The 122,323-nt window shown below is 52.7% G+C and overlaps 27 protein-coding genes across 27 annotated transcripts; 13 read left to right on the top strand and 14 right to left on the bottom strand.

Annotated features, from left to right (window-relative positions):
• Positions 1–6,068: 6,068 nt before the first annotated feature.
• BDZ83DRAFT_646389 (Up-regulated during septation-domain-containing protein) lies at positions 6,069–8,261 on the top strand (the record flags this gene model as incomplete). Its single annotated transcript, XM_060509960.1, has 3 exons — positions 6,069–6,420; positions 6,483–7,348; positions 7,404–8,261. The coding sequence occupies 3 exons, from the start codon at positions 6,069–6,071 to the stop codon at positions 8,259–8,261; spliced, it is 2,076 nt and encodes a 691-aa protein (XP_060371005.1).
• Positions 8,262–11,555: 3,294 nt separating this feature from the next.
• On the bottom strand, positions 11,556–12,895 carry BDZ83DRAFT_599277 (uncharacterized protein). The gene is made up of 2 exons (XM_060506984.1): positions 12,397–12,895; positions 11,556–12,259 (listed from the first exon to the last, which is right to left on the bottom strand). Exons 1-2 carry the CDS (start codon positions 12,740–12,742, stop codon positions 11,928–11,930), a joined length of 678 nt encoding a protein of 225 aa, XP_060371004.1. The 5' UTR covers positions 12,743–12,895; the 3' UTR covers positions 11,556–11,927.
• A 1,775-nt stretch (positions 12,896–14,670) lies between these two features.
• BDZ83DRAFT_746818 (kinesin motor domain-containing protein) lies at positions 14,671–19,958 on the top strand (the record flags this gene model as incomplete). The annotated part of the gene is made up of 2 exons (XM_060513326.1): positions 14,671–14,734; positions 14,827–19,958. 2 exons carry the CDS (start codon positions 14,671–14,673, stop codon positions 19,956–19,958), a joined length of 5,196 nt encoding a protein of 1,731 aa, XP_060371003.1.
• A 575-nt stretch (positions 19,959–20,533) lies between these two features.
• On the bottom strand, positions 20,534–21,913 carry BDZ83DRAFT_599274 (cytochrome b5-like Heme/Steroid binding domain-containing protein). Its single transcript, XM_060506983.1, has 2 exons — positions 21,334–21,913; positions 20,534–21,168 (listed from the first exon to the last, which is right to left on the bottom strand). Exons 1-2 carry the CDS (start codon positions 21,425–21,427, stop codon positions 21,011–21,013), a joined length of 252 nt encoding a protein of 83 aa, XP_060371002.1. The 5' UTR covers positions 21,428–21,913; the 3' UTR covers positions 20,534–21,010.
• Positions 21,914–21,926: 13 nt separating this feature from the next.
• On the bottom strand, positions 21,927–23,840 carry BDZ83DRAFT_599272 (peptidase family M48). Its single transcript, XM_060506982.1, has 2 exons — positions 22,632–23,840; positions 21,927–22,526 (listed from the first exon to the last, which is right to left on the bottom strand). Exons 1-2 carry the CDS (start codon positions 23,679–23,681, stop codon positions 22,383–22,385), a joined length of 1,194 nt encoding a protein of 397 aa, XP_060371001.1. The 5' UTR covers positions 23,682–23,840; the 3' UTR covers positions 21,927–22,382.
• Positions 23,841–24,566: 726 nt separating this feature from the next.
• BDZ83DRAFT_746815 (DUF985 domain-containing protein) lies at positions 24,567–25,241 on the top strand (the record flags this gene model as incomplete). The annotated part of the gene is made up of 1 exon (XM_060513325.1): positions 24,567–25,241. The coding sequence occupies one exon, from the start codon at positions 24,567–24,569 to the stop codon at positions 25,239–25,241; it is 675 nt and encodes a 224-aa protein (XP_060371000.1).
• A 196-nt stretch (positions 25,242–25,437) lies between these two features.
• Positions 25,438–27,305, bottom strand: BDZ83DRAFT_290323 (methyltransferase). The gene is made up of 6 exons (XM_060502182.1): positions 26,968–27,305; positions 26,859–26,875; positions 26,717–26,796; positions 26,384–26,651; positions 25,850–26,312; positions 25,438–25,781 (listed from the first exon to the last, which is right to left on the bottom strand). The coding sequence occupies exons 1-6, from the start codon at positions 27,094–27,096 to the stop codon at positions 25,635–25,637; spliced, it is 1,104 nt and encodes a 367-aa protein (XP_060370999.1). The 5' UTR covers positions 27,097–27,305; the 3' UTR covers positions 25,438–25,634.
• Positions 27,306–31,907: 4,602 nt separating this feature from the next.
• Positions 31,908–33,415, bottom strand: BDZ83DRAFT_746813 (glycosyl transferase family 90-domain-containing protein; the record flags this gene model as incomplete). The annotated part of the gene is made up of 2 exons (XM_060513324.1): positions 31,908–32,930; positions 33,026–33,415. 2 exons carry the CDS (start codon positions 33,413–33,415, stop codon positions 31,908–31,910), a joined length of 1,413 nt encoding a protein of 470 aa, XP_060370998.1.
• Positions 33,416–35,165: 1,750 nt separating this feature from the next.
• On the bottom strand, positions 35,166–36,699 carry BDZ83DRAFT_565386 (glycolipid anchored surface protein; the record flags this gene model as incomplete). Its single annotated transcript, XM_060503749.1, has 4 exons — positions 35,166–35,414; positions 35,469–35,799; positions 35,854–36,514; positions 36,573–36,699. The coding sequence occupies 4 exons, from the start codon at positions 36,697–36,699 to the stop codon at positions 35,166–35,168; spliced, it is 1,368 nt and encodes a 455-aa protein (XP_060370997.1).
• A 3,031-nt stretch (positions 36,700–39,730) lies between these two features.
• On the top strand, positions 39,731–40,685 carry BDZ83DRAFT_290200 (uncharacterized protein). Its single transcript, XM_060502181.1, has one exon. It carries the CDS (start codon positions 39,979–39,981, stop codon positions 40,570–40,572), a length of 594 nt encoding a protein of 197 aa, XP_060370996.1. The 5' UTR covers positions 39,731–39,978; the 3' UTR covers positions 40,573–40,685.
• Positions 40,686–41,118: 433 nt separating this feature from the next.
• On the bottom strand, positions 41,119–43,454 carry BDZ83DRAFT_746811 (uncharacterized protein; the record flags this gene model as incomplete). The annotated part of the gene is made up of 3 exons (XM_060513323.1): positions 41,119–41,507; positions 41,561–43,340; positions 43,410–43,454. The coding sequence occupies 3 exons, from the start codon at positions 43,452–43,454 to the stop codon at positions 41,119–41,121; spliced, it is 2,214 nt and encodes a 737-aa protein (XP_060370995.1).
• Positions 43,455–45,151: 1,697 nt separating this feature from the next.
• BDZ83DRAFT_646381 (DEAD/DEAH box helicase) lies at positions 45,152–46,751 on the top strand (the record flags this gene model as incomplete). The annotated part of the gene is made up of 4 exons (XM_060509959.1): positions 45,152–45,378; positions 45,433–45,918; positions 45,969–46,206; positions 46,260–46,751. The coding sequence occupies 4 exons, from the start codon at positions 45,152–45,154 to the stop codon at positions 46,749–46,751; spliced, it is 1,443 nt and encodes a 480-aa protein (XP_060370994.1).
• Positions 46,752–47,536: 785 nt separating this feature from the next.
• BDZ83DRAFT_646380 (uncharacterized protein) lies at positions 47,537–48,250 on the top strand (the record flags this gene model as incomplete). The annotated part of the gene is made up of 2 exons (XM_060509958.1): positions 47,537–47,845; positions 47,945–48,250. 2 exons carry the CDS (start codon positions 47,537–47,539, stop codon positions 48,248–48,250), a joined length of 615 nt encoding a protein of 204 aa, XP_060370993.1.
• A 624-nt stretch (positions 48,251–48,874) lies between these two features.
• On the top strand, positions 48,875–52,260 carry BDZ83DRAFT_565456 (uncharacterized protein; the record flags this gene model as incomplete). Its single annotated transcript, XM_060503758.1, has 2 exons — positions 48,875–49,169; positions 49,226–52,260. The coding sequence occupies 2 exons, from the start codon at positions 48,875–48,877 to the stop codon at positions 52,258–52,260; spliced, it is 3,330 nt and encodes a 1,109-aa protein (XP_060370992.1).
• Positions 52,261–52,282: 22 nt separating this feature from the next.
• On the bottom strand, positions 52,283–56,876 carry BDZ83DRAFT_776449 (major facilitator superfamily domain-containing protein; the record flags this gene model as incomplete). Its single annotated transcript, XM_060515465.1, has 2 exons — positions 52,283–54,551; positions 54,588–56,876. 2 exons carry the CDS (start codon positions 56,874–56,876, stop codon positions 52,710–52,712), a joined length of 4,131 nt encoding a protein of 1,376 aa, XP_060370991.1. The 3' UTR covers positions 52,283–52,709.
• A 2,634-nt stretch (positions 56,877–59,510) lies between these two features.
• BDZ83DRAFT_565621 (enoyl-CoA hydratase/isomerase) lies at positions 59,511–60,667 on the top strand (the record flags this gene model as incomplete). Its single annotated transcript, XM_060503776.1, has 3 exons — positions 59,511–59,862; positions 60,062–60,445; positions 60,558–60,667. The coding sequence occupies 3 exons, from the start codon at positions 59,511–59,513 to the stop codon at positions 60,665–60,667; spliced, it is 846 nt and encodes a 281-aa protein (XP_060370990.1).
• Positions 60,668–61,002: 335 nt separating this feature from the next.
• Positions 61,003–61,414, bottom strand: BDZ83DRAFT_746806 (RNA polymerase II transcription factor B subunit 5; the record flags this gene model as incomplete). Its single annotated transcript, XM_060513322.1, has 3 exons — positions 61,003–61,050; positions 61,150–61,298; positions 61,396–61,414. The coding sequence occupies 3 exons, from the start codon at positions 61,412–61,414 to the stop codon at positions 61,003–61,005; spliced, it is 216 nt and encodes a 71-aa protein (XP_060370989.1).
• A 3,029-nt stretch (positions 61,415–64,443) lies between these two features.
• On the top strand, positions 64,444–65,511 carry BDZ83DRAFT_289722 (uncharacterized protein). Its single transcript, XM_060502180.1, has one exon. The coding sequence runs from the start codon at positions 64,861–64,863 to the stop codon at positions 65,392–65,394; it is 534 nt and encodes a 177-aa protein (XP_060370988.1). The 5' UTR covers positions 64,444–64,860; the 3' UTR covers positions 65,395–65,511.
• Positions 65,512–71,768: 6,257 nt separating this feature from the next.
• On the bottom strand, positions 71,769–72,624 carry BDZ83DRAFT_746804 (family 61 glycosyl hydrolase; the record flags this gene model as incomplete). Its single annotated transcript, XM_060513321.1, has 2 exons — positions 71,769–72,462; positions 72,530–72,624. The coding sequence occupies 2 exons, from the start codon at positions 72,622–72,624 to the stop codon at positions 71,769–71,771; spliced, it is 789 nt and encodes a 262-aa protein (XP_060370987.1).
• Positions 72,625–73,951: 1,327 nt separating this feature from the next.
• Positions 73,952–75,012, bottom strand: BDZ83DRAFT_289685 (U3 small nucleolar ribonucleoprotein IMP3). Its single transcript, XM_060502179.1, has 6 exons — positions 74,885–75,012; positions 74,790–74,816; positions 74,696–74,731; positions 74,621–74,644; positions 74,348–74,547; positions 73,952–74,284 (listed from the first exon to the last, which is right to left on the bottom strand). The coding sequence occupies exons 1-6, from the start codon at positions 74,951–74,953 to the stop codon at positions 74,089–74,091; spliced, it is 552 nt and encodes a 183-aa protein (XP_060370986.1). The 5' UTR covers positions 74,954–75,012; the 3' UTR covers positions 73,952–74,088.
• A 185-nt stretch (positions 75,013–75,197) lies between these two features.
• BDZ83DRAFT_746802 (ribosomal protein S18) lies at positions 75,198–75,943 on the top strand (the record flags this gene model as incomplete). Its single annotated transcript, XM_060513320.1, has 3 exons — positions 75,198–75,294; positions 75,361–75,692; positions 75,746–75,943. 3 exons carry the CDS (start codon positions 75,198–75,200, stop codon positions 75,941–75,943), a joined length of 627 nt encoding a protein of 208 aa, XP_060370985.1.
• A 156-nt stretch (positions 75,944–76,099) lies between these two features.
• Positions 76,100–78,527, bottom strand: BDZ83DRAFT_565351 (pentatricopeptide repeat domain-containing protein; the record flags this gene model as incomplete). The annotated part of the gene is made up of 2 exons (XM_060503744.1): positions 76,100–76,268; positions 76,321–78,527. 2 exons carry the CDS (start codon positions 78,525–78,527, stop codon positions 76,100–76,102), a joined length of 2,376 nt encoding a protein of 791 aa, XP_060370984.1.
• Positions 78,528–79,540: 1,013 nt separating this feature from the next.
• Positions 79,541–82,290, top strand: BDZ83DRAFT_646371 (uncharacterized protein; the record flags this gene model as incomplete). Its single annotated transcript, XM_060509957.1, has 6 exons — positions 79,541–79,635; positions 79,766–79,794; positions 79,959–80,256; positions 80,407–80,771; positions 80,815–81,545; positions 82,246–82,290. 6 exons carry the CDS (start codon positions 79,541–79,543, stop codon positions 82,288–82,290), a joined length of 1,563 nt encoding a protein of 520 aa, XP_060370983.1.
• A 12,903-nt stretch (positions 82,291–95,193) lies between these two features.
• On the top strand, positions 95,194–98,320 carry BDZ83DRAFT_746799 (uncharacterized protein; the record flags this gene model as incomplete). The annotated part of the gene is made up of 4 exons (XM_060513319.1): positions 95,194–95,263; positions 95,326–95,380; positions 95,435–96,959; positions 97,016–98,320. The coding sequence occupies 4 exons, from the start codon at positions 95,194–95,196 to the stop codon at positions 98,318–98,320; spliced, it is 2,955 nt and encodes a 984-aa protein (XP_060370982.1).
• A 6,127-nt stretch (positions 98,321–104,447) lies between these two features.
• BDZ83DRAFT_565547 (short chain dehydrogenase) lies at positions 104,448–105,349 on the top strand (the record flags this gene model as incomplete). Its single annotated transcript, XM_060503768.1, has 2 exons — positions 104,448–105,249; positions 105,315–105,349. 2 exons carry the CDS (start codon positions 104,448–104,450, stop codon positions 105,347–105,349), a joined length of 837 nt encoding a protein of 278 aa, XP_060370981.1.
• A 9,542-nt stretch (positions 105,350–114,891) lies between these two features.
• BDZ83DRAFT_715245 (uncharacterized protein) lies at positions 114,892–116,136 on the bottom strand (the record flags this gene model as incomplete). The annotated part of the gene is made up of 1 exon (XM_060511727.1): positions 114,892–116,136. The coding sequence occupies one exon, from the start codon at positions 116,134–116,136 to the stop codon at positions 114,892–114,894; it is 1,245 nt and encodes a 414-aa protein (XP_060370980.1).
• A 3,947-nt stretch (positions 116,137–120,083) lies between these two features.
• BDZ83DRAFT_599201 (uncharacterized protein) lies at positions 120,084–120,850 on the bottom strand. The gene has a single exon (XM_060506981.1). It carries the CDS (start codon positions 120,814–120,816, stop codon positions 120,583–120,585), a length of 234 nt encoding a protein of 77 aa, XP_060370979.1. The 5' UTR covers positions 120,817–120,850; the 3' UTR covers positions 120,084–120,582.
• Positions 120,851–122,323: the final 1,473 nt, after the last annotated feature.

Here is a 122,323-nt window from a genome sequence, read left to right as displayed (position 1 = left end):
CCTCACTTGACTCCTCACACTCTCATATGCTCCATCATACCTATCTATCCGCGCCGCGGAAACTGACGTTCGGGCCACTGGGAGGAAACGGAGACGTGGAAACCATGTTGATCTTAATGGCAAGGTTGCTGCTGGGCTCGTGGAAGACGAACCAGGGGTCCCTTACCTCGGGAGTGAAGTCCGGCCAACGTGGTTACCTAGACTTCCTGGTCGATATCCGTAAAGCGAAGAATATTTGGTACTCCGTCAATTCGTACGGATAGACGCGTGAGGATCAGTAGATTCGAAAGCTTTCACGGGCTGCTCGGACAACACCAAGATTCTAGCTACTAGCGGTGTGATCATTGTTGAAGGTATTCAAGACACCCATGCGAACTCATGACCGGAGCCGAGATTCGCAGCCTATTTTTCACGGAGATTGCGGCTGGGTCGAGACGGCTCGGAGCGCTTCAGACTCAAGTGCGCAGGATGCACGGTAGTATTCGTCAATTGCGGGCACCTCGTCCGCACGTTGCTCTGGTCCAGGATGGATACAGAATGGGCTAGTGGTCGATCCATCAGCCTTCGCCATGAGCAACGATGAAGTAAATGGAACGCTTTGACAGATGTGACCGGCTCAGCTGTCATTTTGAGCATGGCGTGTTTTCTAGGCCTCATTATTTCCGCGCCTAAGAACGAAGAGGAGGGGAAAAGGGAGTCATAGCGAAAAACGGCAATTGGGGTTGGCTGTGTTTGACAGACCGGGAGGATCCTAGGCAGCTCAGCGATCCAAAGGCGCCGTTGTTTCCTTGAGCAGTATTGGTGATACGATTAACGTCAAGAACGTGGAGACGGGAACAAGTGTTGGGCCGCTCATAGTGCTGGACCAAAAAAAGCTTGGCGACTGGAATTCGGCGAGCGTTCCGAGTGGGAGTCGTAGGTAAATTAAAGGTGAAACCAACTTCCGATGGTGAGGTAGAAGCTGTGGGATACAACCGATGACTAGACGAATGGACCCGTTGACCCAGAGCCATAGGTATACAATGTTGCTTCAATGGATGGAGAGCTGTGTTCAACGCTGCCCAAGTCGATGACGCTGGGCTGGCGGATTCGTGACACTCGTTGGCATGTCGCCATGCAAGTGACAGAAGTTTAAGCAGCCGAGAATCGAAGCCACCGGGCGCAATCTAGAAAGACTTGAGACCGTCTGTCGTGCCCCAAGGACAAACTTTAAGCCATTGGTGCTGAGGGGTCTATTCTTTCGAAGGGTTTGTCCACGGCCTGTGTCGATGTCAAAGCTCAAAGCCCCAACGTCAATCTCTTGTTAGTGCCATCGGGACCGAAGGCTTAGTTTGACTCGCCGCTTCCCGAGTCTCCGAGTGAACAGGCTTTGACCTAGTGCAGCACTAAACGCTCTCCCGTTGATGAAGCCATAATTGTAAGTGGACTTCCGCCTCGTCGTTGATGGAGTCGAACATACTGGCCAGTTTGGCTGTTGGATACCACTGTCCATTGCGAAGCGATGGATCCAGATTTTGGATGGACCGCAGAGAATCATACCTGAAGTTTCGGTACCATTACGTCGTCGGTGGCAGCTCTCTCGATATGCTTGTTTGGTCGTCCAATCCTCTTCGTCCGTTGGGGTCATCATTCATGCGACTTCATGCAAAGCCTCCCCGCTGTGCGCCTGTGCGAGTTTGACATTCGGCCAATACCCTAAATTCTCCGACTCATATCATTGGATTGCTGGGGCATCCCCTCCTGATTAAAGCGGATGCATCCTGGCAAGTTCTTTTCAACCACTGCGAGCTTGAGTACCGAGACGGTCCAGATCAGCCAGCGAATCGCAGCTGATGGCGAATGAGGTGAGGACTTTACGCAAGCTCTTTAGCTGATGCGCTCTTTGCCTAGCTGAAATTGGGAATGCTAGAGCGTCTACCTGTAGTCCACGTGTGATTATTGCTGGACAAAGTCAGCGTCAAACATGAGCAGTAGCTTAATGCAACGGTGCCAAAAGATCAGTCTAGAGACGCTATCTATCCTGGATCGTAAGGGTGGCTGCAAACGTACTTGACGGTATGAATCTTTTCTCTGCTGTTCTCGCGCTTACACGAAGCTCGAAACAATAATAGCATAAGACGATAGCGTTCGTCGGCTCGCGGCTCGATCAGCAAGCAAGTTTCGTTCTTCCGCGGGTGGTGACATCGGCTGCGGTGAGAGGGACGTGCGACCCAAAGAATGGCTCAGCTGTCGATGCGTGCAGCGATGCAGCGAGAAAGAGGCTGTGATCAAGAGAGCGAGATAGGCGCGAGTACAATAGTATGGATCAGTCGAGGCATGATGCGGTAGCAGATGTCCGAAATGTTTTGCTTAAACGGCCGTTCGTCACCTGAGGGAGACGACGGCGTGACTTTTCACCATGGTAGCAGAATGAGACAGTAGAACAAGGTGGCCCTGGAGCATGTCTGTGTTGTTGCATTGTTGCATGGTGAAGCAGACATCCACCTAGATTGATGGGGTTGAAAAGGTAGGATGAAGTCAAGTTTGCACTAGAGGTAAGGTAGGGTAGGTTCTCGTGTAAGCGAATGGTGCTATTCGTAGAGGGACGTTTTTCGTGATGATGATGATCGTCGCTTGGGCACGTACACGGAGTGTGGAGAGAGTCATGGATCGGTAGTCAGGTGGATTCGGTTGCAAATCTGACTTTAGAAAAGCGCATTGCGATAATAGATTTCTGGAAGAAACAAGCTGGTCGCGAGGCCGTGAGTCGGTGTTTAGCGCGTTTCTTGATTCTCGTGTTGGTGGCGGTGGTACCGCGAATTGCCCATAGCTGAGAGGGGCAAGACAAGAGACGACAAAATAACAAGGATATTGTTTGCACAGAGACGACGTTGAAGACGGCTGACTGCCGCACTACTGTGTTCCCGTACGTGGAAATGGCACATTATGGGAAGGAACTGAGTCAACTTAGCCCCTCACTCTCTGTGTCTCCGCGCTGGGACTTGCCAGAAGCGCGAGGCATTTACCTGGTTGGAAGAAGAAAGTGCGACTCGTATTATCTGGGTTGGGAAAGGTCGAGGCTGTTGCAAGCAGGAACAAGAACGGTCCAGGCCTCCATGACAGGGAAAGTTGGGTGGTCGAGACTCGAGAGGCAATTCTGAGGTGGTAGCCTAGTGTCCATGTGCTCAATGCTACTATCTCACACCTGCCCCTATTCTCATGGACTGTAGTTGGCAACTTGAGCACAGATGATTGAGAAGAGGCAGGCAACCTGAAAGCGCCCCAAGATTCAAAGACGATGCCCCTTGAACGGAGACTATCTTGAGATAGGGCCAAGTAGAGTCAGAAACACCACGCCAGGGTATCTTTTCGGTCGTCTCCTGTTCCGGTAACTTGTTGGACACGTAGACAACCACAAACAGGTCCGAGTGCGTCAGGTTATTAGTAGAAGCGTTACATTCACAACCTGATTTCCTTTACTGTGTCTGTGGCAAGTGGTGGCTTTCAACCCACTGCTGTGGCGACGCTACCTCACACAGTACTCTACGAGTCTACCCTGTGCTGCAAAGTCCCTGGCAAGCCGCAGGAGAGAGAGTTGAAGGCGAACAAGTCCGGGTGAAGTGTATAGATGGTGCTGTTGGTGTAGCAGAGAATCCTTGACTTACCACCCGCCCGGTCTACTCATACCAATAAAATCTAGAGAAAAAAGGTTATCAGACGGGTAATATGAACTAGCATGACGGGCATCGGTTATTCGGAGAGGAACATTGAAGAGGGGAAGGATGCCATGTGCGCCAGTGCGTTGTTGCAAACGCCGTCGATGATGGTACCGGTAAGGTACGTATCGCGCTTACCTTTGCAGTTCCATTGAGGGCTCGAGGCAAGCATGGTACGGACCTCTGACTAGCGTGCTCAGCAAGGTAGGTTCCCCTGTGCTCCGGGATCCCGTCACTGCCCGTCCAGGTTGACGTTCTCCCAGGCACCGGAATCTCCATATTTTCCTGAGTAGGACCCCCGGTCGGAGAGAGTGGATCCTTCCCATTTTCTGTGCTCTCGTTCTTGCTCTTTTTCGCCGTTATTCTGAACTTTTGGCTACCACGAGCCAATCCAATGGACAGCCCCTGCCTCTTGACACTCGCTAGTACATAGTTGGCGTGGCTTTTCTCGTTGTGCGGCGTGCAGCGTGCTCAAGCTGTTTCAACTTGTCCCCGTCCTAATGTCCTTCCCTCCCACTTTTCACCATTTTCACCCATGCAACCTGGAAGCTGCAGAAAAACCACTTGCACATGTTGCAGATGGACCGCGACGCAACAGAATGCGGATGGAGATGGGTGCACACTCTCTGCACATCTTTTCCCACTTTGCACATCTGTACCTTATTCGCACTTCGGCCTCTCCACCACCTCCATTCATAACCGTATACACTACTCCCTACATAGCAGTAGTGTACACTATCTCACACGCTAATACCACACACTCACACGCACTCACGACACTCTCGAGCTTTATGAAGACCTGACCTGAATGCACACCCACGGAGTACGGATACTCTCCTCTCTGTCTTCCACGCACAACACAATTACACTTTAAGTTCCTGCTAGCGTGACGTCCCTCTTCTTCTGTTCCACACCCACTCTTCTTCTTCTTCTCTGTCTTGGACTTGTCGCCATCCACTTCGTCCCACGGCGTGGCCCTTGTCCATTTCCGGTTCTTTCACCCCTACTTCATACTGCCCTATTCCTAATTTTGCTTCTTGTCCGGCAGTCGGACATAGCTTCCCTCGTGTTTCGCCCAGTTCGTTGGACTCTGACTGGGTCTCGAGTTGCAATTTCGGTCCTAACCTGCTCTGGAGAAGCTCCAAGGAAGCACGTTGGAAGCAACACTCAATCACTCATCGTCTCTTCGAGCCCTCGAGGTGCTTCATCTGCATCACGGACGGACACTTCTTGACACCTCGCCGCCGCCATGTCCTCTCCTGTCTGTTTTCTACCTTGCCCGTTGTCCCCGTTGCGGCTTGCCTTCCTTGCCCCCCGTCCTGCAGTAGACAACTCCAGCTGCAGAGTACGGAGTATGCGTACAGTGGCAGCTGCAGCTGTGCAGACATCAAAACTCCACGTTCCCGGCTAGTACCTTAGACACTCTCGCACTGCCCATGGCCGTTGCTTCCCATGGGACATCCCCGTTGCCCGACACAAGCACTCTGGTAGTCTATCTGGTCCTATCCGTCTTCTTACCACATTTCCTGCCTTTGTTACTGAGAAGACCATCCGTACCGTCTTCTTTTTCATATTCTTATTTCTTCTTCCTCTCACATCTACCTGAGCCTTCGTAACTAAGCTACGTAACGTACCTTGATACAATCGATACTCGCATCCTTCAAACGCCCTCCTTTTGCTGCCTCCATGCTGGTCTAAAGATACCTCAAGGTTTGTCTTCTTCCTCTGATCTTCACTCTTGTCCGTACCGTACTCGACTCAGCTCCGTCACCTTTCTGTTTCTATCCCCCCCCCCCCCGGTTCGCCCCAACTCGTGCCGTCCCCCCCACACCCCCTAGTCTCTCTTCTCTCTCTCTGTCTTTTCCCACGTCTGCATCCCCCCTTGTCATACTGGCCCAGGGCCCAGGGCCCATAGCCTCCCGGTCGAGAAAGAGTCAAGGCTCCCTGTTAGAAAACAGACCGACCTACATATCGAAGTAACCGAAGGGGACCCCCATGTCAAGGTCAAGTCGAGCTTTTTTCTTCCCTCTTCTCCGTCGGGTTCCTCTCCACTGCATAAGACATATATAGCCTCACTGCTCGACTTCTTCGTTCAAGGTGCCATTGTTTTACTATAGCGTGGGACCTATAGCTTCCCTGTCCTTGGCTATAGCTGTACCAGATCTACTCCTGACCTGTACCAGCTGTCATCTATCCCTCACCCTCAGAACCCTGTCTCCCTTCTCTCAATGGCTCACATCGCAAGCTGCATGCTCGATGAAGGCGAGTCCGCCAACCCGCCGTATATAGCGAAGCCGCCCTCCCCACTACCCCCAATGGATTCGGTATGGACATCGCTCTTTTATTCCAACTACCTACACGTCCTCTATACCTATGAGTTATTCTTTAGCTGACCAAGTCTTGGGATTCTCTCAGACATCACAAGCACCACCATTGTCATCATCATCAGATCACAAGCCCTTCGTGTGGAGGATGCACCACCCAGACACCCGGAAATACCAGCTCTTCCCAAAGGATCGCCAGCAACGGCCACCAAATAAGAGCCTCGACCCCGAGCAAGCCTTCGCCCTCGCCATGGGACAGAACGACAAGACCGAGAAGCCCTGCAGCAGCAGCGGCTCACTCCGCCTGCGCATCAAGGAACACAATCTCATTAGACGGCGTAAAGTCAGCATCCCCGAATTGGGCCCCATGACGACTGTCCAAGAGGTTCCCATGGATTCACGTAAGTATCTGCCCTTCAGCTTCAAGAAATACATAGCTGACAAGCTATAGCCACTATTCCAGGACGTCCACCGCTTCACGAGAGATCTGTTAGCGCACCAGGACACCACATCAAGCAGCACAAATCGAACGGATCCGTCTCATCGATAGCCGCGGCCGACGCCGATAGATCTGGTTGCACCACTCCAGCCCGCTCACCAGACCGACACCAACGATCCACCTCAGAGAGCCAGACTCCCCGCCAACCCGCCTCGCCGAAGCAACTGGCGCCTCTCGTCATTCCTACTCACATTGGCAACGTGCCGCGTCTTGCCAGACAAATCTCCCACAACCGCATGCGATCCGGCAGCACCGGTCAAGACTCTTCTCAGTATTCCGCCCGCGCCGATGATTCACCTAGATCACTTGCTCGAACTCCGTATACGCCTTTGACCGCCTCCACAGCCCTCACGACCCCATTGTCCGCCTGCCCAACTTTCATGTCCGCCACAACTCCCGTGTCTGCTCCCATTATGGAGGAACGTAGCTCGACGAAGCCCTGGGAGATGAACTACAGCCAAGACGCATCCACCCCCGTCCAGCTTAGGAGCGAGAACTCTGCGTCACCTGGTACCGACGGCACACAAAGGCCGTTTGTTCACAGCCACAGGAGAGGCCAGTCTGAGTCTGGCAGTATCATGGACCGTGGACGGCCACGGAAGCGAAGTGAATCACGAAACAACAACGGCCTTCTCCCCAAGCGAAGCTGCTCAACAAGAAATAAGAGTGCTGAACGCCGGGCTTTCGAAGAGCTTCCTAGTGGATTCCGAGCCGGCGAGGTACCTAGCCATATCGAGCAAGACGAACTGGCAGCTTTGCAAAAGCAGGCTTTCGGACAGGCTTCCCGATTTGAGGTACTCAGGAAGGAGGATGTTGAGCTCCTTTCAAGGGTAAGGGCCATCCTGTGCCTCATTATCGAACAGCGAAAACTAACAGTATACACAGGAACTTCGTCAGCTCGATGAGCGCACCGAGTATCTGCGCCGCACTTACAACTCTCTGCGAGCTGGTCGGCGCAATCTTCACTCTCGTATCTGCCAGTACCTCCGCTCTCCTCGTACGGCCAGATTTAGCACAGACTCGATGCTCAAGCAAGAGGAAGCTCTCGCTGAGCTCGATACGTCAATCGACGATTGGGTGAACAAGCTGGAACAGGCTGAGAACCGTCGCACACGGGTACGCCAAAAGCTTCTGGAACACGTCGCTGCTGCAGCTACCCTCCCCACTCCCGCCGCGACGGCCGCGAGCGAGTCATTGCAACTCGCCATGGGCATCCGCCCGCCTCCACCAGTGGGTGTTGGAAACATCTCCACTCCTCCTCGAAGCCCCACCAAGAACTCCTTCTCTTCGCACACTGCTAGCAGCTCTCCTTCACCACAACGGGTCGTTGCCCAGGTCCCCAGCACCATCGTCGAGCAACCCGTGATCGAGGAGTGCCCCGTTGCCTCGGTCGACAAGCATGTCTCTTCCTTCAGTCACCGCCGCACCGGCATGGAAAGCATCCGCATCTATGCCGACAGCGACGTGTACGCTCTCCTGGCCGACGTGGAAAATGAGATCACCAAGATGAGCGCCGCCGCAAACCAGACGGAGGCCACTGCGGCCCTCTCGGACGACGAACAGAAGGAGATCCATCGGGCACGCAGCCATGAGGCTCTCAGTGGGCTCGCAAATGAGAAGCCCACCAACGCCAAGGACACCAAGGACACCATCCCGTCTCCTCGCGCGCCTTCCCCTCCAGCCAAGGATAGCCCGGCCGACGACGGAGCCATCTTCCTCACTAGTGCCGTTTTCCGAGGCTAGGAGCCAGCCAGCCTCAGCTCTACCCCATCTTGCTTGTCCAATACGGCAGCAGCAACTATACATTCCATTTCATCTCAAATTTGTTCTGTTTCGAAACCGTTATTCATACGCTTACGCTCCCTACGTCTCAAACGACTTCACGGCTGACCCATTACCTTCCTTTCCCGAGAAGCGCTTTTATTTCTTGCTACATTATCATCACCAACTTGATACCCGTCCGCGACGCTCCTTTTCTTCTGTTTCATTACTAGTTGCTTCATTTATTGGCTGGCGCCACACTACCGCCTTCCCTTCATCACATTGTCGTTTCCCTATATCGAAATCATATATTGCATGGTCATCTATTGGGTGTTGGTGGCGCGATCCTTTTCTTGTGGGAAAATGTCTTGGCCCCGGCGTGGACAGACAGCCATTTCTTTTCATGTTACAATACGGGTTGTGTGCAAACTTGTAAGCTAGATCATCACGGTCAGTGGTCGCAGTGTGCCATCTGTACCGCAAAGTCCCTTCCCACGGGAAGAAGCGACAATCAAACGAAACAAATTTCCAAAACCCACAGTCATCAATTCTGCAATACATCAAATGTGATCCGTGATGAGCCTCATCAACACAACACTCTAACAGGGTTTCCGGGTCCCTGCCTCGAACTGTCTCACTTTTTCTTTTTCCGTTCAAAGGGTGTTCTTCAACAAAGCTGAAGCTCTCCAGTGTATCCACATGAGGATCTCCAGGGACCGCCACCCCCCAAAAAGCGAAGTCCCATGGAAACTCTAGCACACTAAACTTTATGACTTACATAATAAGGCGTACCTTATCTTGACTGAACTCCACCGACGACACTTCAGGCGGGTCGAAAAAAAGATGATTTACGAAATAGAACAGTCACCGCCACACTATTTAACACTATCGTTTTTTATTACTAGAGAATTGCTATAGTATATATAAACACTACTCTACCCTTAAATTCCGCACTATTTAACTTAAACCCTTTGTAATAACTACTTAACCTTTTTTTATTACTATTTTCTTCATTAAAAGCTTATTAAGATTATAGCTTTAATAATAGTATTAATAAATTAATATTACTCTTAAAAATAAATAACTTACGCTTATTTATAAATATTTAAATTTTTATTATTATAAAAATCATACTAAATATTTTAATAATAATAACTAGTTTTTTTTATAAAAAAATCTTATTATTAATAATTTAATAGATATTTTGTAACTTGATATATTTGAAAGCTTTTTGATTTTTATTAAAAAAAGGAGTTAAAAACTTAAAGTTCATTTTCTTGATTAATATAATAAAGCTTTTATATTTAAAAGTATAATACTAATTATAAACCTTATTAAAAATAATTAACAACATGATTTTTATAACGAGCTTAAAAATATATTAATTTAAATATCAAATAAATCTTATACTATTTTATTAAAACTATATTCATATCTTTATAATTTATAAAGAATTTACTTTCTTTAATAATAAGGTACTTAGAAACAGACACCGGAAAGTAGAGTTTGAACAACTTTAGAGACTGTCAATTACGTAGGCTTGACGTCGCTCCAGTGAACGGATGATGGACTATCGGGTAATTTTAACTACTATACGGAGTTTGAGCCGTCGCGCCGTTTGACTACCGTTTTACAGACCGTGTGTATGGAGCCTTGAATACCAAATACTAAAGCGTCTTCCCTGAATCAGTTCAAATTGAGTTTCTCTCATGAGATATAGATAGAAAAAAAAGAGAGTCAAGACACAGTACACATTTAGAGTCTAGCAGGCAGTTGTGATCTGTCATTGACTGGGGCCGCTGGAAAAGACGCTACCGCAATTGCGCGATAGCGTAGGCATCTGAACGAAGCCAGTCCACCGCCGCTGCCGGTGCTGGTGCCGCAAGGGCGCCAAGCTCATTTGACGTGATTTAGTCACATTCTATCTTTATTAGCGATACCAAAAGTCTTGCTATCAAAAGATCAAGCACGTTTAAGCAACGCCAAGCGAGGAACATGGTTTAGCGTTTTTCAGATCAGATCATGTTTCGATGCCAAGGACGTTCGGCGTGACCGATTTTCACCTGGGGTATTATGTGTATAGATGAAATGCAGCGTGACAGCCAAGTCATGTATCCGTATCTGAATATATATAAACACCCTAGAGATGATGATGTTCACAGCTACGGTAGAGTTGCAGGAACGCAACGACGATCGGTGCGGGTTTGTGGGGCGGGTGCGACTTTGTCATGAGTCGTTTACCGACGCCACGATACTTGAATCCAAAGCCATGAGGACGCTAAAGGTTCAGAGGCGACGGGAACGGCATGGTGTGCACGCGCGCGCTCACGCGTGTAACCGTTTCTTTGGCTTAGCACGTTCCATGGCACAGTTGCTAACTTGACATAGGTATCCGTACATAGTTGCGCTGCACTCGTTGTGGGGAGAAACCCTCGGGCGTACACCATTAGAAGAGAGTTAGGTTGCGGGCTGCCCGCTACGCTTTGCCAAGCAGCGGGTATATTAGCTAGGTTTTCGGTTCATGGTAATCTCGTCATTTGATGTTTGCGATGTTGCGCTGGTGGGTAGTGCGCCCCAGTGCACTTCAGGTTAAGTCTTGTCTGTTAGAGCAACCTTGCGGCTACTACAGTACCTGTCGATCCTCAAGCGGGCACCATGAAATCGTACGGATAAGGCGCTAGTTTCCGACCACTGTATGGAGGCGAACCCTTCGTAAGGGGGATCTGGTTTGGTTGGTGCCATGCCCTGAAGTGACGGCGAGATTCAAGACGGGTCCTGGGCAGCCATCTACTTGCTTCACATAATGTGATATGACGGCACAGAACGTCATTGCTGCAATGTGCGAGATACAAAAGTCTCCGTACATAATCCGGGGGTGGCGATTCGAAATGCGCCGCGTGCAAAACGGGAGAGACGCCCGCCCGCAGCCCGCTTCGGAGAGGCGCACGCGCCGTTTTAGAACCGTTACTTTTATCAGTGCCAGTAGCCGAAGAAACGGCTATTGCAGTTGGCCCAGTTCGCCCCCGTTCGGTGGCTTGCACCCGGGATTTTCTTCGCGAGAAAAAAGAAAGGAACGTGGCCAACGGCGTCGCGCCCGGATCCGGCACGGATGAACCGGAGGGATTTGAAGGATGTCAGAGAGAGACCTGGAGGCTGGAGGGGGGGGGGGGGACTTCGAACACACCCATGTCGGTTCGCCAGTGACAGGCTGAAGAAATGTTCTAGTCAGGGGGCAGAGCGTCCGTACCTCGTGACGTGCTAGACCAAGTACACGACGATCACTGTTCGGTTCTAGCTCGTTGCTCGTAGTGAGGGAAGAAACTCACCTAAAGGCTAGGCAGAAACCGCGAAACGCTAGCGTTGGAAACACCAACGTCCTCGTTTCTTCTTTTTCGCGTTTCTCGTTTGTCGCAGTTATCTTGAAGGTGGGAAGGTGGGCGGGCAACGCGAACGGGTCGCGTTTGGCAGACAGGAAGCGGAGCTATGCAGCGTGTGGCTGACTTGGCCTTCCCAGGATCCCGATCCCTTCAAGGCATTGTGTTTTAAGCAGCTGTCAGTCACAGACAGATGGCCGGAGTATCCGCCACCCGCGCGAGGTGGCAGAGTTGATGGGGAGCTGTTACGGTCGAGACGGGGTGCCGATTCCGATTACGCCTTTCCATGGTGAGGTCCTTCGGTTTTAATGTTACGGATAGTGTTGATCAAGTTGGCGGGCATGTGGGGGGAAGGCAGAACTTCGACAAGCTTGTTCTGGAACACTGGGGCCGTTTCTTGATGAACCGGGCCTCGAGTCACCCGGGTCCGAGTTGATGAAGCGCAGCCCGCCTGTCTGTGACTCCGTGACTCTTGTGTCTTTGTGGCTCCGTCACCTCCCGGACGTTCCATCCGGTGCGCCGGCTCGAGTTGAGGGAGGGATCTCGAGCCTCTGAGACGGGGCGACACGAGGGAAGAAGGGGTTCTAGAAGGGTTTTTGGCACAAGGTTAGTGGGGAAGGGGTTTTTTGCAGTCTTTTGCGCGTTCGCGTAGATATATCTTGTTCCAGATGGGTGGAGGATGATGACAAAATTCTCCTCTTTCAGAGCCACCCAAGGCTGACACTCCGTTGGTTGTTTTGTAGATCCATAGTGGTTTGGGCCCTTGGCTCTTTGGGGGCTGGCTGTCGGGCTAGGGATCAAGGCAGAGCCTTGTTGCCCGCGTCTTCGTGTCCCGGGGGATGTCGCCGAATATGCAAGTTCAAGCATCGGATGGGGGCCTGCAAAAAGACTTGTCTCGAAGGTTATCTTCGGAGTTTTGTTTCGAGACCCGGGGAAAGGGGATGTTCTCCATTTCAAGGGCTCGTTAGTTGTCGCAGATATAAAGGGCTTCTCTTCGCAGGGTAAGCTCCATCCGACCTGCCTAACTTGGGAATAACGTCGTATACCCGTAGCTACTACTGGCTCAACGACTTGTGCTGATTTGTGCATAGTGCAGTCAATTGGCCATCTTCAATCAGATCATGTTTCCACAGAGAATCGTTTATGGTCGAATTAGGCCGATATGCCGTGGATGATTCAAGACTGGTCTACCAGGGTGCCACGTCATGTAAGACGCCACTTCAGCTGAATCCGCTGTTCGACAACATAGAACTAGGCACGACAAGGTGCTCAAAAGTAAAGGGCTCGATTGGTTCTCCCAACGTTGGATGGCTCTTCGCTTCTTTTGTGGCGAAAAGAGTTCAGTTCGGCTCGCAGCAGCGGTGATTGGAACGACGACGCGCCTTCTATCTGCAAAGTTGCAACTCACACAAGGGACTAGGTGCGGTTGGCGTAATGGGCGATATGAAATGTAGAGAGCCAGCAAAAGAGTGTCAACGCGGCAGCACATGTTCTCTTGATAGACGCCCGATTTGATGTTGGTTGGATCTTGTAAGTTGATTGGACGAACACTTGTTCGCATTCAACTTTGGTCGAATGACCCTTGGGACCAAAGAAAGGCTACCGTTGAGTGACCTATGCTGGCGTGTAAAAGCGGTTAAGGCGATCTTAAGATCATCAAAACGACCCCGCACATAAGATGTGCGATCCTGTCGGAACCCGCCCGCTATTCTGCGCGTTGAAGAATTCTAGTTCGTAATCAACACGATCCCGCCGTACGTAACCGCGTTCTGTTTGTTGACTTGACAGGGATTGGCCAGGTGATGGTACCGCGGAATGGGATGAACTTCTGCCAGGCAAAGACGGTAAGGATGTAGGTGCACAGATGCTGGAAGCTGAGCATATGAGACTTTAAGGCGGCAAAAAGGGTTGGCCGATGAAGTCGAGGCGAGACTGGCTCCTCCTCAGCAACACATTACTGGCGTCAATGACGAGGTATGCTAAGACGATATCCGCTTCCAGATGTAGTGAGAGGAATTGCCCGAGGCACTTGCGTTCTTGAGTTCATTGATTGTTTCAGCGGTTGGGCGTTGCTATAACTTTAAACACTTGTCAAAGTAGACAAGGCGGGGGAAGTGGATCTGTGGGCTCATGTAGGTGAATACTGCAGCAACCTCAGATCGATCAGTATGAAAGATTAAGAGAGAATGAAAGAATGAGCAAATGATGTGTTGGAGAATGATATTGAATTTTCGTTTGCATTGCAAATTAATGGATACCTAGCAGCCAGAACGTGGAGGAACGCCGCGCCGGGGCCATGGTTCACTGAGCTTAGTCATCTGCCATTGGCGCACCGGGGCGCACCTCCCTCACCAAACTAAACACTGAAAGTGGCACGGCTGGTGGTCGTCACCCTGCTGAGCGGATTGGCACGTGAAGTGACCCTGACCAAAGCTAATTTCCGGCCCAATCAGTTCCCTGCAGAGGACCGTCATGCGGTGCGCGACCGCGTCCTTTCCGAAATTTGTTGACATCGAAGTACTCCGTACCCTTCATTTCGCATCCCGCTCAACGACAGATCCCCTTTCTGTACTACGCGATCACGAACTTACCACGCCGAAACGATTCTGAATTTGTGCGAAAAGACGCTTTAGTTACGACCGGAAAGCTGCTGTCCGTCATCGGACGCAACGGCATCGTTTGCGGGGCCTGTACCTGTAGCTGCGTCATTCCAGGAATACTTGGCCATCGAAATCGAAAGAATCCCACTTGACGATCCCCCGGTTTCGCCCACCGAGACCGCCCGCCCCCTTCGACGCTCGGATGATGATCTAAGGGCAGCTCATGAAGGCGCTGTCAATACCAAGAGCAGATCATATATCGACAATCTAAGCCTTACCGCTGTTTCGTCGGAAAGGGTGGCCGACGGCTGTCGAACGGTATCATCGAACAGGCTTTGGCTGAGGGCCCGCCATTGGTACAGCTGGCAACCTCTGCCTTGAAGTTGGGCGGCAGGTGCCCCAAAAACAGTCGCAAAGATGGCTCCCGCGGGTGGTGGAAACATTAAGGTGGTAGTGAGAGTGAGACCATTCAATAGTAGAGGTACGGATCACAGTTGCGACGTCTCCGCGTTCCTCTCCAGCGGGTGCGCGAACGCGAACATGCGGTCGAACAAAATGCTGACCACTACACAGAGATCGACCGTGGCTCAAAATGTATTATCGAGATGAAAGACAACCAGACCGTCCTCACCCCGCCGTCCGAAGCTCATGCAAAAAACGCAAAAGACGCTGGCCAGAAAGTATTCGCCTTCGACAGATCGTACTGGTCATTTGATCGCAAGGACAACCATTACGCCGGCCAAGACAACTTATTCGACGACCTTGGTCAGCCCCTTCTCGAGAATGCCTTCGGCGGTTACAACAATTGTATCTTCGCGTATGGCCAAACAGGTTCCGGAAAGTCGTATTCCATGATGGGATACGGCAAGGAAGTTGGTATCATCCCAATGATTTGCCAAGATATGTTTAAGAGGATCTCAGCCCTGCAAGAGGATAAGCACTTGCGGTGTACGGTCGAAGTCTCATACCTCGAAATCTATAACGAACGAGTGCGAGATCTGTTGAACCCGGCAACGAAAGGAAACCTCAAGGTTCGAGAGCATCCGTCAACCGGCCCATACGTCGAAGACCTGGCGAAGCTGGTCGTTGGCAGCTTCCAGGAGATCGAACACCTGATGGACGAGGGAAACAAGGCCAGAACTGTCGCCGCAACGAACATGAACGAGACGTCAAGTCGAAGTCACGCAGTTTTCACCTTGATGCTCACCCAGAAAAGATTCGACCCTGACACAAAGATGGAAATGGAGAAGGTCGCCAAAATCAGTCTGGTTGATTTGGCTGGTTCAGAAAGAGCTACATCGACTGGTGCCACAGGTGCTCGACTGAAGGAAGGTGCAGAGATCAACAGATCACTATCTTCCCTGGGTCGAGTTATTTCGGCCTTGGCGGATATTTCCGTGGGTAAAAAGAAGAAGGGCCCCGGTGGACAAGTTCCGTATCGAGACAGTGTTCTCACGTGGCTGCTCAAAGACTCATTAGGTGGAAACAGTATGACGGCCATGATTGCAGCCATCAGTCCAGCAGACATCAACTATGACGAAACCCTCAGTACCTTGCGATACGCCGACTCTGCGAAGAGAATCAAGAACCACGCGGTTGTCAACGAGGATGCCAACGCCCGTATGATCAGAGAACTCAAGGAAGAGCTTGCTCTGCTGAGAGGTCAACTAGGGGGAGGAAGTGTTGGGGCAGGCGCGGTTGGAGGAGCTGCCGGCGGCACCATCACGTCAGAAGAGGTCTATCCGGAAGGCACTCCTCTAGAACAGCAATTCGTGTCGATCACATCTAGCGATGGCGCTGTGAAGAAGGTTTCCAAGGCCGAGATTGCAGAGCAGCTTAATCAGAGTGAAAAGCTGTTGACAGATCTCAATCAGACCTGGGAGCAAAAGCTGCAAAAGACGGAAGAGATCCACAAGGAACGAGAGGCCGCACTCGAAGAACTGGGTATCAGCATCGAAAAGGGCTTCATCGGACTTTCCACTCCGAAGAAGATGCCCCATTTGGTCAACCTTTCAGACGATCCGCTCCTCGCCGAGTGTCTTGTGTACAACCTCAAGCCAGGCTTGACCACGGTTGGAAATATGGACACCAATGCTGACAACCAAGCAAATATTCGTCTGAACGGGACTCGAATCATGCACGACCATTGCGCTTTCGAAAACGGACCCGACGGTACTGTAATGGTCATCCCGAAGGAGGGAGCGTCTGTCATGGTCAACGGCAAACGGATCGAGGAGCCTAAACAGCTGCACTCCGGTTATCGTGTTATTTTGGGTGACTTCCATATTTTCCGCTTTAACCACCCTATGGAAGCCCAAAAGGAAAGAGCAGACAAGAACCTGTTGCGTCAATCTGTGACGGCTAGTCAGTTGCAGAATCTCGAAAAGAGCATGCCGACGCCAGCTGTCAGCCCGCGACCAGGACACGAACGGAACTGGAGCAAAGCTGGTTCAGATTTTGGCGACAGTCGGCCGGATTCTCCGATACCGTTCCGTGCCGGACGTGACAACGACTTCATGTTCGCAAGACGAGAGGCAGCAGAAGCTATACTGGGCCCGAACCAAAATTTGGCTAGTCTCACTGACGAGGAGCTCAATGCACTATTCGAAGGAATTCAACGAGCGCGTGCCGAGCGCGTCAATGTCCGCGATGGGGATGATGACACGGAATCTGTCACCTCATATCCGATTCGGGAAAAGTACATGTCGACCGGCACGATTGACAACTTCTCTCTCGATACCGCCCTCACTATGCCTTCGACCCCAAAGCAGGGTGAAGTAGACGACAAGTTGAGGGAAGTGCGAGAGGAGATGCAATCTCAGCTCGACCGACAGAAAGAGGAGTACCAAGACCAGCTTAAGACAGCTGAAGCGGCCAACGTCGAAGTGGAGGAGATCAAGAAGGAAAAGGTCAGGATGGAAGAGACCTTACAGTCACTCAAGGAGGATATGCAACAACAATTGGAGGTGCAACGTCGCCAATTCGAAGAGAAGCTCGAAAAAATGGATCCCTTGAAGAGGCCAAAGGCAAATCCCAAGCTCTCCGACGAAGAAATCGAGACTGCGAAGCAAGTTGTGAAGCTGTGGCGGACTAGGCGTTACGTGCGCATGGCGGAAGCAGTGCTGCAACACGCCTCAACTTTGAAGGAAGCGCAGATCATGAGCAACGAGCTTGACGAGGGTGTAGTCTTCCAATTCACTGTCGTGGACCTCGGCCATTCCCTTTGCTCTACCTACGACATGGTTTTGAACGGGTTGACTGGCGAAGGAGACGATATCCCCCTCGAAGAAACACAAAAGCCATGCATTGGCGTGCGCGTTGTCGACTACAAGAACTGCGTTGTGCATCTTTGGAGTCTGGAGAAGCTGCATGACCGGGTAAGACAAATGCGGCAAATGCACCAGTATCTTGACCAGCCAGAGTATGCTCAGCACCTGAGTCTTGATAACCCATTCATCGAGACTTGCATGCCGCAGTATACGCTTGTAGGAGAGGTCGACGTGCCGCTGAAGGCTGTCTTTGAAAGCAGGGTTCAAGACTTCGCCCTGGATATTCTCTCCCCCCATACGTCCCATGCCATTGGCATGATCAAGCTTTCGCTGGAGCCTTCGCACGCTAGAGCACCATCCAACACGCTGAAATTCAACGTTGTGATGCACGAAATGGTCGGCTTCGCCGAAAGAGAGGGCACGGAGGTTCATGCTCAATTGTTCATCCCTGGGGTCTCGGAGGAAGATGGCATCACCACCACGCAGTGGGTCAAAGATTTCGACGAAGGGCCCATCCGCTTTGAGAGCGTACATAGTATGAGCGTTCCTCTTTTCAGCCCGCAAACCGTCACCCTCAGAGCAGCTATTTTCGCCAAAGTTTCAGCAATGCACCTGGACAAATTACTGAGCTGGGACGACATGCGCGATGCTGTACCATTGTCCAGAGGAAAAGGCAAGGGAGCGCGCATTGCCGAGTCACAATTTTTCACCGAAGAGAAGCACGACGTATTGGCAAGGATACAGATTCTTGAACTGAACGAGGAAGGAGAGTATGCACCCGTAGAAGTGGCACAAACGAGTGAGATGGACGGCGGTACTTTCCAACTTCACCAAGGGCTCCAACGCCGCATTGCCATCAACATCACGCACAGTTCTGGCGATGCTCTGCCCTGGGACGACGCGATGAATCTGAGGGTGGGTAAGGTTCAGCTTCTCGATCAGTCAGGAAAGTCGCCAGACATGACCTCAACATCACCTACCATCACCCTTAAGCTCGCCAACAAGCCCGCCTTCCGTGATAACGCCAACGGTACTCGAAGCATCACGCTGACCGGCCAGTGGGATTCGAGCTTGCACAACTCCCTACTCCTAGACAGAGTGACCGCGGATAAGTACCGTGTTCAGATGACGGTTGCTTGGGAGATCAGTTCCAGCAAGTTCGCGGAACCGATGAAGTTTGCGATGCATGTCTGCTGCCAAATCATGTCAAGATCATGGGTTCGACAGACGTCAATGTTCTCCTCGCTGTGGCAAAGCGTCCGTTTCGTTCATGCAACGAGTGCCATATTCACACTGTCGATGCGGCCGGCTCCTATCAAGAGAATAGGCGACTTGTGGCGGATGAGTAGCCAGCACGACTACGTGAAAGGAGAAGAGCAACTCACTACCTGGACCCCTCGCGGAGTCTCCCTGGTTAGCGACTTCATTCTTTCTCGCAAGAAGAGAAAGCGAATTGCGGAAATTGGAGCAGTGCAGACCCTCCTCAAGAAGATTGGTCTGCCAGAGCCGAAGCTGAAGGCGGCAGAGGAGGAGACACCAGAAGAAGACCTGCCGCTCCAATCCACGTATCAAAACGATGATGACGATTTGTTGAACGACACACCAGAGAGTTCGCAGGTGCCAGAGGACGACGAACTTCTCAACGGAGACGGGCAAGAAACGCCACAGCCAGAGGGGGAAACTGAGGCAGTGCAAGCACCTCAAGAACCAGAGATTCCCGAGCGAGAGAAGCACATCCTTGAGAAATGCATCAAGCTCTGGAACAAGTACCCTGATCCGCTGCTGCAGATTCTCAGCCCAACGAATACTGATCCGCCGACGGACGGCTCTGCGCCGGAGGCTTCCGCTCCGCCGAGCCTGATCCCTACGATTATTCGAGTCCCGAAGAACCCCAAGGTGCTCAAGGGCGGCTATCTGCTGATTCCTAACAGCAGCTCTACGAGATGGGTCAAAAGATTTGTGGAACTGCGACGGCCATACCTGCACATCCATTCTGTCACTGATGGAGATGAAGTGGCCATCGTCAGCCTACGAAACTCACGCGTCGACAGCCAACCTGGCGTTATCGGGCTCTTGTCGGGTGACGACGATGACACGGGTTCGCAAACCAACGGCAGTGTAGAAGAATTCCGTCCGAGCCATAGACGAACTGCGTCTGGACGTGTCATCTCAACCATTTGGACAGGCACCGGTACAGGTGGCGCAGCCAACGGACCTGGTGGAGGCTTGCAGAGGCTAAGTGAGCGACTGCAAGCTGGAGTTTTCGCGATTTACGGCACGGACAACACTTGGCTGTTCGCTGCACGTAGCGAGCGGGACAAGATGGACTGGATCTTCCGCATCGACCAGAGCTACTTCTCGAGCAGCGACAGCGCCAACGGTAGCGGATCGGGCACCCCCGATAGGTATGATGATTCTCTCATCGGCGGGTACTGATTCTGGGGACCAGTCATGAAGATCATCAACGAATCTCTTTTTTCCTATCTTACCAGTCTAGAAAGACGAAACCTCAATTTGAAACGACGGCATTGCATGAGCATTAGGCTCATGCTCATTTCAACCACATTTTCTCTTTGTTCCGTTTGTATAACGCACGACACGAATTGCAGTATACCCTCTATGGCTTGGAAAATAGGAGTGCGGAAGGGAGACAGAGCAGGAGGAGGAGGAGCGGAGGCGGAAGATGGGAGACGGCTGATAATTGTCTTTTGGTTTGGGAGAGGTTGGCTATAGACCAGGCGGACGGATGCACAGGAAAGAAACCTGCGGTCCAACGAATGACACAAAAATCTAGACAGAGACAGAGAGCTGCCCTTGGGAAAAGAGGGGGGTGGCAAATGAGGCCAGCCCGAGACAATGAGCGCTCGTTCTTGGCTGCCACAAAGACTTGGATCTCCGGCTTGCGGCTAGGTTAGAGGGCTTGCACGATGATATTCTACAGTCATGCTGCTTGGCTACTGCACATAGTTTTACGAAGATATATCTAATGATTAAATGGTTCGAAGCAAGATCAATGAGTTAATGGAAATGATTTCTGGGGTGTGGGAAATAAACGTCTATTCTGGCGTACACATGGCTTCAAAGCCGTTTAAATGTCGACGTCTACCGTCTTCGCCAATGCGTTGCGGCATAGTCTACTGAGACTCTCCTCCGCACCACTCATACGTGCTCTTGTTGTCCCGTAGGTTGTCAGTAAACAAGACATTGCCATGAGGTCAGCCGCTCTCCAGAACCAAAGAGATGCCCACGGCGCCCAGGCTACTCGCACCCAACCGACCCTGACGGCTTCCACTCTTCCCGAGCCAGCTGGCCCCGGATAGATCCCATGACACGTCAACGATCTGAGGTACTCGGGGAGAGCCGTTGCTTCCTCGATATCCCCTCAATGCGCTAGAACAAAAGACCGATAAGAAAGCAAAATGCTCAAATGCAAGAACTGGTACAAAACCCGACTAAATGTTCACAAAGATAAACGTCAATTTAGAAAATCACAACTTTGCGCTCTCGGCGACTTCGCCAATCTTGAGCTTGCCGCCGTACTTCTCGAGCACCTTTTCGTTGTGGTACTTCCAAAACACCTTTGTCGCGTTCTTGCCGGCGAAGCGCTTGAGGATCTTTTCGCCGCCAGGATGCTCTGATTGGAAGGCTGGAATAGGTGTGTTAGCGTACGGGGTAGATGATGGATAATGGTGAGGAAGCGTGTGTGGTGATGAGAGTGAGTGAGTGAGGGAGAGACACAGTGAGGGGCAGGCTTGGCGTGAATTGGGGGCCAAGTGGGATGCTAATGAGGATGCGTGAGTGATCGCCGTACCTGTGATGTCGTAGACGCCGTTCTCGACAATGAGCCACATGTCCTTCTCGGTCTTGTGCTGGGCGACCTCTTGGGTGGTGAATGTCTTGGACATTTTGGCGGTGTTTAGAAGGGTTGCGTGAGGGGTTCGGTAGATTGCGTTATTGTAAGCCGAGTGTTGACAGGCTACTGAAAATATTACAGGTGTAGGTTGTGGGATGCCTGGTGAGATTTGGCGTGAGGTTGATGAGAGTGGAAGTGAGTTGACGAGAGGAAGACGACGGAAATGGGGGAAGCACGGGGTTGGTGTTGGCGTTTGTTCGGTGTCGTCGCAGCGGCAATGCACCACACACTGAACTGCACTCACCGGTCCGAGTGCATGCGGTGCTGGCGCGCGTGTTTGTGTGGTCGTCTCGCTTTGTCGAGTCAAACTTACCTCGGCTGATCTAGGCGCGAACAACGGGGCGACGTCATTCGATTCGTCCGCTGCTGATTGGGGGTTGGTGGACGACTCCGCCGGCACTAAGGCTCCCAAGGGGAGCACGGGAGTAAACCTGGAGTAGCAAAATGCGGGAGCAAATCACGAGACTCGCATTTCTCATCGGCACTGCTACCAAACATCCGAGGCTCCGCTGGACCTTGTGTCCATAGCGCCCTTGGATAGAAATGCTCTTGATGCTGGGCTTTTGGGTGTGTGCTACCTCCGATCCTCTAGGCCTTTTTCCTGATTATTCCCCGGCTGCCAAGGATGTCCGGGGTAATGCTGGAGTTGATCAGGCACGTGGGATTATGGGAACAATGCCGAGGGCAAATGAACAGCCTTGCTGGTCACACCAGGTAGAGACCATGGTACGAGGAACCTTTCTCTCTTACTACATGCGCACATCTGTGAGGATTATGAGCCGCGATGTTAGTACAGTATATAGGGGAGTTCTCGGACAAGAGAAACGAAAAGCAGAAGCAAATTCACAGGAGCATCATGCCATGACCAATCCCGTCTAAACCCCAGCGCCAAAAACACCTAGCTAGCTATGCAAATGTGCTCGCATGCCCATGAGGGGAGAGCTACTCTAAAATTGTACAATCATGCTTCCCTTATTCAGCGCCCGTCTAAACATGTTGGCGAACCCAGCGGTTCCCTGGCAGTCGCTCGCCTCGTACTTTTCAATGGCCTTGGGCATCCACTTCCGGTAATCCTCGATTCGATGTTCGTTCTATAGATGAACTGTTAGTAGTGGCCAAAGTAGAGGGGGGAAAGTTTGGCGCCCCCCCCCCCCAAAAAAAAAGAGTAGATCAAGACAAAGGGGGATAAAACATACCGAAGGATGCGTGCTCATAAACTCTGGAACCTCCTCTGCTTGCCCCTGCTTAGCCGCCATATCCATACGCTGCCAAAACGCAATAGCCTCGCGCGGGTCGTAACACGCCTCCGCCATGAGCATCAGCCCGATATAGTCCGCCTCGCTCTCTTGCTTTCTCCCCATCGGCCGCGCAAACATGAGATCCATGAACCCGGTGCCCAGGTACTGCACGAGCGCCATGACCGGCGGGAACATACCCGAAAGTATCACCATGCTGCCGAGAAAGATATTGGGGCCGATGGACTGCGTCCAGCGCTCGCCGACGTGCTGCGCGAGGTTGTGCGCAATCTCGTGGCCCAGCACCGCCGCCAACCCGTCCTCGTTGCGCGTCAGGCGCAGGATGCCGCTGTGCACAAACACTTTACCGCCGGGGAGCACGAACGCGTTGAGGGTCGTCGGGTCGTCAATCACGCGGACCTCCCAGTCCTGGTCCTCGAGCCCGGAGACGGGGATGAGCCGGCGCATGACGCGCTGCACCATCAGCACGCGCGGGTCCCACGAGGGGAGGAATCGGCCGCCCTGGGACTCGACGTCGTAGATGACGCGCTTGACCTGCTGGGCCGACAGCGTCTCGACCGAGGCCTCGGAGTAACAGTTGAAGCGCCTGCGGCCCGAGACGGGGACGGTCTGGGTGTTGAAGTATACGAAAGCGATGCCCGCAAGGACGGCCACGACGGCGGTACCGGCGAAGCCACGGGACTTGAAGAAGCGCCCGATGTCATCGACCGTCATCAGAGGCTTAGCGGTGCGGATGTTGTATTCTCGGAGGACTTCGCGGTGGGCGGGGTTGCGGGGGTCGTAGCCGCCGGGCCCCCTCCCCGCGGCCGGCCGCCGAACCGTCTGGGAGAAGAGTCGGGGGTATTGTTGTTGTAGCCGGGAATTGTTTCGTATTATCGGGAAGGGAGGGATTCGGGCTTGCTGTCGTGTGGCGGGGATAGAAAGGCCGGCGAGTTGACGGGGCGCGGCGCGGAGGGCGGGCGGCCGCAGAAGAGCGCGAAGGGTGAACATGGCTGCGGGCGCAAGGGCTCGCGCCGGGGAAGCGGGCTAGGCCGGAGGATATGCGCTTCTTTCAATGCCTCGGCGCAAGAGCCTTTACGCAATTTGGGGGCGGGTGCAGCTGTTGCGAGAGGAAATCGAGTGTGGGATCGTGGGATGTAAAGAGCTTCGTTGATGCTGTCATCATTTCGGAGTTCTTCCATGGAAAGAGCTGACGACGGCGATAACGATAAGAAGTGTGGCGTTAAAGAATTAACCTACACCAGCCACAGCAGGGTCAATTCTTCAAGGTACATCGTCCATAAGGATTACAATCCCGTCAACTTGTGACTTTTGGGTTTGTAAGCATGCAACCATCTTGCACCAAGGGAGGTTGAAGCATCATATGTAGCTTGATTTCATGTCTCCTTACACCATTAATGCCATGGAATCTCTCTGGATGCCATCCTCAATTGACGCCAGTCTCAAGCCAGCACCCAGATTCCCTAGCAGAGATGACGACTTGAGGATAATGGCTGATTTGGTCCTTGGTTCTGGATCAGGACTTACACGTAGCTTGCTGCTTGTTATCCACGGGTAGTTATCGTGAGGATCACTCTAATTGCTGACCTACTAGAATGGGTCTTTCATCCGCTCCTTGTGATCAATCATCCCCGGTACCCTGCTAGGGTCAGTACCTCAGACCGTCAGCTTATGGGGTGGACAATTCCCTCACGCTCAGGGAGATTTTGGTAATGCGGCGGAATATTCTGAAGATGTTTGATTTCTTGACTTCAGTAACAACCTAGCTCTAGGTTTATTCAAAGCCCAAGACCAGATTGTCTTCTGCCTCGTGTTCTCTCATAGATCTCATATCTCAAAATCTCAGAACACTTACCAACCCCGTAACTTTCAACAATGGGCTCCATCCCTCTCCCAGATCTCTCCCACCTGTCCCCCTCCACCCTACCCACCCCTCACGATACCCCCTCCAGCGCAAAGATTGTCTCCGCCCTCTCCCTCCACCGTCACTACGAAGGCGGCTTCTACGCAGAGACAGACCGCGCCCCGACCTCGATTCCCTCCCCGTTCCCAGCAACACCCGCCTCAGCCTCAGACGAGGCAGCACCCTCGACCAACGACCCAGACTGCCCTCCGCCGACGACGGCCGAGCAGCAGCAGAGACGCGCCCTCTCGTCCGCGATATTTTACTACCTCACCGCGTCCTCGCCCATAGGCCACTTCCACCGCAACCGCTCGCGCATAACGCACTCTCTACACCGCGGCCGCGGCCGCTACGTCGTGCTCCACCCGGACGGCGTCGTCGAGAATTTTATCGTGGGCGGCAACATAGCAGCTGGCGAGAGGTTGCAGTGGACTGTCGAGGGGGGCGCTTACAAGGCTAGCTTCGTGTTGCCGGACGAAGACGAGGGCGCATCGTCGCCGTCGTCGAGTGAGGGTTTGCTGATTACCGAGGTCGCCGTGCCGGGGTGGGAGCCGTGTGATCAAAACTTTTTGACGCGGGAGAAGCTGGTTGAGTTGGTGGGTGAGGGAAAGGCGAAGGGGCTGGAATGGTTGATCAAGAAGGAGTAAACAAAGACTTTGAAAGGTAGGAAAAGGAATGAATAGGATCTCGAAAGCTCGGAAAGGCCTGGGAGAACAAGTATGGTATCTTTTTGTGCTATGCATTATGTTTCTAAAGTCATGATCGTACAGGCCTCTGTGCGCCGCTTAACCCGTTGATTCGCAACGCCTTTACATTTTCTCGCATGTCTGTATGCACATGGGTTTCGTAGCGAGTTATGTTGAGCTCTTGTTGCACGCGTTTCGGTGTGTCGAAGCACGGCCTAGTCTAAATCGTCTTCTGACAAATTTGTCGTGGAAATCAGAAGGAGGAAAACAAGGAAGAAAAGATAAGACTCCGGCTTCGCCATATGTGCATAACTCCCCGTCTATGAAAGAGTTCGTTAGATCATGTAATTCGTTTCAGTCGGTCATCTCCTTGTTCTCCGGCGGACTTTGCGCAGGAATTGCTTCATCCGGGTATGGTTTGCGACCCCATACAACCCAGACGTGCTGGTAAGCGTGTATTTGCATGTTGGAGATGTCTCTGCGGACATCGACCAGAGATACCTATATCAGACGTGGCGTGTTAGACAGGAGCATTCATCACTGGACCATACTTCTTCCGTAAGACTCACTTGCACCTCTTCCTGTTGCCTTTCCAACACCTGCGTAAAGAGGGCCATGCTAAATCCGCTGAGACCGTCCAAGAAATTCTGTTCCCATAGCCTCCCGACATGCTTGTGCCTGGGGTGCTTGGCCCAACCGTTGATCGGGATTTTGAAGACGCGCTGGTGGACGTCCACAAAGCCCACCTCCTCATACCACTCTCGCAGCATGTGTGCTCTAGACAAGGGGCGCGCGATCATCTCACTGGCGAGGTTCATGTCATCTACCCAGCGAGATAGAGGTGAGTCGGGGGCGAGCGTGTGGTCGTCGCTCGTGGCCTCGAGGTTGAAATCCTGTGACTCTAGCCAGCCGCCCGGGCGAAGGGAGTCGAAGGCCTGGCGTATGACTTCGTTTTTGAAATCGCCGAATGACCCGAGTAGAACGCGAGTGTGAACATAGTCGAAGGGTTCCTCCCATTGCCACGATTGTGCGCTGCCGGTAGGAAAGTCAGGACGGTGTGTACAGGTAAAACCCATTGTCAAATGAAAAGTCACAAAACTTACGCGTCTTCGATGTAAAAGTGAACGTTTGGTGGGACGGCGTTACTTTGGATTGGTGACAGGTCGATACCGACTATCTTGGCTTCCGGGTACACATCTCCCATATCCATGGCCCAGGCTCCCGTACCTGTGCCGACATCGAGAATCCGTTTGGGACTTCCCTCAACAGCGATCGGGGCGAAGTGCAACCTGCCGCTGAACAATTCTGTGAGTGCAAGCGATTGAAGGTCTAAACGCTCTTGCTCTGCAGGGTCGTTAGGGAAGACATAGGCTGTATGAAGTGTGTGAGCTTTTCGAATAAGAGCTGAGGACAGAGTAAAGCTACTGCACACTTACAGCCTGCTCGATATGCATGATACGTCCTGCCGAAATGTCTGGGGAAACACTCGACGTCGTCGGGTAGTGATTCAGTCTCCCTGCACGAACGTTGTTAGTCAGTGTAGATGAGGCTAAAGTAGTTCCGCGTGGCAGGCATTACCCCTCATGAGGATCGGGCTGGTGGAGTTTGTTAGTGACATCGGACGAACGATAGGTAATTAGACCTGGTTTGTGAAAAGATAAAATAAGGGGTCCAAGTCAAAACGTACGTCAACTTCAATATGGCTGTCGTGCAGGGATGACTTGTCGGGAATTGCCTCAAATGTGAACTCGAAACCATGAAGACGACCATCGGCGACACCTGGTGGGAGAAAGGACATGACTGTGGTCTGCGACATAAACGAGGCCCGGTGACACAAGAGGAGGTGCGAAGCTCGAAGCTCGAAGGACGGGCTACGCTGGATACTTTAGCAGCAGCGCTATGTACCCGCCTACCGGAGCTTTTCTATTACGAGCTAACGTTGACGGGTTCGGAACGATGGTTGTTCGATTGCGGTTGAGCGCCACCTCATGGAAGACTCGATGGAACGAGTGGATGCGATTGTGTCAGCTTCTCGCGATCGATCGTCGTCGAGATGATTGGAACAAAGGAAGAAAGACGCTTCTGGCGTTGTTCTTATAACGCTGCGGTGGAATATGTGCACGTGTTTCCGGGAAGTTGAAGCGTTTCTGGTGGTGGAGGTGCTGCTGCTGATGCAGTCGCCACCCTTCTGGCAGCTTTTAAGACAATTGCGAACCTGTTGTATAGGAGCGGGGGATGCAGTTGGGCGTCAAAGACGGACGGCGAAGAATCGAACGACCGAGTAGAGAACGAGGAGAATCGGAGCCGAGAAGGTTCGCAAGAGCAGTGGCAAACGAGGGCGAGCACCGGACCAGATCCCGATGGAAAACAAAGTTTGGATTATTGAGCTCGAGGTTGAGGTTGTTGAGGTAGGTGGAGGGCGGGAGGGGGGAAGTGTATGAGCTTTGTGTGTGAGTGAGTGTGAGTGTGAGTGATTGAGTGAGTAAGTGGATGAAAATGTCAGAATCTCAGAGTGAGCGAGCGATGGACCCAGACAGCTGGGTCGGCCTTGGTCGGCCTGAATCCGCGAGGGCGGGAAAGGCGGGAACGAAAACACGGGGAGACCAAGACACCCAGACTTGCCAGACCCAACGGGTTGGAACTTGGGACCTTGGGTTGGTGTGGTTGTCTGGAGTTTTGGTCGTGGTTGTTTGTTCGACTACCCGCAGGCGTGAAGCCTCCATTGACAATTGCTGCGTCGTCTGACTGACACGATAGGTACCCACGAACCCGGGGACCCTGGACCCTGGGACCTGGGATTTCTGGTTCGGCGGTCCCCCCCTTCCCTCCCCTCTCCTACCATCCTGCTACTCGATTTAGTCTCGACATACCTTACCTTAGTTGTTTGTTGGAGCACATGGGCGACTTAGCTTCCGAGGTCACTCACTGGCCAAAAGCTTGCGTGGGATTGACAGAAAAGAACCCCCTTTTAGAAGTGTTTAACTTTGGAACCTGGCGCTTTCTTCCCCGATTTGCTACCGGATGTCGGGACGTTCTCAAGGAGGGGGAGCAGCAGGGGTGGAGAATGGAAGACGGCGAGTGGCCTTTTTATCGGCCGATAAAGGGGAAACCTAGAGGAGGGGGAAGGGGGGTCACCGAATCGCCGGGACTGGGTACTATTTACTATCAAGAACCATTTTTTTTTATTATCTCTCGAACCTTTGTAGACGTTTCTTTTCTTGTCTGTTGTATTTTCTGGCGCAATTCTTTTCCAAGCCCTTTTATCTAGTGGGTGTGGGCTTCCTGCATGAGGAGGGGTAAAAGCAAATGGATATGCACAACGTTTTCAGAAGGTCAGAACCAACGAAGTTTTTTCCTGCTTCAGCCATATGCAAACGGCTGCAGAAAAGGAAAACAAGGTGCCACAGCTGCGGGAGAAAACGAAAAGAAATAAGAAGCGGATCGTGGTTCAAGAAGGAAAATAAGCCCGAAGTTCCCCAATCGACTACCTAACCGAGCCATTGTTACCTCGCTCATCGCCAACCGGAGGTCTTTAGAAACAAAAAGAGACAAAGAGATGCCAATGTGACATATGACACGAGGGTGAGAGGGGTGGGCACTGGGATGAAAAGCTCCCATGTGGCTCGGAACCGACAGCCTAGACATACATGTCCAACAACACCACCTCCAGACTATCCCCTCCAAGGATCACAACTTTTATGCAGCTATGCGGACCACCACACGCGGTGGGAAGCTGCACAAGTTCGTTGGTTGACAGCGAGCCAAAAATGAATTGATGGAATGGCAGAACGTGATTTGCCTATGACAGGTGGGGAAAGCTGGAGTCGCATCCTCTCACGCACTTTACAAACGCACGCTTCATACTTAAACGAGTGAGAATATCTTCTCGCTCAGCTAGTGAAGCAGATGCTTTCGCTGCGACCTCTCACCTTATCCCGAAGCCAGTTCCAATGGTTGACTATCCGCAGCCTCACAAACCAACGTTGGAACCGCCCGAAAGACGGTGTGACGGACGGGTCCACGGAGAGGAAAGGCCCAGTCTAGGCAGATGCAGCAGGGCGTGATGTGCATGTGCAGTACACCAACAACAACTTAACAAGCCAACCTGCATGGTGGTTTCTGTCCCGCCCCTCGGAATTTGAATGGGTGGACAGCTTTGGCACTGATTTTACTGTGCCGCACAGAAAACGCCCAGAGCTTAGAGGTGAGAAGCTGTCCCCGGTTCTCGGGCCCTGTTCCCAGCTTCTTCGCTCTCCCTCGTTGAGTCGTCCCTCGTTGGAGGTTAGAGGCGAAAGGAAGAGACAGAGATGTGTGAGATAAGTGTGAGTGTGTGAATCAACCACGCAACCATAGTCCAAGGCAGATTGTCTGCCCTTCCATATGACACACATATCTCTTTAGCTGTTTTTCTTAATTTCGTTTGAGTCCAAGACATGGGAATTCCTCCTCCCGGGAAAGACATAAGCTTGCCCGTCCCAGAGAGCTGGTTCGTCGTGTTGTGTCGTGTCGTGGCGTGTCGTGAGCGAGCATGTGCGTCCGTGTCTGTGTCTGTGTGCCCTGCCTGCACTGCATGGCTGGAAGCTGATATGTCATAAACTTGTTCCTCTTGCCCAGGTTACAGTTACACAACACAAATGGGCCTTTTCCTGTATTACCCTGTCGGCACTCAGCAGCTTTCGCTTCATCACGCACGCACGCACGCAACGCTGTAAATTTTCTCGACCGTGTTTGTCGAGATGCATCGAGGTAGATGTCCATTCGCTTCCCGCCTAGACCCAGCTTTTCGCGAGGCGAGGTGGTTTGAAGTTGTAGTGAGGGGGATGGACGATCATGGGAGACACCGAGGTCCGGACACAATTGCCCGGCAAACACCACTGGTATTTTTGCTACCTTGCTTCACATCAGTTCCATGTGATGATCGCCAGTGCTATGGCTTTTTCCTATTGAAAATTCAATCGGGCGTTAAAAAAAGATCCAGATCAGGTTTCAGTACGGAAACTTTGGTGATCGGTCATTGGCATTCCAGTGATGGAATCATGCTTTCAATATGCGGTCACGTTCGTCTACCTATGTACCGCTGCTTCTACTACTGCTGCCCGCCTAAACTCTCAAGACTGCCCGAGACTCGCTAATTTCCGCTGCCGATCAGACGTACGGATAGCTTGAATAAGAAACCATGTCCAACCCTGTCGAAACCCATGAATATGCCCGAGTCACCAACCTGTTGGTTCCAACAGTAGTAAACCACCCGCACGCATATAACGAGAGCTGCGGGAAACTCCGTTGCTCCCGAGGGCGTTCGCCTGCTCGAGTCCCAGGATATCGGGACCACGGGCAGAATGGAAAGTTGTGCAAGACCCCCACCATCCCCTGACCCTGCGTGTAACGGGGGTGACTGTGATGAAATTCCCAGGTTCGCTTTGATGATTTCTTTTGCCAAGTCAACCCTCCGGCAGGCAAGAACTTGATCAGCGTACGGAGGTATTATATACCTTCCGGTCTAGGTATCTCGCCCTTCCCCGAAGTTCCCACATCCAAGCAGGCAGTAGGTGGGAGCCGGAGCGCGTCTGCGCCGAGGCGCCATGCGTCTATTGCGTGCCGAGAACCGCGCAAGTTTGGGAGTTCGGTCAATGGTTGGTTATGGTACAAAGGTCCTCTGCTTTTTTCGTCCTCGCCAAATTCCGGTCATGTCCATAGTTGTCTTGACCAGCGGAGGCTCGTTATGATGCTTGACTCGTGGTGAGAAATGACCTGTATAATTTTCCGTGTGGCCAGTGTCAACGGCCCCCGGACCGGAGGTAGAGGTTATTGTGATAATCCAGAATCAGATCCAGTGGTGATTGCTTCTTGTAGTCCAAGATCTCGTGTATGCCCATTGCGGATACCGAGTTTTCCCTTCTTCTTATCCAGATACTTTTCCCCTCATCGCCAGGCCAGTCTACGTGATCAGTTGCGCGGACGAGAGCTCCAGGAAGGCGCAGAAGAAAGATGACAGTGTTTCGCCCTTCCCCGTGCTCTTCGACGTCGACGGCGTTGACATATCCGCCGTTTCTCACTGTCCCTTCTTCTTCGAAGACACCCGATAGGATCAGCATGACCGCATGAGGCATGTGAAAGGAAAAAGACTGACGTGAGTGAACAAATCATCGACGAGGTCCCTGCCAATAGGCACATCGTCCAGCTGTAGACTCGATAGATTTCAAGTCAAGTCGTACGTACTCGTGCAGGCCTGAGCTGGCATATTGCAGAGTTGCCTTGGCCACGAATTTCTCGTCGTAAAGTTTGACTCAGGGCCTAGAGTGCCTGGGACCTCCATCCTTGTTTCCCTTCGTGTCGCCGGACTCGCGACCATAAGTTTGAAGTGTGCTCGCGACATCCAAATTCTGATCCAGTAACGATGATCGTTGAAACCCGATACCGCATAGACTTTGTTGAATTCTCTGGGGAAAGCCCACCAGATTTCCTTTCTCCCATCTGAGAAGTTTCCCCTGGCTATATGGCCAAGGTTGGTGAGTAGTCGCGCGAGCGCAAAGAGAAGATCCCGACGAAAAAAGCTTCTACGCCTCGGCCTTCTTCATGCTTTGCGACACCGTTGACATATCTCCCAAAAACCACGCGGTAAATCTCTCAATGACCTCTCTTCTTCGCCTTGTCAGACCGCACAATAAACTCCTCAAAGCTCACCGCGCCAGCACTCTTCCGGCCAACATCATCATCGACACGCACAGCCCGGCTCCAACTCTTGACAAGAGCCCGCCAGTAACACACCTCCGCCGCAGGGCTCAAATACCCCCGATCAGAGAATAACGCCCGCTGCCGTCTCGCAATCCCGCGCGCCACATCCGGGTGCTTCTCCAACCAGCGGACCGTCGCCTCGAGATCCGACCAGTCCGGCTTGACAAAAATCATGTTGGCTTCCTCTGGGCGGAGCGTCGTCGTCCACTGCTCCAGTGTCTTCGGTAAAGCTTGATGATGATGTTTTTCGTCTCGGGGCTTGGCTTGGGAAGTAGTCTTAGACTCTAGCTTGCCTTGAAGTAGGGTACTCGAATACACTGGCTCAACTAGATGCGTCGTATGCTGCATCCACTCCACCGGCGGACTCAACACCACGCTCTCGCAAAGCTGATGAAACTGCAGCCGGCCAGAGTACGACACGCCCCCGGTGTGGATGATGTACTTGTACCTGCAAAAATCCTCAATCGGCAGTGCGTTCGTCGCGTTTTCCCCGTTATTCGTCCACTCGAGCGCCTGCACGTCGGCCCATCCCGCGTCCTTTGTAAGTTGGATGAGGTCCTGTCTGGATCGCGGGTTCGCACTCGCGCCGTTATTGAACCACGACGTGCCGCGCCACACGGCGCGGGCGTCCTTCTTCTCGAACGGCAGACTGGTTTCTATCTCGGTGATGGCGGACGCTGCGTGCGGGAGGGAGCGGATGAAGGGCTGGGTCCAAGCCCAGAAGGAGAAGTGGGGGATGGGAAAGATGTGTCGAGGGAACGAGGAGGAGGAGGACGAGGTCCGCGCCAGACGGCTGTGGGACCAGGTGTGTTTGATGGGTGTATCTTGGATGTAGAGGTTGAAGTAGGTGTCTGGTAGAGGGGTTGGCGAGGTGAGGATGGCGCGGTGTAGCTGGTGGAGGGCGGCGCTTTGTCGCTGGGCCTTTGTGTTAGTTTCTGCGGATTCAAGAAATCTTTGGATATACTTCTGCCTGGAGGTGGCAAGTGTATAAGCAGTGATGTGAAACCCACCTCGATCCATTGATCTGACATATCCACAGGTCTCGGCGCCTGCAGTATCAGTATCTTGTTATCCTTGATCTGCCCCAGCAGCGAGACGGAAGTGTCGCCGAGTCCGAGCTGGAATTCTCCCTCCGCCTCGGCCAGTTCTATCTCCTTCGTCAGGCCGGGGAACGTCGCCTGACATTTTCCCTCGTTCAGATGGAGACTTTCAAAGTCAGATGCCGCTCCAGTTGAAAGGCCTGCCTTCTTTTTCCAGTCAAAGGACACTGCTGTAGACGAATGTTCTGTTAGGGGATTCCAGAGCCTATCGCGTGGATAGAAGAGAACGTAAGTGACGAGGACCAGAGTGGCTGCCACGATGACTGGCCCTAATCGCCGCGCGGCCTTTCTCTGGCGCATGGTTCTTTTTTTATGCTTCTCTCCTCAACCGACGGACTGGAACATCATCTTCAAGTGTCGTTGAGATGTAATCGAGAGAGGATGTAGGTTGAAACTGAAGTAACGTGGTCCGAAGTCTGTATTTCAGACGATTTAACCGGTCACTTGAAAGACGAGGAGTCCCCTGCTCTTAACATGCGACACTGCTGGGGAGCGGGGTTTCTCGCGAAAAAGAGTTTTGCAGCAAATAGAAGAGCCTCGAGCATTAGGGATAGCAGTTCACTGTCACTTTATCGGAGACTTGAGCGCCATCCTATAAAGTAGAACCAAACAGCTCCCATGCCAGGAATCATTGGCTGTACCGGGCGGGGCCGGATATTCGGCATATAAGCGATTCGAAGAGCATACCTCGAAGTTCCCTGTGATTGTGCCGCGGCCGTAGAAAGGATCAGCAAAGATTTCCGTACGAGGGAATCAGGAACCTTCGGAGCCGACGTTGAACCATGGCCTGATTCATCCCCGCCAAGCCGTCAACGAATTTGTGGTGGAAGGTTGGGCGGTAGGTCCCTTTCTCCCTCAGGGTGTGCCTTGGAGAGAAAAGTGTGCTGTGTTCGGGCGGAGGATCTCGATGCCAATTGGCCTGGATGTCACTTTTCCCCAAACACATGCTCGTCCTAGTCCACCAATCATCTTACACATTGATATTGACCCGTTGCAACGTCCCCCGGATTTCTGTTAGAATGCCGCTTTCCCGGCGGCACCAGAAAGCAATTGAAATAGCCATCGTATGTAAAAAGGGTCTTGGATCCAAACGCTCGTTGTGTCAGCGTCATTCTCTTAACCACCGTACTGATGGTAGGCTCGATCAAGCGTGTCGCAAAATATGAATGTATTATTAGCGGAAGCTACGGCGTATTCTCCACTTCTGCCGGAGCAGTCTACGGCGTCTTCCCGCTCGATCCAGCGGACGACATGCCTGGCCCCGACCCAGTGTCGACTCTAAAGATGGTTCAGAATGATGCTCCAGAGGAAGCGCCAGAAGCCCCGCGGGCTCTATGCAATTGTACAACACTTCTCCACGACTTCCGCATTCCTTCAAAGTCTGGCGGATGCCGAAGTGGACCTGTACCTTCAGCACCATTGCAACAATGATGGCTCCGGGTGAGGGTCCATTATTACTTTGGTGACACAGTATTTGTGTTGCTCAGCATCATTTGGACATTAGCGATAATCGTCTGAAGACTTGAACCTTGAACTAACCCACAGACCATAGCGAAGTCCCGCGCCGACTTCTGCATGACCGGAACCTCAGTTTCAAGCTTAAGTTGACGTCGATTTCAACTCCACTCAACTCATATAATCTTCCTTCAACAGATTGTAACAGAAGATTGGGTTTCACACAGGTAGATTTGATGAAAGCGTCATGTCATAATCAAACAAATGAATTACAATCGTCGTTGCTTTTTTCGCAACAATACGTACAAATATCTTGCGCCTGCATAGAAAAGGATTCATGGTCCTTTGTGGCTTTTGTAAAGCGGCACAGACAACACCAAGACTCAACTCCCAATAAAACCGTTTCCATGCCGTGTTATTCACTGTTACAGAAGCCGGGGACGCCCGTACCCTGGGTGTCATTGATAAACTAACGAAATAGCGGCCAAGCCGTACATCAAATCTAGTGCTTCATGCGAATTAAGAGCAAATGCCCTTTGGATATCGTTTGTACATCCAGCAATAGCTGGGGGCCCATCTTCATGGCTTCAGTTTCTTACAACAGGAAGGCACCGAACATGGTGAACATGGCGGCCAGACCGGCAACAGCCAAAGGAGCCTTCTCAATGGGGCTGCCGAAGGTCAAGCCGGGAGCAGCGTTGGAAGAGCCAGTGGCGGAAGCGCTGCCGGAAGCAGTGGCAGAAGCGACACCTCCGGTGGTCTCGCCGTCGGACGCAGAGTCACCAGCAGTCTGGGAGCCATCGCCATCCAGACCAGGGCCAGTACCAGCACCAGCGGTCATGTACTGTTCATTTGTTAGCGGTCTACTCGTTTCAGGGAAGAAAGGGATGTGAATTACCTTCTCAGCAGCGGAGGGGATGGTAGGGATCTTAGTGGGGTCGACCATCCAGACGGAGTCCGACGTAGGGCAGGCGACAGAGTGGGAGGTAGCGGCGGCACCACCGTCACCAGTGGGGGCGGGGTACTTGGAGAGAGCGCTCTTGAAGTTGGCGTACTCGTCAAGCTCGGAGACGGTGCTGCCGCTGATCTCGACGATACCGTACTTGTTGGCCTCCTGGGAGTACTCGTACATGAGACCACCAGAGTAGACGCCGGTCATCTCAGAGTTCATGAGAGCTTCCATCTCGTCGAAGGTACGGGTGTTGGTGTTGCAACCGTACTCAGACAGGCTGTATCATTGGTCAGCTTGGACGAAGTAGAGAGTAAATGTTTATGTCGCTTACAAAATAGGAATACCGTAGTCGGTGAAGTTCTTAACCTTGACATCCCATCCAGACTGCTTGAAGCTGGAGCTGCACCAGGAGTAGTCGTTGAAGGCAAAGAAGTCGGAGCGGGCATCATCGCTACCGCAGTTGAAGTACTCAGCGGACTGCATACGGTTGTCGGCGACATCGGCGGCAGAGTAGCCGACGGGGACGTGGCGAAGGCCGCGGGAGGCCATATAGTTCTTGATGTCACGGGTGACAGCCTTGACGTAGGGGGCGGTCAAGGTGGTGTTGGCCTCATCGTGGATGACCTCGTTTCCGGAGAAGAAGGCGAGGGTGTTGTCGTACTGGGCGAACTCCTCGACGGTGGCGAAGACGCTCTGGAGGTAGACGGCGTTGTACGAGGGGTGGGGATCGGCACGGTTGATGGAGTACTTGGGGTTGTTGACATCGGCAACGAGGTAGATGCCAGCGTCGGCAAGCTTCTGCATGCACTCCTTGTGGTCCTTGGAGTTGTCGACGGAGTAGACACGGATGGTGTTCACACCGAGATCCTTGAACTTGGGAATGTCACGGCCGCAGATGGTGGTATCGGCCAGGGGGTCGACGTTCTCGGAAGAGCCACCGGGCTGGTAGTCGATACCACGGACGTAGAAGCGGGTGCCATCGGCGTAGAAAGCTGTTCGAGTTCATGTCAGTCAATTGGGTCAGAACGAGGCGAAATTGGTGATACATACCGTTGCCGGAGGCGGAGACTGCAGGCAAGGAACGGGCCTTGATGGGGGCCTCGCGCTCAGTAGCAGTAGGCTTGGCCGAGACGACGGACAGGGCCGCGAGGGCGGAGATGGCAGCGACAGACTTCATTGTGAATGTGTATGCGAAGGGACCAAAGTGAATTCCCAAAAACCAAAGGTGATGATCGGAAAGTGCCAAGCGATAGAATGTTCCGAAAGAGTGAGGAACAGTTGTGTGTGAGCTACGAAAGGGGTGAGGTTTCGGAGTCCAAAAGGGGTGTTGATTAAAAGGGTTGGTCGGTTTAGTGAAAGGTAGATGAGGAAAAAAAGTCAACCAAAGCGAGGGAGTTGACTGTGTAGATTTATTGAAGGGGAAAGGGAGGCGCACTCGAACCCGGGGAGACGGCAACGAGAGGTCGGATGAGGATTTTGGGAGAGAATGACGAGAAGGAAGGAAAGAGAGAGGTCGGGCGGGAAGGAGGGAGGTGGATGATTAAAAAACGGCGTGATTGACGGTGGTGGTACGCAGTAGTGCTGGGGATCCGTACATTACCTGGCAGACTTTTAGTGTATTCGTACACTAGGTAGGTACTTACCTCAAGGTATTGTTCGTACGAGTAACCAGGAAGGAGAAGCAGGGCAAGCCGCAAAGTGGAATTCGTTCTTTGCAACCCACACCCCCCAGACTCTGGGAGGTGAAGGTCTCCACCGCGCGCCCTCTTTCCCAGTCTCCGAGTCTCCTCCCAGACTTTGCGGCCCTGGTCCAGATTTCCCTTGCCTTGCCAGCTTGCCAAGGAAAGGACCGACAGGAGTCGTGGACGGTGGACCGCGCCCGGGGAGGAAAGGAAGGGAAGAGGGGGGGGGGGGAATAGGAGCAGCAGCCGTTCATTCGCCTAGTGGATTCTAGTGTCTCCTTGTGTCTGTCTGACAACCGCACCATTGTCCTTGACTGGCTGGATGGCAGCAGCTCTCTCTTGCTTGGACGTTTCTCCTGGGAAGACATTTGCGAGTCCAATTCAGGGGACGGGGAGGGAAGGCGTGGGTCACAATTCTCCATTGATATGAACCTAAGAGGAAAGAGGGGTGTGGCTGCAGACAGCGGGAAGGTGGGATGGAGCTAAATCGGGTTCCCGGCAAGCAAGAGCAAAAACTCAATTGGCTGTTGGGCAAGCACTCAGCTGGCGACTATTCTTACAACCACACCCCTTGTTGCTCAATTTGATCAGGTTGTGTATTGTAAACACGGGCAGAAAGATTATTGGTGATGTAATTCTGTCAGGTCGTCCAGCGTCCGTCTCTGGGCGCGTTGCACCGGCGCGTCTGGGCACAGACTTTTTTGTCCACGTCGTCGACAACCATCGCCTTGCGGCTTGCCGTGGCCCGTTTGCCTTTCTCACGCTCTACTCCGTGTAGGTACAATCTACGGACTACACTGAGGCAGCACCTTTTGCTTTATCCCCCATCCGTCGCACCTTGGAAACAATCCCATTATTCTATCCCCCATTGCTTCAAGTCGCCCGGTCGAACCCGCTGAAACGCAACAAAAACGATGATCGACTTTGGATCCAGCCGTTTTCGAGGCACCGAGACGCTACGAACCAGTAGCACCGCCCATCAGCATGCCTTGCAATGCCGCTGAGCCGCTTGGCCGTCACGCCGCCTCACAGTGCCAGTCTCACTCAGCAATTCGCACCTAATGTGTTTTTTTTTCCTTTCCGGTTTGGCTCGTATCCAGATTCTCTTGTTGAGTATCTGTGCCTTTCAATCGCCACAGCCATGAACACGCCTCTGGACGAAAAGAGAACACGAATTTCCCCACACACCATCGAAGCACCATTGCATCTCAGTGCCGCCGGCTTGCCACTACTAGAGATGTCAACTCCGAGAAGCAGGGCATCATCTATCCATCTGACGGCAGTCACGATAACCAAAAAAAACCCACCGACCAAGATTCAACTTTCAAGGTGGTACGGATACTTGGCCACGGTACTCGTGCAATCCCATGTGCTCAAGGCCACAAGCATGTCCGTCTCACGGTCTCACCCACCCTCCACCCCTTTTTTTGCATGCCGACAGAGACATTACGACCCAGCCGCCAGTGAGAAAGTGGAGATCAATCCCCATTCTTTGCCCCAGTCAAAAACGACATTCCATGCACTGCCACAGCGATCAATGGAGGCAAGGAGGGCCCCTGCCAGTCCCTGTCTTCCGATTCCGCGTCCTCTCGTCACCACCACCACAACAATCCACTGGCACCACACCTGCACACCAGCTGCAGTCTGTAACTAGTTTTCGACCTTCTATCCAGTTTCCTCCACATCGGCCACCGAGGAAATCCTCAAACACTTCGTTCAATTGGCCAAGACCGGCCGCCCACGCGCGAGAAATGATCCCAAGAACGCTTCAAGAGAAAGGCCATGCAGCTAAGAAACGGCCATAACAAGACTCACTTCGCTTCGCCGGCGACCTAAAGAATGCCGCGCCGCGAAGTCCACGTCAACACTGCCACCGCCCACCGAGACCCAACCTCCACCCCGGCCCGGTCTGGTCTCATTCTCAGGTCTACCGCAACTCTGCTGCCGTTTGATGCCGAGTAGATTGAACACTTTGAAGACCAGGCGCAGAACGGCACACACCAACCTGCTCCAATCTAGTCTCTGCGGTCTATTTGTACGGATAAGGATACAATTATCAGCATCCCCCGTTCGGATTACGACCTACGACCACTCCACGAGTCCATGCACTGATGCAGACGAGAAATTATCCGAGCGATGATCATATTTCGAGTCCAACGTCGTTGGTTCCACTACGTCAGTCCCGCCCATTTCAATGTGCCCTGTTTCAGACCAACGTCGACGTGCCACCGGTTAGATTGAAATCTTTGCCTGGGTCTTTGCCCGTTCGTTGTTACTAGAAAAAGAACACATATCGCGGCCAATCAATCCAGGACTGGATACAAATGAACAGAGCCTCCCTCTGTTTCTCCCTCTTCGGTCCGTCTGCCCACTTCCCCCGGGCATGACGCTGGCCACTTGTCAAAGCTGAAATGGCGGCCAGTCGTCTCGATTTCAAATGAAACGGCCTATGATCAGCTGCCACCATTTCGTCGCCTCGTCCTTCTTCCCTACTTCGAACTTTGGCAGTGAACCCTGACCGACTTTGCCCTACAGCTTGCAGGCATACAGCATCCAAGCTGCCAAAAGTTCGCAGTCGCAGGAAAACAAATGCAGCCCTTGGGCACAAGAAATTGCATCCTCGATTCATCCCAAATTACCCCCCTTCACCCCTCCATCTTCTGCACACAACAACCCATTCTGTGTGACACCCTTCAGCGGGTTTATCAGGGGTTATCCGCCCTCGACTGTCATCTGATTGGTGCTTGGCCAGTGCTTGGCCCGTTCTTGGGGACATGGACTCATGGGGATCCTTTTCACCTTTGGCCTTGGCCCTGGCCTCGAACTGTTTGCTTTGCTTTTGCTTCTTGGGAGACTTCCAAATCCATGCCAAGTTGCCAGACTTGGCTCTGCAGTCTACGGATACACTTCCAAGCGGCACAGAAGAAGTGAAAAAAATCTCAAGAGATTACGCTCTACAGAAGCGACCCTTGGCGGATTCTTGTGTAAAAAACACTGCAGTCTCTTTTCTTCCTCACAAGCCTCGACTCCTACACATAACCAGGCACTCTCACTCTTCCTTTCTTCCTCGACGGGCCTCGTCATCCTCCAGGTGCCACCCCGCAAAAGGCCCGTGGGCTCTTGCAGCGAACTGGAATGGCATGGCCCTGGCTGGCGGGTGCCCGCGTCACTGGCAGCGGGAGGCCCGGTTGGGATCTCCCCGATCCTTTTCCCCCTCCCCTCTGCTCGCTCCCCTTTTGCCTTTTGACCGCAAACGGAATGGGCCACGATCTCAATTCCTAGTAGGGGAGACGATGCCACCGAGTCCTTGCAGGGGGGAGAGGTCGCCAGTAACGCCCGAATTTCTGGATTTTCATGACACCGAGTGACATTGATGGGCGATTCGACGTTTTTATTGATTACCTTCTCTACCGTCAAACCTCGCACACGTACACAGTAAAACACCACGTGAATGAATGTACTCATAATGATGGGGGCGATAAACAAGAATGCTTTGCTATTTTCAACTACTTCAAAGACCACCACAACCGCGCCCCCCTATGCTCCAACTCGACTCCCGCCACCTTATATGTAAATAACGACCTGCATCGAATGCATGCACCTTAGCCTATGCTACTTCTTTCTCTTGATCTCCGCCACGCAGCAACATCGTCGAGCTTCGACTTCCGCCGCTCTCTCTGGCTCTGGTTCTGCTTCACCAGCCGCACGCTGGTCACACGTTCCGCGTAGAACGTTGCCGCAGGATCAACTGCTCGAGGCGGCTCTGAGTGACCAGCTCTCGCTGTCTCAAATCCCTTTTGCTGCGTAACGTGCTTCTGCGGCACCTGTGAAATGTCTCGCAGTACAACGTCCTCCGCCGCCGCCGCGTGCGGCTCCAACTTCCTGTAACTTCTTCGTCTCCGAGCACACGACTCCTAGACTGCCTGGACGTAGCTTGCAGGCACGCTCTTCGTCGCGCCGCCCTTTTCGACCTCAGCCCAACCGTCGCCCGGATCGTCCTTGATAAGGACAAATCTCTCGCCCTCCGTCATGCTGTGCTCTGCGTCGCTTTGCGCCGTGTACTCGTACAACGCCTCCACGTACTTGAGCTTTTTGGCCCCGCGCTTCGGGGCGACTGCCGGTCCCTTCTTCTTCGGCCCCGCTGTTCCAATCGAAGAGCCAGAGTTAGAGTAGGTCGACTCGGGCCGTGCAGACGCTCCGGTGTTCTGCGCGACCATGGGCGATGGTGGTGCCCAGTCGACGTAGCTAGCAGGCACAATGCCTTCTTTGTATCCTGCGCGCACCTTGACCCAGCCGGTGCCATCTAAGAGTGTTTGTGAGCAAATTGAAGAAAGTCTGGCGAGGATGACAACATACCATCAGGTTCTAGCATTGTAACTTCTCGGCCTTCAACTACAGATACTTCACCGTCGCCACTAGCTTCAAAGGTGTAGAGCATCTTGCCCTTCTGCTGGTCTGAAGAGCCCGACCCGTTCGGCGCGCTTCCAGGTAATTCGCTGATATAGGCCGCTGGCGGCGGTGCCATGACCCTCTTACGGGCCGTAGTAGAGCTAACAGTCGACGCAGGAGCTGCTGGGCGGGGTGTTGATGGCTCAGGGGGAACCTCATCTATCGGCGATGTCGGGCCCCCAGTTATCGACCGACGTGCGCTATGCGCGTATCCTGAACTCAAGGAATTCATCGTGTTCGATCTCGTTAGGGTCGGCGAATCTGTTGCGACGGTAGGGGAGGACGCTGTCGGCTTCAACAGTGAGTTGGCAGCCTCTTGGCGTTCGGCCTTGAGCTTCTTTCGTTCGTCCTTCGTCTGTTCGCCTGGGCAGTCGGCTGGGACCTTCATCTCGCACTTGTTGTGGCACGTGTAGCCGCAGTCTCTGCAGTCAAAGCCTTTGGCTGATAATCCCCATATTCTTTCACCGCAAAGGTCGCAATTTGTTGGAATCTTGAAGGTTTGCGCCTTGAAGTTGTGGTTCTTCGCTCCAAGCGTGACGTCTCCTACAGCTGAGGTGATGGTGGACGTCTCGACTTCAGCGGTGACTCTCCGCCTGTCGACGGCATGGAGATCTTCCTGTAAAGCGAAGATTTGTGTAACCACAAGAACCTCATCCTTCTTCTCGGTGCCCTCTCGTATCCTTTGCTTTACACGCTTGATACCCTCAACCTCCCGTCTTTTCTTGTCAACTTCTCTTCGTAGGTCTCCAAGATGAGCTTTCGATTTACTGAGTACGTTACGGAGGTAGATCTTGGCTGATTCGTCTACAATCATCAAGTCGTCGTCATGCCACACAGGACTAGGCTCAAAGACCTTGTCTGGTGGCTCGTGGAACGCGCCGAGGTTGTGGCGGATGTACATCATAGAGTCGAGGTGAGGCTGGTTTCTAGAGATCTCGGTTGCTAGCTTTTGCATCAATCCGTTACTGCTCTCCAGCATAGCCGCTTCCAACTGGGATGCGACCGTCCACAGACCATTCAGCTTCATGGTACGGAACTCGGCCAAGTCTTGCAGGCTGTCCATAACCTCGGGAACGTAGTCATGGTAATATCGCTCTTTTTGCTTGTTAGTGACATTGATTGCGATCAAGTACGTGTTCTTGACGTTATTCATGTCTAGAATCTGCTGTTGATAGGCGCTCTGCGCTTTGGCCTTGTCAAAGGACGATTCAGACTTTTTGCGCTTGCTTTCGACTTCCTGACAAGCAGCATCGTATTTGGCCTTTGTCTTGCGCAGGTCCGCGTATTGAGAATCCCTTTCGTGTTCGAGCTTGCCGGCATAGTCGGCATGACGCTTGCGCAGCTCTTCGAAACGGGTACCGAGGAACTTGAGAGGTTCAGCCACTTGAGAAAGGAGGTTGTTGCCATATCGATCGTGTTCGTCGGCTCGAGATTCGAGTGTAGTAAGCTGCGTAGACCAGGTAGTCAAGGAAGCGCTTTCGAGAGAACCTGGTGTCATGGCGGGGGTGTCACCGACACTGAGAGGCGCCGACTTCTTGTTCTTCTTTTCGAAGTACTTCTTGGCCAAGGCATTGAGCTTCGCAGCATATTCCTTTTCGATGGCACTCCTTTCGCGGTAGAATTGCTGTATTTCGTCGAGCCAGGATATGCCGTGAGCAACCCAAGTGTTGGCAGGCTTGAAGCCATCCTAAAGGACATGTCAGCGTCTGGAGGGGCCAAGCCAAGCCGCGGGGGAAACTGCGCGCGGAATACGGACCTTGAGCTCAGCGCCGAAGGTCGGCGCAACATCTACGTCCGCCATTGTCCACACATATGCTGTTGAAACAGCATGCAAAGGTTAGGGATCCAGTAGGGCAAGTTGAGACTGAGTGCGACGGCCAGAGATGTTGTTGGGAGGAGGCGGAAGAGGGATTCGTGATGGAATCCTCCGAAGAAGCGAGAACGAGAAGAGGACAAACCGCCAACGGTGGGCTACGGCCCGAGCAGGAGGTCGGCGGTGGGGGAGCAGTCGTATAAGGCTAACCCCGCCAAAACGGTTAAAACTGGGAGAAAACTGGGCAGAAAGAGTAGATGAATGCTAGCAGGAGGCGCAGGCCGCCCGAATGATATGTACAGCGAATACCTGAGATAAAGGTGTAGGTATGCCTCACCTTGGTGACACGGTCGGGTAGAGGTTCGGCGAGACGATGATCTCCATCAGTGACAAAGGGACAGAAGAGGTCAGACTGTGTTGCGCTGTGCTTCTCACACAACCAAACCTTGGAAGAATTTCAATGTATCACTGTCGAGTGTTTTGGCTGTAGAAGTACATTGGGGTCGGATGCTTGGGGGCATTGACAGCGGACGGAGACGTCGTCAGCTCTTCCCCTTGGCCAACTGGAACCTTCCTTTGCTGCACTGGTGTGTTTCTCCGGCTGCTCGGTCCACTAAGGTACCTGGAGGCTTGGGGCAAGTGCTTTAGGTGTTATTGCGCGCTGAAGAGGCCTGTGGTGGGGTAGCGGACCGATCGCCTGCTGCGAAATCCACTCATTGGTGCCATTGGTGCCTGAGTACAGGGGTTTCGGATTCGGGTTCCCCAAGCTGCACGGAAGTTTGCTGGGGTTTGCTATGCTCGATGGATGCGCCGGAGATTGAATAATTCCATGCCGTTTGCTGGTATCCATTCATCTCAAGGCTCAGCACCACACTACGGATCGCATGAATGACGTCGGGCTCCCATGAGAAGAATGGCCCGTGAACAGGGAAACCCCATTGACCTGAAGCTCTTGGGCTCAATTACCTCTGTGTCTGGTTGCAGCAGATTGAATGACATGTCACGTGGTGTGGGACATACGGATACTACCTAAGGTACCTTATCTACCTTGAGATACCGAGGTGAGGAAGGAATAGGCGCAATGATTTCCGGGTTCCTTCCATTTGCCTTACCTCAGCCACTTACCTCAACCTCAGCTGGGCAGGCGCACTGAGCCACCCGTGCCACCCTTGGCGGTTAAATGTCGGTGGGAAGGTGAGCTTTCCGTTCCTGACTCAGGCCTTGGTTGTTAGGCGACAAAAATGCCCCGCGTAGCCCCGCCATCGGTTTGGATTGCTCAGTCACAGGCAGGAGTGACAGACGACGTAGCTTCCTAGAATTAATTTTGGTTTGAGAGCTCCAAATCCGTCGTCGCAAAACAAACAAAATTTCCCGACTGACCTGCCCGGTTCACACAACCACACAGAGAAGCACCAGCCCAATTGCATGTAAGTCAATGCCTTGTCCTGCTTTCGGCCCTCCCTCCAATCGAGTTTTTCTCCAGACTCGCATTGTTGCCATTCGCTAATCTGCTGTCGAAGCCGCACAGGTGACGGCTGACCATACCGCTACTTCCCCTCGACTGCTACCACCCACCCTCGACCAACCGCCACGTAAGACTTTCGATCATTGCACCTGACTATAGGCTCGATTTCTCACGGTCCTCCTCCAGAATCCACACTCGACCGCGCGCATCCTCAGTCACGATGGCCGACCTTGCTAGTCGCATTACAGAGCCGCCCGCTGAGGGCGCGGCTCCGGAAGCTCTTCAGGAAGCCCAGGATGCCCAGGAAGCCGAAGTCCCTCAGGTCGACGGCGCCGCAGACTCTGGTCTTATCGAGAATACCTACGATGTCGATGTCAAGCTGGGCGACCTCCAGTCCGACCAGAACAGCACTCTCTACTCGGTCTCAACCTTTGCAGACATGAACCTGTGAGTCCACAGTCGATTCGAATGCTTGCAGATTTCTAATACGCGATGGTGCAGTCGCGACGAGATTCTTCGTGGCCTTCTTTCCCTCAACTACCAAAAGCCCTCCAAGATTCAGGAGAAGGCCCTTCCCTTGATGCTGACCGATCCCCCTCGGAACATGATTGCCCAGTCGCAATCTGGAACTGGCAAGACCGCTGCCTTTGTCGTTACTACCCTGTCGCGAGTCGACTTCTCACAGCTCGAGCAGCCTCAGGCTCTGATGCTGGCTCCCAGTCGAGAGCTTGCTCGTCAGATTGAGGGCGTTGTGCGCAACATCGGCAAGTTCTGTGAGGGTCTCAACGTTGCTGCAGCTCTTCCTGGTGCTTTGGAGCGCAACGCCCCTGTCAGAGCCAATGTCATTGTTGGAACACCCGGTACCGTCATGGACATCATCCGTAGACGTCAGCTGGATGTCTCCAAGCTTCGGCTCCTCGTTATTGACGAGGCCGACAACATGTTGGACCAGCAAGGTCTGGGTGAGCAGTGCCTCCGTGTTAAGAAGTGAGTTGGCCTATGAATCTGTCTATTGAGAACTTGGCTAATGATAACAGCATGCTGCCCCGCGACATCCAGATCCTTCTGTTCTCCGCAACCTTCCCTGACAAGGTCATGGGCTTCGCCGAGAAGTTCGCGCCCAAGGCTGATCAAATCCGCCTGAAGCACACCGAGCTCACTGTCAAGGGTATCTCTCAGATGTACATCGATTGCCCTACCGAGCAGGACAAGTACGAGGTGCTGGTGAAGCTGTACGGTCTCATGACCATTGGCTCCTCCGTCATCTTTGTCAAGGTGAGACCGGCGTAATTTCAGCAGCTTAAGCCCAGACTGACCACGCAATGCAGACCCGTGAAAGTGCAGACGAGATCAAGCGCAGAATGGAGGCAGACGGCCATCGTGTATCTGCCCTCCACGGTGCCAAGGACGGCCCAGAGCGCGATCGTCTCTTGGAGGAGTTCAGAACCGGCCAGTCCAAGGTTCTGCTCACCACTAACGTGTTGGCCCGCGGCATCGACGTGTCCAGTGTCTCCATGGTCATCAACTACGACATCCCCATGAAGGGACGTGGAGATTCGGAGCCTGACCCTGAGACCTACCTGCACCGCATTGGCCGCACAGGACGTTTCGGCCGTATCGGTGTGAGCATCAGCTTCGTCTACGATAAGAAGAGCTTCTATGCCCTCAAGAACATCGCAGATATGTACGAGATTGATCTCGTCCAGCTCGATGCCAATGACTGGGACCAGACCGAGGAGGACGTGCAGAAGGTCATCAAGTCCAACCGCGCCAAGGCTGCATTTGCACCCAGCGCGACCGATGCCAGCGTCAAGTCTTAGTACTAATTGACCGCTCAATGGGTCGTTAAGGGAAAGATGGTGCCTGATATGAGAGGAAGGCTCCAGCGGGTAAATCTGGCACTTTGGGCCAAGGAGGGGCTTGTTCATAAATGGTTGCCATTCTGGGACAGGATGTGAATGCGGAAGGCTTCAGATGAGGCCATAAGCCTCTCGGCAGAGGCTACGAAAAAATGAGATACCATGAATGGAGACAATGAAAATTACTGAACACTAATAACGATCTTCAGGCTGGTCATCTTGGTCGGCTGACTTAATCCCTCGACACCGCGTACTTGATGTCTTCGCTAGAAATCAGCTAAGAAACACCAAATCAGGATGCGGTTCTTCTCTGGGGGGGAAATCCACTGCAAGCTTGCAGTGGTCTGATATCGGCGGTTATAAAGGGACCATACACTAGACATTCGGGATGGTCGGTAGGATGCGAGGTTGCGTTGGGGGTGGCTAGCTTGCAGCAGTTCGCATCACTGCTCGGCCGCCGCGACGCTGCTTTCTACTCAGAAATGCAAGAGCTAGGTTAGACAAGTGCAACGGCCCCGAGAAGTCTTGGGGTCTATATGTGACTTGAAAGTCGGTATGTCGCATCAATGCCTCATGGCGGATGTTGACGTTGGAGAAGCGTGTCAAGCTTAGTCGTGATACCCAGTCAAGAGCAGCAGGACTCGCTCACGTCGCATGAACAACTCTTGTTGTTCAAGGACTGCAGAGTCAATCACATCCATCAATCTCAAAGTTGTGATTTTCGAAACGAAGGAGGCAGTCACACCATGGGAAGGGTAACGAGAAACAACTGGCCAGCGACAACGTCTGACATCTGGCTACTGAGTCTGGTCAAGTCTGGTCATTCACTGGCCTGTAATGCCATTGATCTGCGTCACGTGATACAGTCGGCCGTTTTGGCGCCCGTTTTCGGGGCGGTTCGCTTCAACATCTTTGGGTTTCTTGTTCGGTCTCCGCGCTTAGGAGGAGACTGGGCGCTTAAGTTCGGGGGCGATGTGGGAGCACCTCAGCCACTCAATGTACATGCATCTGTTCAACAAGTGCATCTTCATTGGATACTCGACCTCCTCCGTCTGGTATGATGGTATGCAGCAGGGGTTACATTCTGGCCTGGACCGCCACACAACTCTGGATCTTAGATGCAACTTGCAAACCTCCCCCCAGAACGAAAATAGAGCGACTCGCCCGCCCAACCAACCAGCTGGGGTGTCAACCGCCCGAAACGGAATCGGATAGGCCCCGAATTGTCTGGCCTTCGTCATTTCAACGAGATCTCCAGCAGCGGCTCGCGAGCAGACCGGGCCGCTGTGGACATGACTGCAGGAACCGCATCCAACCCTGCAGGTTGGCGGCATAGTGAGGCAGGGCATTGGACTGTCTACCCGTCGTCCACTTTCGTCGCAACGAGATTATGGCGTTTCCGGATGAAGTCACAGGAAAAGCGAAGCGAAGCGCGGTCGAAGTCGAGAGCCTCCGAGTGAGCGGCAGCATGTTCCCTTGGGGTATGACGGAAGAGGCACCAGTGTTCCCTTCATCCTTCCCACGTCAACCTTCTTTTTCCTTCTTTCTCGGGACCGCCTCCATTCATGTATGAACAGTTACATGCCCGCTGCTGAGCCCCCAAAGCCGTCTGTTCTCAATTTTAGCTTTTTCTCAGCTTCTTCTTTTACACACATTGCATTTTGGTCGCATGGAATAGCCTCTTTCTTTTCTTGTCTCTTCTTCTCGGCTGAATCTTTCCGCAGCTGATACTCGTGGAATAATCGGGTGATACTCTATCCACAGTACTTTCTTGACTCTCTCAATACTATACGATCTTGAGATGCGGGTCGTCTCTTAATAACCTAATAAGAACACACTCTCGATAGGTTCGTTCCCCAATAGGTCGATCATCCCAATCAGGCTTATACACGGTAGACTCTTGAGGCTGTTGACTTCCAGACCTTTTTCGTCTGCCTGCCTCTGTCATTCACTGACGCCTCTCCAGACTTAGTCGGCTGTCAACAGACCGTATGAAGGATGGGACCTTCATCCAAGTAAGTTACCTCTTGCCTTTCCTTACATATAGTGATGCTGACTTGGGTCCCTAGATGTCCTCCCGTACAATGGCCCTCAAGCCTCTTCTTTGGACACTCTCACTCATATTACCGGCCTCCCTCACTACGGCGACATCGTTCAACCTGTCGAGCGAGATTACGAGATTTGTACCGACGTGTGCCCGCGAATGCTTTCGTTCTCATTTGACTGCCAACTACGACCTCACCACCTGCGGCAGTGCTCCCACTCTGCAATGTCTGTGTGCCAATGTTGGCTTCTCAGGCCTCACTCTAGGGGAGGGTGCTGTGCAGTGTATCGTCGCAGAGAAGGGCATTGGTTTCTGTCACGAAAGTGATGCACCGCGTACGTATATTGTGTTCTTGATGATCGATCATGGTATGGAATCTAATAAGCAATAGAGACCGTGATCGACGCAGCATACCTGATGTGCTCGAACCAACCGGGAGCTGTTCAGCCCACACACACAGCCATCATTGCGACGTTAATCATTCCTTCCTCTGGGGGTATCATCCTCGTTCCCCCAAGGACAACCACAAGGTCTACCCTACCAACGTCGACGAGCCATCTCACGACTTCGATTCCGACGACTCTCATCTCGGCAACAGGCACACCGTCCATCCCAAATACGTCTACAACGTTGACTACCTCGACTGTATCTCAAGCTTCTACTACGGATAGCATTGTTACGCCGCCACCTTTGCCACCATCATCCACAGCGACAACTTCCGCATCCGCAACGGCAATCCCAGGAGCTGAGGGTGCTGACGCTGGCGCATCCAAGAGCTTGGGCACCGCCCAAGTGGCAGGTCTCGCAGTCGGTATTGCAGCTGCTCTCGGGATCGCCGTTCTCGCCATATGTTTCGCCCGCCGCAAGCGCAGAAAGGACTATCCGGATGAAAAGACGGGCTTCTTTCCCGTGCGAGAGAAGGACTCTTGGGAGTTCCACCCACAAGAGGGCCCCGCCAACATCTTCCACATTTCTCCGCCTGTCCACCATGCGCAATCCCCTTCTCCGTCACCGCTACGCCAGCCCCCGGCGGCACGTACCCGGACCAGCGGTCGCATGAGCTGGTGGCCCGGCGCGATCGGCCTTGCCGTCTCCCGGCCTGAGAGCACATCAGCTGTCTACCGTCCGTCACCTCTGGCGCAGAACCGCCCAACGTCACGTCTCCTCCCAGCCAAGCCTTCTCTTTCGTCACCAAAGCCGGTACTCTCCCTCAAGATCCCCGAGATAGACCTCACACCGTCGTCACTCCCTCGGGCGGACCAAAGCGGATCTGCGCCGACAAACTCCCAAATTTTCAAGACGGCCAAGCTCACAGCGCCTCCAAAGAGTCACTACAATGCCCGCGAGAGCACAATGACGGAATTTGAAGAGGACGGCGCCATCACCTCGGCCCGTTCGGCTCGCTCAAACAACATCTGGAGACCGCCCTCGGCAACAGTGGGCAGCAACAACAACGTTCCCAAGTCTGCCACATACTACGTAGCCGACAAGAACGGCAACTGGGTCCTAGGGGACCCCAAGAGCGCTACGCACATGGCACAGATCGCCGAGCTCGATGCCTCGGGCGCAAGCCAGGGAGGTGGCGCCAAAGCGAAGCCCTCCTACGCCGAGTCTGCCATGCTCGCTGCCACGGCCACCACCGCGGGCATGGGCCACGGAGCCGGAAGCCCCGTTGCCCCCTCCGGTCCCCGGATGATGCCACCACCCCCGGTTCTTCTTCCGCCAGCCGAGATTGCTAGAAATGGTGCCCTTGCGGCTCCGCCCGCAGCTCATCAATCCCGAACCTCGAGCGTCTACTCGCCCGCCACCACGAGACCCAATACGGTGATCCAGAACAGCGCTGTCCCCCCGTCTGCAGGAGCTCCTCATCCGGTGCCGAGCATGTCATTCTCTCATCCTGAGCCCCCACGCCGCCGGAGCAACTCCCTCGGCCGCCGCAGCTCGTCGAAGTCGAAATCCACCGGTTCCGGCACTGCTCCTTTCCCTCCTCCTGCTGCATCGGTCTCAACGGGCGCCGGACACCCACCACATCGATCCGACAGCCACGACTCCCACGCATCAGCCACGACGATCGCGTCTTCCGTCGCGAGCGAAGCCGAGCCCGTGGTTGAGCAGAGCGGTCTCTCTCCTGTCGTGGAGTCACCTGCCTCAAGGGGATCTCCAAATGTCGGACACTCACCTGTCTCTTACCCCGTCATCCCCGGCCGCACCAGCTCCAAGCCCGGCTACAATAACCTCCGCCTTCTGGCTCCTCCCGCCCGACCTTTTGCTGCATTCCCCGCCGGACAGCCCAGCCCCACGCTCGGGATGATGCAGCAGCAGCAGCAGCAGCAGCAGCAACAGGCCCGAAACGGACCATACATGGCCAGCCACGACGTACCCCGTAAACCCGTCGGCCCTCGGCCCCGCCCAGCCGGTCCCGTCACCGATCCGAGCAGAATCGCCACCGGATCGCCTTCGCTCCGCCTCGTGACCCCTTCTCCTCCCCGCTCCTCCTCCGACAACAACAGGAACGATGTTCAAGGCCTCCAGCAGGAACCCCACTGGGAGCCCGCGCAAACTCAGAGACCACCGCAGATGAAACCTCTCTACCCGCCGCCTCTGAACCCCAGACGGCCCAGGCTCGAGCGCAACGACGACATCCACCCGCAACCGCAAGCCGCGCAAGTCCAGCAGGCGCCTCTGAACCAGGAGCCTCAGTCATCTTCGGTTCACATGGCACTTTGGGGGAACCTCCCTCCTCGTACCCAGCAACAGCAGCAGCAGAAGCCAGCTCCCTACTCTGGTCTTCCATCACAGCAACAGCAGCCTCAATCCCAGCAGAGACAACAGCAGCAGCCCCAGGAACAGCTAAACCAACAATCCTTCCAACAACGCCAACGCCGTCTCTCACAGCAACAGTCAAACCGCCAATCCATCCAGCAACCCCTCCCCCCCAAATCCCCGCCCCCAAAACAGCCCCTCCCGGAAAGACCATCCTCCGCCTCCCCATCACCACACCACATCGCAACGCAAGCCATCCGACCAACCTCGACAATCCTACAACCACCACCACCACCACCGCCAACAATCCGCCCCCCTTCCGCCTCAACGACCGCCTCCCCTACCGTCGCAACCCCCTCAACAACATCCTCCCTCCTCTCCAAGCGCCTCGGCTCCGAACGCGCCGCTGCCCTAGCCCTCCCCAACGCCGGCCTCCGCCACAGTCCCAACTGGAGACCCGTTCGCCCAGGAGGTAACGGAGACGGAACGGATATGCTCCTTTCCCCCGACGCCGCTCTCTTCCCTACGCCTCCCGGATTCCCATCCCGGACTGGTGGTGGTGGCGGCGCCGGGCGCGGTGGCCACTTACCCGCTACGCCGACTTGGCAGCCGAGGCTGACGCCTACTCGACGGGGCGATGACTTGTTTTTGAATGTGCAGTGATCCAAGATTGACAAAGTTTGCATTCCGTGTGACGTTGGGACAGAACTACAGGAAAGGACTATAACCATCATTTTTTTCATTTTTCATACATGACGAAGACAAAGAACCATCTATACCCATACTCTCTACGATACCTATCGTCATTTCTCTTTTGCGTATTTGTACCAGTAGCACGCTTTTATTTTTCACTACTCTCTTTAGATCTGATAATATTGATAAGATGGACGGAGGGTGAATGTAGATGAAGACACTCGGCAGATGGGCTTGCATTACTGGAGTTGGTTTCCGAAAAAGGGATTTTCATTCTAGCTCTTCTACCAATATTGTGTATACTAAGGTATATTGACTATGAAGTTTTTTGTCTTTCTTCAGTCAAGAGTGTTTGCTTGTCATTATAGGTGCTCTCATGCAATACCGTCCTGGAGACGGTCTCTTCTGCTCGTAGGAACTCAACATTTATCTTGTATCGAAGCTCTGCAACTGGCTCTCTCACTCTTCCTTGACCGTTTGACCTCTGAGGCATTCTCGTTCATTGTATACGTCCTCAGGCATTCGGGCCTATGACCACCTGACATGACGTTCTCCAAGGAGGTCATTTTGATAGAGGAGTGTCCACTTCCATCGCTTGTTGCGCTTCGATGGTTCCGCCGCGAACGTGAGGTCCGGTTATGTTGACTTCGCTGGCTCCGTTGACTACGTTGGCTCCTTTGACTCCTCTGACTGCCTCTTCTCACGAGGTCTTTGACATCGTCAACGATATCGCTCATGACATCGCTGATTTGATCATCAAGTGCATCAACCCCAGCATCGAAAGCTGCTCGGTTGAGGTGCTGGTTGGCGTCTATGAGTTTGTTTCTCTTCCTGATCTCTGTGAAACGTGACAGACTACCAAGCTCAAGGACGTTGACTCGCCGTGTTTTGCTGGTGGGGTTACCAACAATGAAAGGACGCCATGGCTCTTCTTCAGCGATGACATCTTTGTCGCCCATCATCCCGGTTGGCATTGAGTCGCGGCGTTTGATAGATTCTCTGCGCGCAGTTGTCCACCTATCCATCGCCTCGGTCTTGCTCTCAGGAATGATCGTGACTTCCTTGAACCGAATCAGAGTCAAGGTCAGTACCAGTGTCAAAATGAACAGGATACCAGCTACAACTCCGGTTGCTGCTCTCTGGCCGAGGTTACGCTGGGCCATACCACCTAGTGCAGTTGCTCCGGCAGCGAATAAGAATCCCAAGGTATGACAAACGGCGAACCCTGCAGTCACACGAGGGTAGGCAGAGTAGTTTTTCCTTTTCTGTGCATTGTCTGAATTTCCCCGGGGCCGACCAGTCATTCCAGATTGTAGATCCGAAGTGTCGAAGGTTTCCATGATGAGTCCGTTGCATTCTGAGATTGCTAGGCATGAAAGAAAACCGATTGCAGCGGCGACAATGGCAGGCGCAATTGGGTGCATCGGTGGGCCAGTCGAAACCAATGTGTAGACGAGTCCAGCCAGTGGGAGGCCAATGGCGAATATGGATCGGCGAAGAAGGTGAGATGTCCACGTTACCTGCTTATCGAATGTCATGCGACTGGTATTTACCTGGGTATGTCTCGCTCTGGAAAAGTAACTTGCCTTCTGGAATGGGATAGCAGCGAGTGCACCAAATGCTATTGCAGAGACCATGAGCCCGACAAAGGGTGACCGCATTCGGTAAAATCTTGAAGTTAGGGAGCCCAGCAAGACGATGATGAGAACCACCTGGGCGTAAATCCAACCAGAGTAAATGGCCATGACAGCGAAACCAGGTTGTCGAAGCATCTCAAAGCAAAGTGCGACACCATGATACAACTCCTGACCCCACCACTTGGGTCCAGTTTTGACGCGATGCATCATGATCTCGCCGCGAGCAACGCGTCGGGAGACATCCGTACCAGTTCTGACTTCCACAACCGATCGTCGGAAAGCCGAACGGCGGACCTCTGGACATAGAGTGTTCAGCAGAAGGGCTATTGCGGTCAGAGCGATGCTGATATGGAAACCGAAGTCCGGTGGAAGTTGATCGATCACCGCAGCGCCAATGAGGAAGCCAAAGCCGAGGGACGCAATGTAGCAGCATGTCCAGATACCGAGCCAGACACCCATACCTCCTCCGTGCCTCCTCACATCAGAATCATCCACAACCTCTTGATGAGGATTGCTGCTCATGAGAGACGCGCCGAAAAGGTCTGTAAGTATCGAGTGGAAATTCATGCTTGCGAAACCAAGGCAGATGCCCATGAAGCCTCGCGGTACCAACAACACCATTCTCTATCCAGTGAGGTTGTAGAATCTTTGAGCGCTGACAGCCAAAGCCTGGGGGAAAAGAAGTGGCATGGACAGAATTAGCCCAGTCGTGATGTATGGCTTACGCCCATGAACAAGAGGAAGTGGCCAGCAAAAGAAAGTGGGGATTGCCATCCCGAGAAAGCAGCCCACATTGCCGTTGATGATCGAGTGGCTTGTGTCTAGGATGTAGTACTGCAGTGAGGGTACTAGGCCGGCGTAGATGCCAATAATCATACCGATCAGAGCCGTACTGATGCAAGCCACAGCCGCGATGGCTCTCTTCCGGACTGGTGACCAGTCCCGAGCAATGGGCTGGCGTCGTTTCGACTTGGCTAGACTGAAGGCTTGTACACCAATCAGACTGACATGAGACTTGCCACGTAGGCTGATCCCTCGTGGAGTACGGGTGGGACGGCCGCCCAAGTCCTCCTGAGAAAGATTGTTCTCGCCTGTGTTGCGGGATAGGAAGGGTACCCGTTTCGTGCTTGCTCGAGGTCGAGTTGGCTCGCTGCTTCCTTGAGCTTGATTTCGAGTCGGAAAGCTGAATGCAGAGGAGTCATTGGATCCGTCCATGCTAGACTCTGAATCTGTCGGGAGTTGCTCGACAATCTGCTTCGGCTTTGTGCGCTTCGATTTCTTTACGCGCTTGCTCCTTTTCCTGCTCGAAACTCTGTCTGGCACAGGTCCAGCTTGCCGCGATCGCGACTTGTGTCTGCGTTTAGTTTTCTTGACAACTGAACTCTTCCTACGACCAAGCATACTCTCAAGCTCTGCGCTCTGCGGAGAGAGAGAAATAGTTCGGTAGAGATCGTCAACCGCACGGTTTTCAGGCCGCCCGGCATGCGGGAACGTAGCAGCGCGCTTGTGTTGTGGGTCTTTTGCACTCTCATCATCATTCAAGTCGATGTCAGAAAACTGTGAGGGGTCACCATAGGGGGCCGCTTCCTTTGAGACAGGGTGTGGAAATTGTCCGGCCTCTGGAGACTTTGCCTCTTCGTCGTCAGCAACCCGAGAAGCGAGTGCCAAAGCTTCTTGAAGAAGACGTTCTAGCTCCCCGAAAGTATTCTGGAAGAAACCTTGCTCAACTTCGGTAGTTGGAAGCGTCGGTTGACGAGTCATCTTCCGAGACACTGGACTCTGTTCCTGGGAGCCCTTCAAAGAGGCATAGGACGCTCTTTTCGTCTTAGATGGTCTTTCCGTCAACTTGGCCGTATGGGTTTCGGGGTTCTTCAGTAGATGTTTGAGCCACTGTGCAGTACGCTTGTAGTCAATCGTGCTTGCTCGGGAGCGAGTCGTGTTCTCTGAACGTGGCTTGGTGATTCTGGTGGGCCCCTCACTTGCCGACTCATCTGATCCGACGGCAAAATAGGCATCCTTGTCTTTTTGGCTGCCGTTGTCAGACTCGCCACTGAAGGGCCGAACTTTTGACACTCTTTGATGTCCAGCGTGATGATTCAGCTCGGGGGGTTCCTGGGCAAAGGGTCGGACTTTGGATACCGGTAAGTTGATCGGGTTGTCCTTGCTCTCTTCAATTTCTGTCGTTCCATTGATATTCCCTTCGGGCAATAAATGTTCCTTGGCTGGGTCAAACGGCCGGACCTTGGAGAATCCGGGAGGAGATTGCTGTTGGCGACCTATGTTGGGATACTGGAAGGTTGGTAGATTGAAAGCCGGGCGAACCTTCATAGCATGGCTGTGCCCATCGTGCTTTGGGACGGTGACTTCGACTGTAGAGAGACAAAGATCATCTCCAGTCATAGCTCGGCGAACCTTGGCAAGGACAATCTCAGCCTCCGAAGAGGCAGATGACGACGATGAAGAAGAGCTAGATGTCGTGTTCTCTGATATCTGTGGCACAGGTTGTCCAGGCACACCAGCGTCGCAAAAGTCGGCACCTTTGAGGATACCACGGTGGTGGACCTTGGTATGAGACTCATTTGGATGGATTAGAGGATCAATGCAGACGGTTTCCCGGGGAAAGTAAGGGTCGACGTTGGTCGTGGTCTCCATGAGATGTTGACTGACAACTGGTGCAGGATTGTCTTGCATCTGGGAAGGCGAGTACTTTCTTGATGGAATAGCAATCTTTGCCTTGTTCTCATAACTGTTGATGTCTTCTCGCGGGTTCTGTAATTGACTGTCGCTGACTTGTCGACTGAGCACCGGGGGCACGGGAAGATCTTTGTCAACCAGCATGGGGCGTCCGGAAGCGGTCTTGAGGAGTGCATGTCGAAATTTACCACTTTTCGCCGAAGAAAAACTTGACGCGACGTCCTTTTCGGGTTTCTTCAGGGACATGTCCATCATAAAAGGTCGAGCGCTAGGACGAGGTGTGTCCTCAAAGTCTCCTCCGGTTGCGTTGGATGGCTCTCGATTTCGATGTACGATATCTTTTGTCGGATGGAAGAAGTTGGATAACATCACCGGCTTCTCCTCCTTTGGGTTGGGGTTCAGCGCAAGCTCGGCCTGTGAGGGGCAGCAGAAACCGAGTCGAAAAGTGGTCGGCGGCGTATCTGAAGATTGAGATCTGACGCTGCGAGGTCTGCTGCCAAGCTTTTCTGCGGAACTGTAGCGTCGCAAAGCCGTTTGCTTGTAAGTTGAAGTCTTGGGGTCCGTCAGCCGTTGGACTTCGGTCGGTGGCGTCAGAGACCGAGTCCTTGTGGCCTTAGACATGAAGTTCAAAAAGTGGGATACATGAGCATTTGATAAGCGTAGTAATGATGAATCCTCCGTGTGAAGGATGGCGTGATTCTAGGGAAGTTCCTTTTGATAGGAGGTCAAGGAACTGGGGAGGTTGTCGAGAGGATGACAGTGTTGACGACAGAATCGGAGGGCCGATACCTATGTTGGGAGTGCATGTAGTCATTGTCACTCTTCCCTGTGCCTTCTACAAGCACCAAAACTTGGCCGGGTAGGCTCCTTCCACCAGATAGGCGAAGTACCGTGGCAATCTGAAGAGGAGCTGTTGAGCCGTACCTTCCATCCCCAGTGTTAGAACCATGTTGTACTAGGTACAATACCAGACGACGATGAAGTGCATGTATTCTTTTCTGGAATTTGACAACACATTGAGATTATACATCAGTAACCCTCGCTTATTACATTCCATCTTTTTGTTCCACTAGCATGATACATGTATACTGTTGATGATCATGCACTTCGTTTTCACCCGATGATGAAGGTGCTAGGTTATTATGATGTCGCAAACTCCGATGGCACCGATAGACGTTGGACAGCGCTCCTTGAACAGACAAGCATTGATTTGTTGACCGGTTGACTCATGCGGCGAGCCCCTTGGCTCCTGGATCCGACCCTCCACCAACTATTCGAGCCTTAGTTTACTGGCGATACCTCAAATGAACCGGGAGAGTCTGTGATGTAGCCACATAGACAGTCAGTTATATAAGATGCCTTCAAAGCGCACCTTTGATATGAAGATCACAAGCAGCACAGCAGTGAGTTCATCGAAGAAGTTATTGAGGAAGGTTAGTGAGCCCCGTTTCCTTCTCATACATGAGATACTCCAAAAGATGATGATGCTGGACATTCACTCGCCGTACTGAACTTACAATGAGGATATCGTCTATGGCACCGGTTTCGCCTCTCATCTGATTTCCTGGATTTTCTGACTCTGTACCACTCAGGACATGGTTGTATAGGAGACTGTTCGCTGACTTCTCTTCAGGTTCTGCTTCAAACGGCACTGATGGCTCGGCATAAACCTCACAAGTGTTATTGAAAGAGTAGCATAGAGGAAGATTGTGTTCATGGTTTGTACTCAAGACTTTGCTCTAGAGCTTTGTCCAAACTTCCTCTTCAATTTCATATTCCAACACGAGGACTCTTATCAAGGTCATCGATGGGAGGAGACGGCCTCGAATGTAGTTGTGTACATTTCATTAAACGCCAAGCTATTGGTGGTTTGGGGTTGCAGCGTGAGTCATCCGGTCAGACCTCCCACCCAGTGATGTAGTGTGAGCCGACTTGGTGAGGGGCTGAGGCAGTTTGACACCCCCAGAAAGGGCCAGCATGGCTGATGACTGCGGCTTGGCTCGTTCACGTCGTCTATTTATCCTAGCAGATCAGTTCGAGGATGCTATAACGCACTGGAATCCAATGAAGCTTGATTTCTCGTTAAGAGACGCCAACCTCCTTCAGCTGAGCCCGAAGGGGGACGGCAGCCTCGCAGGTTGGGCAATGAGACTTGTTGGCCGAATGATCCGAGAACCAGAGCCCAAATTTGACTTGATAACGAGATCAAATGATGGGCAAAGTCTTCTCATTCTAGAGGCACGACGATCATCGCTTAGAGAGGGCGGATTGAGCCAAGCCGAGGTTTCATAGTCAAGAGATAGGAAAGACTCAGACATCCAGAAATTCGCTCCGAATGAAATCATTCACCTAAATCAAAAGATCTATTGGTACGCGAGTTGAGGTTCCGCCTCAAACAGCAAGAGACCTCAAATTGTGTTTATTACATAAGATCACTTGTGTTGTCAGAAGCAAAAAAAGAAGCGCAATCGATAACCCCACCCCAGCGTGTGTAACGTTTACCCCAGATCAGGCGGGGCCACCCCTCGGTCGGGTCGGGGAAAACGCCTGCGAGACGTGCCTCGGCAACTCGGTCAGCCCCCTAGTCCAGTCAGCCTCTTCGAAACCTCATCATCGCATTCGCAACATCCTGTCATCTGTACATCTGAGTGAGACTCACTTTCAACTCTGCCATGCTCATCCCAAGAATTCGCTGGTGTCCGAATTAAACCATACCCGCACAACGATTCTCGCCTTTTGCATACCTTGGTTGGACATCTTTACATTGGTATTCTCATCCAGCTCTCCGCCTCACCCCTCACACCACGAAAGCCTCACCACAGGCAACCTTCCCTCCTTCTCACTCATCTTCCACGCAGCCACACTCACTCGCCTCACCCCGAAATCACAATGGCGCCCTTCAAAGACTACGACTACACCCACTTCCTCGTCACATCCCCCTCCCCCTTCGTAGCCCACGTCCAGATCAACCGACCGCAGAAGCTCAACGCCTTCTCCGAGCCCGTATGGCGCGAGTTCGCCACCGTCTTTGACCGCCTCAGCCACGACCCGGACGTCCGCGCCGTAGTCCTCTCCGGTGCCGGCGACCGCGCCTTCTCCGCGGGCCTCGACGTCCAGGACGCCGTCAACAGCCCGCTCGGCGCGGACCTCGGCGGTGACCCAGCCCGCTACGCAACGAATATGCGCCGTCACATTACCGAGTTCCAGGATGCTATTGCTGCCGTGGAGAGGTGTGAGAAGCGTATGTAACCTTTCGTTTCCGTCTTTTGGAAATTCTCACGTCCTTGTTATCATGTCACAAGGTTTTTCAATTCTACTCATTTTCGATATCGACTTGATGTCTAAGGATGAACATGGACATGCTTCATAATTCCCAAATCCAAGCACGACCTAGTCTATAAAAACGATGAGAGCATACAAGCTAACAATCACCCCTCCAGCCGTCGTCTGCGTCCTCCACGGAATCTCAATCGGCATCGCCATCGACATCTCATGCTGCGCCGACGTGCGCATCGCCGCGCGCAACACCCGCTTCGCCGTCAAAGAGGTCGACATTGGCCTCGCCGCCGACCTCGGCACCCTCAGCCGGCTGCCAAAACTCGTCGGGTCCACGTCGTGGGTGAAAGATGTCTGCCTCTCGGCGCGGGACTTCTCTGCCGAGGAGGCGCTCGCCGTGGGCTTCGTCAGCCAGGTGCACGACTCCAAGGACACGGCCGTCGCGGCGGGAACCAAGTGGGCCGAGTTCGTCGCGAGCAAGAGTCCTGTCGCGGTGCAGGGCACCAAGGAGCTGTTGAACCATGCGAGGGATCACTCCGTTGCGGAGAGTAAGTTTATTTTTTCATTATTATTTTTGGAATGGCTGCGCCCATTTGTATCCCCTAGTACCCTGAATCGGGCTTTGCTTCTTCGTTGACTTTGCTAACTCTCTGGCTCTAGACTTGCGATACACTACTATCTGGAACGCTGCCATGCTCCAGTCAAGCGATACCAAGACTGCCTTACTGTCCGGGTTACAGAAGAAGAAGCCTACATTTGAGAAGCTCTAGTCGGCGCCCTTTAGCTAGACTGTCTTGTGTCAACCCTTTTGTGGGGTTGCTGCAATCATGCGGCCTCGTATGAGGCTGATTGGATTCCATTTCCATAGACATTCCCGGGTGAGAACGGATCATGATTCCCTCCCACGAATCATACAGTATACAAGCGCCATGATTATCGAGACGGCATGACGGAACCTGCCGCTGCGGTGAAAAGTACAGCGATAGGCACATGGCAGCCAGAACTTGGGAGACGATTGTATCCAGGACGCAGTAGTAGAAGAGTAGTCGGAAGCATCGGGAGGCATATACAATAAAGACAAGTGATACACCGACACCGTTAGCACTCAATCAGAGTCTGAACTCTCATCGGGCTGCTGGGTCTCCTTCAACCTCTGCAAGTGACGTGTGTTAACGAAGTGTCTGTTTAATATGTATGTATATATACATATAATATTATGTGTGCGTGTAGAAGAAGAAAAGGGATTACTAACCTCATCGAGCTGTCTCTTGAGCAAACCAACCATGTTCTCCTTAACAACGACGTGTTGGTCGTCGAGATCCTCAATAATGTAGTCATGATTGTTGGAATCGATGTTAACGATGATGGACTTGATGGAGGGGTCGCACTCGATGAGTACTCCTAGAAAAGGCGGGGCGGGAATGTTAGTAGGCCGGGGGAATATCTGGGGAAGGGCGGCTGGGCAGAGAGGGCAAGCATGTGGTGGGAGACATCTTACCTCTGATGGCGCGGGGCATGTTGGCGGTTTCGTTGGCGAGGTAAGTAAGAGTGGAGCGAAAAATGTGTGAATGCAGTGATGCGATTCACACGTACCTGTGTTGAACGGACCTAACGTGGGATATTCGTACTTGTGCTTCGCTGATGAGGTGGACGGAGCAGTGACGATGAGTTGGCTGGAGTTGGTGATGGCATTTGGAAGAGAACAAGTGGGGCCATGGTCGGCCAACCAGGTGTCTTGCTTTTGGTGCCTGGTTGGCCCACAATCCACCAGTGCGTTTGCCTCACTGCAGCCTCAGGCCGCCGAATCAAGTCAAGCTCTCCATCCGGTCCTGATGTGCAAGGGCCAATTTAAGCACCCCTGTCCGGACCCTTGACACCTCATCTGGGCCCTCTTTCCTTCAGGGTCGCGTGAACAGAAGCAATCAAAACTTGACTTTGATAGATTTTCTCGCGAGTTGCCTAACAGTCTTTTTGGAATTGATCAGAAGCCACTTGATTTCTGGAATGCAAGGAGCTGATTGTCGGCTGAGCTTCGCAATTGCATTCAGTGACTGACTTTAAGCTGCAGCTGGCCGTAAATTGAAAACTGTTTCCTCATCGAAATCCCCAACAAGGCTCAACCTGGCCACTCTAATACACATTTCCCAAACGGAAATACCGAGGCGAGTTTAATGAGGAGGTTTGAAGCATCGGGTTGCAGGCAAGACAAGGTATCGTGAATTTGTTTGCTGTGTGGTCTTTTGTCCCTCAGCTGCCTGCAAACTCCCGAGTGCGAGTCGGTCAAACTGGATTTGAGCCTGCGGGCTGTGGGTTGCGGCCGCCCCCATCCCAGTCGAACGGATGTTTACGGACACTTGAAATAATGCTGAGAAGGTAGGAAAACTTCTGCATGTGTGCGTGTTTGCATAATTGTTCACAGAAATTTTAGCATTTTTCTTCTTTGGCTTTCCGTTTGACATGCGGTAGCTTATGCGATTTGGAACGAAGCGAGGAGTCTCTGAAACAGCCGCGATGTGCGAAGTGTCAGCGAGTCACGATGGAGATTGTGAGAGTTTCCTTATTACTATGTACGGCCGACGCAGCACGCTGAAGGAAGGGCTCCCGAGGAAGGGAAAGTGGGAAAGCCAAGTCCGACGGGATGCACCAGCTGCTGCACCTGGGAGGAGACGGAGAACCTCGGGTGTGGGTACCTCACAGAGCCGCCTGCAGGGCGGGCAGAAGAGGTACCTCTCCCGAATCTCGTCCTGGGATCCCAAACCTCCAGGTCCTGCAAGCCTGCAAGCCTGCAACTGCAAGATGTAAAGGTAAAGGGCTGAGGCAGGTACGAATGCCTTAGCAATGGCAGAACACGTAAGCAGCCGACGTACCTTTGTGCCCATCAGATGCAAGAGCGACTCTACACGTACCTTACCTAAGATATGTTTCGCGGTTTCGCGGTTTCGCACTCGGCCGGTGGACCGGTTCATCTCTTCAACAATCGATGCAGACGTTACCCTGCTCAACACGATACTGCTGCGACATGTTGCCCATGACGTGCGATCCCCAAAAAAGTAGCCAAGGCTGCCCCTAAGGATTGGCATCGCGTCGTCAGGGGTGCCTCCTGTTTGACGGGGGGTTGACATCTTGACTTGCTTGACTGGCTCCTCGTCGTCGCAGCCCCCGTTCTCCAGAGGAGATGCAACGCTGATTCCCGCGTCCACATTTGGCAATTTGCTAGGTAGCCCGTACTGCGTAGGTTCATTTGCACTTGCAGCTGTCCACTGGATACGGAGCAAATTATCCTCACCAGCTGCATGTAATCACCCTCGACACTACACTTGACACTTGACGTGCAAATATTTGCGCGGCCACTACGAAAGCATCCGTAGCCACAGCCTACGGATATACGCACATAGTATCATGAACGATGAATCCGTAGCTCATCAATAGAGCCCAACCGTCGCATCCCTTCGTCCCAAATACATCCTCCCATCTGCTTCCTCCCTCCCTCTTCTTTTCACCCCATCTTTATCCCTCGGCTGTCGTCTCTTGAGTCCTAAACCCTTCGGTTATCCTGTCTGTTTTTACCTTTTTATGCAGTGCAGCCGCCAGTAACGCACCCTTCGCAATCGCACACGGGAGCCGTCCGCATTCGCACGCAGTTCCCGAGGTCGTCGGCCATTCCTCTTGCGCCCTAGGCCCATCGCCGTCTCGTCTTTTTTATCCATTCCCAGGGCATCGTTAGCCTCCTACTCCTCGGCCCTCCTGTGCCTGGCTACCGTTCTTTAATTACAAGTAGCTTCCCTCCGACCTTGTATCCGTGAGCTATCGGATACGAAAATCGGACTTCCAAAACCCTCCTAGGTACTCCGTACTCCGTACGGACACACTACCTGGCCAACCTTGTCTCGCCCTACAGAACAACCCCAACCTAACCTTGGAACACCAGCCATTTCCCGGCCTCACCACCACGACACCACCACGCATTTGGACATCCAGCCAGCCTGCCCTGCCCGCCCGCGTTGCTTCATTTGTCGGTTCCTTCCTTCCAGCCCCTGCACCGCTGGAATTCCCACTTTCACTTCCTCCGCTATTGAGTCGTGTTTGGCATTTTACAGCCAAATATCCAATATCTCCCCTCGCCACCATTTCTTCTCAGAAAACACTCTTCTCTCCCTTCGACTCTCGCTCCTTTTTCCTTTCTTTTCTTTCCAATCTTTTGTTACGCCGTCTCTCCCTCCCTTGAACGTCAAACTTCCAACCAATCGATCTCTATCTGGACATCGACAGTGCTGCAGCGATCTGCATTCCCCCGGCGACCTGCAATCAAGACAAGAAAACAATTGGATCCGACTTATCCACCAACCAGTGGCAATACGAACCCCATTGAATCATCATAACCCGCAAGCTCCCTCCTTGCTTGCGTCAACCATCAACCCATCAAGCGCCCGATCTCCCCGAACCTCTCGAGTCCAGCCCCCACGTCTTTCCACAAGCTCGTCACCTTTCCGTATCTCCCGGCCTGGCTCCTGCAGCTTGTTCCGTTCAATCCGCTCCACCGCACCTGCCACAGGCTCACCAGCTATCAGAAAGCTTGCTGGATCGAGACAGCACTAGCGAATTCCCGCCAAATCTGAGCCACGCTATGATGACGTGAAAGACCAACGTCTCGCCCTTGCACCACCATAGTTACCTCGACTATTTCCCTGTTCCGACATCTACGCCTTTGTAATACCGTTCAATACGGCGCCAAAGATCCTTCCCTTTGGTCCCAAGAATAGTCAACGACGCAAAGTCATCTCGGCATATCGAGCGAAAGGAAAAACTCTCGTTCACCACAAAACCCATCGATTGGCAGTCATCGCTCCTGCCACGCCTACTTGAACCCTCCAATCGCGGATCTCCGAGTTCGAGGATCTTTGTTTATTCGCTCTCTTCTACTCAGCCAACCCCTCACTCGCTTTACCCACAACCATCATCCATCATGTCTTCTTCTGATGGTTCTCTCGGCAGTACGGGCAGCTCATACTCGCTCTCCAACATGCCTTACACCTGGATTCTCACGCCGCTCATCGTCTTCCTCGCCCTCGGCATCATCGCCACTCTCGTTCAGTTTCAACGCCGCCGCCGTCTCCGCAAGCTCGGCCTGCAGCGTCCCTGGCCCCGCCGCGACTTGGAAGCGAATCGTCAGAGAGGTCAACGGTCGTCGAGAAACGGCCGTTGGGCCTGGACCACCCGCAGCGATGAGGGCCTGGACGAGTTTGGTGAAGCACCTCCCGCCTACGAACCCAAGGCGAAACCGGGACAGGCTTACGCTCGCGAGGGTAGCTTCGAGATGGCACACCACGTCGAGCACACCGCGAGAGGTGCGATGCCTCCACCCCCGCCCATCGGTGGCACAGCAGGAGTCGGCCGTGGCTCTCTGCCTCCGGACTACGGCACAGCTACCGGCTCCACATCCTCTTCAACTCCGCCGCCTGCCGTTACCAGCCCGCCTACGGCTATGACTAGGCACTAATACGATCACGCACCCACCACCACTTGGAGTTATCAACACCGATCAGCTCTCACTTGTCCAACTTCTTTTTTTTTCATCGGCGTTACAACGAGGCACCAAAAGGGGCGTTTCAGGGAAAGCACAGCAATGATACCATGTTTGAGTTGGGAATGGGTTTCTTTTTTTTATCAGAGCCACAGAGCATACAAGCGCCGGGGGGGGGGGGGATCACACAAACATCATTGCATCGACACATTACGAGAGACAGTCAACGTCTGGGATACGGGTGGGAGGAGGACTGAGGGGTGTTGAAATGGACTGGTCTGTTGCGTAGGCTACGGGAAAACTGAAGCCCGCAGAGGATCTTTGGTGAAACACCATGCATTCGCAGACAGAAAGCCACAATTGTTGATACTTAGGCTGCATGCTGCATGCTGCATACTCCATGTCTATTGTAGCCACTACAGTATTGGTAGCCAGGACTCAAATAAAAAAGAAGTCAAATAACACTGATTGTACGGGGGTTGTGATCATACCCCTCCCTGTGCTTCATTTAACCGTGCTTTATTCTGCGTAGTAGTACCGCGTCTTTTGCGCCATGAAGGGCAACTTTAAGATGAAGACCACTGGAGACACTTTTTGCTCGGGCATAGAACTGATGCGTCCCGCCTGGTGCTAAGAGTTGCGTTGCTTGGTTGCTTCCAAGGGCTGACATGGAATAGAGAGGCATGGACGATTTGGTTTGTGGAGCCCATGCTATCTCTGCCAGGGGGGGGGGGGGTTCCCACTCTCCAAGCTCAAGTTCTCGTCTGTTCCAAAGTCTTGAGGTTTTTGGTGACTTGGCCTTTGCAGGTTCCGTGGTCTCTTAGTAGTGGTGTGAAATTCATGGCCAAACGAAGAGTGCTCGAGAGGGGGAAACTGCTAGAGAGAAAGGACTAGTAGAAGGAGTCGGATGACGGTTTTGTTCTGATCCAGGAGGCATCTTGACTTCCGCTCGCAACGTTTTGAGGTATTCGCGAATAGCTAATGACGGCGGTAGGGGTAATGCAGGATCTGCGATGAGTGTCTTGAAGAGCTATGGCGACGAGATAGGGAGACCAGTAGGCCCGCAGGGTTCCTTTAACCGCAACCTTGCGGTGGAGGAGAAATGACCTATGAGGGGTATAAATACGTTTACGAGATAGCCATCGACGAGTTGTTTCTTCAACTAGTCCAGATTCTTAAGCATCTCGGTAGTGATAGCAGAACTCGCACGCTGGGCGGTCTGTATGCTCAAGCAGAGGATGTGGCTCCAATGAAACCACAGAGAGCGAGAAAGAACATAGTATCAATACAGCAGGTTAGTTGTCGTTGCCCATGGCTCATTGCTTATTCAAGAGGGAATATAAAGTGGTAGGCAAATGAGAAGGAGTATTGGGTTATATGTAGGTAGGTACATCGCCAAGCAATGTCACTGGACAAGCCGTTGGCTCTTGAGACAGCCGGGCATCCTTTCTATATCAAACCGAGGCCGCAACTTTCGCCTTTGCGGGCATACTAGCCGGGCGGCTTGGGACTGTGTCCAGGACAAAGACAGATGAAGGGCGAGATGTAGAATCGGTACGGTAGGGCTCATTATGTAGTACCCTTTTTTGAGACAGAAAAGATACAGACGAGGTGAAGAGAAGGAACTCACTAATCGCGAGGCTATGCTCCTTCATCGTAGGTTTCATAGAACTGACGCGCTTGAAAGCTGTGTGGCATCGCTGTTGAGGCTTCAGGCGCTACTAAAGAGCCGCCCCGAAATCGTAGCCATGCTTGAGTCTCTGTTGAAGCAGACGACATGATACAATACCAGTCGATTTGCGAGTTGAGGCAACTTAGTTGACTGAGCTCTCACATCTTTAGAGTCTGATTTGTATCAAAGCACTGGTAGGCTGGCAGTGAGCTTCAAGAGGCTGGTTCATAAGCCTCTCGAGCCAGCTTGTCTTTCTGATATTGCCGATGGCAAGGATCGAAGGTTCTGGAATTCAATCAATGGATGTATCCGATCAGCTCCTAGGCCTTGTCTTTTCCAAAGAAAACAAGTGACTGTTGTAGTTGATCAGAACCACAAGGCACCCAATAGGTATCAACGGAATGATACGTACTATTTAGCTCCATCTGCCACTTACCTCTTATTCCAGGGCTGATACAATATTAGTACTGATTGTAGCCTAAAGCCATCGCAGTGTGTCTTGCACCTACCTTAAAGAGGAAGAAATAGGACAAGGTTCGGTCCCTCGTCTGGTTGGCCGGTCGTTCCTGTCAACGCTTGACAATTCCCTTCGCAAGCTGTCCGATTCAAGCTCACACTAGACCGAGAGTATCGAGAACGTATGAAAGAAAATGAAGTCAATCACTGCTCTAGGCGGCAGTCATTTGTTCTATGTTGTGATGTCACAGGCGGGTGGTTGGGTTCTGAACCTGGACTAATAGATTGTTACGCAGCGACATGTCTCCCCACCTGGGATACCCGCTGGACACCCCTCGTGGTCAAGGAAGTTATGTACGGTCAATTCACTGGCTGGATCGCGTTGATGAATCAGAAGGCCAGTAAGTTGGGCAGAATCTTGTCCCCAACAACATAGGTAGTAAGCGCCGACAGGAACGGGGGAGGGCGCGCGAGCGACGAGCTACGATAACAAAAGACCAGCTGACTGAATTGCCGATTTCATTGGGAAATGTTTTCCAGGACTGTCAAAGTCATTATCTGGAGCTGCTTGAACTCACGCCCACGAAAGACAGCTTCCTGATCCCGAAGACTCGCCGTCGTCGTTGTTAATTGTTTCCCACAACGCCCTCCGATCCATGAGATTGCCGCAAGAAACCAATTTATTGGCTTTGGCAGAAACGGATTCAGACCATCCGTGTCCTGGGCGCAAGTCAAATAAAGAAAAGTGTTGTATCTCTGCCTAAAATCCCCCCTTGCGTTACAAGTTCTGAAGTCCGTTTCCTGCCGACCTGTAAACCAGCGATAACAGAGCGTAGTCGTAACAGCCCAGCAAGTTCCTTGAGAGGGGTTTTATTACGCCAGCCACAGTAACCGGTCGACTAGCGCACAGCCTGGTGACAATACCGATAGGAGGTCACTCCTCGGTTCCTAGATTCAAAAGTTCCAAGTTTTATGTTAGCTCCCGCATCGTGGACGATATCTGCGTGAGGAGGGTTTAGTTACTTAGCATTCTGTGCTACTAAACTCTGAGTTCTTTGTCGCCACTTCTAGTTTATATTGCGAGGCATAATAAGGCAAGCGTCACCTAGAAGGCATGGAACGGTTGTTGGAGGGTTGTTCTACAAGGATAGAGCATTGATACCTTTAGATCTCAGTGGTTCGGGAATCGGAGATAGGTGGCGATCGAAGGGAAGCAGCGGTTCGTGAGGCTGGAGATGAAGTCGCTGGCCTGGGGAGTAAATCTCCTCATGGTCGAGCAGAATGCCTCCCTCTTCGCCGAGACGCGTGGCAGCTGTTTCCTTAGGAGAGAGAGAAGACATATTGATTTCGTTTCAAGGACTGATTTCTGCCACCCTCGGTTGCCTGTCTGTTACACGTATGAGCTGGGTGGAAAGGGGCCACTACCGAGGCCCTAATTCAAGCAGAAAACCCAATAGATGGCTGTTCGTCGCATGCTCTTCGTCACTCGCTTGTAGCTTGGTATTATTCAAGTACCAATACTCACAATTTGATAAAGCTACTCTCGGCTTCTGTGCCCTCACCCCTGCCAATTTCTGCAGCCGCATGGTCTTGTTCGGATTACCTCTCAAACAGCTTGATAGGCCTGTCGTACAAACTCTCTACAAATGACTACGCTGACTCGCAACGAACTGAAGGATCGTCGCTCTGTAATCCCGAGAGATATCACCGAGGTATAAATACATTTGTGTGCTTTACACTGGACGCAGGAACACTTCCGGGAGTCGACACTATCTTGAATCTGCGCTCATATAATGGATTCGCGGCTTGTTTCCCTCTGTCCGTGACTAGAGAGCGACGAAATAGTCATTGCCGGGAGAGTAGGTAATAAGGAATCAGGGCGGCTAAGAGGAAGAAGGATAGATAAAGGCTATAGAGCACTGCCTGCCTTTCGTATTCAAGGTATTGAGGCTGATGCACGTCAGCAACAGCAGGTGTTTCTTCGCATACCTCATCGAGTCGGCAACAAGGCTCCTTTTCGCAGAGAACTGATGGGCTCAAGCACCTTAATATAAATACAGGCCAGGACGAGGGCGAAAGCGCCCGTTCAGGATATGCCTCAAGCGATGGTTCCCTCAGATTCATGAGGCACACAGAGCAGAGGGTATACTGGTCACAGATTCGAAGGAAGGTACACTTCCCTGGTGCGGTTCAAATTGGCCGGGATCACGTAGCCTGGTGATTGAACGGGTGATGAAGCAACTGGAATGCTAGATTTTCGTGAGAAATTGGTTTGAATCAACGCCCGAGCTCGTTGAATGATTTTCTCTTTGCAACCATTCGCCGCATCTGTAGCGTCAGGACAAGCTGTTCGGAAAGTGGCGAGATATCGTCGATTGCCAAGTTTTCACATCGCAGCCTCACTGATGGAGTGGCCCAAGAAAAAGCTAAGTCATATGTGGGAGGGGGCATTGAAGTGACTCCTGCTTTTCCTGTGGATTGTTGGTGCATCTGCAACAAGACAGATGAGGTTTCTCTATTGGCAGCGCCCATGTTCAACTCCTATTACTTCCATTCACACTGGGACATTCTCTGATTGCATTAGAAATCTTGATTAACCCTTCTTGCGCTACATACATGAAGGCGGTGCGTGATTTAAGGAGATATAGATGGTTTATTTCTACGGTCCCGGACAGATGATTGGGTTTACAGAGGCTTACAGACAGGCCTCAAGGCGCTTGAGACGCAGAAGCTTCTGTCGTTGGCAAGAAATGTCGGACATTACGATGCAACAGGTCTTCAGGTCAGCCCTTGCCACTCAAAGATGAATGGGCTCGATCGGTCAGAAAATCCTTTACTGACCGTTTCACTTCAACATGAGCAACCTGCTTCGGTGGGTTCGTGAGGCTGTGAAGTCTGAGGACGGCACACAAGGGCATACCGCAGACTGGCTTAGACACTCACGATTTTGACCTCGGATAAGTACAAACAGTCAGTCATCACCCATATCTCTAAGTTTCCACACATCGAGATGAAGTGGCCCTACAAGTTACCGGAGAGATTGGCCACTGTATCACAAAAGAAAGGCCTCCGGAAGCACAGTGGTTGGTAAACGTGATCAAGAATATTCACTCAGAAGCAAGAACTCTCCGCCCGGACAGGAACATAAAATCTCCAATTAACATAATCGAGGAGGTTAAATGGATGACTTAATACAATATGTGTTCTCGGCGTTAGGCAAAGCCCCGCGAAACATATTCGCCAAGCTTCGGAGTCGGTGCGCCCGTAGATCATACAGAAACCGATAACCAAGCCGTGGCATGACCAAAGCTCCATAGAAACAAAAACATGAGAGAGCAAATATCATCGCAAGGGCCATGCAGACGGGGTGGCGGGCACAAGTGAAGTAGTTATGTACTTTATACTAACCACCGTTGCAGATCAATATGTGAGGTCTCTTAAGAAGGTCCTTCGTGCTTCAGATTTTCGTGTTTCTTTTGTAGATCTGCCGGGTCCGGGGCCCCCCGGACATCCATGTGACCCGTGCCAAGAGGGAAATGTACCGCAGTGTCCGGGCCCCCTCCCCCAGAGAATGAGAGGAGGCCCACGCGGGATTCGGTTCCCGGCAACATCGAGAGGGAGAGAGCAGGTCTTTCTGAAACCGGCGGCGAAGGAACAAAAAGGGTTGGGCCGCACGAGATTTTCGGATTCGGGTACGGAGCTGAACCTTCGGACATGAGTACTCATCACGGCCGAATACTTTGACGAATCGCAGGCCTGGGATCCAGGCCTTTCATGATGACAATCCCAAAGAGGAGTGGGCAGATAGTTGAAGTGGTAAGAAGACTGTACACGTTTGTTGGTTCACTCTCATTTGTACGCTCACTCCCCTCGTGTGATTGTTTACACTTTCTCATTCACAAGAACCGAAAGTACAGTATGATACATGGCGAGATTTATATACGCCCATGGATGCTCGCTTGCTCGTAAATCCCATCTCACAGGACCGCATTCTATACACAGGTGGTATGCCAAGGATATCGAAGATTCGTCAAGGCAACATGAGACTCGAAAGAGAGTCCTTGCACGGCCAGCGTGTCAAGAAGTTGGTTGAGTCCGAAAAGAAAAGCAGAGGTTTCCGCCCTATCCCGTCCCATCATGCGTCGTGAAATGTTCGTCCGTACAAATACATAACAGTAACACGATATGTACACAAGCCAGTGATCCGTCCATTCATTTTCCTTCAGTAGATGACCGTCACTCTCTTACGCCGACGGGTGGGCTTCTGCTCGGCGCCCATCATGGGAGGTCCGGGAATGGGGTAGTCAAGGTTGTCCTTGTAGATGTTGAACTTGATGCCCTCATCGTTGGCCTTGTACAGCTCCGTCGCCTTGACGCCGGGGGGCTTCTCGGACCCGCCACCCTGGACGTCGATGTTGAGGCACTGCGGATAGTTTTGCGCGCCGCCCTCGCGACCGGCCTCGTGCAGCGCAATTGTCTCGTGGCGGAGGACGTACTGGCCCGGTGCGATGTTTGCCGGGATCGTCATCGTCCACGACTTATTGTTAGATAGCATGTCGTCCGAACCCCACTTGCCAGGCGCCTTGGCGCCATCGACGACGCCGACAGCGTCAATCTTGAAGAATTGCAGGTCGGCCTTGTTGACCTTGGCGCAGTCGCCGTTGCAGGGGGCCAGGTAGTCCATCATCGGTCCGTGGTGCGACTCGGGCCAGTCGGTCCAGAAGACGGTGACGTTGGAGCCCGCTGTGACTTTTGCAGCGATCGGTGCCGGTTCCGCGCTGACGTGGCAGATGATGTCTGCGTCTGCGTACTTGTCTACGGCAACGAAACCGTTGGACAGATCTTTTGGGATAGACCATCCTATGACTTGTGGCGGAGGCTTCTTGTACTGCATCTGAGGGCTGTAGCCTTCATAGCTGGAGGGGTAGGATCGGGTTAGTGAAGATGAACCAAAGGTGAGTGAGGTATCGGATCTGGACTTACAAGACTCCATCTGCCATAAGGCCGTTTACTGTGCCATGGGCACTGACGGTGTGAAGAGCGGCCGAGGCCAAGAAGGCATACTTCAAGGCAGACATGATAGAATCCTTGCGTATTCGTGATGTGTGGCTTCTTCAGGTTCCGAGGTTGCGGCTTGGACAAGTCTGCGAGAAAGAAAAACTAGGGTTACGTTTTAAGGATTGTTGTGACTTATATGTTCGTTCTCAGCGAGGGATCAGCGACAGTTTGTGGGGGAAAAGGAGTGTAATTAGTCGACCAGCGCACTAGAGTATTATCAAAGAATGTGTAAGTTGCTTCCCAGACGTGATATCGGCAGCAACGGGGAGGCTCTTGGGACGACGGTTATTATATCACACACCAAGAAAGCCACAGGGAACGTCGCGGCTGGGGAGTCTCCCGGCCCCGATTCATCCGTTCAAACAAACAAAGTCTTCAGCTTTCCCCGTGCGCTGATGTTGAGACCACCCACAGCGCAAAAAGAAGGTGCAAAACATCAGACACAGAGAGTAGACGATGACCTCAAGTACCGGCCGGGATTCAAGCTACGATTGGCGGAGATCGGATCTTCGCCATCCAGAACGTCGGCTCAGAGTATCACTTGGTCATGTTCCCTGTTTCAAGACTGGGATAATCCATTGTTCCATTCGGCGTCTCTTCTCGAGGAGCGTCCGTGCAAAGCACTCTTCTCAGCCTCATAGAGTTATCTTCCGACGACTCTTCACGTTTTCTTGTCTGTTGTGGGGGGAGGAAAGTTTTGTTCCGAGCTGGGACTGCATGGCCATCCTGGACAAAGTCGGGATTTCCTCTTACTCTATTGCGCTCTTTTGCGAGTTGACTCTATACGATTGCTCGGCTTCGTCTCAATAATTTCCCGATTCGGTAGTGGCCTCGGCTCTTTCGTCCAGGCCTTTCAGCCCTCGTTTTCATGCGATAGTCTCATAGTCCTGAACTGATATACGTCCCAAACTTTGCGACCGTTTCATCCGTCCACAAAGTGTTCATCTGCTCGCTCAAGGCAGCGCAAGCTCGCAGCATGACGTGCTTCTGCGACGAAACCTTGAGATTGGCCGTAGATTCTTCGCGATTCGTTCGTATTCATCAGTATACTTCGGATCTGATGAGCTGACAGAGTCGAAAATAGGTATCGGTTGACTCATTTGGAGGTTGAGTTCGCCAAGAGACAATCTCAAATGTAGGAACCTTTGTCTACCTATTTGTCGACAAAATGTAATTGCGGCTGATGGTCGGTTCTGACAACATTGCCACATGCGAGTGAGTGCCGGCTGTCCGAGTTGCTTGATCTTTGCGCATCGGGCAATATGCCAGCAGAGGGATTTCTCCCGATATCTCCGCCAGTCCAAATCGTCTTCTAAGCCTCAAAGCTGACTCAAGGCCCGCCACGCAGACTCTGCGTAATGCGATAGGTCGATTGTTTTTTTTTCCATGTCCAGCCCCCCTAACTCCATAACACCTTCAATTATTGCGCAAAGCCAAGTCCCACCATGACGGCAAGCCAGTCATCCGAAAGTGTATCGTCCCGTCTACAGCAGCTCGAAGTCGTCCAACTTGTCGCGATACTTCATGATGTTTCTCTTGACCTTGCTACCCACGGTCCATGTAACGAAGTCCTCCATGCTGCGGGTAACCAAGAATGCGGGATCGACACATGTTTCCGTGCCCACACGAACATGTCCCTGTTCGATGAGCTTCGTTGCTGCCTGTACGGTCTCGGCCATGCTGCGACATCTCCATTAGCATTATGCCCAAAGAAGCAAGTTGTGAAAGTCTCCTTTTCCATACCGAAGGCGAGTCATGACGACGGGGAGCCGTCGTCTTGCAAAAGCGCTCACTGTGACATTGTGCTCGATGGCCGAGAGCTTCGAGGCCGAGGAAAGAACACCCATGTCGTACAGCTTGTCGAGAAGCAATTGCTCGTGCTTTCGGCGGGCCGCGTTTTCCGGAGGCATCAGGCTGATCCTATGCGCCAGTTGACGGATAGACTGCACAGCCGTATCAGTTTGTGTCTCAATGTGTATTCGACCTCGGACTCGGGGAGATGTTCGTTGAACTTACGCCGCATAGCCTGTTGTATTTGTGCTGTCAATGTTAGCAGTGGTTCGTGATGCGGGCGCCGGCGGCGATACTCACATAATCCTCAGGCTTCTGAATCATGTATCTGCGCACCTATTCGCATGTTAGAGTGTTTCGCGCACATCTCCTCCTCTCTTGGAGTCTACCATACCACTGCGGCGTCTCGGTGGTCGCCATCCTAGTAAGTCTATGTTAGCACAAGCGCCTCGGTGCGCTGCACGGGTGGGGAGCGGTTGATCTCGGTACCTGCTTGTATGTGATGAAGTCGTGCTTCCGCAGAAGCTTCTGCTCGTGATACTTGAGTTTGCGGACCATGCTGGGCTGTTGACGTCGCGGATTCCCAGTTCGGTTTGGCGATTGACGACGGTGACGAGTGGTCGCGGCAGAAGAAAAAGTTCTGGAGCTGGCGGGACAAAAATCCTTATCGCCGCGGAAGCTTATCGGATGAGTGGGGCGGGAGGTTCCGTTGGCCTACCAAAAAATTCCCGTGACAGCTTCAACATCTCGCGACAGATCACGCCTCGCTGGGACATTCGAACAAATCCTCACAAAACTAGCAATGCCTCCCAGACTACCACTCATCTCGGCCATCAAGGCACCAGGCGCCTTGATGGCCCGGGTCGCGCGCCCATTCTCGTCGACACCCGCCGTCGCCCGTACGTCAATGGCCTTTTAGAGCTCCCTTATCCCCGTGGCGCGAAAGCTAACGTCAAGCTTTACAGAGTCCTCCAGCTCCGATCCGATCAAGAACCTTCTGAACCTCGACGAGAAGCCCAAGGTGCACTCAGCCGACCGCATCCGTGGTCTCATCAACAATGGAAGCAAAGCTCGCTTGGAAGGAGCTGCGGCTCGGAAACGCACCATGCTCGAATCTCTCCGCGAGAAGAAGGTCAGCGACGACTATGTCAAGCAAATGCCGCGTCGCTGGCGCACCGGTGAGGTATACGCGCCGCACGATCTCAGCCCTCTCGAGATGGAGAAATGGCGCAGGCAAAAGACCGTCACGGTCGATGTTGTTGACCTTTTGGGAATCAACCCCCTGGACCACTACAGAGTATGTTTCACCGATATTTTCAAAGCCCTCTGGACACTAACTCTGTATTGCAGAACTTCTCAATGATTTCCGAGTACATGACAAACTTCGGACAGATCAGGCACAACAAGGAAACGGGACTGAAGCCGACGAACCAGAGGAAGATGGCAAAGGCTATCCGGAGAGCGATTGGTATGGGTATCCACCCTAGTGTGCACCACCACCCCGAGCTGCTGAAGAAGAGGTTCCGCCTCAATGCGTCGTGGAAGTAGAGACTTTGGGTAGGCTTAGGGTCTGGGAAGGCTTGCATGGCCTGTGAATTTGTCTGCGGACATTGGGAGTGTCTCCCGTGTATGAATTGTACAACATCTTGGCGTCTATTATAAATGTACAGATACAAGAAGCTCCTCCAGTATTTATTGTACACATCATGCCTTCAGCACCCGCTGTAGCTTGAACTTCTTCAGTTTTTCGGGAGTGTAATAGTAGCGGAACTTCTCCACCTCCGCCCACTCCTCTGGGAACTGCTTCTTGACCCACGCCTCGAACTCCCGCTGCAAGCCTTGCCCAGGGAACGCGTTAAATGGGATGCCAAGCCTGTGCAGATGTTAGCTGTGAGCTTTGTAAGAGATGGGAGGGATGAACTCACGTCATGGCATCAGGCCCATACCCAACAGCTCGCTTCATGGTTCTGATCGTGCTCTGGACCTCCTGCAGATTACCATTGCCTGCAAGGCCACCGCAGTAAGAAGCAAAGACTGCCGGTGGAACATCGACCTCCATCTTCTCGATCTTCTTCCAGATATCCCTGGCAATCTGGTCGCCAAAGGCCTTGATTTCGCAGAGGGAGAACACAATCTCGAGACTGTTGTATGATGGGCCTTCTGAAGACCTGACAATATCCTGCCAGTACTCCAATGCAATACTCGGTTTCCTGCATGCTCCGTAGGCAATCATCAAAGCGTTGAAAATCTTTGTGCTGGGCTGGATTTTCGTGTCCATCTTCAGCATGTTATGGACCAACTTCGTGCTGTCCAAGTCGGGACACCTACCCATGCCTTCCAAACATTGAATGTAGGCTTCGCTCTTGGGATGAAATGTTGGGTTGACGTGCTGCCGCATGTGTCCAAATACGTGAACGGCCATGTCAGAGCGCTTGCGGTCAAAGAATGCGTCCATGAGCAGGAGACGGCTCGCAACACTGGTCTCCTGGAAGAACTGACGAAGGATGCAATAGGCGTCCCAAACTCTCGCGGTACTGTTTTTCTTGTCCAAACAGTACGCCACGAATGCATCTCTGATGGATCGCCGTTGTTCGTTGCTGTGTTGAAATACGTTCAGCGACAGTGTGTCGATAATTTCAAATTGCTGGTCGTTTTTGAGGAAGACTGTGCATAATGCGACCACTGTCTCTGGGTCTAATGTGACAATCCGGTCCTCCAAAATATCCAACATCTCGCGTATCGCCGTGGAATTCGGGGTTGCTTGGTAGCATAGCGCTTGGAGATACTTGTTGATCAGGGGCAAGTCGTCTTCTCCGTTCAGCTCCGCCTTGGGAAGCTGCATGTATGCCGCCCTGGCCCCTGACAAGTCCTTTGCCCGGATCTTGAAGTCCATTTGGAGAAGGTATGTCGTTGCATCAGGCCGAATGTCGAGCTCGCTCGCGAACGAGACAAGCCTGTCTGCTAGATAAGGGTCGTTCTTCTCAATCGCAACCTCCAGCAGACCATTGATCGTTTGGGTGTCTGGCAGAAAGGCGCTGTCGTCGGGGTTGTGGCGAGCAACAACATCAAACATGCCCTTGATGTCATCGAGCCCCTTGCCCATGGATAGTACTGCCCATTGATAGATAACATCCCAATGCTCTTTGCTCGGGTTGGCGTCAACAAGCTTCTTGAAGATCGGCGCTGTCCACCCGCGTTGGTTGTTTCTCACTGAAAAATGCAAGATTTCTTTGAAAGCCCTTGGGCTTGGATGCTCGCTGTTGTGTGCTGGCCTTAGGAACCACTTCTTGGTCTCCAAAACATTGTCCTTCTTGGCGAAGAAGGCTGTCATAACCTCATGAAAACTTGACGTGAAAGGCATACCGAGCTTCTCAGCTTTTTTGACAGCCGCCACGAGCTCTGCCTCACGACCTTCCTCTGCCAGCCCCTGCAGGACGTTGACCCAAAGGTTCTGCGCGCCAGATCGCTCTGCTTCAGGTAACTGGTCCCAGTGGTCTTGCAACACAGTAAAGGCCTCGGGAGATGCGCCAAATAATGTCAAGGCAACCAGGTACGACTCGAAGTCCTCTGCAGCACAAGGATCTGTGGGATCCAGTGCCCGTTCCTCCTTGATCGCATCGTACAAGAGCCTTGAAAACTCTAGGTGGTCTTTGGTATCCTCTTTCGGTAACTTCAGCAGCGCTTCCCGCGCGTTCGTCAACTCTGACAAAGTCAGGCCTGGTCCCGGCTCGTCATCCTTATTCTCGAGCAGGTATCTTAACAGATTACGGCAGTGCAAAGCCTGAGTGCTGTTGACGACGATGTTGAAGCGCACTTTGTACGAAAACAAATCCCGAAATGCCTCAACCAGTTCTGTTCTCGACGGCGGCCGTACGCTTTCCAAAAGGCGATTTCTCCATGTCAAGACCGTCGTCCACCCAGGCTCATACTCTGGCTTCTTGATCTGTCTCGGGGGCTTCTGCAGGATGCCGAAGAACGTCCGTCGCTGAGGTCGTCGAGAGAGGGATATTGTCGATACTACCGGGAGCTGTGTGTGACGACATGCTGGGCGAGAAAGAATCGAACAGGCAGGGACGCTGCCCCTAGGAACGAGGACCCGTCGGCAGACATGGCGGGCAAATTGCGCCCTCATGGTGTGGGTTCAGTGCTTTGCGCGAAGGGTTCTTGATGGCGATTAGTTTGAGAAACAATGACACATAGCTTCAAGTGACCGTACCTGGGCACCTCCAGACCAATTCAGAGTAAGCGCGGCATGTGGTGAAGTCCAATGCCGATATTTGAAGCTCCGAAGATTTGCGAATGGAATTTGGGGACACTGGAGCTCCCGGGACTTGGAAATCGCGGTAGCTGCCACCAAAATGCGACCCGCGCTTGTGGAGGACCCGCAGATTACCCGTGCTTAGTCATAATCCTCTTTACACCCACCAGCACATTTGGTGTCAATGACCTCAATGACACTTAGAACCTCAAGAATCTCTTTCTCATCAATGGAATAAAAAGCTACCTCAATATCGAACTTCCATCGCAATCACTAGTTCCTGTGAGTTATCTCTCGATCGTAAAACCGTGTTCTGTTACAGAATGTGAATTGCACATTATAGTTCTCTTGTATCCATGAACCAATCATACTTTGCCCAAGTCAAAGCACCATTATCGTCATCGGTGGATCCAAGCATTCATCCGTATCCAGACTGATTTGGATCACTCTCAAGTAATAAGCAGACTATCTTATATTGCCTAGCGAGCTGGTGAACATTGAGAGCTGAGTGGGTTTACAGTTACTGAAACTACCTAAGCGCGTCATGGGAGCTAACAATGATGTATAGATAAACTAGCACCACTGAAGGACCACTCAGCCTTGATTGGCAGTATTGGAAACGTCAGAACGGACCGCTTGTGAACGATGACACAGATCTCATGGCAAATAATCATGAGATGGCAACCGTTGATGTGCCGTTAACCTCTGTGGGCGGCAGTTAGATGCCGACGGGAAAGATTCCAGTCGACTCGGAGAACCAACTCCTAGGCCTAGTACTCATATAACACGAGAAACGGGCGCGTGTGCGTTCAAATCCGGGCTATGACCAGAGTTGGCACCTCGGTGTCAAGTGTTCTCTCCCCATTCTTCTGTCTTCGCTGGGCCGCATGAAGCACAAACACGCTCAGACCCACGATGAAGTCAGTGCGGAACCTGAGCTTAGCTACGATGTCATGGGAACTGGTCCATTCAAGCTGTTCGAGTGAGAAGCATTTAGAGTGCAAGTGCACCCAGCCAACCTGTTTTCGAAGGCATCGGTTTCCACACCCTGCAGTTGCAAATTGGTTCTAGCAAGAGAAAGAACAAAACGACGACGAATCTTGACCTGGTAGTCAGCTCAAGACGTTCACGTACCGTCCTTGTAAGTCCTTGCAGGCGCAAATTTACGCTTATTGAGCATTGCTTACCACGAGTAGGATACCTGAGAAGGATTCGGTACTTTTTATCCCGTTCCGGAGTGTAGTCCGACTTAAGCCGCCGGGCAGACTGATACCCCGATAGCTCGACGACCTACCGCCCAACTAGCCGTTGAATCCTCCAACCCGCGCACCTCAAACCAACGGCGATATGTCAAGATCTCGGAGTTCCAGCCGCGGGTCTCTTGCGAAACAGACAGCAACACCACCGCAAAGGACGCAGCAGTTCAAGAGGAAGAATGGTGGCAGAAATGCCCAGTGCTACTTCTGTTGCTGCTGGTGCTGTTGGATAGTCCTCACCTTAGTCGCCTTATCCTGTGGCTCCATCCTCCTGATGGCTGCCTCTCTTCCATTGCCGGAGTCGGAGCCGCTCACCTCCTAGACTGGGGCCGAAAGCACAAAATCCGGTAACTCCAGTTGGCCAACGACCGGCTTCATGATAGTTATCCTTAAGTTGTGACGCTGTAGGATGCATGCCTCGGTCCAGCAGCCGTGCATGGCCTTTCTATGCGTTCCAGCTCACGACACAGACTGGAGCTCAAGGGGGATGTAATTAGTTGTTGCCTGATCAAGCCAACGTGGGGCCTCCGCTCATCCAGCAGTTTTTCCACAGGCCCTTCTTTTCCAATCTCTTTCCATCTTCCTTCGATGAAGATATCCACCATGCCAGACTTAATCAACACCGTTTCTCAGGTCGCTTTATCCCTTGTCGCCATCGGAAACCCCCTTCAGGCGATGGTCCAATCAGTGCCCCGTCCTGGCTCAGGAGAGGTCTTGATCTGCGTCGAAGCCACTGGTCTCCTAGCCCTTGATCAAAAACTCCGCGACTTCGGCGTTTTCAATATTGCTTCCCGCCTTCACTTGGTGCTCGGCATCGATATCGTCGGCACGGTCGTCGAATACGGGATGTCGATTGCTCCAAGTAATGTCCCCTTCCCCCCTATCGGTACTCGGTTCTCCTTCAGGGAAATCTTCGTCGACCGCATGCCGGCGTCTTGGCCCCGTACGTTGTCGCCGATTCTCGACTCTTGATTCCCGTCCCAGGGGCAATGTCGTCCCTCAAGCTGCAACACTAATCACCAACCCCTTCACTGCGGCTCTTTCTCTGTTCCACTCGTCTGGCCTGGGGGTTCCCTTTCCTAGCACTGATACGACCTTCGAGTACCAAAAAGCCCATGTCATTGTCCTTGGCGCGGGCACAAACGTCAGCACTCTCATCGTTCGACTAGCGGCGATTGCGGGCATCGGAACCATCATAGCCACCTCTTCCAAGGCCTCCTTTGCAACACCCCAAACCCTTGGGGCAACTCATGTCATAGACCGGTCCTCCTCTTCTATTCCGTCTGATGTTCAGACCATTCTCGGTTCTCTTCCTTTGAATGTCGTGGAGACATATGCGTCTGGCCATCCCACTCTAGCCGCTTCTCTTTTCATTCCCACCAGTGTTTCGAAAACCATCGTCATGTTGTCCTCCTCAGCCGGTGCCGACATTGATGCCTTAGCTGAAAGGGGTATTTCTTTGCGCAACGTCTATGGCTCCTTCGAGGCCCATCTTGGTATGTTCCAATCCTGGGCCGTGGCTCTTACCAAGTGGTTGTTGTCTGGCGAGTTGGAGGCCCCCTCTCATGTAGTAATCCCCAGTGTCGACCCGCACCTCGTCAACGCCGCACTCGATGACATCGGGAAAGGTGATGGAGTAAGATATGTCGTCGACATAGGAAGAGAGGATGATGTGGGGGAGGACAGAGGAGATATATAGACGAGAGAGTGGAGGCAGACAGGTTGGATAGCCGGGGGGGTAGACCAGAGGCACAGCAAGCTAAGATGCCGGGGGGGTTGTACGAGACCCGACACTCTACGGACGATCTTGTCCCATCATCGCCTAACCTGCTGCCGTCGTCATATCGGATGACAGCTCGAGCCAGGATGTATATCCTTCACTCTGTCGGTCAAGAAGAAATCACCCGATGACCGAGAAGACCGGCCAAGAGAAAAGAAGGAATGAAAGGACGAGGGAGTGCATAGCAGGGGGCTCAGGCAACAAGACGAGAGATCACCGACTTACCGCAATATAGTCCCAGTATGCTTCTTTAACCCCCCCGCGGGATTCATGTAACACTTTTCTAGTCTTCCCCTCTCATTTGTCCAAGTTGCTAGCGACAGAAGTCCGTTCCAGACTTGCATTGGCTCCTGGCTCCGCCCCCCTCTCTCTCTTCTCCTCTCGTTGCCCTGCTTCTCTCTACTCCAGCCCGTGCCATGAGAGAGCCTAGTTGCTTTACTAACTTTAAAGCTCTCCTTTGACTTGTCTGTGTTTCGAGTCCGCGCGGCATCGTTGATCACGAGGGCGTGTACTAGAGTCCTGTATGGCTGGATGAATACGGTTGATTTCCATCTAGTCCCACGGCGGCAGGGCAAAGTGGGTGTGGGAGAATGCCTCCTGAGGCGTTCACGTCTGCGTTTCAGAGATGCAAGTGCAGCTTGCGCTGACTGGCTCTGGTCGACTTTCAGCGCAGCCTCTATCTCAACCTCATAGGACGCCGGCCAGCTCCGCGCTCTATGATTTCTTCCTGGCGCCGGCCGGTCTCATCCAGTGACGGGTCTCAGATTGACGTCGCGTTTGCGTAAGGCTTCTCTGAGCTCTGATATCGGGCGAAGAGATCCTGGAGTTTCGTCGGAATGCAGTTGTCTGAAGAGTCAGAAGAACAAGAACAGATGGAAACAGAACCAAACGTTGAACAGGAAGATGATCAGAGGGGGTGCACCGAGAAGACAAGAGAGGGGGGATTGGAAGGGACTAAGCCTAGTGCTGCCATCTGAACATCATCCTGATGTCGGTGATCCGAGGGACATTTGATTGACGGTTGACGTCTCGACCGTGCGTCGTCGTTTACGCTCCTCTCAACACCCCACGATGGAGCTAAAGGAAGCGTTCGGGTATGGACTGGCCATCACATCGCCGAGTCGACAAGGCAACCGGTCCACGCCAAGAAACGCAGCTACCGGACGAAATAACAAAGTGCCAACCGCATTCATACGAGATTTTCGAATGGCCCGGCACGCTTACCGGCCAGGATCATCGCCAGATGGGACCGGGTTGTCAACGGCCCGGAGAGGGTTCTATTTTCAGTCTGCTTGAACTACAAACTGATATACTATTCACACGGGTCAACACAGAAACAGTGTGTCAGAAAAGGATCCAAGGAACTCCGGATAACTACCGTGGTCAACTGCACGCGCGTGGCACGAAATACGCAACTCCGGAGCACCGCACCGGGGCCTGCTTGCTGCAGTTGAGAAGAAACAACGACCAGGTTGCCATTCACACAACCTTACCCCTTCCCAAGTGTCAGCCGGATGGCGTTCCTCTTCACTCCGTCAGATCAGGGGAATTGAAAGCCAGGAACAATGTTGGCAAGCAGGGCAAGGCAGGGGACGGCTTCTAACCCCCGTTGCCCGGAGCCGGGGGGTGGAAGGTGGACAAGGTCGCCCAGGGCGACGGGAAGGAGAGTAACTCAATGGATTGAGATCCTAGGAGGTGTGTGATACACTTTACAGACATTGTTGCCCAAAAGAGCGAGAATGCAACGAGGAAGACGCTTACCGGCATGATAGACCGGTCAACTCGGGCACGACATCTCGAACATGACCGACTGCGGACTTGGGAACGTCTAGACCGCAGTCGTCTATAGTGTCATATCCTGACAAGAAAGATCTTCAGCGTCACCGTCCTGGTAAGTATTAAGTTTCGGGCAACTCAAGTAACCGACGTTTACAATACAGGATTTAGTATCAGAACTAGAAACCTGGTCCAACTCCGGACTGCATCGTCTATTCAGAACTGCGTCGAAGACAAGCTGTATTACAGATACATTACTTTTCAGACTCAAGAGGCACTTCTGAATAGAAACCACCGCTCTAACGAAAACAACCAATCCACCAATACAACCTCTACTGAAGGATTAAGAGTTGGTATTCTATCACCTGGTCCTGTAACCACCGGATGCCGTCGTCCGGTCCTGCAAGAAGCAACAGAAGGAACACCGCGCGCATAACGTCCGTCCGGGGGCGGCACTATCCCTACCCTGGACGTCCCGTCGTCGATATTGCGGCTCCTTGGCCATGCCCCAGACCTGAGGATCAGCACGTTACCGAGCCGCGAAAGGCTTAGCCTCTTGGGAGGTACAATGACTGCCGGGCTTGCTTGCGGTATTTCTTTTCGTACACGGACACTCTATTGTTATTTCCGGACGCCGTGTATCTGACTGTCCGTTGAACCTATTTTCAATGATAGCTGTCAATTCTGAACCATAGCCTGGGTGACAGTTGCCACCCAGGCCAAATCTGAAGTCGACGTCCGCCAGAGACAACAACAACAACAACAGCAGCACTTCCAGATATTCAAGACTTGTAGCAAGGGATGACAGACGGGAGTGCGGGATAAACGGACAAACTTCCCGCTGTGCATGAACGACTTGTACAGGAAATCGTGGGGTGTGTAGAACCTCCACCACCGTCGCCCGACGATGCAACAGTGAGATTCACCTTGCCCATCTTGTACCTCCCACAGCTAATGTGACAGTCTATCCGGACGTTAACCCTTTAGACAAACTGAACAATGGGAAAAAGAGACAGAATTTGGGAACTTTGATGGCGTTCGTTCGAAGCTCTGCTCCCCCTCCGTCCGAAGCGCAACGACCCTTAGTTGGGGGTCCGAAGTTGTCAACTCCGTCGAATTGTCCGTGGGACACTACCGCACCGCAAGACAAGGAATAACACGGACATGTTCAAAAATCTATCCCTTGATCTACAGAGAACCTTTTCTTTCAACTTTGAAAAGAAAACTGCCCAATTGATTGGTGCTGCAGGTACCGAGACTCCAATTCTTCGCCTGACTGGGCGGTGGTGGGCAGCCTGCCACCCTTCGAACGACGTCGTTTCCCGCTCTCCAATATTTTCGGTCTTCTCGGGCAACTCCTTCAGAGCCTCGCACCCGGCGCCCCGGCAGGAGAAGGAAAACCATTGAGTATGGGGACCCACCTCATCGGTGTCGGTCGGTCGTTCGGTCGGTTTCCTCGGCGACCCTAGCAACGCGCACTTGACTTGCATCATCGCTTGATGGAGGAAAGGAGAACCGGCGAGGATGGAAGAGAGAGGAAAAGGGCCTAACGCATTCTCCCGCTTCAGCCTTGCGCAAGACGAAAGATCCAAATCGACTGACGTCTGCTCTCGGACGGGATCCTTGTTCGGGGGCATCAGAAACCAAACCCATTCCTGATTGAACCCTCATTACCGACACCATGGGCTTTGACAAGAGATGGAAAACCAGCTGACAGCGGCGGGACGGTGGGAACAGACCTCAGCTTCTGCCAAGTCGAGTCGAGGCCATCATGATACCCGTACCTGTACCCGCACCCGTACCTGGCCTGGCGTTATCTCCCAGTCCTCCAAGCTGCCCTCGTCGAAAGGATGCGAAGCCCTGAGCTGACATCTCCATCCATCCATTCATCCATCACGACGGCCCCATCACCAAAAAAGGCCCGTAGGGCTGGGCTTGGAAATTGGAAGCTGACGTGGGCACCATCCAAGGCTCGAACTGGGGTAACACGACACACAAAGTCCAAAGATCCCAAAATTCCAATAGACCAACGGGGGAACCTCACACAAGCGTAATGTAGCCCGCTTACCCACCCGCCCGCCATCCCGCATATCCTTGGGTACGACCGTTACTCAAAGATTGTGGCGCCCCGTCACACACACATCCACCCACACCATGCCGGCCTCGGTCGAGCGAAAATACGCCTCTGCAGAATACGCCGTGCATCGCCCTCTGCACATCTGTACCTGTGCGGGTACCACCGTTGTAAAATTCCAAAGAAACGAAACCTGTCCCTTCGCGATCTCGGTACAAGTTCTATTTGGAGAAACTCTTTCCTCTCTCTCGCGACGCGAACAGATGACGAGCTGACGAGGCGAGGCGAGGCGAGGTACGGCGCGGCACGGGAGGGACAAGGCAAAGGCAAGGCATCTCGGGAGTTGGGCGTAAAGTACGCCCATGTAAGACACGAGACGAGTCAATTACATCAACGTACATTAGGGATTTCTCGATGGACGACGCAAGAGAGAGGGAACAAGCGGCGGGGAAAATATGCCTTACAATCTATCCGCTGAAAGCCCCCCATGCTTGTCAGACGAAATGGACCATCCCTTAACGGGCTCTAAGTTGACTTGCCCGCATCCGTATATGCAATCTTTCGAAATTGATCGAGGATGTACGACAGGCAACTACGACTGGGGTTTTCTGTTTCTTGCTAAGACCGTTTGAGACGAAAGACGCAATTCATTAATCTCAGCAATAGTTGGATGCCTAACGTGTGCGGGATCAAAAAGGGATCTTTGGTATTCAAGAACTACAGTGGGCAAGGGGTATAGGAATCCAGGCCCTGCTCAGGATCTAGATAGAGGCACCAAAGTGGCAAGATGTCAGATTCTCTCCAATTGCGGTAATATTGAGTCTTTAAAGAGACAAGAGGAATCACGGCTAAACTTGAACCTCCATCCAAGCCGAATCCTTTTTGCTTCAAAGCCCACATCTAAAATCCACAATGCCATTGGTATTTCTACTTACCAAAGTCCCAATATCAACAACTAATTTTCTTCACAATGGAGAAGCGAAAAGACGTTATCATTTCTGCCCACAACTACTTACCCGCCCACCCATCAGCCCCAGTTGTCATCATTGCTTATTCTGCATGGCCGACCGAGGTGGTCAGCTTTCGAGACATGGTGCCCTGTTGGGCTGCGTGGGCTGCAAGCCTGCAAAAGCCCCGCGGCGGCTGCATTCCCCCTCCAAATCTCACTCATCTCTTAGCACGGGAGTCAGTTAAGACTCAGAACTTCAAGAAGTCCTCACCGACAAGCGAACGAGTAGGAGAGTCTTCCGCTGCGCCCCAAGCACGCAGGTCTCGGAAAATGAAAGCGTGCGCGGGCGATCCCAGAAGGAATCCCGGTAATGCGGGCCTCGGTATTAGAGCACCCCGGTTTGGGTGATGCGGAGTCATTTGTTTGGTTTACGTGTTTCTCTGGGCGCCTTTTGTTCGTACCATGTACCCAATCGTTGTAGATGTTCCTCATAACCCTGGCTTGGGCTAGCGGAGATAGCACAATGAGTTGCGGGTGCGACATCTTCGTAAGACCTCGGTCGTGTCGGCCGGCCGGCCAGCCATAACTTCGTTTTTGGGTTGTGTCACAACCAGAGAGTTGTCACACAACCAAAAGATAACCTGTCACCAAGCTGTCTCCAATCCAACGGAAACATTGACAGGAGTCAACTTGGCAGAAGAAATGGCGTCAGACTTCTCCTTGACACCACCAAAATAGGCAACCCCCCTTCAAGTTTCCATTGCCACGCCGTATCATGTGGTGTCGCTGATGGCAGCATTGTCAAGCTCTTGGGATGACAGGCCCCGTCTGTCTAGACTCTACCGTGTCGAGCGAGTCTACCTTTTCCCGCGGGAGGGGCACTTAGCACCACGCACGCTCGCATGGAGAAGTCAAAAACGGGCAGACAATCGCGCTTGTCGACGATCTCTCCAAGGGTCCAACCCTGACGGGTTTTGCGAGCCGAGTACGCGCGCCGATGTTTGACGTGACCCACGTAACGAGTGGATTATCGTGATCGATCAAAGAGAGAGAGAGAGAAAAAAGAAAGCCAATTACTTCTAACTTTCATCCTTTGCAATGCTCACTAATCCTCAATCCGCTCTGCGGTGCTTGGTCAAGTCGCACATCGTACATCTCTAGCCTAACATAAAAGTTAAGTGCTTGCAGAATTGCTTGAAATCCGTCGTTTGAAGTCGCCCACGCTACTGTGCGTGTCTGCACGCTCAGCCCAAAAAAAAACACTCCTTCTTCCCTCGAGCTGTTGGGATGAGGTTTATGATGGATGCTTTCTCATAAACTGTGTGATCCGTCATTACGGGTCTGGAATGAGTCCACAGCGGATGGCATGGGCGCCAACTTTTGGACGTGCAGGACGAGCGCTGGCTACGACAAGACGACATTGTCAGTGAGGTCGCCGACTCATGCATTCAACGGCTTCCCTTCCTGCGATGCCCTGCGAGGTAGCACGCACCATCATGATGCCGTAGCGTATTCGTACGTACGATTCTCGCAAAGACAGGGCAGACACAGCAGAAATTCCAGCAGTTGGCGGCCTAGCAGCAGGGGTAGATCCGTGTGGTTTCGTTTCAGCTGAAGTCCTTGCCTGGTAGCATCCGATCAGTGCCCACCCTCGTGTCTTTCAAACTATTCCCCTGCTAGGAAGGTCAAGCACAGAACACAGCCATCAACGGCGTCCAAGGTGTTTCGACGTCTCTTGCAATTGCCCTATACGGCCTGTGACTGTGTCGTGATCGTAACTGGAGACAAGTGGCGGCTGTCACTTTTGTCTGCTGGCCTGCCAACAGCTTGATGGTGTACAGCTGTCTTGTCTAGGAAGTCGTTTGACAGAAAGGGAAACACCCGTCTGAGCGGCTCGTAGAATAAACGATCTATTTCCTCTTTGGGACACTAAACCACAAAAAGGGTTTGGCGATAGCGACCCGGGTCGCCTGAAGCAAAGTCATGGAGACCGGGAAGCTCGGTTCAGTGGACGGCAAGACGCTACTGCTAGGCACAGCTTCATAAGTGGATAATAAGTAGGCTCGAGCAACTGGCCAGGTCGATTAGCTTAGGTAGATCGTAACCTGACACGCCGGCGAGGAGACTGAGGGTGATTAGTGGGTCGAATTATTTGTAGAAAGAAGGAATTATGTGGCTGGAAGTTGTCGAGAAGTGTGGCTCTGCGCCCAATGACAATTTGGCGACAAATCAACGATCGCAATAAGTTCGACAGCGTAGCTTGATTGAAGAAGCCACCGGGCTTACGGGAGTCAAGATCGGCGCCGGGCTGAAGGTGGGCGTCAGGATAGCCAAGTTCCCGCCGATGGTTTGTGGATAGGTGAAGCCGTTGTGCCGAGTCCGCCGAACATACGGACCAGCTCCAAGTAAGCTGATTGGATGTTATTGTCTCGTGAGGACGAAGTTGGAAAATGTAACTCGGCAGCCGGATCAACAACCTGCAGTACGGGCAAGCCACGTTTGAACATGCAACGGAACGAGATGCGACGAAATATTACGATGCTGCAAAACTTGCAAAGCCGGCACCGTAAGGCGGGATTGGTGACGGCAGTGGCTGGCAATGGTCAAAGGGGGCTTCGCAGTCTCGGGGACGAAGAAGACTGCGAACATGAAGAGCAACGCAACGCATCCCCAGGGTGCGTGAGGGCGGGTAAGGACATCATCGGATCTTCGTTATCTGAGAAAACGGGGCTGCTGATTCCGCATCGAGATGCATGCAGCGATGAGCGCACATCAGAGCGGCCGCGTCGGATACGGGAAAGTCCCCGTGAAATGGACGACATGACGGCAGTTGAGTTGAAATCATTTGGGAACCGCGAATGCCTGCAGCATTGTTCAGATTGCATGGCTTTGGAAAACGGGGACGGCGGCTTTGTACTCAGCGTTGTGCAATTCTAGGTAACGCTGAAACGGTGTCTGACAGAGAGCCAAAGTTTCTGTCTCTATCGCGCGCTGAGAGCTCGCATCGCATCAGGCCGAAAATAGGAAACAAGAATTGGTAGCAGCTTGCCTATTGAGTCGTCTTTTAGGCGTAGGAAGGTCACCGAGAGTGAACAGTGCAACCAGGTAGGTTGGCAGGGAACGGCCGCCTCATGGGCGGCTCAATCGCCGCTTGTGTCCCTGTCAAGCGAGCCTAGGGAGGCTGACGGAAGACTGGTTCCCAGGGTTGACCTGGGCCTTCAGGCCTCGCAAAATGCTGGCAATACGAAATTGCCGAGTCACCGTTTCGACCGTCAACCTGCTGTTCTGAGGGTGCTCCCTGATGTGCCTGGTTCCTCATTCTCATTAGACGACCGTCTGAGCGGTGGTAGGCTCTCGCGTCATGGTGCAAGCGCTTCTCTTGGAACAGCGCGAAGAAGAAGGTGAGGCAGCCGTCGTGAGCCCGTGAGCTGCTTGAGCTGTGGAGTGAGATGGTCGGAGAATAACTCCTCCCCCAGGAAGATGCCTGTGAGGTGCTCCATGATTCGCCCGCTCGGTTCAAGGCGGGGAAGACGTATCTTGTCAAGAGGCGCCGAGACCGACATGGAAGAACCTTGCCTGCAGGTGTACAGTGGTAGGGCGACCAACAACCCTGGTAACCCCAATCGTGCCCACCCCTGGGCGGATCAGTGGATACGGCATCCATCTTCGCGTGCGGTGGGTGGACTACGTATGGATCATGGTACGGATGGCGATACGGGTGGTCGATGCCAGAATAGGGGTTCAGTCGGAATGACATTCGGTCTCGGATCAATCGTTTGTCGTTCGCAATAACTCGGGAACGAGGACAAAAAGACAACTGTCTGTCCAACACTCTAGCTCGAGCTGGCAAAGACGCAAATTTGGGAATTATCCCATAATGCCCCTGTGAGGAGCCACATGCGCCAGGAATCTTAGTCACATAGCAGCCTCGAGAGAGATAGGAGCGCACTAGTGAAGACAGAAATATCCAATCCCATCGCGATGAGCTTATTTTTTGCGGGTGGTGGCGGCGGATAACTGTCGCCGCTTTCTTTACTTGCTTGTCGAGGTTTTGCGTCCGACATGGCATTTCTTATTCCTGGAGTGGTGACATGTAGACTTTGGCTAGACTCTGGACTTTGGAGTAACTCATAGTTGGGCCAATGTTCAGGATGCAGGTAGACTGAATAGAGATCTCTTGCGAGTTGCTTCTTAGATGCCGTTGGCCTGTGCTGCGACATTGGATCTCTCTTGTCTGGGCTATTGGCTGCAAATGGCAAAGCAAGTCCTCAGCGTCTGATGATTATTGTTATCATTGTGCCATATCCGAGTGCAGAAACATGACTCTCGTTGATTAGATGCGCACAGCCAGGGCTGGTCTGTGGAGATGTTTCTCGAAGCCGCTGCCGTCGAAGTGGCGTCTGTGGATTCAAGCTGCGCTAAGAAGACATTTGAGTACCTATGGGACCACGAGGCAACGCCATTGAGGATTCTTTGTCCCACCCACCGCCAAGCGGGCGGTTGTAGGAAGCCACGATCAAGCGATTGAAGCTCGGTTGCCTAGCAGGGAGTTGAGCAGGGAGTTGAGCCTCTCGAAGGATCTTTGGAGATACGGAGACGAAATAGAAATAGCCGAGTAAGACTAGCCACTGTAAGGGTGGAGATATGAGTGGACACGACTCAAGTCAGGTTGGCAAGGCGTGCCGCGTGTTGTGTGTGGAGGGGCCGGGGAGGATGTCCTAGATCTGATCTGACTGTGTGTGTTGATGCGCCTTGCGCCTGCATTGGATATCGATGGAGCAATCCTGAAAGACCACGAAGGTTTTGTGCAGAATGTGAAGCTCGTGGCTCGAATGCCCCCCGGCTTCCTTTTCCCAGCTTGTGATGATGGCTATCTTGTTGTCTGGGGTGGGTCCTGATCTGGGTCTCTAGCAAATCTCATTCCGAGATAAGGTGAGATGGAGGAAGCTTAGCTGGCTGTCGTAATGGTGTCGAACATGGATGGGATGGGTCCAGACAAGCCTTGGATAAGCAAAGAGGAGGCTAAGACGAGGAGATACGGCAATGCACAAGTCTGATGCTTTGACTCACGCATGATTTGTTGTTGTTGTGGTTGTTGCTGCTTGTTGTTGCTTGAAGTTGCCGTTGTGGTTGATCATAATTCCCACACAATGTGCACGGGTCTCTCCTACCACAAAAGTAACAAAATGAGAGGGAGCCCCACCTTCAGGCTTCAGCCGATGTGCATTATGTCAGCCGGTGGCTGAGTAAGTTGCAGATGCACAAGGGGACCCCTCCATTCTCCACTTTTAGCTCGATAGATACGTTCCTTGGGAAGCACGACAGATCAGGACGGCCCGGCTTTCGGGAGAGGGCGGATACGTACCGCTAGACCCTCCTCCTTCAACTTCCCACACCCATTGCTCTGTGTCTCTGCTCTCCATCTTCAACTCCATTGCCCTTCTCCAATCCCTCTCACCAATCCCGCTCGTCCACCTACCATGATCCATCGCTGTCGACTTCATCTCATCTCACACCCTTCGGCGCGGCCGTAACGGCACACACCATCTCACTCATCTCCCCCATCCCCCTTGCTTATCCTTCTTCGCCGCGGACCTTTCCCTGCCTTAGGTGCGACCCTAGCGTTTCTTCCCGTTCTCATGGCTTGTCCCGTCTCCCGTACTATCTGCACCACAAATGAAGGATCGTCGTCAACCCGCAGGGTGATCGTTCACCGTTGATACCATCACCGAACCTTGCAGTATTAGCGCAGCCATCGTCGCCCGAAATCGATTCGTTTCTCTGGCGCAAAAACGGCCCCCTTGGATAGCCTACTATGTCTGTCAACCTCAACTTCTATTCTTCACCAAATTCACGTCGAATTATGATGTGCAACGCTTGTCATCAATGACAGCGACATCTGCTTAACCATCTGGTCCATCTCGAATTATCGACGCCAGTCTCTCGCTTCACAGCCAGTCGTCGCTCGTTCAATGCCTTTTCTTGCATACAGATCTGTTGGCTATTGGTTCTGACAGCTCCATAATCTTGTCGTGGCTTTTCTCCGACAAGAATCTGTCCAAGCACATTGACTTACGTATCTATCGCCGCACCAAGGCTCCCGCGCGCGGCTTGGTCTTCTCACATTGAGACCAGTACCATACTGCAATCTTTCTTGGCTTTACTTTTTGCCGCCGATGCTGCTGCTGCTGCAGCAGCTGCAATGCTTGACAAAGGGCCTAATGCTGGAGTTTGCGCCAGCGTATGCGCCAGCGTCTGATACTGCCTTTGCGCAGCCTCAGAAGCAACATGATGCGGCTACGCAGCGCAGACCACCCCTCGGCTTCAACGGCAGGGCCAGGTATTGACAAAACCCCCCCTTTGTTTAGTGCTGTCAAATATCCATTTTAGGAAACAGCGGCGCCATTCCCGCGGGTGGAACTGAGGTAAGGTAAGGCAGGTCATCCCACACACACATACACACACACACACACACACATATACACGGCGGATGGGACTGAGGCAGACACACAGGCTCAGCCCAGCCTCCCACACGAACCGTGACGACATGTCTGCCACTCCATTTGCCTTTGCCTGGGATCCGATTGTCATGCCAGTTGGCACAGGCCTGTCGAGTGTCGAGGCAGAAACAGATGGCACGCGCCAATGGCCACTCAGTCCTGGTCGATCTGCTCCGTGCCTTGAAACCCGGCAACCCGCAGCTTTCAGAGATATCCCGGCCAACCTACATGTTCAGAAATCCATGCCTCGACCGGGTCTGGCCAGCAGCGTTCAAATCCACCATGGTTGACATGGCTCTGGCATGGCTCTCTCTCTCACAGCGGCTACGCCAAGGTCTTCCCTAGCAAACCACTTGGATGCCATGGCCCAAGTGTCGATGACTCTCTGTAGACGTTTCTTGGCTCCCTTTAACCTTGCTTTTTCGTACTCGTTCGGCCGGCAAAGATCATCTCTCCACCCACCCACACGCTTCAGTTAACCTTCTCTGACATTGTCTCTCATCTTCCATCTCTTGTCTCGTTCTCTTTCGCTTTCTCTAACCAGCCTGAGAACGTTCATGCTTACTCGTTTGTTGTCATCCTTTCTTCCACCTTCTCGACTCTTGTGCCTCGTTGTCTAGCATTCTGTTTAGCCCATCCACAACTGGGTTTACTCGCAAGGTATCCCACCTCCCCGACTACTCCTTCGGGATCATCCCATTTCTTGTCTGTGCCCTGGCGTTTCTGTTTGATCTCCCACCCCCCTCCCTCTCCTAGTGTAGGTACTCCCACTCTCATCCTCACGCATTTGTACGCCGTAACCTCACCCGCTCGCCGAACGCTCCCTCCCCCTCCACCAAGACCCCCATGGCCGTCCTTTCTCTCTCTCCCCGTCGTCGCCGCCGCCACGGCGCCGCGGCCCCTGTCAAACATAAAGCTTACTCAACTGGGTTAATCAGTACGAACGCACTACTCAGGTACCTCGCACCGTTCCCCCGCCGGTCTTGACCGTTTTGTTGTTGGACCTGGCTAGTGTATGGCTCCAATGTACGCAATACGAAAAGCCGTGGTCTGCTTGAAGCAGATGTACACACATACGCATACCACAGATCCCTCTTGGTCCCATAGCACGCACTACTGTATCCTGTTATGCAACCTGGTGCCTTGCGTGCCTTTGTCCACCTCATCACCATGGTCATTCATGTCCATGTTATGCCCAGGCTGACCCAAAGAGCCTTGTGTGCGCCGGCCACAGACCTCATCGACTTGTGGTATCCACTCCAATCATTACTATCTATCTCTTGCTATGCTATGCTTCCAAGACCGATTCCATGGCGGCTGAACACACATCGGCGCCGCTTCCTCCCTCCCATCATAAGTCCCGGTGCTTGATACTAAACATCCAGAGCCAGTGCCGGGCCACCAAGTAGCCTTGTACCCTCACTCAAGGATCCATGTTGCACATCTCCATGTGCTCCATTGTCTTGCGTTAAACGACTGTGCGTACTCAGTCTGCTTTTCGTCCTGAAGCAGGCACCGCCTCGGTCTCCCAAGATCCCATCGCCCGTCACCCACACTACCTATTACCAACCCTATCCATCCAAGCTATTCCCACTCTGCTGGGAAGAAGCTGATGCCATGCCCAGACCGCTTCCGTATTCGCCGAGCTGACGGGTCCCATGCAACCCCTGCCCGTTGCGCCCGGCCCTGGTCCATACATTATTCCCTTCACTCCTCGACATTGTTTCCGCGATATATTTCAAAACCGTCCACCCTTTCCGCCTACTTCGTACCGATCCTGGAGGAACTTTTCTTTCTTGCTACTACTCGTTCATCTTCACACTTCATCGCTGTTACCAAATTCATAGATGCAAGTTCGTCCAGAACTCTAATCCGCAGCGTCATTGCCTTATCGAACCCTACGCCTGGGACCATTCCGTCGGGCCCCTTCTTATTTACACGGCAACCCCTCCCAACTTGGAGCCTCTATTTCCACCTCTTCATATCCGATACACACTGCTAAATTTACTTGACTGTCTGTACCTCGCATAGAGTACATAGCTTCGTGTGCCTCACCAAATCAACCATATCGAACTCAACTATCACCACAACGACAAAGGCTGGCCAAGACGTCGCATCATACACTTGCAGCTTAATGAAAGCTCCTGTCTAGTCAACCCCACATCAGACTCAATCGCTTCAGAGCGATTCAGAAATACATTCACAATGGTCTTCTGCGCTTATTGCGGGAAGTCCTTCACCAGAAAGGAACACCTGGAGAGACATATCCCAAGCCGTACGTAAATTCCTCTGCTGGAAATGGTCGAGATCGAGCAAACACTGACAGTCTTGGTATAGACACCAACGTAAAGCCCCACCGCTGCAGTGCCTGCCAGCTCTCCTTCGCACGACGGTTAGTTTAATATGGAATCTCATCGACAGACATCCACTGACACACCTATGACAGAGATCTTCTGCAAAGACATCACTCAACATACCATGAGGCGCGGGACCCCATGGAGCCGTTGCCTGGCGGTGTTCCCACAGTAGCTGGCCGGACACCAATCGCCTGCCAAAACTGCGCCAACGCAAAGACGGGTTGCGATAAGAGAGTACCTTGCTCGCGTTGCGCAGAGAAGAATCTGCCCTGCGCAGCAAGATTCGCCCGGAGATCGTCAAAGGCCGCGGTCAGAGCTGCTCAAGCCAGCGCGGCTTTCCAACAACAAATGATGCCGACTGTGCCCCAACCGTCACAGCCAGCTCAGCCTGTTGCTTTCATGGACCTCGATCCAACCATGCCCAAGCAAGACTCACCTGGCAAGATGTCAACTGGATCTCCAATTGCCACCATGGATCCTCGCATGATGGAAGGCCCTGTGAAGAAGAGCTCACCAGCACAGTCACATCCCAGCTCTGATGACTTCCCATCACCACACAGCCGGGTAGATGGACTCGACGAGTTCATGCAGCTCAACAGCGATTTCATCACGCCCGATACGAATTACCAAGATATGATGGTCTGGCCTGAATATCCTCTGGAGCTCGACATGTACTCCAGCCAGCTCCCGATGTCGCGACCCGACATGTCTATGCCTAGCTTCACAGAACTGAGCGACATGTCTTCAAGCTCAGCATCAGAGCCAATGACTGCCTCGTCTTCGCGAGGATCTATCCACACGCGAAGTACCAGCATCATGTCCACAGCTGACTTTGACACCACAATGAAGCCAGCTGAGCAAACGTTGGGTATGCCGAGTGAATCGGCGATTCCAGAGTTCGAAGTCGTCATTGCCGCCGAGGACTCATGGCCACTCGCTCGATGCAATCCGCCCATCTATTCCGGCACATGCCCAAGGACCGCGATCGTGCACTTGGAATGCCTGGAGAGAAAGTCAAAGGAAGACGGTACCTGGAGCTCGCTCGAGAAGTACCTGGAGAACGTCGATTGGGACACCACCGATGCCTCTGTCGTTCCTCTCACATCTCGTACTCGCGACCGCATGCTGGCCATCACGCAGTCATTCCTCCAGAAAGCGCTTGACATTCACCGAAGCGGGCTCAGCAATGGCTACTCCAAGACTGGGTACGCCACGCCTAGCGAGTTCAATTTCATTGTTTTGCCGCCCACAAAGATTCTCGAATATTTCCTCCGCAGCTACGTTCGTAGCTTGCAGTACTACTACCCCCTCATTGTTGCAGGATGCGTTGACCCCAACGAGATGCTGTTGAACAACCAGGCGTCGACATTGCTGCTTCTGTTGATGATCGCGCAAGGCGCTGCGGCAGTGCCGATGGCTGAGGCACGTTACCTCGCTGCCGGTCTGACGGAAACCTGTCGCATCTCACTCTTCGATATCATCGAGAAGGATGTCGAGCTATCTGCGGACCCCGTCGCCTTGAGATGTGCACTTCTCTTCACCCTCCAAGGTGCTTGGAGTGGTGACAAGTGGTTGATGGACATCTCGATGGGACAACGGGGAATGTACTTGTCGGTAAGCAGCCACAATCCTCCCAATGTGCTAAGAATAAGTCCACTGACGTAAAGCAGATGCTCAAACACGCCGGCATGTTGGAGCCTCAACCATCCATGATCCCCACGTTGAACAGCACGACAAGCACCGAGCTTCAATGGCGGGCTTGGTTGCATCGCGAGATGCAGAACAGGCTTGTATACAACTGGGTCATGTGTGACCAGGAGCTCAGCCTGTTCCATGATACCCCGCCGCAGTTGGCCATCACCGACCTGCAATGCCCGCTCCCCAGCCCTGAGGCTCTTTGGCTTGCATCCAACTCAGAGCAGTGGTTCGCAAATGTCCAGAATCTTTACGGTTGCACCGCGAATGTCAACCCGCAGCTTCTGTCTAGCCCTTCCCTCACTCCCTCTTTGTGCGAGCTATTCCAAGACTTCCTCCACGACAACCTCTCCCGCCGCCAAGCCGGCCTGTCTCCGCAACAGCTTCGCCTTCTCCTTCACCCCCTCCAGTCCCTTCTCTGCCACCTGAGGCAAATGCTCTCCTGCTTCTCCGATGTTCTCTCTACCCGTCGCGCGACTTCGAGGACTGTGACCAAGTCGAGCACCATGCTCCGCCTGGAAGAGGTTCAAGCACTTCTCCAGAAGTGGTACGAGCTCACCATGCTGTACTACAAGAGCAACCCCAACTGCACGACCACGCGCTGCAACCTGGTCCTTTACCACCTCATCTCCCTCAACGCCGTCACCAACTTCCCAGAGATTGAGCGTCTCGCCCGTCGCGACGGCTTCGACGGCTCTTACTGGGAGTTGAGCCTGCGCCACAAGCGCTGCGTCTACAACCGCGAGGAGGCCATATTCCACTGCGGTCAGGTCCTGCGTCTCCTGCGCTCCATGCCTGCCGACCGCCGCCCGTGCTGGTGGGCCGCGGGTGTCTACCGCGCGACCCTAATCCTCTGGGCCGACAGCGTCGCACGTCTCGACCCCAACTTTCAAAAGGCTCAGCAGGCCCAACAGCAGTCTTCATCCCCATCTTCTCAGCACCAGGGCCAAAGCCCCGAGCATCTTAGCGGCGCTGGCGCCTCTAATGCTGCCGCGGGCGGACAGCACGGTAGCGGAAATGTCGTTGCCATTGACCAGGTCACACCGGAAGACCCGTCCGTCATCTCCTACCTGTGGAGCGGGGGCGACGGAATCGCCGTCCTGACCCGCCGTGACGGCACCACGCTGGGCTTGGACAAGCCTGCCGAGGTGATCAACTACGGCATCATGGCCATTGAAGAGGGCGTCACTTGCCGTGTCGGCGATGGTATTAGACGCAAGCTCATCACTCTCAACAACAACTGGAACGTTAATGGCCTCGCCAACACGGCCACCGCGTAAAAGAGGTCTATTATCCTCGTCCCTTCTCTGAACATCCTTGAACTCAACAAAAAAGTATTTTATCTTCTTGCTATGTTGTTTGTCTCATACACATTTGGGTATATGGCTCTTGTCGATAACCGTCCTTAACTCTGTACAATCTTCTTCTCTTTGCATTTTTCAATCGGCGTTTATAGGTTATGATGACGGGTAAATTTGGGGAAGGACACATGAACATGATGGACGACGCACGTTCTCCGTTGGGTATGAGGTCACTGGCGTTCTGTAAACACAGCAGCAGTCCAGTTTGACGAGTTTTTTTTTATTTTTTTTATTAATGTATTTGTCTTGATGTTCCATACGATCTTGTCCATTATCTAGATACCTCAGGCCGCTGGTCATGACATGGAGGGCCTTCACTTCTGAGCGACATGTATTTTAGTCACTTTACAAACTACAAGCTTTAACTTGGACATCTCACACAATGCTTATTATTCCGCGGTCTAATTGAATTAGTGAATTGATTTGATGGGCTCAACTACCGTAGACCCATCATTGGTATGACTTTCGAAGTCTTTGTTTACGCAAGGCAATAGATGAGATGAAAAATCGCATAAGTTGACAAGACATTGACATTGACACCACTTCCTTCCTAAATTGGACGAAGGCATGTGATGTTGACATATGACAAGCGGGCATACGACATGCCTGAGAAAAGCGAGCAACATTATCCTCGTGATTATGATGCTCTCGATAAGATTCGTCGCTCGCATGTGAGAACACCCAATGAACTCGCGCAATCCCATGTCTTATGTCTCATGTGTTCCTTGAACAGACTTGATCTAGAAATCCCTCCCGACGAGACGGGAAGTCAAACCTTAGCTGGAAGTGTAGGGCGAAAGGTGGAGGGGAGATAGACAGGCACGACAAGGAAAATGCCAAGGAGTTGCTTTCTTTAATTGATTGATCCTTGCCCTCGCTCAGCAACTACATTATCTGTGCGCATCAAACATGTTTAGACAACGCACATAGCGGATAGCGATTGGGTCTTGATAAGTTGGTCCTACGACCCAGCAGGTTGGGTGCCATGGGAAAAGAGGATCGGATGAGAACTCCGCGGCATGAAGAGGGCCAATTTCTCCCTCTCTCTTTCTCTTGGATGGTTTTTTCGGCGCCGGCGGGATTCGGGAGTATCAGACCAAGCCAAGACGCCAGCGAGACGTCCACGGCACACAACTTACAGACTTGATGCAGGGATGATGAGCAGAATTTTGATGCGGGATGAATTGAGGGTTTTTAAGCTCGTTGTTAACAAGGTGTGCCCCTTATTCCACCCCTCTTCATACCATTGGGCTCCCATGCTCGATCGTAGATGAGAGAGTACGAGGCATACTCACGCATTATGAAAACGGGATATCTACAACGCAAAATATGAACCATCATTGTGTGGCATTAGGAAGGGTGTAAGTGGTTCAAAGGAAGATTCAGTTTACGATGATGTTTGTTACGTTGCCTCTCTCGTGACCACAGATACACATCACTTCAATAGCGCCAAGGGTCTTCCCAGTAACCCATCTTGAAAGAGAACGCAACCGTCTCGTTGACCAAAATGCTTGCTTCTCAATCGGCCGAAATCCGCGAGTGATCAACACCCATACGGTTCCAAACCTACGCGGTAGGCGTGGGATATTGGATACAGTACGAGCGGAACCTCGGACGGAGGGGGACAGAGTCGCCGTCACGCGGGGTGACGGACTTATGTCGTGGAGAGTCAGAGTCTACAAAGTCTCGAGGGAGACAAGCGCCCGTGTAAATCTCTGCCCCGAGACCGAGGGTAGCGTCCAAAGGGTAACGGTTCACGACAGAAAAATGCGAGTTTCCGAACAATACTCCGAGTTCGAGTGGACGGGCTACGAGGAGGGAGGGGTCACGCTGTGTTTCACAGCGTCGTGGCTTGTTGACTTTAAGCCTCCTCTTTGATAGAGAATTGGAAAAAACCGTTTGTGACGGAGGATTTACATGCGAGAAACGTTTGCATGAACGTTTTTCGCAATGTGGTGCTCGCGATCGACAGGGCGAGGGGAAGGTCGAGCCATACGGGCCGATATCCCTACGGGGCGAGGGCCGTCCTTGCTGATAAGGTTACGACTGCTCCCTATGACAGACACCTAGCGTTTTGACAGTCCCTTTTTTGACATGATGGTGTGATGGGGGAACGAGAATGAGTAGTCTGAGCGGACTTATTAAGGAATCCGACCCGAGGTCCCCTAGACGAGGTGCCGAGTCGGAACTCACTCCGGTAAGGGGTCGTCCTTGAGAAGTATAGAGAGAAGAAGGAAGGGGGGGGGGGGAGCGGGAACCGATGATTTACTGCTCGAATCTTATTTCTAGCAAATGTGTGTGTGTGTGTGTGTGTGTGTGTGGTCTGAGAGAGAGAGTGACGCGCAAACCAGAAGGAGAACAAAAAGTCATCTCAAGTTCTGAAAGCCGTTGAGTTTAACATCCCGATTACGTACTAAGTTAAGTTCCCTTTCTTGCTCTCTCGGGAGGGTTTGCTAGACGGAGAGTCCACGACTTGCCGATGGGCGGGCGAGTAGCGTTGCTGGGAACGCGGGGACATCGGATTCTTCGGGAGGCCAGCCTCGTTCGGTTTCGGTGTTAGATTATTGGATGGCCTTTTTGTTTTGTTTGATTGATCAGAGAGGGAGTCTGTGACGGGGAAATTGTCAAGATCCGCCTTTCCCACGGGGATGGCGGGGGGCTGTTCGGCATGGGACCTGGGCAAGGGGCCGAGATATCGATTTGAGTCGAATTAAGCTTGTTGGAGATGTTTTGCAATAGAAAAAAGCTGCATTTTTACCTAGCACCTACTGTGATGGATAAATTTGTTTCTCTTCACGCGCTAAAAGAGAGTTTGGCGGTTCGCCCGGTCCGTTGCTTGTTTGATGATTTCTCGTCAAGGGGTCGTGGTTCACCGAAACGATAGCGGACCCGAGACTCTTCCTTTGCTTTTTGGACTGACTAGTAGAGTATTGCGGGAGCGGTGAATTTTCGGAGACCGCCTTTGTTCGGCTGATCTAGATGCCACAGTATCGGCCTCCGATGAGTGTCGAGAGCGGCATTTCCTCTTTCCCTTTGGCTCGGCTACATGGAGCGGCACCTTGCCGGCGCCGACATAGGGCCGTCTCTAGGACCGCACCGAGAAACGTCTGCAAAGCGTTGACAATGCTTGCTATCTCGCTTTCCTCGACTTTCCTCAACTTGTTGCCTCGTTTAGTCTAGTGTTTAGAGGCAGTGCTTGGCTTCTCGACATGGCTCAGGTAATCCACCACCCGTGCATCGTCCGAAGAAACCGCATTGATCGGGGACGTCCCGAGAGCCGAGGCTGCAAAAGGCGATACTCAATGTTGTCATGTTCCTCAGAATACTGATATCCGTAAAGTAAACAGACCTCCAATCAGCTTTGAAATGAACAGAGATGTATTCCTACCCCACGATAAGAACGTTTAGTCAAGACATCTTCCTGACGCCGAGGCATTGATGACTCTCGTCTAAAGGACACTCGGCCGCTGCTTGTCAGCTGCCAATCAAGCCGATCATCTGCCAAAAGGAGGTTGAAGATTCGAAGTCATGACCAGTTTAGAGCAGCAAACACACAACGCACCAAGCCGGCTGTCAGGAGCCCAGACCTTGCGTTCCCTTGACCTCGAGCATGCATGTCATGCCGGGGCTGCCAAACGCCAGTCAAAGCTCTAGACCCGAGGCTGCGGCTCCATACAAGTTGACATTACATAGTATTGCAGAAAACTTATCGTCCTAATACCGAAGGCATCAATTGCTCAGGCTAAGGATATAATGGCCCGTGAAAGCCTGGCTAAGTTGTAGGATGCAGGGACATGCGTAAGATAAGGCCATCCAAATGGTTTGATGCCACATGTTCAGCCGACGTAAGAGAGATGGATCACTGCGCAGAAACCTCTTCCTATACCGCCAGAGTAGCTGCATAAAATCGTGATCTCGCGTTCCTCTCTTTTCAAGATTGTGTTCCAATCCTCAGGCTTCGCTCTCGTCGGCATAATTGCTTTGCGACACCAAAGGGTGGAGCGTCGTGGAAAGGTCGGCATAGGTCGCAGCGCTGGACCGCGAGCTGTCATCAAGGACAAATATATAACGCATGATCTTTTCAACCTAGAAACCTAAAGCAAATGGAAGTCGTTCCTTGAGTCTTGGTCGCACAGTTGCAAGGAGTGTATTGATCTCGCCGGTCTAGCCCTGCCTCTCGTGGAAGGATTGAGGGTCGGTGGTCCTCACCGATCTGATTGTAGAAGCTAGGTTCTCCATCAGATGACAGATGATGTTCCGCTTAGTGTTCGTCTCTCCCATGTTCTCTCTAGCTGCCAGCCTTATCTTGACGTCTGGCACGCTAGCAGTGGGAAGTTTGAGGGGATTAGTGACCTTGAATGACAGCGAGAAAGAGATACCGAGTTACTTCCGAAATCATTATAATCCGTTTAATTGAGAAGTGCAGCTATTCTACATCATCTAGTGTCTTTCGCTTGTAGGCGTTCTGAGATGAGAGTGTAAGGCATCAACAGAGGACGAAAAGAAATACATATGCCGGCCCCTTTTCGGCTGAAGCTATTGTTCTTTAGAGAAGCTTATTTGACTTCTGCAAGTCCTCGAAGTTCAGTAACACAGTTGTTACAGCTGTAGATTGAAACAACGAAACGTTGACTTGAGAGCCTCGTCTTTCTCTAAAGGCGTCGTCTTCGTTGGAGTCGTCCGTGGGGGAGCATCACGGGAAGGTGTGGATACTCCCGGGAGACCCACACACACACACACTCTTTCCAAAGGATAGTGACTAAGCAAGCCATTTCTTTAACATCACGAATGAAAGGCACATTGCGGTAACAGATTGGCCTCCACGATGGGATTCGGACCTTCGCGTCTATGACATTCAGCGCGACTCGACACTTAGCTGTCTCTGATGATAGTCACATCAACGGACGAGCGCTCAATGTCACGGGATTTCTGTATGGGATTATGGATAACCATCCTTTGAGAGTAAGCTGGCACGCTGGACCCCTGAGGGTACGTAACTGATTTACGACCGGACCTCCGTTGGGGGTGGGGGCCCCGCCGTGGCGGCGACGGGCGAGGGGCACCGGTTCCTGGCGCCGCGCGACCGCCCTGACATGGCTTTCGCCCGTAGGGCCGCTAAACGCGACGCTACCGCCGTTTTGGTCGTCGGATCACCATCGCGGGTTCAGTTGGAGCGGGAACTTCGTACGTGCGAGTGCTACGGCAACCAGGGGCGGACGAGCCTTTGGTGCTCCCCTTTCATGACCTAAGAATAGCCAAAAGAGAGTATACCTTACACAACGAACAAGGCTAGAGAATGGGGAGGATCTGGTGCCATGTCGTGCTCCTGGCTTCCCACAGTACAACTCGCTCTTGTTGAGTCTCCTCCAACACTCCGGGGGTTGACTCCGGGCTTCGAGGAGTTCCGACTTCAGAGTACCGATGAACTGTGATACTGCCAACCAGTGAGGATCTGGAATGGCAACCCGACAAAACCACCCGTGATCCAAGGAAGTTTCACCACAACATGAGGTCACATTTACCACATTTTAAAAGCGAAGTAAACACAATGTTCTAGCGTTTTGCTGCTGCTAAAGCCTTGGCTTAGACTCAGACGCGGACTTAGACTCACATAGGTAGTGGTGTCTGATCTGAGAACGACGGGCTGTCCTCCTTCGCCGCTCTTTCGCGAAAGGAAGAAGCGTCGCCGGGGGCGCGAACGCGTGGACCTCCCCCATCCCGATTATCCTCCAGGTAAGGTAAGGTAAGGTAGCCCTTTGGCTTGCACTCCCTCAATGTCCCCGGGCCCCGATCCTAGCTGAACCCACACCCAAATGCAAGGCGTTTCGCTTCCCGGCGGAGGTGCGGCGGGCAACCGGGCGGACATGCGTTCGGTTTTTCGCCCTTAACCACAAAGCGTCAACTGGCGACTACACTCTAGACGTTGTGTTGACTTTCTGTATATAACTTCCTCTTCTCAACCGTTCCAGCTATCTCCTTTTTCTCTTATCCTCATCCCATCCTTTCCTTTCCCTTCTCTTCTCCTCGCCATTGAACTTATACAACAATGGCTCCTTCCGCGACTGAGAACATCGCTGCACAGCAGCCTGCCGAGTATGACGCGGCGCGTCCCTTCGTCGGCAAGGTCGCTCTGATCACCGGCTCCGGCCGCGGTATCGGACGCGGCATCGCCGTCGAGCTCGGCAAGCGCGGCGCCAACGTCGTCGTCAACTACGCCTCCTCCGCCGGCGCCGCCGAGGAGGTCGTCGCCGAGATCCAGAAGCTCGGATCAAAGGCCATCGCCCTCAAGGCCGACATCAGCAAGCCCGCCCAGGTCGTCGACCTCTTTGACCGCGCCGTCGCGCACTTTGGCCGCATGGACTTTGTCATCTCCAACTCGGGCAAGGAGGTCTGGTGCCCCGAGGAGGAGGTCACCGAGGAGCTCTTCCAAAACATCTTTGACCTCAACACCCGCGGCCAGTTCTTCGTCGCCCAGCAGGGTCTGAAGCACTGCGGACGCGGAGGTCGCATCCTCCTCACCTCCTCCATTGCTGCCCAGATGGGCGGTATCCCCAACCACGCCCTGTACGCCGGCTCCAAGGCCGCCGTTGAGGGCTTCACCCGCGCTTTCGCCGTCGACTGCGGTGCCAAGGGCATCACCGTCAACGCCATCGCCCCCGGCGGTGTCAAGACGGACATGTACGACGAGAACTCGTGGCACTACGTCCCCAACGGCTACAAGGGCATGCCTATCGAGATCATCGACCAGGGCCTGGCCAACATGAACCCCCTCAAGCGCGTCGGTGTCCCTGCCGATGTTGGCAAGGTTGTTGCTTCCCTCTGCCACTCTGACTGCGAGTGGATCAACGGTATGTTTTGAAACTCCATCCTTCACAAGCTGCTCATCATAGACATTCACTAACGCCTGCCATAGGTCAAGTCATCAAGGTCACTGGTGGCGGCACATAAGTGCACCTCAGACCGAACTTCACCGGCATCTCTATCCGTGCGGGGTTGCCTTAGTGATATCTTAATGCATTGGATCGATGGGCGAGCCGGACACCTGCGATCCATGGGTCTGGGACTAGGTCGGTTAATAAGGGGGCTAGGAGTAGGGGATTTTACATAGCACCTAGGACAGGCGTACGTAGACATGATAATACAATGCGGACCTTGACTAGAAAACTTGCCATTGCCTCGAACGCGCATTTCATATGATACAATCCACGTTTAACCCGAATTTCGCTGGCATCGAGTTAATGGAGCTGTTGGCCGTTCAGCGTGTGATGGCTATTGTGATGTCCATGATCTCATGGCATTGACCTTTTGTGTGCTCAGGTACTATAACCTAAGAGTGAGATATCTAAAACTCCATCTTCAAAGTATCTGAACCGCTCTGTCAGCCTCAGTGGCCGCCAGAAGCCATCCCCGCTCGCAGGGAGGGCTTCGACATCTACGGCAGAGACGGCAGTCAAGCTCCACGCCGCCATCAGTCGCTGGCTTTCATTCATTCTCAACCCTCCCCCGTAACCATCGAGCCAGACCGTTCGTCAAGATCGGAAAACTTCAGACAGGAAGCGGGGAGGATCGCCAGATCCTCAGTGTTCACGAGTTCTAGACGGGCAAGGTATCGGATACTTGGGGGCCAAAGTACCTGTTGTACACGAGAGAAAGGGCCGATATTGCAAGAGAAAAAGCCCAAATCCCTGTTTAGGCGTCAGCATACCAGGGACCAGGTAAGTAAAACCGATTAAGTCTTTCTGATTTTGGCTTCACGATGGTCTATGAAGCCCAGACAGCTGGTTTACGAGTGAGAGAATTGGGTTTGGGCACGTTCGCACACTTAGTCACCCCGCTCCCCCTCCTCTCCCCACCAAAGCTAGATACAACGACACCGTAATCATCTCGAAACAAGGAGGATCACGGGCTTTCCCAGTAAGCTTTTCACGTTTATACAAATACACTTGTACAGGAATCCAATGGTAAAGTAGAGGAAGGGGGCCCGGGGGGGGGGGGGCAGGCGAAATAACGTATGCTACTGGAAGCCTTACCGGTCTAAGCCGAACTGCGCGTTAGGAATGGATGAGGCGCAAGCACAGAGGATTGCTTCCGCTGACAGCCCTCTAGTGTGTGTGTGCAAATCCGCTGCCAGCGCGCTGACGCTGCCATCTGTTAGGGGGAGGGAAGGATAGCTCCCAGCCCCTAAGCTTCTTATGCGGCATTGCTGGAGTCCTACGGGGAAGCTCTGAGCTGGTCTGACAGTGGTGCGATAACAACTCGTCAGAGTCGTACCATGCCAAAGCTGACGGCGTATTCTTTTGCAAAGGAAGCAAGAATCTCACCCGCTAAGGCTCCCGCATCCATCCGGCATTTGTTCTGAAGATGCCACCCAATACTATGTGCTCGTTATACTTGTCATAGAACAACTATGTAAGATTTCTGGAACGTCAGCCACTTCCATTGTGCTACGTCAATAGGCTGCCAAACGCTGATAATAGAAGCCGGTTTAAGCCCCGGATCCCGGCAAATGGGAGGTGCGCCGTCTTGAGGCCTAACATTGCCCCACTCTTCCCGAAGGCCGGTAGTGGGTCACCGACGGCACTACGGAACCCCCGATGTCACGGTCCGGGATACTGCCGGTACGCCGGCACTGGATCGACTTCTTACCCTTTTGGGTAATAATACGAACACTTGTCTCTCTTGCAGGCCACGCATCATGGATTCGGAAATACCGAAATAGACGTGATGGAAAATCCATAATGTGATTGCCAAAGGCCGCCCCGCCTGAAGCGCACTTCCGCATCGTAAAATTCCGCTTCTGCATCGCTGCCTGCTCACATGATGACAAGAGTTCCCGATCGTCGCTGCACTCCAGCACAAATATTTCCGTAGATATCGACTGTGCCCCTCCACCCTTGTCAGTGATAGGCTTTTAACGGGCACTTGCCGCACCGTTATGCAACACCGTTTCTGTCCCATCGACCGTCTTACTTTTGGCTGTGTTGATTTGCTGACTGAAACACTCCTCTGTCTTGCCGTCCACAGTGCTACTTTCAAGGCGCTCTCTATAGGAGAGAATCGGTGTCAGACAACCTGGGACCTTTGAGCTCCATGTTTCCTGGCACATACAGAACCTGCCATCCATCAGTCGCGCCACAAGTTCTCCGCCTGCTGGTATGCTGGGTTCTGAGGACTCGAAGCATTGCGGGATGTGAAAAGAACGCTCCTTACTTCTCTATCATGACGTCGACTCCAGCGTGTCGTCCCCCTGCTAATGCCATGGTACTCTGACATACAGACAGCGACCCACCTTAGCCAACCCCTGGAGATTGGTAAGATGCACAGTAAGTTACCCCAAAGATAGATTCAACAGACTGTCAAGAAGTTATCGCTGCGTACGACAAAGACTGAATACTAAGGTAGGCTCATCTACAGTGGCATTTGATGTACCGAGAAGAATCAAGTTGCGTAAGTCGCTGGCCTTTCAACGATTGAAGGCAAGAGAATCAACTCTTGTGTTCAACAGAGGCGCCATAGCCTGTGTTTGTGGATGTCGGGAACCGACAGAAAGCCTCACCATGAACTCGGAAGCGAGACCAGGGAGCAACGGCATCTTCGCCTCGGTCAATTCGGATACCAGGGTGATGACAGCGGGAAGCTACTTTGAATGCTGCTAGACGCGATGATAGCCACAAGGTTTGATGCAAGGTAACGCCACTAGAAAATGAAAACATTGCCTTCGGAGAAGCTCGATACCAGGGCTTGCCTTCAGCTGTCGAATCGGACGAACCATTGTCATTGGCAGTCAGCGGTATCACGCGGTGTCAGCCTCGCTACTCGCGAAACTCTCCGGTCAAGGATTCGATCACAATCTAGCTCCAATCGTAGTGGCGTGCACTTTGGGCGTCACTGGGCAGAACAGACGTGGCAGCTCTTATCTAGCAGGATGATTTGCCTCTGGAAGCAGGCCTCGGTGAACACCAAGACGTGTATGATCTTGTGGAGATTTCAGGCAGCCAGAACATGGCCTAGAGCTGAGCTGCTCCCTGCAAGCAAGCCACTGCTTCCAATATTGAATTCAGAGCCTCCTTTGGGATGGCATGGCGAGTGGGTGTGATGCTGGGCAATATGGTTTGCTGCGAGTCGGTGGGGGTTGCTCGATGGCCGATTTCGCGTGGGAGATAGAGCAATACTTCTTCGCCGTGTACGTCTTGCGGGCGAATGGTCGGGCGGCGAGAGTAAGCTCATTCCTCGGTCGGGCGAAAGAGAATCTTGCGAAGGGCACAATGGGTACGAGAATTGGTGCATAGTCAAGAGCCCTGGCTTGGAAAGACGTTAGCTTGCGGAGAACCTTGAATTGAATACGAAGATGCCCAGGGTGAGACATGGTCTAGGAGGGAAGGGATTTGAGGTTACACAAGCATCGTCCACGGGGTCAGTCTGCGCGAGACAACGTTGACAGAAGAAAGCGGATAAGCAAATCAACAAATCAGGCCTACCCAAAATCCGTAGATTCTATGATGATCGATCTGATAATCGGGGAGAACAGAGCTTACGACGATGAGTTCAAAGACAATGCTCACTGGCAACGAAGGTTGTAAATGATCTACCGCCTGGAGTTACTGGCGTTGGAAGAATTGCATGAGAATCCCAGTCAATGTATCGCCACTGGCAACGTAAGGTGGGATTGGAAGTCTGACAGCATCTCGCCTTGTATTGTGGGCGGTTCATCTTTGAGCCGTTGCGGGGAGGGTTGAGCTGGACTCGGGACCGACCGCACACCCACGCCGGGGAATTGGCTGCGATGCAGGCCACTTGGCACCGTTCATATTCCGAATTTAAGGCTAGGTGTTGATCGCGGACATCGTATCCAGGGCCTAGGATGCCCCGGAAGGTAATGAGCAGCGAATGTATGCTAAGGATTGGAAAGCTAAGCGTCCATGCCACAACGACAGGGGTACTGATAGGTCGCATTTCGAGATGTGCATCGTGGAGCATGGCAAGGCCGCAGTGACTAGCCTTTGAGATTTGTGCGACAGACGGCTAGCTTTGACTCTTTGCACGAAAGGTAAGGTCATCGTGATGTGCGGCCGCGGTTTCTCGGGCGAATCCCAATTCGCGGGAAATAAAGGTTGCTAGAGAAGAAGATGGTGTTGCAGAGAGAACTCAACAGGCTGTCTCAAACCGGTAAGACGAACGGGTCGACGGAAGGGGCCAGCTGGGCCTATGGGGCCATGAGGCTACCTTCGAAGGCATCACCTAGTGAAAGCTGATGACGATGATGAAAAGGTGAGACTGATTGTGGTGTGGGTGGTGCGGGAGAAGAAGAGCCAAGGGGTTCTCGCAGCAAGGATGCACACCAATTCAACTCCATCACGGAGAAGTGACGACCCTTTAGCTTGTACTGCCACTCGACTGTTTAGGTAGAGGAGGAAAGAGGTAGGGGAAACACAGTAACGGTAACCTCACTTCCTCGTTCACACTCGAGATCTCCGGCTTTCAACGCCCGAGATATTGGTGTTTCCCACTTTGCAGGTAGGCCTTTACCTCTTTTGGTGAGAGATAAGGCAAGCAGGCATGACTAAGCCTTCCTCCTTGGCGGTAAGGTCCCGGCCGTAGTCCACGACTCCACGTATCCTTGGGTTGGTCCAGACTGACGTCCGTTCTTCTTTTTCCGCATTTTGTGCTATTTCCATCCCCCAGTCTCTGCATTCCCAACGTCTTCTCGTTGTCTCTCGTCCAATCAATCTCGAACACTGTCAGCACAACGATGGCCTGATTTCGTGAGAGGACTTTGCTGCAAACCTCCCCGTCCGACTCCAACATTGGAACCTGGCCAAACATCGCCCCCGTCCAACAGTCATGGCATTCTGCACGCCGTTGTTCGCTCTTGTAAGTGCGCGCCATATCAAAATACAGCCAACGATTGACTCACCTTTGCATAAGGCACCCATACCTTGCTTCCCCGCTGCATGCAAACAATATCGATCGTCACCGACTGGTTCATCTCCAGTTTGACGCTACTTCGCCCTGTGTAATTGCTACCAATGGCCTGTTTTGCAGTGAACCTATGCTTGGAACTCGCATGTATACGGAAGCAAGTCTGGAAGTATCCAAGTCATACGAGTCAAGTCGAACTCCCATTGAACCAAAGGAGGGAGCTCAGAAGTGAGATGCTTTGACGAGGCCGATTTGAAGATCTCTCCCCCGGACTAAGACCGACGCGGGAGACGTTGACTCCATATCTGATCTTGTCAAAGACCGAGCACCAAAGCCAGTGCCTTGCGTCTTGCTCACCAACCCAAATTTGCCGCTGCCACAGAACGCTGTGTGCCAATGTCTTCCGCAGTCTGACAAGTGGACCGTCCATATGCAGCTGATGTTTGGCGGTGCCTCTCTCCAATGCTTTACACACGTCGAAGTCAACTATTGATCCACACCATCAAGTTATCTGGACCTTGTACTGCACCGACAAGATCCATGGCTGATGAAGCAAAACATTAGTTCTCTTGGCTCCAATGACGTTCAACTATGTTCTATTCCCGTTCTGAAAGAAAAGAGAACAATGCGCTGAGAAGGTCTCCATTTCCTCAAAACGGATTCTGGCCATTGTCTGATGTCGAGACGCCAAACAAATGGGGCCATTACGAATTCAAGGCGTATTTCACAGCCATGAAGCAACAGGGTTTGGGGATGCGGGAGGCTGCTTCGTCGACAAGCACCTCCGGATCGACCTGTGGCCGGCAATTTCCCTATTGATAAGTGGGGAAGACGATCATTTCGACGTCTGACAAGGGGCCAGAAGGGTGGCTGCATTTGGCGTCGGGAGTCTAGTTGGAGGTTTGTATCAACGACATGAAGCGCAACTACCAACCGTTCGCCAGTTTCTCTTCGAAATTGCCTATTTAGGCAACTCAGAAGCTTCTTCTCCAAATACCATCCCAGCATTTCGAGGGACGAACGCCTCTCACAGAACAGGAAAGTTGCCGTTTCGACCTTGATGGTTCGCACCATCACAGACCTTTTCAAAGCACCGGCTCTCTCTGCGATTCTGGGCAGACTGTACTCTCCTGAATGGTCACAATTCTTTTACATGTGAAATGCAGATATGCATAGATCTCACAGAGCCTTTCCTACGGCTAATACTTCAGGCTGACGCTTCATCTACTCCTTCCTACACGGTTCAATCCCAAAAGGACCCACTAATGTCGCCAAATTTATCTGTCACTCAAGATTCCAGTTTGCCATCCACGACTTGAAACGGAATTTCGATCATCAGGTTCACTCCAAATTCATTCGACCGCTCGCATAATCTTGTACTGGTTTGAACAATTAGGCCGGCCATTACCTTACCTATCGGAACCAGCTTCCGCGGCCTTCATCAGTACCTCCCCGCCACTCCCCGTCAACCGGTTGAAACCTCTTCCTATGAGAGTTCCTGCAGGATGAAGGCATCCGGCATGTTGGTTGATCAGCCCCTGAGGGGCCTAAACGGAGCTGGATGTCCATGAAACGGGTTGACCACTGGCTTATTCCCACCCACGTGTGCTCGGCAGTACTTTACCCATACCTCTGTTCTGGATTTGCCCCCGGAAAGGTAATTACGTCTCCTAATCCCAAGAATCTGGTTGGAGAGTTGACCGGAAACAAGAGGCTGCGGCGCCCAGAGGGGCTCAGAGCCAAAGAACCCTTGGGACTGCATGACAAGATTGCCTTCGAGGCACGACAGAGCTCGGTCCTTGGAAGCTAATTAACCCGTCTCCTGACCACGCCATTGCCTCACGCCCATGCAAGTTAGAACTTCAATCCTCTCATCATCACTACACGTGCTTCCTTGTCTTCCGGGAGACTGGTTTGACACGTTCATCAGTCAGCGAAAAGCCCTGTACCACAAGATGAACGTAGGGTACAGCCAGTGCTTGTGCTCGTTCTCATACATTTTCATCTGTCAACAGCATTCTCAGCCTCGGCACCTGCATCAGATTTGTGATCTCAAATCGTCCGAGACCTCGCCTCAAAATACGCGCACTCTACTAACTCCACTCAAGAGACTCGTGCCCAACACGCAGCCTTTTGCCAGCCATGTACTTTGTCAAAGAGAGGATTCCTGACGCCTCCCTCCGGAAGCACGGCTTGCCACACCGGAATTATCATGCCTTCTTCTCAGCTGGACCTGCTCAAGATAGCTTCAGACCGAAACGTCACACGGAATGTTTTGTGTTTCCCTGCCTTGCTTCAACATCGAATCTTGAACCTGCGTCGGGAAGTTATTTGTCTTTAGATTCCTCTTTGCCTGTCGTGGCCAAGTTTGTGTGGTGGCAATCGGCCAAGCCACTGAGGCTCAGTGCCCAACATCACAAGCATGACACTTTGAAGCTGCCCTCTCCCCAGAAGCCCTCTGGAAGCTGAAGTGAAGGGGGGCAGTCAGAGAGGGATCAGGTCAAGGCTCAAATGTCATTGGACAAGGCTGCGTTTATCCCCCCCCCGGGCCCGCGCATAAGATAAGCCACGATTCCTTACGTCCTTCCTCGGACATCTCCAAACCGTCCGTGTGATGAAGCATCATCTCGTCATGTCAGCCACAGATCACAAGCCTACAAAGACACACAGAACTGGTAGTAGAGAAGCAGAGAGAGAGAGATGCCCACTTGTATGCGTACACGCATCGGCACCAGGCACAAGGCACGAGTCGCCGCGACGCCAAAGATTGGTTGCATGGACGGAAGGGACGGGAAAGGTGCAGGAGAAATGAGAAGAAACGGCGCCAGTGACGTGGTAGACGAGCGGGTCAACGGACGGATGAAATCTTTTTGGTTCCGGGGTGAGAATGCGAGTGTCGAGGTGAGTCGAGGTGAGTATGAGGTAAGAGAGAGAGAGAGAGAGAGAGAGTGTGTGTGTGTGTGTGTGTGGTGTTGTAAGAGAAGGAGGAGCGGGAGAGGGGGTGCCTGCGGCGGCGGCGGGGTGGAGGAACAGGGAGAATCAATCGGCCAGTGCCGAGAGTTGTGTGTGTGTAAGTGTGTAAGTGTAAGTCCATGTGTGTGTGAGTGAGCATTTTTGGATAGCCCGGCAAGGCTAATGCAACCACTTCGACACTTTTCGCAGAGCAACACAGAAAGATTCATGCAACCACCCTGACTCCTTTACCTCACTAAAATGCACGTGGTGTAAAAGTCCCAAGTGTCAAAGGTCTACCTACCCAGCCTCCTCCTTCTTCCCTCAGGTCGTCCTTCCCGCTGCTCCTACCACGGTTTGCCCCCCCTCCCCTCCCCTGCCCCTGTCTGCCTTCGCATAGCCCTCGCATACCGTACCCGCATATCGTGTTAGACCATGGAACGTATGCCTAGAGACTAGAGATTCGGAGTTGGGTAAGAGGCTAAGAGACTAAGAGAATGCGTCAGAGATTTGAGATCCAGAATGCGTAAGAGAGTGAGAGACAAGCCGAGTGAACCCCACTTTGCGTCTCGGATTCTTGGACACGAAATGCGATCGAGGGCTGGCCTTGCGTCAGATCTACATTAGATGCCGCATGTTGTTGGGGGGGGGGGGAGGCTCTATGTAATGAGTAAGAGAATGCGGACATGTTTTTTTGGGTACAGACAGGCACGATGATGACATTTGATGACACGCGGTTTTCTCAAGGATTGTGAGAATTGTTAGAGAGAATTCTGTCCGTGACAAGGAGTCGTCTCCATATTAGCTAACTATCCTACTGACTGCTGACTAGATGCTGACTTTTGCCGTCCGATGAACAAAAGAGGCGTCGAAGCGCTGGACGGCATGATTCATGATGCTTCCCTTCCGGATGAACTCCATAACAAAAATCCGCTGATGTGACCGAGAAAACGCATGAAAAAGTAAAAATCCAAAGGAGATGACAAGTTGCCTGGGAGGGAAAGCTTGGTCCGAAAAGATTTGTGTGTAAAATTGGTGAAGAAACAAGAGAGGATGACGATCTGACGGTACACGCACACAATCATCCCTTTTTTTTTGCCTTTGTTCCAGGTATCGTACCCTCCTCCCCTTCCGCTGCCGTCCAATCCGAGGTTCTATCCGGTCTCCGCCTCCCCTTTCCCTTCCGGTAGATGCGCCCAAAGTGAGTGAAAGTTGCTTGCCCCAGGGGGAAGCAGTAAAAATGACAAGAGATGAACCAGAAAATTTACGCCTCCATTGCGCCGTTCCACTATTGAAAAGAAAAAAAAAAGCTGATAAGATTCAGTAAAACGCTTGACAAGAATGTACAATAGCCGATTCCATAAAGTCTCAAAACTGGCTCTCTGCCCCTCTGTCTCCCGTTACTGTGCAAATAACGACCCAATCTTCCAAGAGAAGAAGGGCGAAAAATGAAGTAGTGTATGCTCATATCGGTCGTGTCGAGTAAGTGCCGCTCATCCGTGGCAGCGCTCTTTGTGTGTATTCCAAATTTTTGTACTTTTCTCTCGCTTCCTCTGATGTTTTATTGAGTTTTGAGTTTGAGTTGCAAAGCTTTTGGTCCGAACTGTTGGGCCCCCTGACTAAGCATAACTCATGTCGCCCTTGCGATGGCTGACAACCTCGAGAGTCGTGCCAAGGTTGTGGCCGAGGTAGCCAATCATGGCCTTGCTGACTTCAGGATCCTCTGACAGGTCGGCGCAGACCTCGCGGAACTGCGCGTAGACCTCCTCCAGCTTGCGAAGCTCGCGGTTGAGAATCTCGAGCTCGAGCCACCTGCCGTCCTCGCCGCCCAGTGTGTAGGCGCCGAGACTGACGCCGAGCCCGCCGCCGGGGCTGAGCTGGTTGACCGCGGGCACCATGCCGTTCTCAAAGTAGGTGTGCGTGGCGTTCTTGTAAAAGCTTGTAATCTTGCCAATGACTGTCGCCAGCAGCATCGCCGCCGTGTGAGTGCCGGAGCGGCTCATGCACCTGTTGCAGGAGAGCATGGCGGCGCATCCCTCGACAGCTTTGCGATTAAGAGAGAGGACGAGGTCGAATGGTGGCGCCTGGGGAGATGAGGCGTTGTGCAGGGCCTGAAGGGACTGCAAGAGCACTGTGAAGCAGGTGCAAGAGCCTCCACCTCCTGACGATGAAGATTTGTGTCGAACAGCTGGTCGCATGTTGGGTGTTGTTGAGGGGCTCGGAAAGTATGCGGCGGCGGCCATGTTGCTTGGGTTCGGCATGGTAGTATACGCCATCATATCATGCTGCGTTGGGTCTCCCCACGGTGTCATGTGGGCTGCCATGGCCATGTCCATGGACTGGGAGCGGCCGTGATGGGTGGCCATATGTGCGGTGGACATTGTCATATCGGAATATGGAGCAGCGGAGAAGTCGGTGGGTGGTGTCCAGGGCATGCCGCCTCCGTACATGTCTGCAGCCGGATCTTGATGGTCTCTTGGGGTTGTGTCGTCGACGCCGAGCATGGCGAGCCCAGAAGAGATTGATGGATTTCTGCTCATGGCCCCCGAGTCCATGCTGGTGGGCGTATGCCAGCCAGGCTCCATCTTGTACATGCCGGGATGTTGGCCGAACATGAGGTTCTTTTCATCCATGATGGGAGATAGGTCGGTCATATCCATATGGACGGTATTTGCGTGGCTAGGTGCGGTGTTATCTGACTTTGGCTTGCCGGCTCTGCTCGAGGGAGAGTAGCGACATTCGAGACCGCATGCGAGGCATCTAGAGCAGATGGGTCTTGCTTTGGAGCACTTGACCTTGGCCAAGAAGCATCCATCGCAAGAGGCCCGGAGTCGGGGTTGGCGAGGTTTGGAAGAAGAAGACATTGTCGATTAAGGTGAGTTTCCCGAGTTTGCTTGAGACTACTCTGTGAGAAGAAGGAGATGGGGTATCTTGATCTAACAAAGCTGTATAGGTCCAGAGAATGCAATGATGGTGGAGGGGCAAGCCACTATTAAAGAACTGGACAACGGCGGAAATTATTAGAGTTCTGTAGGTGGTGCAAGAAAGATGTCTGTGTGACAATCGAGAGCGAGTGGGTACAAGGCGAAGGAGGATTAGCAAGCTCTATCCAGGCTTCGTGTGAGAGTGCGATGAAGTGCGGGAAGAGCTCCGAGGGCCACGGATCGAGGTTTAGGGCGGCAGCGAGCGGAGTCTAGCCGATCAAGGTCGACAGCAACGTGGATGAGAGAAAAACGGGGTTACGAAACAGGAACGGAAACGGTCACGGCCATAACCCAGAATCCAAGAGGGACGAGCATGGAGTGAGAGTCCGGGTGTTGCTGTAGGAAGGGATGAGAGAAGGAGCTTGTAAGAACAAGAAGCATGCGACGCGGATGAGAAGGAGCGGACGTTGAACAGTTAAAAAGCGAGGGCCTGATTTAGATATGCTATCCACTGGCTTATACACTGTACATAACCATGTACATTGGGGGCTGTGGCCTTGAAAGAGGGCGTGGACAAATTGGTTCAAAAGTTGACCGACCTTGGTCGACTTTTGATTACCCACCCTGGAGGGAGACAGAGAAGGCAGAGAGAGACACAATCATAAGAGGTGAGAGACTGGCTGAGCATAAGGTGACCCCGGGAGGTACCCCATACCTGTACGTATTATGGTTGCTAGTGTGAGTGTGAGAATGAAAGTAGACGGAGAGGCAGTCTGAGGGAAAAAGAAAACGGCCCATGTAAACGCCCAGTTGGTACGTTGGACTCGTCCATTGCTGTGGACATGGGTAGGTTGGCTCACTCGCACGCAAAGACCCTTGGGCTTCAAGTGCAAAGGGCATTGGATAAGTCTCTCCTGAGCAAGCCAGAGCTCGCTCGACCGCTTGGACAAAATAAACTGACCGGGGAGGTTGAGTACTCGGCAGCTAGCCGGCAGCGAGGTGCAGAGCGAAAGACAACAGAAAGAACCAAAACAGACCAATTCGAAGCATAGGCTTGGACGGTTTGGGTCTGATAAAGCCTCGTCTGGGCATGCAGACAACGTAGGTGGCACCCCTTTGGGCCAATGTGGGAAGAGAGGGGAGCAGCTATCGAAGCCATTCAGATGGATATTCTACCTACATGACTGGTGATAGACGTTGGGCGTTGCCATTTCCAGCTTCCCCAGCTTCCCCACGGAACTCTGGAGACAACGCAAGTGCTGCCGGCAATCAATTCATATGGAGTTCCCCATAATGAGACCCTGATTTCTTTACTTCAAGGGTTGAGTGGACGGATGACGGGGGGCACCATGACCATCCATCCACTTGGTGGGCAGACAACTAGGAAAATGAAAAGGCAGAAGGCAGGGTGGATTGAAGGAGACGGCATCTGTTGGTTTGTGCTGAAAAGCATATCCCAGAAACTGCGCTGTGCTCTGGTGTTGTGTTGTGAAGGCTGATGCTGATGAGGGTCATGATGGTTGCCGTGATGGTGGTGGTGTGTGCTGAATCTAGAGCTTGGTGAGCTTGAGCTGGGGCCCGGTCAAGGACAGGATACCCTGCCCTTGGATAAGGCAAAGAGGTGGGACGGTAGTAAACGGTTCGTTCCAAGTTGGTGTAGTAAAAAGCAAAATGGTCAGAAACAGCAACCGGGACAAGGAAGTGGGAGTAGAGGGTGATGACGCTGGCTACCTTACTGTGGATTATGCTCAGCATGCCATGTCTACACACGGTATTCATACTTGGTATGGACAAAGTACACTGAGGTTTCCAAGTGCCTTGTGGAAGGTGAAGTTCTGCAAGCACGGAAGATAGAACGTTACGGTAAGATTCTACAGTGAGGCAAAGCAAGGCGAGGCAAGGTGAGTTGAGGTAAGGCAGGGCAAGGCCAGAAGGGCCCAGGCGTATCTGTGGGCAGTCAGGTATCCGGCCAGCTCGATCAGACCCAGGTCCGAACCAAGCTGGTGGAGTGGACAGTGGAACTGAGATAGGAACAAGAAGCCATGTGCAGGGATTAGGGTAGGCCGTATGATAGGGGAGGACGTTGCTTCGGGGAGAAGAATCGAAGGCTCGAAAAGACGGGATTGTAAGGTACCTTGATCAACAAAAGAGGGATGGGATACTTTCCTTTGGGCCTATCCGTAGGGAGGTATGCCGGGCAACCGACGGGCGGATGTGCTCGCACGTTGGGGCTGATTGGCTCGGCCGGTTGGAACAGACCAGGCAATGGTCCGAGGACGAATGTGTGTGCGAAAACGACGAAGAAGAAGGGCGAGCGGGAGGACGAGCTTGGAAATACGATGGACAAGGGGGAACTTGGTAGCGAGGGACGGACTGCAAAGTTGAAAGACACGGTTGACACGGGGGCCGCGGGTACGGGCGAGAGATGATGATGCCGGGGAGTTGGAGGTGGAGGTGGAGAGGCGGAAAAGGAGCTAAGAGCAATCCATGTCTGTCTCTGGGGTAAAATCAAAAACACAATTAAGAAAGAAAAGGGAAGGGAAAAAAAACGAAAGGCGGAGGGCAATTGAGGTGAAGTGGCATGTCAGAGTCAGATTCGGATGTGTGAAGTCCCATACTTCCAGTGGAGGGGAGAGAGAGAGTGAGGTGGAAAAAGACCAAGTACCTTTTCCAGGAGGGCGAATGGGGTGATGGGAAAGTGAACCGCGCCCAGAGGGGAGGCCTTGCCGCCTTGGGGCCTTGCCTGGGCAAAAAGATGACAACAGCGAACGGTACTTCGGGCGACGGTAGATGATTGGACGTTAGCGGTGGGCTTAGGTAAGATGACGGTTCCAACGTGTACCTCGTGTCAAGTACCGTTTCTCTGCGCCTTTCTCTTTCTCTCTCTACCTTACTCCGTACATGTATCTTATCCCCCAGGCATGACAGGCCTTCCGTTGATCTTCCTTTCAGAAGCAAGTATCAGGTCGCTTACCTTCCTTACCTCATGGTAATGAGGTATCCCTACCTTACGGATGTTTGTTCTTCATCAATCGTTGTCTTTGTGATGATACCCACACACATGATGGCCTGGGTACGGAACAATGAATGTGTAACGTGAGGAAAAGGAGGAGGCACCCAACCGATAAGACCCAGAAACACATCCACTTCACCTTGCTTGAGGTGCTTAGCTGGTATTCTTCGGCGCCTTTTTTCGAGGAAATCTCTCCGTATCTACCATTCTCCATAGCCATGTGATTCGACTACGACATCCTCCTCCTCTTCCTCCTACCTGTCTCTCACTGTTTCGTGGGATCACCGTAATTCTGCAGCCTGTTCAGCTGCAATGCGCCCTCATTAAGTCGCCGATAGCGTCTTCATATTGGCCCACACATCCTGTAAATGTGCCACTTGCCTCATGCCTCATGCAGCATCGCGATATCTCGCTTGCCTTAGAGATTCCACTGCCTCTACCTTGGTCAGTGGCCTACCTTCACCTTGCTTAGGTGGTCCAGGTTACTGTTCGCTGCCTTTCTCAAGTATTCTTCACAACTTCCCATCCATACCTTGCCCTCGTCCCCGGTTCTCCAAAAAAAAAAAAAAAAAAAAAAAAAAAAGGCGAGGGTAAAGAAAGGGTGGGGCCACGAGCCTAACCATGCACGACACGAGCAGGGGGATATGAAGACCCCTGCAATCAATTAAGACAGGGAATCCCTGAGTAAACGGTGCGGATGGGGTGAGATCTCCTCCCCTCGCCCTTGCCCCCCTGCTTCCTTTTATCGAGTACGTATCTTGCCTCGTCCTGCGGGAAGAAGCTCGGACCTCACACAGAGAGGCACGTAACCAGCAGCTGGGCGGCTTCCGTGGTGTGTTCAAGGTTTCCCTGCCCTTGCCTTTCCCTTCCGAATCTTCGTCTCTTGCTAATACCTGACCGAGACTTGCTCACCCTGTTTAGGTACACTGATTTAGTCTTTGATTTCAGATACATGGGCATAAGAACTACCTTTATTGTATGGAATCTTGAAGCAAAGTTCACTACATGGTAACGCTCTCAACATGACTCCATGGAACATTGCGTGACATGCATACTCCAGACACCGTGCTGATAGCCATACCTCATGTCGTCCTGGCAAGACGGTGCCCAAACATGCTGCCAGTTTTCAAAGTAAGCAACATGCGCGCTTCTTACTCTTGATGCACATGTATCCAAGGTGCATGTAGCCTCCTTGGGTGCGGATCAGAGACTATGGTACCTAAGAACAACCGCCAGATGCTATTTCCTTTTCTTTTCCGTCTTCGTGACAGATAAAATAAAGTATAACTGGCTCCAGCAAAGCCACGGGTTGCAGACAAAGCGTTTGTTTCCTGTCTTGTGTCTTGTGTTTTGCTCCAGATTCAGATTCGGATTCAGATCCAAAACCATGACAACTTGTCAGGAGGTTCTAACACACAATGTCCACATATTCCCATGGCATAACCTTTTGTGTACAAGATGCACGATTTGTGTGCATAGGCTGCTTTCTTCAGTTGACTAGCAAGGCATATACGTACTTGGACAAATACGAGGCCCATGGAGAGACATCGCAGGGGAGGTTGACTAGCAACGGTCCCATTCGTGTTGGATGCAAAGTACCGGAACATTGGCCGAGATAAAGCAAAGACTTCGAAGCTTCGGATAGCAGTATATGATCACAGACGGGGAGCTCGCCCACCAAGTGGCGTCCACGCTTGGCGAACTGCCAATCTTACGGCCCGTTATCGTGATTCAGATTTCTTCGTATCCTGTGGGCATCTTGCAAAAAGAGTTTGGTTGAATGCCCTCTTCTCCGCTTTCCGATATGAAGTGTGCTCGTCATCCATCTTCAACTTTTCTTTCTCAAACCTCGTCTTATCCATGATAGCTGTGGCCGTTGTAGTCCGAAGCCACTTGAAGCCAAGGCGCATCGCGTTTTCACGTTCTGCTTTCCTCTTTGAGACTATGTTCCTAAGTTTTCCCATCACCCCGAGGCCCTCTGGGCAGGTTAGTTTTCTTCATGGCGCTATCCCGCTTCTCTCATCCACTCGAACCCAACATGATTCGGATGTAGCAGCGATTCTGAACCACTGCTCCTTCGACAGCATTGATGGCTGTCCCCCTCCTGTCAGCCAAGGTGGCTGAAGTGTCGCCGAGCAGAGGCCGCCTTCGCCGCGGCGCCCAAGGCGCCGCATAGTTTCCAGCGTCTCACCACGACGATTGACGGGAACACGCAATTCCCGCAGTTCCTGAGACGAACAGGAGGAGGCAAACGACACGTTGACGCCTGCCGAAACTCTCGCAGCGTACTGCATCAGTCAAACTGCTGGCCAGTGGCCCGGGACCCTCGCACAGAGCTCAGAGCACCTCGGCTACCTTACCTTTGCCTTGCCTTACCTTATCCGCGGAAAGAACAAGGTACGGACAAAAGAGGTCCTAGGCCCCCAAGAGCCGCTTCTAGACTTTGGTGTGACAGAAGTTATGAGGTGAGTTTGCCGGTTTCTAGTCTTGTTCTGTGGTGGTCAAAGTGGCCTTGGTATGCTGGGTAAGCCATCCACGACACAAGCGAGTCAGAATCGGATCCTCTGGATTGTATTGCGTGGCCAAGTCGGAGGCAAAGGAAGCAAGGAAGCGGAGCATCCCAGTATCTGCCTAACGTAGGTACGGATCGCTCTTGCCCCAGCACGAATTTGGGACCCAAGGCATGCATGGTGATTCTTTCTAGCTGATCTCAGGACATGCACAGCACAGAGCTGATGCCTTGGGCACATGTCGAGATGCCTGAGAGACGGTGGGGAAAAAAAATAGAAGCTCAGCCGAGTAAGGTGTCGCAGGCGAGGTAGCTTCTCTCAATGGAAGGCAAGATCATGTACAAGTCACTTTACCTTGATGTGAGTTACCTTAGGAATCACCCCAGCTGCAGAGAGAAAATGGCCGAGACCCACTTGACACGGCACGGAAGCGCACCGAGGCCGTGGGAAAAGACGGTGCACAAGGAAGGAGGCGGGGCGATGGGGACGGCAGGAACGGCAGGGAACACCACACGACGGCGGTGCTTTCCGTTCCCTCAAATGGCCTGGACTTGCCTTAAGGAGGAGGAGTAGTCCTGGGGACTGACCCCACATCTCCCAGCTC

The sequence above is a fragment of the Colletotrichum acutatum genome (assembly GCF_030867785.1).
Source record: "Colletotrichum acutatum strain CBS 112980 chromosome Unknown BDZ83scaffold_4, whole genome shotgun sequence".
Taxonomy (NCBI): domain Eukaryota; kingdom Fungi; phylum Ascomycota; class Sordariomycetes; order Glomerellales; family Glomerellaceae; genus Colletotrichum; species Colletotrichum acutatum.
The sequence above is the reverse complement of the archived record's forward strand: the minus strand, read 5'-3'. Positions and strand labels throughout refer to the sequence as shown.

What these genes read in the sequence shown, in the direction of transcription:
- BDZ83DRAFT_599277 (XM_060506984.1), bottom strand. Translation starts at nt 12,742, where the DNA reads ATGCACAAATCAGCACAAGTCGTTGAGCCAGTAGTAGCTACGGGTATA. An exon ending in GGGCCCAAACCACTATGGAT is followed by an intron (nt 12,260 to 12,396) that starts CTACAAAACAAC and finishes TTCCCCACTAAC; the next exon opens with CTTGTGCCAAAAACCCTTCT.
- BDZ83DRAFT_599272 (XM_060506982.1), bottom strand. Translation starts at nt 23,681, where the DNA reads ATGTTCACCCTTCGCGCTCTTCTGCGGCCGCCCGCCCTCCGCGCCGCG. An exon ending in TTATGAGCACGCATCCTTCG is followed by an intron (nt 22,527 to 22,631) that starts GTATGTTTTATC and finishes GTTCATCTATAG; the next exon opens with AACGAACATCGAATCGAGGA.
- BDZ83DRAFT_290200 (XM_060502181.1), top strand. Translation starts at nt 39,979, where the DNA reads ATGGACTCATGGGGATCCTTTTCACCTTTGGCCTTGGCCCTGGCCTCG.
- BDZ83DRAFT_290323 (XM_060502182.1), bottom strand. Translation starts at nt 27,096, where the DNA reads ATGTCGCAGACCACAGTCATGTCCTTTCTCCCACCAGGTGTCGCCGAT. An exon ending in CACTTTTACATCGAAGACGC is followed by an intron (nt 26,313 to 26,383) that starts GTAAGTTTTGTG and finishes TCCTACCGGCAG; the next exon opens with CGCACAATCGTGGCAATGGG. An exon ending in GGCAACAGGAAGAGGTGCAA is followed by an intron (nt 25,782 to 25,849) that starts GTGAGTCTTACG and finishes CGTCTGATATAG; the next exon opens with GTATCTCTGGTCGATGTCCG.
- BDZ83DRAFT_289722 (XM_060502180.1), top strand. Translation starts at nt 64,861, where the DNA reads ATGTCTTCTTCTGATGGTTCTCTCGGCAGTACGGGCAGCTCATACTCG.
- BDZ83DRAFT_289685 (XM_060502179.1), bottom strand. Translation starts at nt 74,953, where the DNA reads ATGGTCCGCAAACTCAAGTATCACGAGCAGAAGCTTCTGCGGAAGCAC. An exon ending in ACCACCGAGACGCCGCAGTG is followed by an intron (nt 74,732 to 74,789) that starts GTATGGTAGACT and finishes ACATGCGAATAG; the next exon opens with GTGCGCAGATACATGATTCA. An exon ending in GTCGTCATGACTCGCCTTCG is followed by an intron (nt 74,285 to 74,347) that starts GTATGGAAAAGG and finishes GAGATGTCGCAG; the next exon opens with CATGGCCGAGACCGTACAGG.
- BDZ83DRAFT_599201 (XM_060506981.1), bottom strand. Translation starts at nt 120,816, where the DNA reads ATGTTCCGGTACTTTGCATCCAACACGAATGGGACCGTTGCTAGTCAA.
- BDZ83DRAFT_599274 (XM_060506983.1), bottom strand. Translation starts at nt 21,427, where the DNA reads ATGTCCAAGACATTCACCACCCAAGAGGTCGCCCAGCACAAGACCGAG. An exon ending in CGGCGTCTACGACATCACAG is followed by an intron (nt 21,169 to 21,333) that starts GTACGGCGATCA and finishes CACCTATTCCAG; the next exon opens with CCTTCCAATCAGAGCATCCT.